This window comes from Hyla sarda, chromosome 6 (genome assembly GCF_029499605.1).
Source record: "Hyla sarda isolate aHylSar1 chromosome 6, aHylSar1.hap1, whole genome shotgun sequence".
Taxonomy (NCBI): domain Eukaryota; kingdom Metazoa; phylum Chordata; class Amphibia; order Anura; family Hylidae; genus Hyla; species Hyla sarda.
Genome location: NC_079194.1, coordinates 180,480,661 through 180,624,839, shown reverse-complemented (window position 1 = coordinate 180,624,839; position 144,179 = coordinate 180,480,661). Strand labels below are relative to the sequence as shown.

Below are 144,179 nucleotides of genomic sequence, written 5' to 3'. Positions count from 1 at the left end.
CTCTGTCACCCATGTACACTCCTCTACACCCCTCTGCCACCCATGTACACTCCTCTACACCCCTCTGCCACCCATGTACACTCCTATACACCCCTCTGCCACCCATGTACACTTCTCTACACCCCTCTGCCACCCATGTACACTCGGCTACACCCTCTATCACCCATGTACACTCCTCTGTCATCCTTGTACACTCCTCTACACCCCTCTGTCACCCATGTACACTCCTCTACACCCCTCTGTCACCAGTGGCGTCTCCAGCTTTCAAATTTTGGGGGGCACACTGGGGGCCAGGACAAAAGTAGGGGGGGCAATTATAACAACACCACATTTATACATTGCACGTGCAAATTATATCCAAGCCAAGGGCAGCATCGGGGGACCATGAAGATCTCATTGACTTCAAAGGCAGCTTCAGCATGTGTCTACGTGGAGAAGAAGTGACATGTCACTTATTTTTTGGCCAGTTCCCTGTCAAACATTAACATAAGTAATATATGTGTAGATAGAAGCATACTGGCACTACCTGTATTGTGTGGTTCACAAAAAATACATTTGTCCTATAATCCGGACTCTAAAGTATCAGACAGCACAGGCTTGTAATATGGTGGTGCTCATGTAATATAGGTAAAGACAGTTCATCCAATCGGAATGATGTAGAAAAATTACAGGCAGCTCACCAATCTTTTGCAAGACTTCATGCTTTAATTCCAGGGTGTGCAGGCAAAGCGGCTCCATGCCGCACCGGTGAGCTAGACGCTAGTGCGAACAATGACCTGTATACTGAGACTAATATTACAAATAATATCAGTATACAAGGAGGAATATTATCACCATACATATAACCATCATACTGTAACTGACCAAATCCTGTATACTGAGACTAATATTACCAATAATACCAGCATACAGGGAGGAAATATTGTCATCATACATATTATGGTCATACTGTTACTGACACCAATAATACTGATAATACCAGTACAAAAAAAAAAATGGTCAGCACCTCCAGACAAAAGGTGCTTACTGTTAGTTGTGTGCGTTACTAGCAAGAAACAAATAATACTGCCACACCATGACCACCACTACTATTGTGACTGACTAATGACCGACTAACACCAATTGTTACTGTATAAAATTCATTTTACAATTACCCCAAGTACAGGGAAATACTCCCACATACACTGGCCTTATAGTGGTAGATACCAGCTGTACACATCACAGTGTGTATTATCCCTGTACTGTGACATCACTGTGTATTATCCCTGTACTGTGACATCACTGTGTGTATTATCCCTGTACTGTGACATCACTGTATATTATCCCTGTACTGTGACATCACTGTGTATATTATCCCTGTACTGTGACATCACTGTGTATTATCCATGTGCTGTGACATCACTGTGTGTATTATCCCTGTACTGTGACATCACTGTATGTATTATCCCTGTACTGTGACATCACTGTGTGTATTATCTCTGTACTGTGACATCACTGTGTATTATCCCTGTACTGTGACATCACTGTGTGTATTATCCCTGTACTGTGACATCACTGTATATTATCCCTGTACTGTGACATCACTGTGTATATTATCCCTGTACTGTGACATCACTGTGTATTATCCATGTGCTGTGACATCACTGTGTGTATTATCCCTGTACTGTGACATCACTGTATGTATTATCCCTGTACTGTGACATCACTGTGTGTATTATCCCTGTACTGTGACATCACTGTGTGTATTATCCCTGTACTGTGACATCACTGTGTGTATTATCCCTGTACTGTGACATCACTGTGTGTATTATCCCTGTACTGTGACACCACTGTGTGTACTATCCCTGTACTGTGACACCACTGTGTGTATTATCCCTGTACTGTGACACCACTGTGTGTATTATCCCTGTACTGTGACATCACTGTGTGTATTATCCCTGTACTGTGACATCACTGTGTGTATTATCCCTGTACTGTGACATCACTGTGTGTATTATCCCTGTACTGTGACATCACTGTGTGTATTATCCCTGTACTGTGACATCACTGTGTATTATACCTGTACTGTGACATCACTGTGTATTATCCCTGTACTGTGACATCACTGTGTATTATCCCTGTATTGTGACATCACTGTGTGTATTATGCCTGTACTGTGACATCACTGTGTATTATCCCTGTACTGTGACATCACTGTGTATTATCCCTGTACTGTGACATCACTGTGTATTATCTCGGTACTGTGACATCACTGTGTATTATCCCTTTACTGTGACATCACTGTGTGTATTATCCCTGTACTGTGACATCACTGTGTATTATCCCTGTACTGTGACATCACTGTGTATTATCCCTGTACTGTGACATCACTGTGTATTATCACTGTACTGTGACATCGCTGTGTATTATCCCTGTACTGTGACACCACTGTGTATTATCCCTGTACTGTGACATCACTGTGTCTTATCCCTGTACTGTGACATCACTGTGTGTCTTATCCCTGTACTGTGACATCACTGTATATATTAAGCCTGTATACCCTAATGTCACTGTATATATTTACCTTGCACTGTGAGTGACAATACAGGGTAAATATGCACAGTGTCATCACAGTTCAGAGTTAATATATACAGTGACATCACAGTTCAGAGTTAATATAAACAGTAATGTCTCTGTACAGGGACAATAAACAGTTTTGCCACTCCAGGGTTAATAAAGTGTTGTCACAGTAGAGGGTAACTATACAGTGATGTCATTGTACCGGGAAAATATACACAGTGAAGTCAGCGTTCAAGAATAATAAACTGTGATGTCACTACAGGGTTGTTATACACAGTGACATCAAATTACAGGATGAAGCACAGTGATGTCAGTTTATTATGAAGCACAGTGATGTCACAGTTTATTATGAAGCACAGTGATGTCACAGTTTATTATGAAGCACAGTGATGTCACAGTTTATTATGAAGCACAGTGATGTCACAGAGACTACAGAATGTACAACTGTACGTATGATAAAGATGGCGGGATGCTATCGAAACGTAACACATACATGGGGGAATAAAACACTTAGATAATATAGATTAATAGATAGATATGAGAGATAGATAGATGATAGATAGATAGATAGATATGAGATAGATAGATAGATTGATATGAGATAGATAGATATGAGATAGATAGATAGATATATATGAGATAGATAGATAGATAGATATGAGATAGATAGATAGATAGATAGATAGATCAGTGTATCCCAATCAGGGGGCCTCTAGCTATTCCAAAACGACAACTCCCAGCATGTCTTTGGCTTTATGAGCATACTGGGAGTTGTAGTTTTGCAACAGCTGGAGGCCCCCTGGTTGGGAAACACTGATCCATCTATCAATCATCTATCTATCTCCTATCTATCTATCCATCCATCTATCTATATCCATCTATCTATTTATGTATCTATCTATCTTTCTATTTATCTATCTATCTATCTCATATCTATCTCAGATAGATGAGAGATAGATGAAAGATAGATAGATATGAGAGATAGATAGATACATAAATAGATAGATATGAGATAGATAGAAAGATAGATAAATAGATGATTGATAGATAGATAGATAGATACTATCTCTTTCTATCTATCTATCTAAAACAAATAAAAACGGCACAACCAAAATCCAGAGATTAGAGAGAAGTCGGGGTGCCCGCATACTTGGAACCTGGGTCCACTGGTTCCTCAATCCAGACAAAGAACAATATGATGCAGCACGCCACAAGTTTGCAGAAAATGGTGGTTTATTCCATCATGTGCATAGTCTATGCACATGATGGAATAAACCACCAGTTTCTGCAAACTTGTGGCGTGCTGCATCATATTGTTCTTTATCTATCTATTTTTCTATATCCTATGTATCTATATCATATCAATCTATCTATATCATATCCATCTATCGCCTATCTATCTATCTATCTATATCATATCTATCTATCTATCATCTATTTATCTATCTTTCTATCTATCTCATATCTATCTATATATCCATCTATTTATGTATCTATCTATATATCTATCTATCTCTCATATCTATCTATCTTTCATCTATCTCTCATCTATCTGAGATAGATATGAGATAGATAAATAGAAAGATAGATAGATACATAAATAGATGGCTAGATAGATAGATATGAGATAGATAGATATGAGATAGATAGATAGATATGAGATAGATAGATAGATAGATAGATAGATAGGAGATAGATGGATAGATAGATAATAGATAGATGATTTATAGATAGATAGATCAGTGTTTCCCAACAAGGGGGGCCTCCAGCTGTTGCAAAACTACAACTCCCAGTATGCTCATAAAACCAAAGGAATGCTGGGAGTTGTAGTTTTGCAACAGCTGAAGGCCCCCTGGTTGGGAAACACTGAACTACCTCCCACTGTCTCCCGAACTACAACTTTCCCCCTCTCCCCCAAGCAAGTTACTTACTTTAAAAGGGCAGCATCAGCAGTGGGCACTGGGCAGGTAAGTCTTCCATACTGGTGGTGTCCGGGCCTGTATACACACAGCAGGCCTGCTCCACAAGGTCCAGCAGCAGTATACAGGGGAGTGAGAGAGGGGGAGGAGCTTCCTGTCTGCTCTTCCCAGTATGCATAGCGCGGCCCCTGCGTGGTGACAGAGCTGCTGGCTGAAGATTTATCAAATAAAAGGATGGCGGAGTAGATGCCTCCGGGGGGCGGGGGGTGCAGCGGGGGCTCGGGCCCCTTACTGGTGAACTAGCTGTACCCCCCTGATGGCCATGAGAGCTGCTAGTGACCTACTGCTGCTAGGGGGGCACAAGGGGGGGCCAATCATGATGTAGGGGGGGCCGTGGCCCCCTCTGGCCCCCCCCCCCCCAGAGACGCCACTGTCTGTCACCCATGTACACTCCTCTACACCCCTCTGTCACCCATGTACACTCCTTTACACCCCTCTGTCACCCATGTACACTCCTCTACACCCCTCTGCCACCCATGTACTCTCCTCTACACCCTCTATCACCCATGTACACCCCTCTGTCACCCATGTACACTCCTCTACACCCCTCTGTCACCCATGTACACTCCTCTACACCCCTCTGTCACCCATGTACACTCCTCTACACCCCTTTGTCACCCATGTACACTCCTCTACACCTCTCTGTCACCCATGTACACCCATCTGTCACCCATGTACACTCCTCTACACCCCTCTGTCACCCATGTACACTCCTCTACACCCCTCTGTCACCCATGTACACTCCTCTACACCCCTCTGTCACCCATGTACACTCCTCTACACCCCTCTGTCACCCATGTACACTCCTCTACACCCCTCTGTCACCCAGATATGGGAAATATATGTTACTGCATAACTTCCAAACGGCGGGAGATATTTCGATAATACTTGGTCACATGTTACTTTATGTCCACTTAAAATATAGCATATTTAATTTAACCCTTAACTATCCCCATTTGTGAGGGTCGGGGTTTTTGTTTAAAGTCCCATGCAAATCAAGGGAAAATGTATGTTCCCACATAACTTCAGTACGGCTGGAGATATTTCAATACCTGGTACACATATTACGGGTCGGGATATGAGGTCGAGATAGGAGGTCGAGATAGGAGGTCGAGATAGGAGGACAGGATAGGAGGTCGGGATAACAGGTTGAGATAGGAGGTCGAGATAGGAAGACGGGATAGGAGGTCGGGATAGGAGGTCAAGATATGAGGACGGGAAAGGACGACGGGATAGGAGGATGGGATAGGAGGTCGAGATAGGAGGTCGAGATTGGAGGACGGGATAGGAGGTCGGGATAGGAGGTCGGTATAGGAGGTCAGGACAGGAGGTCGAGATAGGATGTCGGGATAGGAGGTCGAGATTGGAGGACGAAATAGGAGGACGAGATATGAGGACAGGATATGAGGTCGGGATAGGAGGTCGGGACAGGAGGTCAGGATAGTAGGTCGGGACAGGAGGTCGAGAAAGGAGGTCCGGATAGGAGGTCGAGATAGGAGGACAGGATAGGAAGATGGGATAGGAGGATGGGATAGGAGGACAGAATAAGAGGTTGAGATAGGACGTCGAGATAGGAGGACGGGATAGGAGGTGGAGATAGGAGGTGGAGATAGGATGTGGAGATAGGAGGTAGAGATAGGAGGTCCTGATAGGAGGTAGAGATAGGAGGACGGGATAGGAGATCGAGATAGGAGGTCGGGATAGGAGGACGGGATATGAAGTCAGGATATGTGGTTGGGATATGACAACAATATATGAGGACGGGATATGACAACAATATATGAGGACGGGATATGAAGTCAAAAGCTTCCTCCTTTGTTTATTTTCCTCCCCAACAAGGATTAGGAAGGAAAAACCGGGCAACGCCGGGTACTCAGCTAGTTTTGCAATAAAGTGCAAACATAATTAATGTAACTGTAAGTCTCTGGTGGGTCCAACACCTTGTGCTGCCAAGTGGCCTGAAACAGTCCAAAGCCAGAGGACAGCTACTGGTGCTGGGACACCACATTTGTCCAAGTCCTAAAGAGGTCTGTTAGTTTTAAAATATGTAAGAAAACTTTTTCTATAGTTCTACTTGGAGTGGTGTAGATCTGCAAATTTTTGGTGGGTGTGCAATGTGTTCCTGTATTTTTATCTGAATTTTGCACACAATACATTAATAACCACTGCATGCACATCCAGTGTAAAAAAGCTGATCTGATTCTTTTTTTAAAGCACAGTGCTAACAGATGTTTGAGAAATTCACAAAAATTTTGAATAATTAATAGATGCAAAAATATATTCACACAAATTACAGAAAAACTCAGTCAAAATAATGAATAAATCCACATTTTTAAGAAGCCCCCACCCGCCTTTTACCCAGAACAGATTTTGGGTGACATATTTTGGGTTGTCTTAAAAAGGTATTACTGTAAATATATTCTCATCCTCGGTTTCATCGACAGTTTTCTTATTTGCCACAAGATGGTGCTGAAAACAAGTACATTCATATTAACTGTAAGAGTAAAACTTCTCTCTGGATTTTTATTAATAAAATTAATTCAAGGCATATATATGTACCTGTGCCTACTAAAAACAATGTGTACAATGTACTGTATAAAAAACACACCGCATAGTCGCAGTTGAAATTTTTAAGAATCACTATTGCGCAGGAAAATGTATCCCCTATCTGACCACTGGGACCCCAGCTCCATGTATCTCTACGGGATAGCCGGAAATACAGCATTCTGGTATCTCCGCCTCTCCCATAGAGATAAATGGAGGTGGTGTGTCGGCCGCCGCACAGGAGATCGCAGGGGCCTCCCCATCCCCGACCTGGGTTTGTTGCCAGATTGAAAACCATGACATATCACAGTTTTCTGTCCAGCTAGAAAGCCAGAAATGGTGCAAAAATGAGTCACTTTCTGACTCCGGTCGGCTCATGCAAATGAATGAGATGCGGGCCAGGTCCAGCGGGGATAAAGTAGCGCCGGGTTTTGACATTTTCCCGCCGGATCCGGAGACCATATAAGCTAAACCTGGTGTGAATGAACCCTGACATATGCTGTCTCCCTAGTGGCTGCTGCCAGTATTATACTTTGCAGAAAACTTTCAAACTCTATTTAAAAGGGGGAGATTTATCAAAACCCGTCCAATGGAAAAGTTGCTCAGTTGCCCATAGCAACCAATCAGATCTATTCTTTCATTTTTCAGAGGCCTTTTTTAAAAATGAAAGAAGTGATCTGATTGGTTGCTATGGGCAACTCAGCAACTTTTCCACTGGACAGGTTTTGATCAATATCCCCCATACTGTATATTTTTGTACAGACAGGTGGAAATTCTTGTGTGCAACTTCACACACACTGGATTTGTACCGGAAGTGTTCTAGAAATCTAGAATAGCTAATTTTGTGTGGATTTGTTGCTGCAGATTTTTCTGCAGATTCCACAACAAATTAGTTAAAAACACTTTGCTGCCACTGATTGATATGCTGAAGATCATAAAATCCACATCATAGGTCAATTTTAGCCAGTGAAAATGAAATTTACTTTGCAGATACTGTTATCTTCTAGAAAGAATGTACGGAGCGTCCAGCACTTTGTTGCAAGCAGCTTTATTGAAGATACATCACACCATAAAAAACGACAGTCAGTCAGACATGTTTCGAGCGCTAGCTTCAATATTGGATGCCTGGCCGGGCACCGGTACGAGCACCGTACATCATGGAAGGTGAGCTGGATCACTCACTTGACTGTTATCTTCTGTAGATTTTCCATGTTAATTTCTGAGCAGAAAATCTGCTGCAAATCTGGTCAGTGTGCACTAACCCTAGGGGTGAATTCAGATATGACAAACTTTTCTGAAACTATCCCATTCATCTGCAGAAATCCAAGCAGCCCAATTCCATTGAAATTTCGACAATAAATCTGCTGCATATCCACTAGTTATGTCTTCATAAAGACTCTGCCACCACAATAGGATGTACAGTTCTCTGACATATCATCATTTGCCATGAGTCAGAGCTGCTATGATGGAAGCAGTGAATGTAGGTTGTGGTGTCTGATAATTATCTTGGATAAGTGAATCACAGGTATCCTTTGGCCTAGGCTAGAAGACTCTATTCTCCTTTACTCTTGGGTGTGAGAAGGGAAGTGACAACCACTCTAGATGCTGCAACGCCTTTTTAAAGTCCTAATATGCACTTACAATGCATTATGTACACTCAGAGGTGTAGTTCCAGCATCCAGGGCAGAGATTCAGTTTGATCCCCCCCATCTGAAGTCTAAAGTAACACTGAGTTTTCAATAAAATTTTGTTGTAGGGTTATGTCAAAAGATTTAATCGGTCAGAGCAGAGAGAGCGTGCTTGTTTTCCTATTTGTATTAGTGATAGGTCAGGATGAAATAATATAACATCACTTTTTATTTTTTCTACTTTGGTTTTCATATCAGTAAGGGTCTATTCAAACAGGTGGAAGTGACGGAATTCCGCAAGTGGAAATTCCGAAGTGTGAACGGGAGTGTGGAATCCCATTAAAGTGTATGAGCTTTCATTTAATTTCCATTGGTGGAAATTCCCCCTGGGTTTTTTTTTTGAATAGACCCTTAGGCTCTGTTTACATTTGCAATAGAGGCTCAGTTTGGAGTATTTTCTGACAACGATTTTAATGGAAAACGTAGTGCAACATGCATACAATGCATGCAGCAAATGCACTGGTATAAAGAGCAATCCAGCTGAATAAAACAGCTTATTGTTGCTAACAGAAGTGCTCTCCTTTCTGAGCAGACATCTCTGAGTTTGTCAACATAAGGCCATGTACACACTGAATTTCTTTCATGTGGGTTCCTAATCAGATTTAACGTCAAAATCTGTGTTTAAACAGTGGATTCTGCTTCCCATTACTGTGTAGGAAGGTATTGATATTTTAAAATCTAAATTTAAAAGTAATGTTACGAATTAAAAAAGAAGTGACACGTGCCTTTTTTGACAATTCACATGGAGCTAACCCCCCCCCCCCCATTTTTTTTCCTCATTATGTCTCTCGTAGTTGAGGTATACCTATGATGAAAATTACAGGCCTCTCTCATCTTTTTAAGTAGGAGAACTTGCACAATTTGTGGCTAACTAAATACTTTTTTTGCCCCACTGTACATCCTGAAGAGGCTGAAATAATAAAACTGCCTCTGGCCTAGAAGCTGCCTCTGGCCTAAGTGCGTACAGTTAAAAGCGGCGCACACACAGGCCACCCACCATAATGTTCAACTGTATGGGTGTCCTGAGGACACCTATAAAGTTGAAAGGGGCTCTGATTTCAGCCCCAGATTTCACAACAGATTTTTCTAAATGAAGGGATATTATGAATTCTCCTCTAAGATGCTGTGATTGACATTTGGCCCAGTCGGCAATTTCTGCACTTCCTTCTAACTGTGCCCTGGGTACTGCTCTGCCTGCTTCCTCCTAGCTATATCACTGTCTACACCAAAACTAACCTCTCTAATGTGAATTGGTTTTCAACTTTCCATCTCATTTATTTGGTTTATGAAGTAATATTTCGTTAGCAGTAGTAAAACTTTAACTTATAGGAAACAGGAATGAGTCAGATAAATTATGGCATGAACAGACAGGACTGACATTTCCTATGATCATGTGTCAGGAGAATTGGGTCACATTTACTGTAATTACAATTTTATGGAGAGGTTATTCCCAGAGATTTTAGGTTAGACCTCACTGTTGTAAAGGGAAATGTTACATTGCAGATTTATTCCTGCTCTTCCAAATGTGTCACTGAACATATAGAAACTACAATGATAAAGCAAAAATGGTACATACATATGCTTACCGTACTTGGTACTATGAGAGTTAGATTTATGTTGGCCAAACCTGTAGTAGTGGCTGTGTACTGTGCACGGGGATGTCCTTATTCAAACCCTTTATTTCCTTGGAAGATACAGTAAGCCACTAACAGATAAATTTGGCAGCGGCTTATTTCTTCTCACTAAAAACACATGCTTGGTCAGGAGAGGGTGGGAGAGTTGGGCAGGTTGGTTGGTTGACAGCCTGATTAATCACTGATGCAAATGGGAAGACATACATCTTATCTGAATGACGTATTAGTCAAGATCTGCTGCTGGCAGCTCCCTTTGCGCAAACCAATGAGGTCCAAGATGTGTTCAATAGGAGACGAATCCAGTGACACTGCAGACAATAGTAACACATTTAGGCCAAATGGGATGGTCACAGGAGCCTGAGCAATATGTGGCCTGGCATCACTGTGTTGACAAACTGCTCATGGGGGCACAAAAAAATGGCTGTACCATTGGTTCCACCATCCAGTCAATATGTTGACCGATGGTCTTTAGACCAGTCTCTGGCTATCATTGCAGGACAGACTTACATTCAACCTCTATTGCCGTTTTGCACTGCCCCTTGATAGCCATTAAGAGTGGTATCGTGTGGTCACTGGAAAACCTGCAGCTGGACCTCTCGCTTCTAGCACAAAGTCATACAAGTGACTTCTGGTGGTTTGTGTGAACACTGTTCGACACCTTAAACTTGGTATGTGACATCAAGTTTCATAGAACAAAATGAATCTAATCTGATGATTTGTCCATGCAGAGGTTTGCCTCTGGGCGTCTCATGCTGTCATTACAGTTTGCCAAACTGTACATAATCTTTTTCCAAACCCAGATGCAGTCTCCAGGCCCCATTTACACAACTTTTTTGCATCCTATTAAAGTACTTTTTTAGTTTAAGATAAAAGGTTCCTTTAAAAAAGGATGCAACATGGTGCCCATGTAATTAGTTACCATGTGAGCATCACCCCTAATATCCTCTTCCCTCCAAGACCCTTTTAGGGTATTTGAGTTCAGGATACTGAGATATGACAAGCTGCAGGTACAGTCATTACACTGCAGAGTCGATTTCCTGGTTGCTGTCTCAGCCAATTCCAAAAGTAGAGTTAGATCAGGAGATACAGAATTACTTTAGTAAGTATTTGTAATAGTTTTATTATTTTTGTAGAAATGTTGGTGACTTTGTGGGTACACACACACATAGACATTGATCAGCCTTCCTGATAATAACGAGGCAGGGGGTGGCCAGTGCACGTAATAACTCCATGAGAGCCCCTATTGTGGCAATGAGACAATACAACCTATGTTTGAAGTCCTTCCCAGGTTGTAGAGCAGGAGTCGAGCGGGGAGCAGCCTTTCATCTCTGAGCTGAGAGGCCTCTCACTAATCATTAATAAAATACTCTCAGGTCGGTGTCTGGCTTCAAAGAAACCCTCCGAGGCTCATAAGGGGTATCTGCCCAAGGTATATGGAGAGGTGCTGGATTTGCTCAGTTTACCTTCATAATGTGTTATTATGAGCTTAGGATCACTTTGTGTCTTGTATAGGAGATGTCACCTTTTTTGCTTTTGGCCTGTAAAGCCATTTAATCCTTAGTGGTGGACCATGCGGTTGAAAGTTGTGCTTGCATGTGGTTTCTGCAGATTTGCCACATTTCCTAGTTAAAATTAATATATTATTAAAAGGACACTGACAGTAGCATCACCTGCACCAATCTGCTGGTATGGGATAATCGTGTGGGAGACACTAATTACAATAGTCTTTGCCTTTTTTTTTTATGTTAATCCATTCCCAAGATATGGCCCACAATGATGTAAAGTAAAGTAGCTCCTTTGTTGTACTTGTGGCATGCCCTATCTCCAAGGTGCACTGGTATGGCCGCCTGGCTGGTCTATGGATAACACCCCATTAATAAATATTCACCGCTTTGCCCATAGCATGTAGTCCAGGCTGCAAAATCCAGTGATACTTCAGGTTGGCCATGCTTAAGATGTCCTAGATGGCCATGCTAAAGATGTACCAGCTAGTACGGCCGCCTAACCTGCATATCCTAATCTGCATAGACTGTGCAGTCATTAACAATCATCCGAAATCTGCTCCAATTTGTGCTAAGACGAGTTGTTAGTGTGTTTTTCATTTGTATCACAGCCAGGGGAGTCTCTAGAGCCAGGCATCTGGGTTCAAGCCCTGGATTTTTTGCACTTTAGGTGAAGAGCCTATGAGCTGCTGGGATGGGATCCCAATAAAGGCCGGCATGATGATGTGACATCATTGCACCTGCTCAGGAATCCAGGCTGGCTTTTAAACATTTTTACACAGGCAATGCATCGGCTGAAAGATGTTTTCCATGTAGAAAACCTCTGGTAGGAAAGTGGAGCTTAGTCTTGACCAGCCCCCTCTTCAGAGTAAGTCAGTGTATGTGTCTGTCTGTGGAGACAGACAGGAGAAGCCTGTGAGGAGATGTTAATTAGACATACTATGTAAACAAGTATTAATTTGGCTTCTATGGCTTCTGCTTTTCTTCCGATTGGTGATGTTGTTTTATCGGATTTGTACAATGGTGATGTTGTTTTATCGGATTTGTACAATGTATTTTTGTAATTATTAAAATAAAAATATTTAAAATAAAAAAAAAAGTGTACGGGACTGTGTCATTGAAATAAGTTCATGTGCTGGCCCTGACGAAATAGTGGGGGAGGTGTAAATTAAAGGGTTGTCGTGGTGAAAAAGTCTGCAAAAGTTGGATTTACAATGTGCAAGATTAGAACACAAGCCATGTTACGCACCAAAATGTCTGTTGTACCTGCAAGGGTTAAAGTTCTGCTGGAAAAGCGCGCCAAAGGCTCCCGCCAGAGCCAACATCCCACCCCCGGGCATGGAAACAATGTCGTGGTGTCCAGCCCAAAGGGGAACTTGAAAGGTCCGCCTCTTGTTGCCAGGGAAACAGATGAAGAGGATGCACCGCTGAGTCGCTTCTGGTCCCAGGCCCTGCTGATGACGTCCTTCCAGCTGGCTGCCATCTTGTTGGAGACCGATATAAAAGGCGAAGCGAAGCCCGACCTCTTCAGTCTACCGGAAGTACTGGCCGAGAGCAGCAAGATGGCAGAGGCCAAGCGATCCACGTGTGCCGAGAGTGTTAAGATGGAACCAGAGCCTGCCCCCGAGGAGGCTAAAGCAGGAAGATCCCCGGGAGAAGCTGTGCCACAAGTTCCGGTGACGGCGCCTGGCTCCGGAGATTCCGTTCAAGTACCCGCTGCTGTGCAGACTCTGCCGATGATTCTATCAAGTAAGTTGATGGTAGTGGGGGGCCCCTGTGTATATCTGTTAGTGTTCAACGTTGCCCCCAGAGATTTCCAACCCGAAGGGGAGACACTAGCTAAGGGGTCCCACCAGGTACAGAAGCCTCAACGATCCTGGCCGCTGCATCCCAACGCTAGGCCTCTTAAAGGGCCAGTAGCCCACAAGTTATCAAGGGTCCCAGTCATACCAAGAAAACGGTGGATAAAAATGAAAGCGCATGTTGCCGTGCCGACGGCAGATGGCTATGTCCTCTGTCTCAGTTGTGCCGCATCATTAAAAAACTGCAACAATCAGGGCAAAAAAAATTTCCCTGCCTCCTATCAACAAGTCCGTCAGATCCGTACATGGATGGTAGAAACTATGGCCCAAGAGGTCCAAATGCAGGCCCTTAAAGAACTTGTTAACAAACTGATTCCAGGCACCATAGGCCAAAACATTAAAAAGGCTTGCGAATTCAGACGCCCGCTACAGACTGTTCATTTCAAGAAAATAAGACTAATAACTCAATTGCCTGGGGGCCTGAGGCCGGGTCTACGGGCCTCCACAGACATACTTCAGGGGCCCACTGTGGCCCCATCCTGTTTGTCCAAGTCAACAAGACCCGTTGGTCTCCTCACTTCAAGTGTTAAAGGAGCCATAACCCAGGAGTAGCACCCTGATCCCTTGAGATGGATCTCAAGTATTAAAGTCACTCAAGTCACCGTTACAGTACAGAAGTGCCCAGGCCTACTCCTATGAGCGAAGAGGTTTGGTCTGACCACCTGGCACCAACTCATGTACCCAGGCCTACTCCAGCTGTAAAAGAGGTTTGGCCTAACACACGGGTACCCACAATAGTGCCTAGGCCTACTCTGCAGTGGCGGAGGTTTGGCACCAACAAGTAATCCCTCTGTGGTGCAAGCTGCTGCAGTGCAGGTGGTGGTTACAGTTAGTCCCACCATCACTAATTCCAGTCTGTCCCACGTGTCTTGGGACACCCATATTGACCCCATGCAAGGAGCCCAGTCTCTCAACCCTAGGTACATCTCACAGCCTAGTACCCCACCTGGAAGGCGAGACTGGGAAAGGAGATTGCCGGAAAGAAAGGAAGCTGTTTAACTTGTGTAGCACACTTTGTTGTTTCATGTTCCTGCAACGTTCAAGATATGTGCCTGACAAGACTTTGTCAAGAAAAGTTCTTCTGATTGCAACCAATCTCGTAAGTAATGGGCCCGGCTTTGGCCGAGAGACTCCTTGGTGTAGGAGATTCTATTAAGTAATGTGCCCGGCATTAGCCAGGAGACTCCTTGTGGTAGGAGATTCTAACTGATCTGAACGAAGCAAATGAACTCCTTATTGACATGGACTACTGAACAGTACCTGAACTCTTGAATAGAGATCTTAAGTAATACATTTTGGTTCAGAAAAAATGGTCATGGAGGTACACTGAGTTGTTGTGGTCCTAATGTGACTTTCCTATCTTGTGTTATCAAATGTCAAAAAAATGTATAAAGTTATTGTACACTAAATGTCAATGTGTACAGTCATTCATGATGTCTTGTTGTTTCCTCACAGGGGTTTATCCTGATACAGTCGGGAGGAGCACATATCACCCCTTTACCGGCATCCAGTACAAAGTATAATATGTGTAGTACTCTACAGTACACATAGTCGTACACAATTAATGTACACATAGTTCAGTATACACAAGTCATGTATACCTCAGTCATATAAAGTAGTACTGTATCACTCACATTTAACAGACTACTCAAAGTAACATGTCAAGTGTATGTAATGTCATATATCATTATGTTTTTGTGCGCAGGATACTTTTCTGGCCAGTAAGTATTCCTGAAACTAACCTAAAGCATGTAGTCAGTAAAAGGTAACATGAATGTCAAAATGTTATCTGTATTCATTGTCTAGCATAAAAATGCCTAGAGTAACCAGTAAAAATAGTGTTCTGAGGAGCTGTGTTTTATGCCAAGGGACCCCAGTAGCTGAAGTCATAAGCCTGTACTACCCTTAGGCCCTGTCAGGTCGAGTCCCCCAGTGACCTGGGGGTTCCCCTGCAAGGTCTCCCCGTGTTGGTTTTATAAAGGTGTGTGTGTCACTTTAATGCCTAGACAGGATCCCTATGTATAGGTAGTGCAGAGGACCAGTGGGAGGTCTCAAGGACCTGTGTATAAGTCTATTACATGTTATGTTATGCAGTCACATGATTTCTTGTCACATGTTCTCCCAGAGAGCACCAGCTTAACCTATGACCTGCAGCTTGACCAATGGGCTTTAGTCCAGCCCCCACTATATAAAGGGGCGGCCATTACTATTCTCTCTCTTAGCACTTACCACCAGCTACCTTACTGAGCTCAGCTACCAGAGAACTCAGGGCAAGTGATCAGCATCTGGAAGGCCACAAAGCTACCGTCTCTCCAGTAAGTCTCAAGTCTATGTCTGCTGTCACTACAAGTAGTCAATTCCTGCACATAGTCAAGTCAAGTCTAATTTCAAGTCACGTTCATTACAAGTATATTGGTCCAGCAAGCTGCGAGGTCCTCTGGGTCCTGGCCACCTCTCTGGGAATTCTGGCCTTAGCTGTGAAGATAATTACACATGCCTTCTACTCAGTAAAGCCTCCATTTGACCACAACTGGTTGTGGACTCTCATTTCCCTTCTAGCAATTGGGATAGCAGAGAAACCGGGCGTGTGGTGTTCCGGAATCCGAAAACCACACTGGCGTCACGAACACTAGGGGTTAATACCATCCAACCCCCAGGGTTACTACCATCTGATCCCACCAATCTACATCGCCACACCCGTGGTCCCGCCATTCACCCGGTGGTCCACCACATTAGGATCTGCAGCCCCTTCACACCTGTTTGTTTTATCAAACAATTGTGTGGTAAAACGTAAATAAATGTTTCCAGTTCATGGCCTACACACGTTACTGTATGGAATTGAGAAATTTTTGCTGCGAGCTATGATAATCCTTTTTATATGTTGAAGAAATGTCTTAGTACAGTATCTCTAAAAAATCTGTTCATTCAGTCATATTAGCATGTAATTCTCTCATTCTGTTTCACCACGCCTGGATTAAAGGGAGAGTATTGTTAGCACAAAGAGAAGTTCTGTGCACAGTCTTTCCACTGCAGCAGTCCCATTGATTTCAATGGGATTCTGCTGTACCATGCATGCACACAGGGAATTGCTGCGGCCGATGTTTCTGCTGCAGATATCCCATAGGCATCAGTAGAGACAATAAACAGGTTCATTGTTTCTGCGGATTCCGATCGGAAATGCATTACGTTTATGGAAACAGTACATTTCCAAGCAGTCCTAGGGTCCCAGGATATGTTAATGTGATGAATGTTTGACTGTGCTTTCTGGGCAAACATTCTGCAAAATTTACATTACGGTGTGAACAAAGTCTTAAATGTCCTTTCTGCTTCCATCTAAAATGTTGTCATCAGTGCATATACCAACTTCAGAGTCAATATCAGATGGGACTGGTTTTATAGTGGAACAAATTCCAACCTCCATATTGCTGCATAGCAAGATAAATCTGTAGTTGGGGAGCAGTTGGGGGACGACTAGCATGGTAATATGGATTGTCAGACAGCTTTATGTATACCTATATTATAAAAACCATATAGTAATTCCCTTTTGTATCTTTTGGCATGGTTGTGATTCAGTCAGTTTTTTACCCGAATAAAAACCGTATACAACCGTGGTTTGAATGCACAAAGAAAAATATGTGTTGAAGAGCTGCTTGCTGGCTTTGTTACAAAAGAGGGGTTCGTCCTCAGAAGTTAAAGGGGTACTCCACTGGAAAAAATGTAATGTAAATGTAGATTTTTTTTATTTAAATGTAATCAACAGGTGCCAGAAAGTTAAACAGATTTGTAAATTACTTCTATTAAAAAATCTTAATCCTTCCAGTACTTATCAGCTGCTGCATGATCCAAAGGAAGTTCTTTTCTTTTTGAATTTCCTTTCTGCCTGACCACAGTGCTCTCTGCTGACACCTATGTCCATTTTAGGAACTGTCCAGAGTAGGAGATAATCCCCATTTAAAACCTATTCTGCTCTGGACAGTTCCTAAAATTTACAGAGGTGTCAGCAGAGAGCATTGTGGTCAGGTCAGGCAGAAAGGAAATTCAAAAAGAAAAGAACTTCCTGTGAATCATAACAGCAGCTGATAAGTACTGGAAGGATTACGATTTTTTTTATAGAAGTAATTTACAAATCTGTTTAACTTTCTGGCACCAGTTGATTAAAAGCTTTTTTTTTTTTTTTCCAGTGGAGTACCCCTTTAAGCTGCCACCATATCTGACATTTATGGAACACCAGATAGATTTAATATAAAAATGTGAAATGGGGAAGACCTGGGGACTTGGCAGATGCCATGGGGTAAAACTACTGTATTCATGATAAAGCAAAATTCACCACAAAGATACAATAGTTTCGTAAACCATATTCCCGAAATAAACAGGTTTGGCATATGTTATCTGGTGATCTTGTGGGTTTTTGAGTTTAGGTCTTTCACTCTTACTGGAAACCTGATGCATTAAGCCTACCAAAATATAAGGAAAAAATGTGCTGCTATTCACCAGCCTGTTGGGGCATGCTCCTCTTCCTCATGATTAAGTTCCAGCTGCTTGTTTTCATTCTGCATTTTGGGAGTTTGTGGATGCAGGGGAAAAAGGGAGAAGTAACTAACCATAATAAAATGCATACAATATGAATATTGTTAGGGTTGGATTACAGTTTGGAGAGAAGACAGAGGTGGCTGTTGGCACAGGGCCTCCAACATAAAAGAGTACCTGTCACCACATAAAAAATGTTTTATATATTGTTCCTTATGTAATTATAAGACTCTTTGCTATTTACTTGCTGTTAACATTCTCAACCTTTTATATGTTTTTATTGTGATTGAAAAAAAACGGCCACTAGGTGGCTCTGTTCTATCCCTTGCAGCAAGTCAAACAGTTAGTCTGGTCTCCTTCCGGCCTGGTGGGGCATGGCGAGGCATAGCTCTCCCAGGCTTCAGTGACGTTGTGCCTGCTGGGGAACGCCCACTTTCTCCTGCCGGGAGCTCACAAAATGTGAGCAAGGGGAAAGGTATAATACAGAACTTTTCAGAGCTCGGAAAAACTATTTTTAAGAGCAGGAGGGGTGTTAGTAGTTAGGCAATATAATCTAAGTTAGTTTAGAAAATATGGTTTGATGACAGGTACTCTTTAAGGGGCCACCCCTAATACCCACCATTCACTGCCTCCTTAGGATCTACAGATAATATGGATTTTAATTTAAAAAAAAATGGTTATCTAAATTCCGTCCAGTAAAACCACAAGAGATCTTGGTATGTGCATAATATGAACACCCTAATATAATTTCCATAACACAAGGTTATGAGCCAAAAAGCAGACTGCTTAGTTTTTACAGCATGTTTATTTTTTACTATGGTTTGTCATCTCAACTACATGTCTGTGCATTGGACACTGTAAATTAGCAAGTGAAAACGGAAAATCCTGAGGGAGTGTAGAAGAAGCTTTGATAGTAGGAGTAATATCCTGGGTGTGAAACCAATATGCCATGCTGATCCTTAGTCATTACACCGGGTGTGTGGAGGGGGGGACAGTGCCCACATATGTCATTTCCTAATAATCCATGTGGCCAGAGGCTTTGAAATAGATCCATCACTGAGGAGCTGAATCGTTTCCTCACCCATAGGTTTTTACAGCACTATTTATTTTGGTGGTGGTGGTGGGGGGGGGGGGGGGGGATGGTGGTCATACATGCCTATTAATCTTCAGGACATTCTAGGGTGCTTAACGGTTGGGACTAGTGATAGAAGACCACCTAGGGCAGTGGACTTCAACCGGCGGACCTCCAGATGTTTCAAAACTACAACTCCCAGCATGCCCGGACAGCCGTTGGCTGTCCGGGCATGCTGGGAGTTGTAGTTTTGCAACATCTGGAGGTCCGCAGGTTGAAGACCACTGACCTAGGGCATTAGTTGGGAAGGGAAAACGTATGGATTAAGAATTCCCAATCATTTAAATGGCAGCAGACAAAGGGGAAGGGTGGGCACATTTTTATTCTTTTACAAAGTGTTTCTTTAGGATGATCTTTACTTTCTATGTCAGAGACATATGTAATTGCCATTTTATAGGGTTGTATTCTGTGCCCTTTCAGCACTGCAGTAATGGGATCCGATGCCACTGGCCTAAGACGTAATCCAACATGTCTCATTACACATATTAGAAATGCAAAGTCTGCTCGGCCTTGGAGAATATTCATTTTTATTGGCTGTTTTACAGATGGTACAGGAACGCTGTGTTCGATATATCATCAAATCAATATAAGTGAGTGCATTCAAATTAATTTCATTAGGATGATAGGTGCAGGCTTTATTATCCCGTATAGTCTTATTGCTACATTTTATGTAGTTATATTGACAGTATTTGATATGATCTTTCTCATTATTTTTTTTCTTTACACTGTAACCCTTTCGATTGTGTGGACAGTATTAACAGCAGTAAGAAAGAATGATTTCAATGCATGGTTCCTATATGGCCTTAATGCTTTTATGTCATACCCAGCACTGGGTGCCAGTTGGCGCTCACAAGTATGTTTGTCCTACCTTAACCCTCACCCCCCAAATTATTCTGGCTTTCATTATTAACAAACAAATTAAAAATAGAACAGAGGCAATTGTAACATCCAGTCAGCAAAGGGTTAAGTTTCAGTGCGTATCATAGATCCATCCAGGTTGCCCTTCACATCGAAGAATCAGCAAGTATTGATCGATTGGTGCTGCTACTATGTCCCGTGAGCTGAGCATTCACTGCTTGTCCCTGAGAGACCAGCTTGACAGCGCGTTGTTTCTTTGAATAATTTACATGTATTATTAACTGGTAACCCCCAATATACATCATTCAAAGAAAGGCAGTGGAGAAGCAGGACATAATCCAAATACAGTGTTCCCTCAACAGACGATGGTAATCCGTTCCAAATGGACCATCGTTTGTTGAAACCATCGTATGTTGAGGGATCCGCGCAATATAAAGTATAAGATAGTGGTCTACAACCTGCGGACCTCCAGATGTAGCAAAACTACAACACCCAGCATGCCCGGACAGCCGTTGGCTGTTAGGGCATGCTGGGAATTGTAGTTTTGCAACATCTGGAGGTCGCAGGTTGAAGACCACTAGTATTGGAGGTTATACAGTACTCAGGTGTCCCCGCCGCTCCAGACCGTCACCGCTGCCCTGGATGTCGCCTTCCATCGCTGTCGCTGCGTCCCTGGGTTGTCCCCAATGCTCCGGCAAGGCCTCTGCTTCCCCGGCATCCTCGCTCTCCGTCGCCGCTATCACGTCGCTACACACGCCGCTCCTATTGGATGACGGGACAGCGTGCCCGACGACGTGATGACGACGATGGAGAGCGCCGACGATGCAGGGGATCCCGAAGAGGACGCGCCGGAGCCCCGAGGACAGGTAAGTGATCGTCAGCGGACCACACGGGGCACCGTAAACGGCTATCCGGTGGCAGCTGAAGCAGTCTGTGCTGCCGGATAGCCGTTTATGCGATGGCCCCGACATACAAAAGCATTGTATGTTGATGCTGCCTTCAACATGCGGTGGCCTCTGAGAGGCCATCGTATTGTGGTGTCCTGGTACCGCATTATATACGGTACCTATTTATGTATGAGTCCCCATAGCCAGAGTCCCTAGGACGTAGGGATCCCTGTAATGTAGTTTACCCCTTGTCGCCTCTATTTCGACTAGTATACCAGTGGTCTATATAATGTAATGATTTATTTGTAAATAAATGGTTAATTACTTGTTTCCATAGCGTTGCAGGACCTGCGGGTCATGTGACTAGGTGAACTCTATGGTATTAAGCTTAAAGGACAACTACGGGATTGAAAATTTTATCCCCTATCCTAAGGATAGGGGATAAGTTTCAGATTGCGGGGGGTCCGACCGCTGGGGCCCCCCACGATCTCCCGTATGGGGCCGCGGTTCTCTGCTTAGAGAGCGCGTATCAACCACCGCACGAGGTGGCGGCAGACACGCGCCCTCCATTTACTACTATGGGAGAGCCGAAGCGCTGCCTTCGGCAATTTCCGGCTCTCCCATAGCAGTGTATGGAGGGGAAGTGTCGGCCGCTGCTTCGTGCGGTGGTCAACACGCCCTCGCTAACCAGAGAGCCGCGGCCCCATACGGGAGATCGCGGGGGGCCCCAGCGGTCGGACCCCCCGCGATCTGAAACTGATCCCCTATTCTTAGGATAGGGGATACATTTTTCAATCCCGTAGTTCTCCTTTAAGGACCTTTGGAGGCCCTGTGACGTTAGCAATCTCATTACACCATGTAATGGTGAATGGCAGATGTTCGGACCAATCAGATTCGCCCCGCCCCCTGCCCATATAAGGGACCGGCGGCCATCTTCTCGCTCTCTTGTTCCTGGGCAAGCAAGACCTGTACAGCAACTGACGCAGTGAGATAAGCCCGAGCCTTGCCTCGTTACTGGGAAGGGCGGCGATAGGCCGGAACATTGATTCAGCATACCAGCCCTCAGCCTGGCGTCACGAACTATAGGGTTAACATTAACCCCTCATATACCGATACCATACTACCACTACCATACACCACCCCCCAAGGGCTACCACAAAGCCTTTTTGGTGTTGCACGAACAGGATTCGGGTGTGTGCCTACTGTTGCCACTAGTGAAAGTGTACTCCCCCCAAGAAGCTTTACTAATGTACTGTGATTTATACTCCGGAGAAAGGGGTTGCGCACACGGTGCTGTGTGGAGGAAGTGCGCATGTAAAGTAAGGGGGGGAGGCGAACAGTACAGCGGAGCTACAAGTTAGCACGGGACATCCCGGCGCACGTGATCCAGAGACCCCGCCCACCGAAGCTCTTGGTGCCGCCGCGGCCATTTTGTCGGAGCCTAGTGCCAGAAACCAACAAAGAGAGACAGCTCAGCGCGGGAAGAGACGCAGAATGCGACAGCGGGAGGGAAGCTGCAGGGAACCGAACAGTACGGGACTCTGAGACATCAGATTGCTGAATTGAAGTCCCGCATAGAGTCGCTTCAGCTGCCGATCAACACACTCAAGTTTCAATTAAAGGCTGTTGAGTTTCAGGTCATTACTCTCAAATTTGAAATCTACACTCTCAAGTTCCAGATTAAAGAACAACTGCGCATTTCTTTGGGATCTAGGAATCCAAGATCTATTTAACCCCTTAAGGACATAGGGCGTATCCATACGCCCCCGTTTCCAAGTCCTTAAGGACCGAGGGCGTATGGATACGCCCTGAGCATTTCCGGCCCCCACCGCTAGCCGGAGGGGAGCCGGATGCCTGCTGAAATCGTTCAGCAGGCATCCCGGCATATCGCCCAGGGGGGTCATTATGTCCCCCCATGTCGGCGATTGCCGCAAATCGCTGGACAATTCAGTCCGGCGATCTGCGGCGGATTCCGGGTCAATAGGGTCTCCAGTGACCCGATGACCCGGAATTACTGGCTGATCGGGGCCGTCAGAGAAGGCCCCGAACAGCCAGAGTCTGCAGGAGTGAGGTGGCACTGGTGCCACCTCACGATCGCCCTGATTCGTCGGCCGGATTACCGGCCGACCAATCAGGGAGCTTGCTCCGGGTGTCACTCCCGCAACCCACTCCGCCCCTCTTCCGGAAGACGTGAGCGGGTGCGGGAAGACGACCCCGTGTGCTGGGGACCCCGATCCCCGATCGGGGCCCCAGGAGCGACGGCGGCGGCGAGGGACAGTCCTGCAGTGTGGATCGTTGGAGGTGAGTGACAGCCTCCTGCTGTTGCTTAGCAACAGCTCCCAGCATGCAACAAGGGCATGCTGGGAGCTGTAGTTATGCAACAGCAGGAGGCAGACCACCACAACTCCCAGCATGCCCTTATGGGCATGCTGGGACTTGTAGTTTTGCAACAGCTGGAGGCACATTCTTTCTATGGAAAAGTGTACCTTCAGCTGTTGTGTAACTACAACTCCCAGCTTGCACAATCAGCTAAAGTGCATGCTGGGAGTTGTAGTGGTGCATCTGGTGGTTGCATAACTACAACTCCCAGCATGCCCGTTAGCTGTCGGTGACTGCTGAGAGTTGTAGTTTTGCAACAGCTGAAGGCACACTGAGTTAAGTAGTAAACCAGTGTGTCTCCAGCTGTTGCATAACTACAATCCCCAGCATCCCCAGCCAATGTAGTATGCCTCCGGCTGTTGCATAACTACAAGACCCAGCATGCCCTTCCGCTGTCCGTGCATGCTGGGGGTTGTAGCTTTTGCAACAGCTGAAGGCACACTGGTTGCAAAACACTGAGTTTGTTACCAAACTCGGTGTTTCACAACCTGTGTGTCTCCAGCTGTTGCAAAACTACAACTCCCAGCATGCACTGATAGACCGTACATGCTGGGAGTTGTAGTTTTGCAACAGCTGGATGTTTCCCCCCTTCCCCAATGTGAACGTACAGGGTACACTCACAAGGGCGGAGGATTACAGTAAGTATCCGGCTGCAAGTTTGAGCTGCGGCAAATTTCTGTCGCAGCTCAAACTGCCAGCGAGAAACTACTGTGAACCCCCCGCCCATGCGACTGTACCCTAAAAACACTACACTACACTAACACAAAATAAAATAAAAAGTAAAAAACACTACATATACACATACCCCTACACAGCCCCCTCTCCTCCCCAATAAAAATGAAAAACGTCTGGTACGTCACTGTTTCCAAAACGGAGCCTCCAGCGGTTGCAAAACTACAACTCCCAGCATGCACTGATAGACCGTACATGCTGGGAGTTGTAGTTTTGCAACAGCTGGATGTTCCCCCCCCCCCCCCCCCCCAATGTGAACGTACAGGGTACACTCACATGGGCGGAGGATTACAGTAAGTATCCGGCTGCAAGTTTGAGCTGCGGCAAATTTTCTGCCGCAGCTCAAACTGCCATCGAGAAACTACTGTAAACCCCCGCCCGTGTGACTGTACCCTAAAAACACTACACTACCACAAAATAAAATAAAAAGTAAAAAACACTACATATACACATACCCCTACACAGCCCCCCTCCCCTACCCAATAAAAATGAAAAACGTCTGGTACGCCACTGTTTCCAGAACGGAGCCTCCAGCTGTTGCAAAACAACTACTCCCAGTATTGCCAGATAGCCACTGACTGTCCAGGCATGCTGGGAGTTTTACAACAGCTGGAGGCCCCCTGTTTGGGAATCACTGGCGTAGAATACCCCTATGTCCACCCCTATGCAATCCCTAATTTAGGCCTCAAATGCGCATGGCACTCTCACTTTGAAGCCCTGTCGTATTTCAAGGCAACAGTTTAGGGCTACATATGGGGTATCGCCGTACTCGGGAGAAATTGGGCTTCAAATTTTGTGGGGTATTTTCTGCTATTACCCTTTTTAAAAATGTAACATTTTTGGGAAAACAAGCATTTTAGGTAAAAAAAAAAAATTTTTTTGACATATACAAAAGTCATGAAACACCTGTGGGGTATAAAGGTTCACGTAACCCCTTGTTACGTTCCCCGAGGGGTCTAGTTTCCAAAATGGTATGCCATGTGTTTTTTTTTTTTTTGCTGTCCTGGCACCATAGGGGCTTCCTAAATGCGGCATGCCACCAGAGCAAAATTTGCTTTTAAAAAGCCAAATGTGACTCCTTCTCTTCTGAGACCTGTAGTGCGCCAGCAGAGCATTTTTCACCCCCATATGGGGTGTTTTCTGAATCGGGAGAAATTGGGCTTAAAATTTTGGGGGGTGTTTTCTGCTATTACACTTTTTAAAAATGTAAAAATTTTGGGAAACCAAGCATTTTAGGTAAAAAAAAATAAAAAAATTTCACATATGCAAAAGTCGTGAAACACCTGTAGGGTATTAAGGTTCACATTACCCCTTGTTACGTTCCCCGAGGGGTCTAGTTTCCAAAATGGTATGCCATGTGTTTTTTTTTTTACTGTTCTGGCACCAAAGGGGCTTCCTAAATGCGGCATGCCCCAGAGCAAAATTTGCTTTCAAAAAGCCAAATGTGACTCCTTCTCTTCTGAGACCTGTAGTGCGCCAGCAGAGCACTTTTCACCGCCATATGGGGTGTTTTCTGAATCGGGAGAAATTGGGCTTCAAATTTTGGGGGGTATTTTCTGCTATTACCCTTTTTAAAAATGTAAAAATTTTGGGAAACCAAGCATATTAGGTAAAAAAAAAAATTTTTTTTTTACATATGCAAAAGTCGTGAAACACCTGTAGGGTATTAAGGTTCACATTACCCCTTGTTACGTTCCCCGAGGGGTCTAGTTTCCAAAATGGTATGCCATGTGTTTTTTTTTTTGCTGTTCTGGCACCATAGGGGCTTCCTAAATGCGGCATGCCCCCAGAGCAAAATTTGCTTTCAAAAAGCCAAATGTGACTCCTTCTCTTCTGAGACCTGTAGTGCGCCAGCAGAGCAGTTTTCACCCCCATATGGGGTGTTTTCTGAATCGGGAGAAATTGGGTTTCAAATTTTGGGGGGTATTTTCTGCTATTACACTTTTTAAAAATGTAAAATTTTTGGGAAACCAAGCATTTTAGGTAAAAAAAAATATTTTTTTTACATATGCAAAAGTCGTGAAACACCTGTGGGGTATTAAGGTTCACTTTACTCCTTGTTACGTTCCCTGAGGGGTCTAGTTTCCAAAATGGTATGCCATGTGTGTTTTTTTGCTGTTCTGGCACCATAGGGGCTTCCTAAAGGTGACATGCCCCCCAAAAACCATTTGACGCTCCTTCCCTTCTGAGCCCTCTACTGCGCCCGCTGAACAATTAACATAGACATATGGGGTATGTGCTTACTCGAGAGAAATTGGGTTTCAAATACAAGTAAAAATTTTCTCCTTTTTACCCCTTGCAAAAATAAAAAAATTGGGTCTACAAGAACATGCGAGTGTAAAAAATGAAGATTTTGAATTTTCTCCTTCACTTTGCTGCTATTCCTGTGAAACACCTAAAGGGTTAATACACTTACTGAATGTCATTTTGAATACTTTGGGGGGTGCAATTTTTATAATGGGGTCTTTTATGGGGTATTTCTAATATGAAGACCTTCAAATCCACTTCAAACCTGAACTGGTCCATGAAAAATAGCGAGTTTGAAAATTTTGTGAAAAATTTCAAAATTGCTGCTGAACTTTGAAGCCCTCTGGTGTCTTCCAAAAGTAAAAACTCATAAATTTTATGATGCAAACATAAAGTAGACATATTGTACATGTGAACCCAAAAAAAAAATATTTTGAATATCCATTTTCCTTACAAGCAGAGAGCTTCAAAGTTAGAAAAATGCTAAATTTTCATTTTTTTCATCAAATTTGGTGATTTTTCACCAAGAAAGGATGCAAGTTACCATAAAATTTTACCACTAAGTTAAAGTAGAATATGTCACAAAAAAACAATCTCGGAATCAGAATGATAACTAAAAGCATTCCAGAGTTATTAATGTTTAAAGTGACAGTGGTCAGAATTGCAAAAAACGCTCCGGTCCTTAAGGTGAAAAAGGGCTCGGTCCTTAAGGGGTTAAAGGGCCAGCGTACCAAATACAGAGATGTCAGAACCTGCAGCCCTACAGTCCCCGCCTGAACAGCAAGGGGGCGATCCTCCAGTAGCCCCACCAGTGGGGTCTCCACCCCAAGCCAGAAGAATGTTGCGGCCTTCACCAATGCTGTCGACCTCCCAAGGACATGCTCTGCCCGTGATGCCAGCAAGACCTCCAGCACAGGCGGAACAGGACCCAACTAGTACACCTTCAGTTTCTCCCTATGTGTTGGGAGCCCCAGTTGCTGCACCTGTCTTCTTGGGGAATCCTGTGCTTCCCACCTACAATGGTGACCCTTTTACTTTAAAGAAAAATTCTACAGCCTCTTTGCATTTTATGCACTTCCCCCTCATCAACAGGTACAACTGCTTCTGGGACAACTCCAGGGACCCGCCTTGGAAGAACTTCGCACTTGGCCAGTGGCTGATAAGGCCACAGTGGGACAGATTTTTGAAGGACTTTCTCAAGTGTTTGAATCTCACTCTCCCTCGGAGGTACGCCTCCGACTCTATGAACGACGCCAGAAGCCAGGTGAGACCCTCCGAGCATATGCAGTGGCTTTACAGAGTGCATTAGAGGCGGTACAGAAGTTGGACGGCATTATGCCCGATCAGGGCAATCGAGTACTGATGGACCATTTTATAGAAGGGGTGCTAAACAAATGGGACAAGGCCCAACTTAGGATGCTGGCCGTGCAAAATCCCGACATGGCTTTCCCAGCTTTTAAGAAACTCGCGTTAAAGTAATAGAGTCGGGACCTCAGACAGAGGTGATTAGTGTCCCCGTTGCTGAATCTCCGGGACCCGCGCCCCAGCCGCCTGTCCCTTCTCAATCTGCTCCACCAACACCTTCTTCTAGTCCTTGGACAGCTGATTTACAAGACATTAGACAGGACATTGAACAGTTAGCCAAGGCCTTTAAAGAAATGGCGGTACGGCCAAATTCTTCTAGATCTGCAACACCACCACCTAAGAAGGCTGACCCTCGCCCTTTCACTCCATCTAGTATTCCTCCTGTATGACCACCTGGGAGCCAGAGACCCGTCTGTAGTTATTGTAACAAGAATGGACACTGGAAGAGCCAATGCTGGGCTTTAAACGGGCATCCCCTGGGGTCGAGGACCGCACCCCAGGAGTAGAGGTTGAAGGTCTAGAATCAACCAGTGACAAGAAGGGACTGTCTATGTATGTAGCTGCTTGTTCTTATGTACAGGTGATGATTGAAGGTGTCCGGTTACAAGCTCTGATAGATACGGGGTCTCAGGTTTCCACTATTCCACAGGGGTTTTTCTATAAATACTGGGGCCCAGAAATGTTGTGTGAACCTCAGGAAGCGGACTTCAGAGTAATTGCAGGGAACGGGAAACCCTTACCCAGGCATGGTTACTGGGAGCCCACGGTGCAGGTGGGAAAACATGTGTTAGGAAGACAAGGTGTGATTGTCACAAATGTTAGGATGAGGGAGCAGCTGATTTCATTTTAGACATGAATATTATGAGGCACTGTTTTGATGATATTGTCTGTGCACTGCATGAATCTCTCCCTCACTTGTCACCCCCAGGCTGGCGAGCTGCCCAACACCACCTCAAAATCCTCCAAGCAGAACAGAAGTTTGTAAATCATCATGGAGAAATCTGTCGAGTAAGGACTTAAGATATCCGAGCCTTTAGTCTACAGCCACAGACAGAGATAGTTATTTGGTGCCATGCCCGACCCGGGGTGAAAAATCAAGATTACCAAGCACTCTTGGAGCCTCTTCTGCTGGAAGATTATCCCTTGGTGCGAGCTGCTAGAAGCCTGGTAACCGTACGGAATGGGAAGGTCCCGGTGAGACTCATCAATCTCTCTCAAATTGCTGTCCAACTATCCAAGTACACCCCAGTGGCTACTCTACACCATCTAGATGTCCGAAATGTAGTCTCGAAGTCACAGGTGGTCCCACGAGGACCTGACCAGAACCCTGCGGAACCTTGGTGGAATCAACTACAGATAGGAGACGAAGGTACCCCCAAGGAACAGGTGGAAGGAGTTAGCCAGGTGGCTAGGAAACATCAGGAAGCTTTCAGAAAGTTTCCCACAGACTTTGGCAGGACCACCATGATCAAACATAGGATTCTCACCAGAGACAATCCACCCATTAAAGAGAGACATCGCTCTGTGGCTCCTGGGATGTATCAGACCATAAAGAAAATGTTGGTGGAGATGAAAGAGGCTGATGTTATCCAAGAAAGCCAGAGTCCGTGGGCTGCACCTTTGGTCCTAGTGAAGAAGAAAGATGGCACCATCTGTTTTTGCGTGGATTACCGGAAACTAAACAACATAACTCATAAGGATGCCTATCCTCTCCCACGCATTGAAGAATCCTTGACTGCGTTGGGGTCTGCCGCATACTTTTCCACAATGGATCTGACGAGCGGCTACTGGCAGGTGCCAATGGCAGAAGAGGACAGAGAGAAGACCGCATTTGTGACTCTTTGAGTTCAAAAGTATGCCCTTTGGACTGTGCAATGCACCAGCTACTTTCCAACGACTAATGGAGCGATGCTTAGGGCCCCTTAACTTCCAGAGTGTTTTGTTGTATCTAGATGACGTCATAGTCTACTCTCGAACGTAACAGGAACACCTGGATCACCTGAAATAAGTTTTCCAAGTTCTTATCCGACATGGACTCAAGGTTAAACCTTCTAAATGTCACTTGTTAAAGCCTCAAGTGCACTACTTAGGACATGTCGTTAGTGCTCAAGGAGTCCAGCCTGATCCAGACAAAGTGAGTGCTGTGAAAGAGTGGCCTACACCCAGGACGGTGCGAGACGTCTGAAGTTTCCCGGGGTTTGCTGGATATTACCGGCGTTTCATCCCTCATTTTGCTCAAATTGCTGGACCCTCGACCGAATTACTGAGAGTGACTGCCAGGGATAATTATAACGGGAGGCTTCCCATCCAATGGGCCGAAGAACAAGAAGATGCTTTTCGAGCCCTGAAGTATCTCCTCACGGAACCCCCCCCCATATTGGCATATCCTGACTACACCCTGCAGTTCCGTTTATACACAGACGCTAGCTTTGAAGGTCTGGGGGTGGTCTTATCTTGGTGCACGATGGCAAGGAGAGGGTGATTGCCTATGCCAGCCGGCATCTTCGAGGTGCTGAGAAGAATGATGCTAACTACAGCTCCTTTAAGCTGGAACTCCTGGCCCTGGTTTGGGCTATTACTGAGAAGTTTAAATGGGTTCTCCCTTGTTTATACTGTTTTTTGTTATTATGTTTGTGTGTTATGTGTGTATAAGTATGTGTTTTTTTATGTGTGTTGTGATTATGTATATATGTATTTTCTTCCCCTTTGTGAAGATCCGGAAGCTGGCCCCTTTTTCTTCCAGTGGCTTGCTGTGCACCTCGGCCTCCGCCATGTTGTGTTCGGTAAGTGGGATGTCGGGGTGTGTGTTCTTGCTTCTGTCCTTCCTATCTTCTGATGTCCGAGGCAAATCTTTTCTTCCTGTTTCTTCCGTTGCTCAGCGACGAATCTGCGGCCTCTTCCGGCGCATGCGCAGGTAGTTTTTTTTTTATATTAACCAATAAAGTTTTTTTGTCTAATTGACAAACTGTCTGCGCATGCGCGAGTACTTTAGGTCTACGCTAATAGCGTAGCTTCGCGCAAGCGCAGACAGTTTGTCAATTAGACAAAAAAAACGTTATTGGTACAAAACAAAACTACCTGCGCATGCGCCGGAAGAGGCCGCAGATTCGTCGCTGAGCCACGGAAGAAACAGGAAGAAAAGATTCGCCTCGGACGTCAGAACATAGGAAGGACAGAAGCAAGAACACACACCCCGACATCCCACTTACCGAACACAACATGGCGGAGGCCGAGGTGCACAGCAAGCCACTGGAAGAAAAAGGGGCCAGCTTCCGGATCTTCACAAAAGGTAAGAAAATGCATATATACATAATCATAAAACACATTAAAAAAACACATACTTATGCACACATAGCACACAAACATAATAACAAAAAACAGTATAAGCAAGGGAGAACCCCTTTAAAGACTACTCCCTTCACGGTCTACTCTGATAATAACCCCTTGGCCCATCTGAACACTGCTAAGTTGGGAGCTCTTGAACAGCGTTGGGCCTCTCGGTTGGCCAACTATGATTTTAACATCAAGTACCGCAGCGGAAAAACCAATGTTAATGCGGATGTACTTTCTCGCATGGCCCCGGGAGAAGCACCCCCTACTGTAGATGTGTGGGAAGATGTAGAGATGCCTCCCTTCTACCGAAGATTCGTGAGCCAGAATGCTCTAACGGCCCAGGTGGGTGACGGACCTGAATCTCCCAAAGTCTCTGAAGATCTGTCCACCTGGAAGATGCTTCAAGATGAGAGCAGAGTTATCGGGGACCTCCTCGACTATTGCCTCCACAAGAAGGTACCTACTCGGGTGCGCAAGGCCCATGGAGACTTTGAATTGAAGCGGCTGTGGCGGCAGAGAAATCGGCTGTTCCTGCACAAGGGGTTGGTCTACCGAAATTCCCTGGACTCCATCTCAGGAGATCGCATACACCAGATTGTGGTCCCCAGGAGGGATGCAGCCATGGTTCTAAATGCCTATCATGATCAATCCGGTCACTTCGGGGTCCATAAGACGGAGATCACCGTCAGAAGAAGGTTCTACTAGATTGGGATGCGGGGAGACATCGAGAAATGGTGTGCCGAGTGCTCTGTGTGCAACGTGATAAAGAACCCCCAGAGGGACGCCAGAGCCCCTTTGCATCCCATCTGTACAGAAAGACCGAATCAAATTGTCACCTTGGACCATGTGAAGTTGGCCCCCACTCGATCTGGCTATTGCCATGCTCTAACAATGGTGGATCATTTTTCCAAGTGGGTGGTCGTGGTCCCCGTCAAGGATCTTACCACCAAGACTGCTGCTCAACTCTTCTATCGGCATTGGATCCAACCCTTGGGGTGTCCCGAATCGGTCATCACGGATCGGTGAACCGCCTTTGAAGCCCAGCTGTTCCAGGAACTTTGCCGGTTGCATGATTGCAAGAAGCTCCGGACGACGGCCTACCATCCCCAAGGGAATGGACTCTGTGAGAGGATCAATCAAGTGTTCATCCAGATGCTTAAAGCAGCCTCTGTCTCGAAGCGAGAAGAATGGCCTCAGCTGCTGCCAGAACTTCTGGAAATTTACAACAACACTGTTCACTGTTCTACGGGGTATACGCCCTTTTTCTTGATGATGGGCCGACACGGCCAATTGCCAAAGGATCGGACCTTCGGGCTACAGGCACCTTTTAACAATTCTCCTCAGGCTTCCCAAGGTTGGGTGTCAAAACATCGACGAAGAATTGAGGAAGCAAAGGACATTGTTGAGAAGAAAATGGGTGAAGTTTATGAACTCCAGCAGAAAGATTATAATCGACATGCTTCGGCTCAGCCCTTGCAACTTGGAGATAAAGTGTGGCTCAGAAAATTTCCTAGAACCCATAAACTGGACTCTCTGTGGGAGATGGAGCCATACACCATCACTGAGGTTCCTTATCCTGAAACAGACGTGTACGAGATTCAAAAAGACGGGTTCGAGCCACAGGTGGTTCACCGGAATAGGATAAAAGTGTGCCGGAAAGAAGATATGCTTGGCCCATCTCCTCCTACTCCTTCTGATCCTCCTGCTACTTCTACTCCACCTCCACCAAGACCAGTGAGGGAATATGTGTCGGGAGAGGGAATTCATCCCACTATGGGCGTTCCTTTGTTCCCATCTCAACAGCCCACCATGTATTGGGGCATACCGTTCCCAGCTCCATCCAGTCAGCCGACGCTGGTTGTTCCACCCAGTCAGTTGCCCGTAGCTGTTGCCCCCTGTCAACCACCATTGGTTGCTACACCCGACATTAGTCCTGCTCCAGTGACTACTCCGGACATTGAAGCCACTACTCCATCTGTCTTAAGAGAACCCCTCAGTTCAACGGAAGATGTTGCTTCTGTGAGATGCTCTGCCTGGCCAGTAGGTGCTCTTGCAAATACAGAATTAAACACGTAATCCTAAGAATAAAGTAGTAGGTTGTTTTGAAAGTGCTCTAGGGGTAAGTAGCATGTAGTCGATTGACCCTAGCAGCCACCCTTACTGTGACCTAGCTTCCGGCTAGCCAGTATACCTTTCGTGTACTAACTAACAGGTAACTTATTGTTTGGCGAATAAAATGTGTGAGATAATACATATGTCTAGTCAGCTTGAAGCTAACTGTATAGAGAGCTGTACTAATGTCTAGATAGCACTAAATGTCTAGATAGCACTAAATGTCTAGATAGCATCAAAATGCCTAGATAGATTTCTAATGTGTTTAGTCTTCTTAGGATTATAGCAAAAGTACAGATCATCCTGTTCTATAGCATCCTGTTCTAGTCCTAGTCCCTCTGTCTCAGGGGACAGACGTCAAGGCCGACTTATCTTTAGTAAGGGGGTTTGTGGTGTCCGGGTACCGCATTATATACGGCACATATTTATGTATGAGTCTCCATAGCCAGAGTCCCTAGGACGTAGGGATCCCTGTAATGTAGTTTACCCCTTGTCGCCTCTATTTCTACTAGTAGACAAGTGGTCTATATAAGGTTAATGTAAATGTAATGATTTATTTGTAAATAAATGGTTACCGTATATACTCGAGTATAAGCCGACCCGAGTATAAGCCGAGACCCCTAATTTCAACCCAAAATCCCAGGAAAAGTTATTGACTCGAGTATAAGCCTAGGGTGGGAAATACATCATCCCCCCCTGTCATCATCCAGACCCGTCATTAACATCCTCATCATCATCACCGCCTGTCATCATCCAGACCCTCATCATCATCACCTGTCATCATCCCCTTGTCATCATCCCCTTGTAATCATCCCACACCCCCCCCTTCATCATCCCCTTGTCATCATCCCCACCCCCCTTCATCATCCCACACCCCCCCTTCATCATCCTCTTGTCATCATCCCACACCCCCCTTCATCATCCTCTTGTCATCATCCGCCCTCAGTGGTCTTCAACCTGCGGACCTCCAGAGGTTTCAAAACTACAATTTCCAGCAAGCCCGGGCAGCCATCGGCTGTCCGGGCTTGCTGGGAGTTGTAGTTTTGAAACCTCCGGAGGTCCGCAGGTTGAAGACCACTGCGGCCTTCGACATCATACAGCCCCCTCTCACCCCCCTTTAGTTCTGTACAGTACTCGCCTCCGCTCGGCGCTGGTCCGGTGCCGCAGGACTGTCCGGTGGGGAGGTCGTCCGGTGGGATAGTGGTTCCGGGCTGCTATCTTCACCGGGGGGCGCCTCTTCTCCGCACTTCGGGCCCAGAATAGAGGCGTTGCCTTGACAATGACGCAGAAGTACGTTGGCAATGAAGGTACCTCTGTGTCGTTGTCAAGGCAACGTGACTATTCTGGGGCCGGGCCCGAAGCGCTTAGAAGAGGCCTCCCCGGTGAAGATAGCAGCCCGGAACCACTATCCCACCGGACCACCTCCTCTCCGGACAGTCCTGCAGCACCGGACCAGCGCCGAGCTGAGGCGAGTACTGTACAGAACTAAAGGGGGTGAGAGGGGGCTGGATGATGTCGAAGGCCGCAGTGGTCTTCAACCTGCGGACCTCCGGAGGTTTCAAAACTACAACTCCCCGCAAGCCCGGACAGCCGATGGCTGCCCAGGCTTGTTGGGAGTTGTAGTTTTGAAACCTCTGGAGGTCCGCAGGTTGAAGACCACTGCGGGTGGAGAGTTCACTCGAGTATAAGCCGAGGGGGGTGTTTTCAGCACGAAAAATCGTGCTGAAAAACTCGGCTTATACTCGAGTATATACGGTAATTATTTGCAAATCTCTCCCTAAATTCAAAGACTGTATCACTAACTCAAGGTCCGCAACAACTGCCAGTCACTAAGTAACCTAAGGACTGTTTATATGAGACTGTTACTGTGCCGTGGATATTGCAAGCACTTCAGTAAAGTTATTCACGTTGAAGTTAAATCTCTTTGTGGACCTTCAGTCATTTCATGCACCTATCTTTACTGGGAAGGGCGGCGATAGGCCGGAACATTGATTCAGCATACCAGCCCTCAGCCTGGCGTCACGAACTATAGGGTTAACATTAACCCCTCATATACCGATACCATACTACCACTACCATACACCACCCCCCAAGGGCTACCACAGTATGTTGAAATGATCGTATGTCGGGGCCATCGTAGGTCGGGGGTCACTGTACTAAAACACTGAGAAATGTGTCTGTTCTGTATATTGCTAAGATAATGGGGAATCGCACAGATCTAGCAAGCGTTTCTTCTGAAAACTGCATGTGTGCTGATAAAAATAAAAATGTGCAAGGTACCTTATTAAAATAAATGGAGGGTGAATAGTTTATAGGGGCTGCCCACTTTTGGCAACGTTTTTATAAGGGCATGTCCCTAGTAATTCACAAATTCCAATTCACTTAGGTCCCCAGGCCTCAATAAAAAAAATTGTAACAGGGTCCTCCAAATACTATACCATTTATACTACTGTGGCCTTCTAATGTGGCCCAGGGAACATTGTTTGCCCCTTCCTCACTCAGGCATCAATAATAATAATGAAATAAATAAATAATAATAATAAATAAACAATATATAAGATTTAAAAACTATCATAAAATTCTGCAAATGGGAAGTTTTCATGTACACAAGTGCATTTTACTAACACCTGTGTGAACATGACCTTAAAGTATCTGTTTAGGGTTAATTCAGTTCCTGTAGTATATGGCAGCCTGTGTGAGTATTTTAGGCTCAGCTCATGTGCGAATTCAATTTCTTAATTACCCACCGTGATAAACTGCCAATTTCTGCCGCTCTGTTCATTTTTCAGCATGGGGGGTGGGGGTGGGGGTGGGTGGCAGAGGAGGGGCGTCCCTGGCTTCTATTAATAGGTACACTGCAGGGATGGATTCGATTACAAAAGTAAATCCTTGCTACAATGAAAGTGTAATTTCAAGAGCAAAGACTGACAGTCAAATATCTGGTCTGCGGCTCCTCTACACGCACATTCTTAAATGCTTGTAAAAAATGCCATGAAATGGAATGCTTTTCATAGATTTTCTTTATGCATGTTTTTGTGGCCTTTTTTATTGTACTACTTATCCCTCCAGTACCCATGCATAACTGCATTTTGACAAATAAAAACAAGAAAACACCCCTGACACCAAAATGACATACATCAAATTGCATTGCATGTCAGCCCTTTTTATATTGAACTAAAGACATCTGGCTAAAAAGAAATGCAACAAAAATGCTATTTTTTGCACAAAAATCTGTAAGCCCATCTTTAGGTTACAGCTACAATGAGCAAAAATGTTTTAGACTGGCACCCAACCTCATAAGGGCAACCACTTTACCCACTAAATAACACCATACTACTGTATTATGATAGCCACCCTACCACTTAAAGGGGTATTCCGCCCCTAGACATCTTATCCCCTATCCAAAGGATAGGGGATAAGATGTCAGATCGCCGTGGTCCCGCTGCTGGGGACTCCTGGGATCCCCGCTGCGGCATCGCGCTATCATTACAGCACAGAGCGAGTTCGCTCTGCACGTAATGATGGGCAGTACAGGGGCCGGAGCATCGTTACGTCACGGCTCCACCCCTCGTGATATCACGGTCCGCCACTTTCAATACAAGTCTATGGGAGGGGGCGTGGCGGTCGTCACGCCCCCTCCCATAGACTTGCATTAAGGGGACGGGCCGTGATGTCACGAGGGGCGGCGCCATGACGTCACGCTGCTCCGTCCCCCATATCGCCCGTCATTACGCACAGAGCGAACTCAGGGGTCCCCAGCAGCGGGACCGCGGCGTACTGACATCTTATCCCCTATCCTTTGGATAGGGGATAAGATGTCTAGGGGCGGAGTACCCCTTTAATAACAGCCACACTAGCCCATAATGACCACCACATTACACATGATAGCTACACTATCGCCTAATAACCACAATAATAAAAATAAAATCCACTTTAGCCTGTAATGACAGCCACGGTACTGATTAATGAAGCCTTACCAATAAAGAAGCCTTAGAACCACATAATGACAGCTATGCTTTTCCATAATGGCAACAAAACTATGCGTAATGATATCAAGTCTACCCAATAATGATAGCCACACAACACATAGCAACAGCCACACTACCAACTTATAATAGCTAATCTACCCAATAATAATAACCATACTATGCATAACAAATTAAGAAAGAAGTGCAGCACTCAGCTGGTTCCAGCGGTTGGTTAAGGGTGTACACAAATGTGGTTTTGTGCCACTGGCACTTAATCTGGCCTTGGACCTAGGTACAAAACTGTGTTTGTGTTTCCATGTACACTGTACACCCCCTGTCCAACCTCTGGGACCCCTGGGGGCCAGCATGGGAGCACCAGAGTTACATGAGTGCTAGTCAGGCATCTCCGGCGCTCCCATAGAGAATGCATGGAGAACATGGCTGACCCTGCACTCCATGCAGTGGGGAAAGTCAGGGCCCTGCAATCATTAACATATCCCCTATTCTGCAGATAGGGGATACATTTATAAATGCTGAGTATCCCTGTAAGAATTGTACACCTCTTCATAAATTTGGTGCATTTTGAGCAGTCCTAAAGCCAGAAAATAAAATCACTTTGTTTATGCCACAAAAGTGGTGAGGATAGGTTGATAAAGTATTCCTGTCTGCATATCTTTTGTTAAAACTGGATATGGTGACTCACGGTGTATGGCGGGACCACGGGGTGTAACGGTGTAGGTGGTGGGGCCAGATGGTATTACCCCTGGGGTGCACTACTGTGGTAGATGTATACAATAACATTGGCTATCCCTCAATACTGATGTTAAAATTGAGACATTCGCCAGTGTATCCTTATATTAAGGACACACCAGAGCCCGCACACCAACGCCAAGGTTTCTCAGATGGCACGGGACCTAACGTTAACCTACCTGTGCGTGAAAAGCAAAAACCAGGGGCCAGTGGGCAATTACAGCAGCACTAGGCCGACATGCAGCCTGCTCCCAGTTCCCTCCAGCGTGACTGAGCACACATACAATGGGAGGAGGGAGAGACAGGCTACAAGTAGGGTTGCCACCTTTCCCTCAGAAAAATACCGGTCGTGGGTGTGGCTATGTGGGGGTGGAGCTAAAAAAGGGGGAGGGGCCCGATTGAACAGAGGACGAGGGATCAGGGGTTTAAGAAATGGCATGGGGGATGGGAGCGGGGGTAAAGAAATGGCATGGGGGATGGGAGGGGGGTAAAGAAATGGCATGGGGGATGGGAGGGGGGTAAAGAAATGGCATGGGGGGATGGGAGGGGGGTAAAGAAATGGCATGGGAGGGGGGGTAAAGAAATGGAATGGGGGATGGGAGGGGGGGTAAAGAAATGGCATGGGGGATGGGAGGGGGGTAAAGAAATGGCATGGGGGATGGGAGGGGGGTAAATAAATGGCATGGGGGATGGGAGGGGGGGTAAAGAAATGGCATGGGGGATGGGAGGGGGGGGTAAAGAAATGGCATGGGGGATGGGAGGGGGGTAAAGAAATGGCACGGGGGATGGGATGGATACAATATATATGCGGGGGGAACTTTCCTATATAAATATAAATAACATTTAGAGAATAAAACTTACAATTGTAAATAACATTTATTTAACAACAGGCAATAAATTTAAGGGGATACCCAGCAAATATAAATATAATATAAATATATTTGACAACCTCACCAAATAGTGCAAATGCAAACATTGTAACAGCTCCTCTGTATACACACTACCAAGAACCAAAAATAGGATGAAAAAATCATCAACACCAAATTGATACCGATAAAGCCCTCATATAATTCTGTAGGTGGAAAACTGAAAATGTTGTACTGAATAAAACCACTATACAGACCAGTATACTATAAAGGATCTGTATAAGTGATTATATACAGGACCATATGGCGGTAGATATCAGATGTACACAGGATGTATATACCATATAAGTGATTACAGTTACATTTTGGGACTCACAATTACGTCTTTTCTGATCCGCGGCGTCCTCTTTCCTTTTCTTCTCCGTCCGGATAAGACCGCCATGTGGATCTCTTAACATCTGCAGGAAAAACATGTCAGACTCTGCATATATTCAGTGCCCTCCCCTCCTCTACAATCTTCCCATCTATAGGCCCAGAAACTGTAATAATCCCCTCCTTGGTGTCCTGCACAGTAAAAGGGCAGGTAGGTAGGTAGCCAGGTAAATAGGTAACCAGGTAGGTAGATCAGGAAGCCGGATATGTAGGTAGGTGACAAGCCAGGTAGGTAGGGGGCTAGCTAGGTAGTTAGGCAGCCATGTATGAAGGCCAGGTACATAGTTAGATAGCCTGGTATGTAGGTAAGTAGTTAGGCATCCAGGTATAAGTTAGGTAGCCCCCCCCCCAATAAGTATAGGCAGTTACACCCCCTCCCCCGTTCCCTATAGGCAGAGTCACCCCCTCTCTTCCCCATAGGTATAGGCAGAGTCACCCCCTCTCTTCCCCATAGGTATAGGCAGTTACCCCCCCCTATCTTCCCCATAGGTATAGGCAGTTACCCCCCCTCTCTCTTCCCCATAGGTATAGGCAGTTACCCCCCTCTCTCTTCCCCATAGGTATAGGCAGTTACCCCCCCTCTCTCTTCCCCATAGGTATAGGCAGTTACCCCCCTCTCTCTTCCCCATAGGTATAGGCAGTTACCCCCCCTCTCTCTTCCCCATAGGTATAGGCAGTTACCCCCTCTCTCTACCCCATAGGTATAGGCAGTTACCCCCCCCCCTCTCTCTTCCCCATAGGTATAGGCAGTTACCCCCCCCCCCCCTCTCTCTTCCCCATAGGTATAGGCAGTTACCCCCCCCCCTCTCTCTTCCCCATAGGTATAGGCAGTGACCCCCCCTCTCTCTTCCCCATAGGTATAGGCAGTTACCCCCCCTCTCTCTTCCCCATAGGTATAGGCAGTTACCCCCTCCCCTCTCTCTTCCCCATAGGTATAGGCAGTTACCCCCTCCCCTCTCTCTTCCCAATAGGTATAGGCAGTTACCCCCTCCCCTCTCTCTTCCCCATAGGTATAGGCAGTTACCCCCCCCCCCTCTCTCTTCCCCATAGGTATAGGCAGTTACCCCCTCCCCTCTCTCTTCCCCATAGGTATAGGCAGTTACCCCCCCCCCCCTCTCTCTTCCCCATAGGTATAGGCAGTTACCCCCCTCTCTCTTCCCCATAGGTATAGGCAGTTACCCCCTCCCCTCTCTCTTCCCCATAGGTATAGGCAGTTACCCCCCCCTCTCTTCCCCATAGGTATAGGCAGTTACCCCCCTCTCTCTTCCCCATAGGTATGGGCAGTTACCCCCCCCCCCTCTCTCTTCCCCATAGGTATAGGCAGTTACCCCCCTCTCTCTTCCCCATAGGTATAGGCAGTTACCCCCTCCTCTCTCTTCCCCATAGGTATAGGCAGTTACCCCCTTCTCTCTCTTCCCCATAGGTATCGTCAGTTACCCCCCCCCCCTCTCTTCCCCATAGGTATAGGCAGTTACCCCCCACCCCTCTCTCTTCCCCATAGGTATAGGCAGTTACCCCCCCCCTCTCTCTTACCCATAGGTATAGGCAGTTACCCCCCCCCTCTCTCTTCCTCATAGGTATAGGCAGTTACCCCCCCCCCTCTCTCTTCCCCATAGGTATCGTCAGTTACCCCCCCCCCCCCTCTCTCTTCCCCATAGGTATAGGCAGTTACCCCCCCCCCTCTCTCTTCCCCATAGGTATAGGCAGTTACCCCCCTCTCTCTTCCCCATAGGTATAGGCAGTTACCCCCCCCCCTCTCTCTTCCCCATAGGTATAGGCAGTTACCCCCCTCTCTCTTCCCCATAGGTATAGGCAGTTACCCCCTCCTCTCTCTTCCCCATAGGTATAGGCAGTTACCCCCTTCTCTCTCTTCCCCATAGGTATCGTCAGTTACCCCCCCCCCTCTCTCTTCCCCATAGGTATAGGCAGTTACCCCCCACCCCTCTCTCTTCCCCATAGGTATAGGCAGTTACCCCCCCCCCCTCTCTCTTACCCATAGGTATAGGCAGTTACCCCCCCCCTCTCTCTTCCTCATAGGTATAGGCAGTTACCCCCCCCTCTCTCTTCCCCATAGGTATCGTCAGTTACCCCCCCCCCTCTCTCTTCCCCATAGGTATAGACAGTTACCCCCCCCCCCTCTCTCTTCCCCATAGGTATAGGCAGTTACCCCCCCCCCCTCTCTCTTCCCAATAGGTATAGGCAGTTACCCCCCCCTCTCTCTTACCCATAGGTATAGGCAGTTACCCTCCCCCCCCGCTCTCTTCCCCATAGGTATAGGCAGTTACCCCCCCCCCTCTCTCTTCCCAATAGGTATAGGCAGTTACCCGCCCCCCCTCTTCCCCATAGGTATAGGCAGTTACCCCCCCCCCTCTCTTCCCCATAGGTATAGGCAGTTACCCCTCCCCCCTCTCTTCCCCATAGGTATAGGCAGTTACCCCCCCCCCCTCTCTCTTCCCCATAGGTATAGGCAGTTACCCCCCCTCTCTCTTCCCAGTAGGTATAGGCAGTTACCCCCCCCCTCTTCCCCATAGGTATAGGCAGTTACCCACCCCCCCTCTCTTCCCCATAGGTATAGGCAGTTACCCCCCACCTCTCTTCCCCATAGGTATAGGCAGTTCCCCCCCCCCCCCCTCTTCCCCATAGGTATAGGCAGTTACCCACCCCCCCTCTCTTCCCCATAGGTATAGGCAGTTACCCCCCACCTCTCTTCCCCATAGGTATAGGCAGTTACCCCCCCCCCCCCCTCTTCCCCATAGGTATAGGCAGTTACCCCCCCCCCCCCCCTCTCTCTTCCCCATAGGTATAGGCAGTTACCCCCCCCCCCCTCTCTCTTCCCCATAGGTATAGTAAGTTACCCCCCCCCTTCCCCATGGAATTGGGGTGGGTGGGGTGGAATTCAGAGACACACACACAGTGGCCGACAGACACACAAACACTGACTGACAGACACACAAACACTGACTGACAGACACACAAACACTGACTGACAGACACACAAACACTGACACACACATAGTAATAGACACACACAGACACACTTACCTACTACCGCAGCACCTCTCCAGTCTCCTCTCAGTCTCGGGCCGGCGAGTGACGTGACGTCCTGCGCGGGTCTGCGGAGTGACGCCACTTCCGCAAAGTCCCTCCGCAGATCCAGCCGCCCGGCCGCACAGTGCCAGGTAATGTTTTATACTGGGACAGCCTCAGAGTCAGACAGGGTGCTGTGCTGAGCGGCATGGTGCTGGCGCTTTTTTAGGTTAGTGTGTGATGACAGTGAATGAAAAATACCGGCCATTGCATGGCCGGTATTTTTCATCCAAACTTACCGGCACAGCCCGGAATCTGAATGAATATACCGGCTGTGCCGGTAAAATACCGGTAGGGTGGCAACCCTAGCTACAAGCCCCACCCAAGTTGGCTGATATAGGTGCATGGCCTCACAGGTGCAACCCTAATGCTGCCTGGGTTGCACCTGTGTTGTATTATTGTTACACATCCACACCGTTTAGCTGGTGTAGGATTCTATTGTGGCACCTGTAGTCCACTGCAGGCATCCTCCTTTGTATGCATTTTTATGCTGGGGATCGCCCCCAGCAACGGACTACAAGGGCAGGATCTGCTCCCCCAGTATATATGCACAACTGCATTTGGGGTTGAGCACCTCCAGCCATTTGAGACCACGTTTTTTGTTGTTGTTTGTTAATTTATACGTAGAGGTGTGTAAACTCCATATGTTAATGCGCCTTGAACATTTTCCAGGCAGCATTAGGGTTGCACCTGTGAGGCCATGCACCTATATCAGCCAACTTGGGTGGGGCTTGTAGCCTCTCTCCCTCCTTCCATTGTATGTGTGCTCAGTCATGCTGGAGGGAACTGGGAGCAGGCTGCATGTTGGCCTAGTGCTGCTGTAATTGCCCACTGGCCCCTGGTTTTTGCTTTTCACGCACAGGTAGGTTAGCGTTAGGTCCCGTGCCATCTGAGAAACCTTGGAGTTGGTGTGCGGGCTCTGGTGTGTCCTTAATATAAGGATACACTGGCGAATGTCTCAATTTTAACATCAGTGTTGAGGGATTAGCCAATGTCATTGTATACATCTACCACAGTAGTGCACCTAAATTTCTGTATTGTATTATTCTAATTGTTACACATCCACACCGTTTATCTGGTCTAGGATTCTATTGTGGCACTTTTAGTCCACTGCAGGCATCCTCCATTGTATGCATTTTTATGCTGGGGATCGCCCACAGCAACGGACTACAAGGGCAGGATCTGCTCCCCCAGTATATATGCACAACTGCATTTGGGGTTGAGCACCTCCAGCCTTTTGAGACCACGTTTTTTGTTGTTACCCCTGGGACAAGATGCTGTTAACCCTAGTATTGATGACGCCAGAGTGGTTTTTGGGTAACAGAACCACACGAACGGTATCTCCGCTATTCCAATGACTAGTTAAGGAAAGGAGAGTCCACAACCAGTTATGGCTTAACGGAGGCTTTACTGAGTTGAGACAGATGGAATTATCTTCACAGCTAGGCCAGATTCCCAGAGAGATGGCCAGGAACCCAGAAGGACCTCGCAGCTTGCTGAGACCGATTAGACTTGTAATAGACTTTAGAGATTTGACTTCAGGCTTCACTATAGGCTGCACTTGACTATTTGTAGTGACAGCAAAGACTTTTGACTTTCATGAATGACTGTGGCCTTCCAGATGCTGGTCACTAACACTGAGATCTCTGGTAGTTGCTGGTCTCAGTAATGAGATAAGAAGTAAGAGCGAGAATTGTAATGGCCGCCCCTTTATATAGTGGGGGGCTGTACTAAAGCCCATTGGTCAAGCTGTGGGTCATAGGTTAAGCTTGTGCTCAGTCACAGCCCATACGAGGGCCATGAGTTCCAGCTTGAAGGAGCTGTAATTGATATTGTTCTTTTCTGTTCCATGCAGATTACAACTGGCATAGGCTATCACTCGCTCTTGTCCTTCTTGGACTTGGGATAGGACCACTCCCAAACCTTCAAAGCTGGCATCGGTGTACAGCCGGAACCACTGAGTGTGGTAGTCTGGATACGCCAGGATGGGTGGTTCCATCAATAGGTGTTTTAGGGCTTGGAAGGCCACCTCGTGCTCTTTGGTCCTGTCCACGGGTAGCTTCCCACTGTTGTTCTCCTTCGCTGTACCCCGCAAGAGGGCTGTGAGGGGTTCGGCAATCTGGGCGAAGTGAGGAGGAATGAAGCGGCAGTAATAGCCGGCAAATCCCAGGACGCTCCGGACATCTTTCACTGTGTGCGGGGTAGGCCAGTTCTTAACAATTTCTACCATGTTGGGATTAGGCTCAACTCCCTTGGCGCTGACAACATGACCTAGGTAGTGTACCTGAGGTTTAAGCAGATGACACTTGGACGGCTTGATTTTCAATCCATGTTTGATCAACACTTCCCATGGGGGTCACGAAGGCTGTCTTCTCTCTGTCTTCCACAGCCATAGGCACTTGCCAATACCCACTGGTTAAGTCCAAGGTGGAGAAGTATGCAGCCGACCCAAGGGCATTGAGTGATTCCTCGATTCTTGGAAGAGGATAAGCGTCTTTATGGGTGATGTTATTAAGTTTCCTATTTTTCGACACAGAAACAGATGGTCCCATCCTTCTTTTTGACCAGGACCAGGGGCGCCGCCCAGGGACTCTGACTTTCCTGAATGACGTCTGCATCTTTCATGTCGACTAACATCTTCTTGACAGTCTGGTACATGCCTGGTGCAACCGGACAGTGTCTCTCTTTAATAGGTGGGCTGTCCCCTGTCAAATCCGATGCTGGATCATTAACGTACATCCAAAGTCTGTAGGATGCTTACTGAAGGCTTCTTGGTCCCTTTTGGCGACATTGATAACCCCGTTGACTTGATCCTTCGGGGTGGTCTCATCTCCCACTTGAAGTTGCACCCACCAGGGTTCGGGGGGACTTTCCACGGAACCTGGAGTTACTTCAGCTGCTCGTTGTCGAGCCACTCTGTGTTTTGATAAAATATCACCTGGCTCTAGAAGATACAACTGGGCCACTGGAGTGTACTTGTGTAGGATGGTAGCCACACAGATTGACTAGTCAGAGTGGAACTTTCCCATCAATAACTGAGACTTATAAAAGCAAAATGTCCAGCGCGAATATGAAGGAACTGGATGTTTATTCCAATAGCCAAAAAGACATATGTATGACTAAGGTCCAGCCTTAGGACCGAAACGCGTCACCTTGTCATGTTCTCCTTGTCTTTTTGGCTATTGGAATAAACATCCAGTTCCTTCATATTCGCGCTGGACATTTTGCTTTTACTTGTCAGTTCCAGTCGGTGTTGCCCACGCCGGTCCTGGCGCGACGGGCTGAGGGAGTGAGCTGGACTATACACTTCTTTGTCTGCAATAACTGAGACTATACTCCTTGCTGCTCAAACCAGTGGATGATCTTCCAACTGTATAGGCTCTAATAGGGCTGGATAGTCCTGGTTTCTCACTCCAGGATGTGCACGGCACCACAGGACTGTCTCTGTGTTAGGTTGTAAGGTCACCAACCTGATGTCTTGAATTCATACTTTGCCAACTTCTCCTTGTCGATTGGCAAATTTCTGCTCCGTTTAAGTCATGCTTGATGCTTGCAACGTTTAAGTGATGCTGCGCAGCCCGCTGTTCTGAGGGGGACATTTAGGGGAGAGCAACAGGCAAAGAATCTACTATGTCAGTAAAACAATGTTTCATGATATTTATCCCCAATATGAATTCTGCAGACCCCTTATCGGACACATCAGTTACAATCACTCCCTGTCCCTTAAGCACATGTTTTCCCACTTGAATGCTGGGCTCCCAAATCCATGCCTGGGTATTGGTTTCCCATTACCTGCCACTACCTTGAAATCAACACTGTCAGGTTCACACAACAAATTAGCATTCCAGAACTTGTAAAACATGTCTTTAGATATAGTGGACACTTGTGACCCTGTATCTATTAGCGCCTCCAACTGGATACCTTCTACAATGACTTTTGCATTGGGGCAGGGGGCAACATATAGTGATTCCTGTCTTAGATGGTTCTTGGTTCATACCTGATATCTGCTTTCCTGAGAGCCGGTCCACGACCTCAGGGGAAATCCGTTTAAATCACAACATTGTACCTTCCAATGTCCCGATTTGTTGCAATAGGTACAAAAGGGCCCTTGAGTTCCCAGTGGCCTATTAGGTGGATTATGGCGGGGTTAACTTAACGAGGGGCAGGAGCAGATACAGGTCTCTTAGGTAGGGGCGGCTCAGGGTTGGCCTGAGCGGCCTGACTGGCAAGTTCCCTCACAGCCTGTGTCAATTGTTCAATGTCCTGTTTGACACTCCGAATTTCTGAGGCTGTGGAGGCTGGTAGGTTATTGGACACTGGGGCGGGAGCCGGTGGTGGTGGTGGTAAGAGGCCGGCTGCCACACCCAGGGGTTCTGGCATGGGGGTATAACTCGCCTCAGAGTCGGTCTCGGGCTCTATAACCTGAATAGCCAGTCATTTAAAAGCAGAGAAGGACAGATTGGGATTTTGGACCGCTAACATCCTCCGCTGAGCTTTGTCCCATTTGTTATGAGCCCCAACAATAAATCTGTCCATCAGTACTTTGTTACCCTGATTGGGAGTGATACTGTCTAACTTTTGAACAGTTTCTAGGGCATTTTGTAAGGCTACTGCATAAACTCTCAGAGTCTCACCTAGCTTTTGTCGCGTCTCGTACAACCGGAAGCGTACCTCTCATGGAGAATGTGATTCAAATACCTAGTATAACCCCTCGAAAATCTGCACTACTGTCACCTTCTCGGAGGCGGGCCAGGTGCAGACTTCCTCAAGTGCTGGTCCTTGTAGTTGTCCTGTGAGCAGTGGCATCTGCTGATTAGGAGGGAGAGAGTAAAAGACAAACAAGCTCTGAACATTCTCCTTGAAATCCCTCAGAGTGAAGGGTCTCTGCTGTAGGTAGGAAGGACAGGATTCCCCAGAAATACTGGTGCGGTTGCTAAGGCACCCACATGATTGACATGGACTGCAGGTGGGACCGGCAGGACTCCTACCGCTAGTGTAGCAGAAGTTCCTGCTGCTGGTGATGAAGGGGTACTCTCGCTGGGTCGATCTGGAGAGCTGGGTGCTGACATGTTGCCAATCTATTTGAGTGCGCTGTCGCTTTAAGAAGACTTGAGTGTGCCGTCACTTTAAGAAGATTTGAGTGCGCTGTCTCTTTAAGAAGAATTGAGTGCGCTGTCTCTTTAAGAAGAATTGAGTGCGCTTTCTCTTTAAAATGCCTGGCAATTGACTGTAGTGAGTACCTGCAGACTTTGTTGGGCACTGAGGCATTAATGTTAGTTGTCACCGATGCCGGGGACTTATTGCAGCAAGTCATTGGTTTATGCAGAGTCTGTGCTGCAGCGGGTACTTCTGTAAAGCCGAACGCAGCTGCCGGGACCTTCTTTATGGCTAAGCCCAGGGAACTTCCTGTTTGGTCCAGGTGGCAAATTCTTCCCATGTGCAACACAGGGCAGATTCTTAGTTCCGGCTTGCACACTGAAGAGGCGTCACATCTGGGGACTGACTGGGCGGAGCTGCAACCACTCCCGCGGCAGGAAACATCAAACTCTGTTTAACCCCTTCAGGTACAGACTTTACACACTTAGCAATAACGATTAACAGTCTTTCCTTCCCCAATACTTTATCCGCGCCACAGTAAAAAAAGACATTAGTAACACAGTCCCATACATTTTGCTGGCACGCATCTTTTTTGCAACTGCATGCGACTTCAACTTAGACACAGCTCAGACTTGGGGGAAGGACTTGCGGCAACTTGCATATGTCACACTCCCGCATACTGTTGATGGGTGGCCTGACTTGACTTGACTTGGTGGTTAAGTGGTTATCGCACACACCCGTATCCTGTTTGTGATGCCAAAGTTGTGGTGACCCACGGTGTATGGTGGGACCACGGGGTGTAGCCGTGTAGGTGGTGGGGCTATATGGTATTAACCCCGGGGCAATATGTTGTTAACCCCTAGTATGTGTGACGCCAGAGTGGTTTTTGGGTACCGTCATCACACGTACGGTATCTCCGCTATTCCAATGGCTGGTTAGTGAAAGGAGAGTCCACAACCAGATATGGTTTAACGAAGGCTTTACTGAGTTATGACAGATGGAATTATCTTCATAGCTAAGCCAGATTCCCAGAGAGGTGGCCAGGAACCCAGAAGGACCTTGCAGCTTGCTGGGACCAATTAGACTTGTAATAGACTTTAGAGATTTGACTTCAGGCTTGACTATAGGCTGGACTTAATTATTTGTAGTGACAGCAGACATAGACTTTTGACTTACTGGAATGACTGTAGCTTTGTGGCCTTCCAAATGCTGGTCACTAGCACTGAGATCTCTGGTGGTTACTGGTCTCAGTAAAGAGCATAAGAAGTAAGAGCGAGAATAGTAATGGCCGCCCCATTATATAGTGGGGGTCTGGACTAAAGCCCATTGGTCAAGCTGCGGGTCATAGGTTAAGCTGGTGCTCTCTGGGTAACATCATGTGACAACATAACATGTGACATTTCACCGGTCCTTCAGACATCTCACAGGTCCTTTAGACTAGCTATACATTAGGACACTGACTAAAATCACATTATAATAAATGACATTACAGGAACAGCAGGGGAAACACTGCAGGAGAGCCCCCAGGTCACTGAGGGACTCAATCTGACAGGGCCCAAGTATAGGGCTGGACCATGTCCTGTACTGGGACATAATATAATGGATATAATTAATAAAAAATACTTAAATTTTCTAGAGGTCAGCAGATGCCAGACTACAAAGGATCTGACAACTAGTAAGACATCTTTATGGTCTATCCTCATGTACAGTATCCTGCGCATCAAACTGCAAACAGTTATTTATTTCTCCGCTTAAATCTTGCAAAAATACAGACACCAGATGGACCCCAATAAAAATCACCGTGATCTGTCTGCCTGGTGTGTTAGTTGTTCAACCAACCACTCAGCTCAGTTTTTTTTTATGAACAAACACTACGATGGAGCTCCAGAACAGAGCGCTGACGCTTATGTGAATTCAGCCTAAACCTTCCTTCCTCCATGGAAAGAAAACCAAAATGGCACTATTGACCCAATTTTGTTTAGAAGTGGTGGCCTTGTTGTCCATAGAAACCATTCACAGCTTTTATTCTCACCTATCCTTCAACACAAGTAGTTTCTGATGTTAATATGGGCAACAAGGACACACATCTTCCAAGACCTGTCAAACATGCCAGCCTCATACATCCACACTGTCTAATAAGTTGTAGTGTTGAGTGCGAATATTCGCAATTCAAATATTTATTGCAAATTTCGCATATTCGCGAATATGGCGAATATAGCACTATATATTTGCAATTACGAATATTCGAGAATTTTTTTTCCCCACAGAATGCATCACAGTGATCTCATCCCTCGCTGCTTCCAGCTTGTGGTCTAAAGAAGGCTCCTATACTATTTACTGTATTAGACTGGAGAGCGAATTTTTGCAAATTTGAGAATATGCGAATATCGTCACTAAACAATATTAGGAGAAAGATAGATAGATGGATAGATAATATAGATAGATAGGTAGATAGTTATCCGCATGCGCCCATGCAAAAATAACCGCAAATATATCAAATACGCGAATATAGGACAAATATTCGTCCATATATTCGCAAAATTTCGCAAATTCGAATATGGCATATGCCGCTCATCACTAATGAGTTGCCATAGTAGCAGAGTATTGTGACAACTAGGCCAAAGCCTCTGCTCTAAGCTTGTTTCCAAGACAACACATGTAATCTGTTCCAGCTGGAGAAACACATGTATTCCAATACACCTTTAGTATTTGCTTAATGGGGTACTCCGGTGGGAAAAAAAATAATTTCTTTTTAAATCAACTGGTGCCGGGAGTTTAATGAAAGGGGGTAAACTATGTCCAGGGAGTCTTCCTACAGGCTAAAACTATCTCCAGGAAGTATACCTACAGAGAGAAGCTATTTTCAGGGGGTCTACATATAGGGGTATCTATCCACAGGAGACACCTATCTATGGGTGGATTTAACTACTCTTCCCCAGCCCAAGTATTTAGCCATTCTACTGTAGAAGTGAATTATTTCTATTTGGAGCACTAAAAGGGCTGAAAAAAGTGCAGAGACTGGTTCTGCAAAGATGAGTAATGCCTGGAAGAGATCATCATGAAGGGTCTGGGCTGGATGGAGAAGAAAAAGGAAAGTAAACAACTGTAATCAGAGAAGAGGTCCCCTGTGAGTCACCAGATGTAACTGCACTGTAATCACCTTTTTTGGTCAGTAGTGGTAATCACAGAAGTTGTTGTCAGTCTGTCACCTAAGTATAGGAGGCCCCCTAAACTCAGGTTACAGGTGACAACATTATTGCTGTTAAAGAGGTATTTCTTACAATTTAAAACTATCCCTTATTCACAGGATGTGGCATAACTAGGTGATCGGTGAGGGCTGACCATTGGGACTCCCACCAATCAGCAGACTGGAGGAAAAATGTCCCCCAAAATTAAGGCAGCACTGCTCCATAAACAATGAATGGAGGATTGGCCGTGCATGCATGGTGTGTTATGAACAGCAGTGGGAGAATGGGACGCTGGATATGGTTAGACGTGGCTGAAGTTGTGGTTATGGGCATGACTTGATCTGCCAATAATGTTAAGCTGTCCATACTCTTAAGATAGCTGTCAAGCAAGTGCTTATTCGGCTAAAAGCTATCTTTTCCAATCACCCCATACACATGAACACTTGGCCGAATGTTCATGTGTTCTCAGTAAAGACTGGGGGTGGGGGAACCATTCCAGACTCCTCCGATGGCAGCTTATTTCAACCATGTTCAAAAGGTTCTGGTAGCTGATATCAAACATACTTGACGTTTCTTTTCTTTGGCATCATCTGTCAGGATAAAGTTAGAAGGTCACGATACACATTAGATGGTCCACTGGTCCCACTTAAAACGACAGGTTCAGCCAATGCTTTTTTAAAGTACAGGACAGCCAGATAGCCCCAAATCCCTACAGTAAGAAGGTGCATGAACAAGTTAAACAAGCAATGCCAAATCACCCCTGAGCATTGTATTAGAAGAAGCCAGGAACACAGGAGCCACTTAATGTGTATTTCCATCTAAAGACATTTTTGAGGGTAAAATGACAGCAAATGTGTTGTACAATTGCAGGAAGAATATTGTAATGTTGTATTTGCATAGTCCTATTCACCAATGTGCAAGACATTCTGTCAGTCTTGTCTTACGTACCAGTTTTGCATATTTTACTGTAACTATGTACAACCTTTTCCTCGCATTAGGATTCATTTAAACCAGTATTTAGCAATTCAGAAGCTCTGTTTTCTAGTTAGTCTAAATACTCACAAAACCAGAAGCAATTACAGGACTCCTCAGACAGGAAAAAAATGATAAAATGATATCTTCATGAGGTTATGCCTTTTAAATGCACTGGCCCAGCGCTAAAAAGCTGGGTAGAATTAATTTTTATTGTTCATGTGGTTTTGCTATTTATTAAAGCATCTTTAATTTTTGTTATTTTTTTTTCATCGTCTGGAGCCCGAAGCTGCTATCACTGTGGAGTCTATGAGACTCAATATCGGGATAAAAGGAGAATTTTAAGAAAATGTATCCCCTATCCAAAGGGAATAAATATGTCTGAATTGAACAGTAGGCCGTCTCTCTATCCATTCCCCATGAGAGCCCCTCCATGTTGCAATGCTGTACTAGGTACTAAGCTATCTCGACAGTACATAGAAAATGGATAGAGCGGAGACATGCATACATGTCCCACTGCTCCATTCTGACAGGAGACTTGGATCACTGTTCTTAATAATTAACCCCTATTCACAGGATAGGGGATAACTTTGCAAGATGGCACAACCTGTTTCATTTCGGACACATTTATTATGTCGTTGTCCTCTCATGTGCCAAACCTTGTCCACAATAAACTTACTACAAATTTGCCTCTTTTTACAATGTTTCTCTTTTATTGTGTGGTGTCCCAGTACCGCATTTCATTCGGTACTTATTTATCTATGGGTCCCCGTAACCAGAGTCCCTAGGACTTAGTAATATCTGTTAGTCAGTCCGCCCCTAGTCGCCTCTATTATAGTGTATAGATTCCTAATTTATCCATAGAATAATGTATATAGTATTATTTCTGCATATAAATGGTTAATTACTTGTTTCCATGGTATCGCAGGGCCTTCGGGTCATGTGATGCGTTCAGAGCCTCATTCTGGATGCGATCCAGGCCTCACTTTGGTATCTCTAGCCTCATTTTGGGTTTTTGCAATGTATATAGATCCTGTGATGTAAGCAATCCCATGATACCATGTAAAGTGAGTGGCAGACTTTCGGACCAATCAAAATCGCCACGCCCCCTGCCCATATAAGGGAGCGGCGGCCATCTTATCTCTCTCTTGTTCCTGGGATAGCAAGCAAGCAAGACCTGAATAGCAGTAATCACAGTGAGTTAGGCCTGAGCCTTGCGGCAACAGCTGAATGATCTAAATTATAGAGTGTGTCATCCCCTAAGCACTCTGCAGTATCACCGGACTGAATATTTCCCCTAAATCCGGACGGATCTGCACATCATTCCCTAAATTCAGAGACTATAAGTTTAAGGCAAGGTCCGCAACTTCTGCCAGTCGCTAAGCAACCTAAGAACTGTTATATGAGACTGTTACTACGCATTGGATATTGCAAGCACTGCAGTAAAGTTATTCAAGTTCAAGTTAAATCTGCTTGTGGACCTTCAGTCATTTCATTGCACCTATCGCTTCTGGGAAGGGCGGCGATAGGCCGGAACATAGATTCAGCATACCAGCCCTCACCCTGGCGTCACGAGTGACTGGGTTAATATTAACCCCTCATATACCAACATCATACCATCCCTACCATACACCCCCCCCCCAAGGGCTACCACAATTGTATTGTGCACCTAAAAATACCTTGCAGCTGTTACGCCGAGCGCTCCGGGTCCCTGCTCCTCCCCAGAGCGCTCGCGGCGTTCCTCTCTCTGCAGCGCCCCGGTCAGACCCGCTGACCGGGAGCGCTGCACTGACATTGCCGGCGGGGAAGCGATTCGCATAGCGGGACGCGCCCGCTCGCTAATTGCATCCCAAGTCACTTACCTGTCCCGGCCCCCGGCTGTCATGTCCTGGCGCACGTGGCTCCGCTCCTTAGGGCGCGCGCGCGCCAGCTCTCTAAGATTTAAAGGGCCAGTGCACCAATGATTGGTGCCTGGCCCAATTAGCCTAATTAGCTTCCACCTGCTCCCTGGCTATAATACCTCACTTCCCCTGCACTCCCTTGCCGGATCTTGTTGCCATTGTGCCAGTGAAAGCGTTTCCTTGTGTGTTCCTAGCCTGTGTTCCAGACCTCCTGCCGTTGCCCCTGACTACGATCCTTGCTGCCTGCCCTGACCTTCTGCTACGTCTGACCTTGCCTCTGCCTAGTCCTTCTGTCCCACGCCTTCTCAGCAGTCAGCGAGGTTGAGCCGTTGCCGGTGGATACGACCTGGTTGCTACCGCCGCAGCAAGACCATCCCGCTTTGCGGCGGGCTCTGGTAAATACCAGTAGCATCTTAGAACCGGTCCACCGACACGGTCCACGCCAATCCCTCGCAGCAACTTCTGCCACTGCTACAGCAGCAACCATCTCCTCCGCCAGCTCCTGCACCTCCTCCACAGCGAGTGGTCGCTCCTAGCCTCCGCTTGTCCCTGCCGGACAAATTTGATGGGGACTCTAGATTCTGCCGTGGATTCTTATCTCAATGTTCCCTACATATGGAGATGTTGTCGGACCAATTTCCTACAGAACGGTCTAAGTTGGCGTTCGTAGTGAGTCTTCTTTCTGGAAAGGCCTTGTCTTGGGCCACACCACTCTGGGACCGCAATGATCCTGCCACAGTCCAGTCCTTCTTCGCTGAAGTCCGTAGTGTCTTCGAGGAACCAGCCCGAGCTTCTTCTGCCGAGACTGCCCTGCTGAACCTGGTCCAGGGAAATTCTTCAGTAGGCGAGTACGCCATCCAATTTCGTACTCTCGCTTCCGAATTATCTTGGAATAACGAGGCTCTCTGCGCGACCTTTAAAAAAGGTCTATCCAGTAACATCAAGGATGTGCTGGCCGCACGAGAGATTCCTGCCAACCTGCAAGAACTTATCCATTTGGCCACCCGCATTGACATGCATTTTTCTGAGAGACACCAGGAGCTGCGCCAGAAAAAGACATTGATCTCTGGGCACCTCTCTCACAGTATCCTCTGCAATATACCCCTGTGCCTCCCGCCGAGGAGGCTATGCAAGTGGATCGGTCTCGCCTGACCCATGAAGAGAGGACTCGCCGTAGGGATAACAATTTATGTCTGTACTGTGCCAGTAGCGAACACTTCTTGGTGGATTGCCCTATTTGCCCTCCACGTCTGGGAAACGCACGCACGCACCCAGCTCACGTGGGTGTGGGGTCTCTGGGTACGAAATCTGCTTCTCCACGTCTCACTGTGCCCGTGCGGATTTCTCCTTCTGCCAACTCCTCCCTCTCAGCCGTGGCCTGCTTGGACTCTGGTGCTTCTGGAAATTTTATTCTGGACTCTTTTGTGAATAAGTTCTGCATCCCGGTGACCCGTCTCGTCAAGCCGCTCTACATTACTTCCGTCAACGGAGTGAAGTTGGACTGTACTGTGCGTTACCACACAGAACCTCTCTTAATGTGCATTGGATCCCATCATGAAAAGATTGTTCGTCCTTCCCAACTGTACCTCTGAAGTCCTCCTCGGTCTGCCATGGCTCCAGCATCATTCTCCCACCCTTGACTGGACCACCGGGGAGATCAAGAATTGGGGTCCTGCTTGCCGCAAGAGTTGCCTCACGTCTCCTCCCAGTCCCGTCAGGCAAGCCTCAGTGCCTCCTCCTACACCTGGTCTCCCCAAGGCCTATCAGGACTGTGCCGTGCCTCCTCATGGCCCCCGTCCTGGTGACACCCTGCCCCGTGCCAAGCTTCACCCTCTGCCCTCCCTCCCCATTCCCACTCCTGCTGTACTGCCTGCCTTTGAGGAAACCCTACAATCGCTCCCAGTGTCCTCGTCCCTTGTGAAGCAATTGCCGGACAAAAAAAGGGGGAGACCTAAGGGGGGGGGGTACTGTTACGCCGAGCGCTCCGGGTCCCTGCTCCTCCCCGGAGAACTCGCGGCGTTCCTCTCTCTGCAGCGCCCCGGTCAGACCCGCTGACCGGGAGCGCTGCACTAACATTGCCGGCGGGGATGCGATTCGCATAGCGGGACGCGCCCGCTCGCGAATCGCATCCCAAGTCACTTACCTGTCCCGGCCCCCGGCTGTCATGTCTTGGTGCGCGCGGCTCCGCTCCTTAGGGCGCGCGTGCCTGCTCTCTAAGATTTAAAGGGCCAGTGCACCAATGATTGGTGCCTGGCCCAATTAGCCTAATTAGCTTCCACCTGCTCCCTGGCTATAATACCTCACTTCCCCTGCACTCCCTTGCCGGATCTTGTTGCCATTGTGCCAGTGAAAGCGTTTCCTTGTGTGTTCCTAGCCTGTGTTCCAGACCTCCTGCCTTTGCCCCTGACTACGATCCTTGCTGCCTGCCCTGACCTTCTGCTACGTCTGACCTTGCTCTTGTCTACTCCCTTGTACCGCGCTCATCTCAGCAGTCAGAGAGGTTGAGCCGTTGCCGGTGGATACGACCTGGTTGCTACCGCCGCTGCAAGACCATCCCGCTTTGCGGCGGGCTCTGGTGAATACCAGTAGCAACTTAGAACCGGTCCACCGACACGGTCCACGCCAATCCCTCTCTGGCACAGAGGTTCCACCTCCAGCCAGCCGAATCGTGACAGCAGCTTTTGTCAATGCACTTTAAATGTGTCCGAATCTAAAATATACATATGGGAATTCACACTTCTAAAAAAAATTTGGACTAAAAAATATGCATCAGTCAAAAACTGTAGTATTATTTAGTTGTGTTTTTTGTGCAGTTGCCATCAAATATTTGCCAGCACCCAATGGTAAATTCACCACAATACGTGTGCTACTTTAAATGTGCAAACTTCATGGTACAACTCGCCTAGATGACAGCATCTGTGAGTGAATACAGTATTTCACAGTTTTTTTTCCCACTGAGCCCCCACTTGCTGGGACTAGCAGTTCACCAGCATTTTACATTCTACCTGTTTAGTCCCAGAACACTGATGAAAAAGTTCATGGGATTCTATCCACTCCGACAGTTTGCCGAGAGGATTCTGACACATGTTCTTAGGCAAACAGCTCTATGATTCCTCTAGACTATGAACTTATTCCTGAAGCAGCACTACTGTCCTTAATGTTGTACACTGGAGGTGTATGTCCTGATGATGTTTATGGATGGTTTTTTTTCCAGGTTCAGGAGGATGAGAGAATGAGCTGCCTGTTCCTCTCTCCTCTTCTGGATCCAGTTTCAGACTCCAAACAAGGAGATTTTTGTGTTGAAAAAAAAAAAAAAAAAAGAATTTTATTTATATCCCTGTAGGAAAGTAGGAGGAGGGCATGAACGTTGGTCCGCTCCATGCAGTAGGTATACTATTTTTATTACAGATTTAAAGTTGTTTTCTCTATATCAAGTACTGTTCGGTATGAAGGGATGCAATGTAGGAAAGTAAAGGAGGAACAATTCTGACATATATCCACAGTACACTGAAAAATGGTAAGTGACTTTTTCTGAGATTTGATAATGCAATGCATAGCTGTAGCCGCTGGCACACTAGTAGGACTAGCATGTCTTGACAGCCACTAGTTGACAAGTTCCAACAGACCAGAAGGTAGAATTACAATAATAACAGAAAATCTATATCCAAAGAAAAAGAGCTGGGGTTACTTAGGGTCATCCAGTTCTTTTATTTGTCACCTACACCCTACAATTACTGGGCCATGCTCTTGTGCCAGCTCCTGTCTGTTCTGCATGCAAAGCAGGTCCGGTGTTGAAACCCTGGATTTGTGGCTATTGTTGGGCTGTTACCACGGAGCTGCTGGAAAAGATGTCTTTTTTGTCTTTTGCATGTCTGTCTGCTCTTCTTGCTGAAGTTCTCTTGAGTTGGAGCCCTCAATTAAATCCGTATAGACGCAAAAGACCTTTGCTTATGATGCTTTGTCTGGAGGAGCAGGCATTTTTCTCTCGTGCACAGAGCCAGGTTGTGGTCATTAGATGCCACGTTTCAGTAGCGAAGGCCAAGACACAGTGGACTGCTCTATGTTATCTACAGTATATTCTATATGGTTTATACAATACATTTGCTTTATAGATAGATAGATAGATAGATAGATAGATAGATAGATAGATAGATAGACAGACAGATGTACTTGGTGCTAGATTTAAACATACAGAAGAAAACAGTACACAAACAGGTCTTGGGAGCCCACTATCTCCGGAGGTTACCTGGATTCCTATATCAATCCACATAGACAGTTACCCACATTTACAGTTTTTTGGGGGCAGATTACTTTTAACCCCTTTGAATTTTTTCATTTTTCTACTAGTTAACTGCCTGAGCATTGGCTGCCCAATGCAGTTGCTATATGCTACCAGATTTCAACTATTTCTTCAGCCGCAAATTAAATGTTATCCAGAATACAGTGTGTTTGTATTGATATACACTATGGGGGAGATGAATCAAACCTGTGCAGAGGAAAAGTTGACCAGTTGCCCATAGCAACCAATCAGATTGATTATTTAATTTTTCAGAGGCCATTTTAAAAATGAAAGAAGCAATCTGATTGGTTGCTATGGGAAACTGGTCAACTTTTCCTCTGCACAGGATTTGCTAAATCTCCCCCAATGTCTGTATTTCCAACCATTCACGACTGGTCTTCTGAGAAAGGGGCTCACAAGCCTCAAAACGCGTTATGTATTGGCTGTTCGTGTAATAAAGACCTTGCCTGACACCCAGGACTTTTTGTCCCATTCTGAAAGCCTCAAACTTAAAGGGGATAACCAGGATTAAAAAAACAGAGCTGCTTTCTTACAAGAATAGCTTAGGACCACTGAAGTAAATTGAGTCAAGTTGTAATACCACACATAACTTTAGAACAGGTGTTTTCGGAAGAAATTAGTTCTGTTTAATTTCCCAGTCACCTTTCTTATATTAAAAGCCTGGCAGCATGTCCCTGGGCTGCTCATACTACTGTTCTCATGTTCCTGTCAGTATCAGTGAGTGTCCTTCGGTAGATATGTCCGTTCTGCTTTCTACGTTGTGCATCAGGACTATACAGCAGGAAATGTAGAGACTGCAAAAGAACTAGAGAAGATGGCCCATTCTATGTAAGCATAATAAGTAAGATATTTCTAAAATATTAGCTGTGTGTTAATGTTATTAAAGTGGAAGACCCCGGCTGGGCTGTACCTAGATAGTAGTTATTACAATGTCTTGAAAATGGGAAACTGACAAGCAGTTCACCTGCACTTAACCCAATACACTGGGTAATAATTCGAGTAAACAGGAGAAAAATTATGTATTACTTACGTAAATCATTCCACCCCTCCCTGCCTTGCATGATTGATGGGCAGGACTCGGCCTCCAGCATTGAGCCCTGTGCATCAATCAGTCAAGGCAAGAAGGGGTGGGGAAATGGAGGACACATGCAATAGACCTTTGCTTATGATGTTTTGTCTGGATGAGCCGTCATTTTTATCTTGTGCACAGAGCCAAAATGTAGTCATTAGATATCATGTTTCAGAAGGAAAGGCCAAGACACAGCGGGCTGCTCTGTGTTATTTACAGGATATCCTATATGGTTATCAGCATTAAGCCCTGTACATCAATCGGTCAAGGCAAGGAGGGGTGGAGTAGGGAGGAGGCATGCAAAAGACCTTTGCTTATAATGCTTCATCTGGAGGATCACAATTCAGCAATGCCTCCTTCACATTTAAAGGGGTTATCCACCATAAGGTGATTTTAGTACATACCTGCCAGGCTATCTGGGTATTTCCTGTTGGAGTTTTATCTCTTAAACTACACATCCCATAGTTCCATGTTTGTAAGTGTGAAGTTACATTCCTCCCTCCCACACATCAGCCACCCCAACAAGCTCAAAAGATCAGTGTTTTCTAATCAGGGTGCCTACAGCTATTGAAAAATTATCTCTCTGTTGCTCCACCCTTTGAAGCAGGACTGTCTCCCTTTGCACAACTAACTAGGGATGTCAGGTCTCGACGCACTGAAACCTGGGAAATCCTGAGACATGAGTAATTTTGTATGCTGTTAAAAATAAATATTGGGGCGAAAATCACATAAGAATTGCAAGGCCATCACACACACAACTTTTTATATAATGTAGATAATAACATTGTATGTATGTTACTAATATACATTGGTACAAAAAATGTGTATATTTTTGGGTGGAAAAAAACCCTGCAGCTATTGCCTGTGTGTCTCTGTGAGGAGTCCAAATACAGGAAGTGTGGGGAGGACAAGCAGGGCTCTGTGCAGGCTCCTGGCTTGTCAATCATTCTGATGTGTGAGCCCATAGCATGTTACAGAGCCTCACTGCACAGAGCCCTGCTTGTCCACAGTGCACAGAGCCCTGCTTGTCCTCATTGGACAGTGCCCTGCTTGTCCTCAGTGTACAGAGCCCTGCTTGTCCTCAGTACACAGAGCCCTGCTTGTCCTCAGTGCACAGAGCCCTGCTTGTCCTCATTGGACAGAGCCCTGCTTGTCCTCACTGCACAGAGCCCTGCTTGTCCTCAGTGTACAGAGCCCTGCTTGTCCTCAGTCTACAGAGCCCTGCTTGTCCTCAGTCTACAGAGCCCTGCTTGTCCTCAGTCTACAGAGCCCTGCTTCTCCTCAGTGTACAGAGCCCTGCTTCTCCTCAGTGCACAGAGCCCTGCTTGTCCTCAGTGTACAGAGCCCTGCTTGTCCTCAGTGTACAGAGCCCTGCTTGTCCTCATTGCACAGAGCCCTGCTTGTCCTCATTGGACAGAGCCCTGCTTGTCCACCCTCACTTCCTGTATTTGGACTCCTCATAGAGACACACAGGCAATAGCTGCAGGGACAAAAATATACATATTTTTTAACCAATTTATATTAAAAATATACATATAATGGTATTATCTACATTATATAAAACTTTTTGTTAATGACATGTACACTTTAACAGGAACATAACTATATGACATGCAGAGGGTTCAGTTGCACCCGAGTCCAGTGGTCTTCAAGTTAAGCCTCTGCCCTTTAAGTTTACATAAGGGGGTTTATAGGGGGAGTCCACATAGTGATGTTGGATTTTGGACCAATCAGCTGTGGCATGTGTTCCATGCTCTCTAACGGCACCAGATTTAGATGAGCAGCTGCTGACCACAGTAATTGGAGTTCCTGCCATCACTCATGTTCCTGAAGACTCCTGCTGTTTGCCTGGGCCTCTGACCACTGCCTGTTTCCTGAATTCTGCCTCTGGACTCTGACTTGGACTTGAAAAGACATGATCTGACACTGTCTTCCAGTTCTGACCCCTGGATAGTCTCTGGTTATTCTCAGGACTTTGGTTCAATCATTGACTTTGCTGTCTGGTTCCGACCCGGCCTGTTTGTATGTTTTCTTTTACCCTATGCATTTAGCCAGTGTAGTGATGATCATCTAGTTGGAAGCTGCCAGTTAGGGCAGATAATCCAAGTAGGTACGAACAGTGGGTTGGGTTTAGCCCAAGGCAGCATTGTCTCCTACTCGTAATGTAATGAAAAACAATTGCAAATCTTTAATTAAAGCCAATTACATATTTTCAGATAATGCATGCAGACAAAAGACATGAAAAAACTAAAATACAAAATGCCAAAGCATATAGCCTTTGAAAAGTTGGTTACAGTTTGGTATGATCACATCATGTCCTGTATTTGAGTTCCTTCCTGTCAGTAAACACTCATTGGGAGGTTGGCCTTAAAAGAGTAGGCAGGTATGTCATGATCATGCACAGGAACTATGGGACTGATACAGATAAAAATATGAACACTAAGGGTACATTCACACGAACGGATCCCCAGCATGTATTACGCTGCGGATCTGCCGCTGAGGGACCGCTGTATGCTGCCTTTACAGGTGCCTGCTCGGAGTGGCAACACGCCGCTATAAGCAGACCCAATGAAGCGATGTGCGAGTCGCTGCGCACACGCGGCCGCTCCCTCTGCTCCATAAGCTAGGCTGAGGGCTTCCGCGATGTGCGAGTATACTTTGCATGCGGACAGCAACTCGCACATCGAAATGTGTCTACTTGTAGCGGCGTATTGCCACTCCGAGCAGGCACCTGTAAAGGCAGCATACAGCGGTCCTTCAGCAGCGGATCCGCAGCGTAATACGCGCTGGGGATCCGCTCGTGTGAACGTACCATAAAGCAAAAGGCATCTTGTGGCACACTGATTGTCTAGTAAATTAAAGTAGTAGTCCCACCATGTCGACTACTGTCCATATTCCCTATTCAGCTAGAATTTTCATGCAATACCATTGCAGCTCTGGATTGCACCACTGGTGTCTCAGCTGGACACAATTCCACACAGGTTTTTTTTTGTTGTTGTTGTTGTTTTGCGTTTTTTGGCGTTTTTTGAAAAACTGCCACTGTAGTTTTTTAGCTAAAGTCAAAAGTGGATCCAGTAGGAAAAAGAAGTAGAAGTCATTCTATACTGTATCTTCCATTCCTCTTGAATACACATCTGGCTTTGGCTTAAAAACTGCATTGAATTGTTGACCTTTCTTTGGTGTAGGTCATCTCATACACTGCTTTTTGCAAAATTCTGATTTGTTGTCATCATTAAATAACTTCCTGTGGAGCATACAGTAGCTGGAAAGTACTGAGAAGGTTAAGATTTTTAAATAGAAGTAATTTACAAATCTGTTTAACTTTCTGGCATCAGTTGATAAAAAAAAAAGTGTTTTCCAGGGGAGTACCCCTTTAACACATTAGTATTTACTTGCATAAAGCAATACCAGTCATAGCGCCAAGTCTGATGTGGTGCTGTTTTAGGAGAAAACCAAAATAGTTGTGATTCTTATTTTCTATAGAGTAGTAGGTGTCTCAGTAGTTGGACCCCCACTGCATCTGAGATCTCTGACATATCCTAATGATATGCCATTATTGTTAGTTCCCAGTGTGGTGTCCCAGCACCAGTGGATGTCCCGTGGTATTGGACTGTCTCTGGCAGCCCGGCAGCAGTACTGATGTACTGTTGTTGAAATAATGTTGTATTTATTGTAATATAAGAATATTATATTTTCCTAAATTAATTTCCTTATTGTTATATGTATATATGTTTAATATGTTATTTTGCCTTTAAGAGTCCTAGCCATTAGACTCTGCAGTGAACCCCATGTAACTCTGCCTTCCAATGAGACCCCAAAAGTCTCCCCTTTATAGTGAGGTACAGGGGAGGAGTTAGTTAGTTCACCCGAGAGTCGCTACTGAGCAAGAGCTTGGCTCAGGTGGGCTTTGTGTAGTGTGCTCTGAGGAGAGACCTACTTCTACTCTAATCTCTATCCTGATCATCCAGCAAGAAAATACAAGCCCCTGCAGAGAAAGCTACAGTATATTGGAAGGACCCTAGCTACCAGAATTCATTCATTCAACTACAAGTCTCAGAACGGCAACATGGCTCCCAAGGGGTTACGCTGCAGTCTCGCACCAAAGGCCAGTTGCCTATGCAATTCCACCTGCTCAGTAAAGACAGTTATCCGTAACCGGACGTCAGTGTGTTTATTTGCTCATCGTGTCTGGTCCAGGAGAAGCTGCCTCCAACCTCGGATCGTGTATAGGATAATGGTGCCCTGGTGTCACGATTTGAACAGGTTCACTTACTAACACCCCGTGGCTGCCACACCAGAATTCTACTTTAAGCAAGGAAGCCCTGGAAGGGATAGCATAGGACTGGAGGGGCACATGACAGGGGGATTATACAGCGGATCAGGGGTTAAAGTGTAGGGCGGGAAAAGTATAGAGAGGAAGGGGAGGAGTTAGGAAGGGGTTAGTAGGACAGGAAGAGGAAGTCAGGACAGTCGGGAAGAAGAAGTGGACACGTGCGGACGGAGCTCCCTACCTGATGGCCCACATGGAGGAAATGATGCGGATGGTGAGGGAAGAGGTGCTGCGGAGCAGTTTCCTTCATTCTCCGCTCCTGCTGCGCTGCTGGTGAGTGAGCCTGGGCCTCAGTCTAGTGGCCGGCGCTCTCGCCCGCCGGAGCGCTTGTCTCCTGCATCCTCCCCTTCATCACGCCGCCGGCGGGTGAGTCCTTCGGCCGCCGCTGCTGGCAGGAGGTCCGGTGAAGCCAGCAATACGCGGTCGGGGGGCGCACACGTCGGTGGTGGTGCTACTGCGCCCCCCCGTTCACGACGTGGGGGGGCACAGATCGGCGGCCTGCTCCCACGTGGTGCCAGTGGAGAGAGAGCAGGCCAGGAGTGCGGCTACGAGATCCCCAGCTGACTCCGCCCCTCAGTCGGGGGGGCGGATCCCTGCGGGCCTGGTCATAACCCAGGCCATGGTTCATACTGCACCTGCGGCCTCCTCGTCCCGGGGGGGTCGGCGGGCTCCTGAAGTGAGACTCGCTGCTGGTGCTGCTGCTGCTGGAGGGGCTGTGCTGACCGGCGGTGATGACATCAGCCCTGCCCCTAGTGAGGGAAGTGACAATGACCTGCGCCTGGCTGAGGATCCTGACCTGCCCCTGGCCTCACTGGCCACTCCCCTGCTCCCCTTAGGGGTTGTAGCGGGTGCATAGGCTAGTGGGGTCCGGGTGTCTTCTGGGGAGGGCGCCGCTGATAGTGAGACGGCGTCTGGAGCTGCTGGTCTCCACGCGGGCAGGGTTCCCCTGGTCCCGCCTCCTGCGATCGGTGAGAGTCAAGTCTGTGAGGTCCGGAGTCATCCCGCTGCTGGAGTTACGGCCGCTGGTTCCGTGCCAGTGAGGTTGGGTGAGTGCACCACTGTCTCCAGTATTGTGAGTTCTGGGGTGGGGGGGGGGGTTTGTGGGTTGGGGGGTTTACAGTTTTTTCTGCATAGGGGGAGGGGCAAGCAGGGAGAGGCTGACCAAAAGAGGGGCGACCCCAGTTCAGGTGGCAAGGATGGAGCCTTTCCTCGCCAGTTACCCAAATAGACAGGCGGCAGAGTTGTTGAGGTCTGGGTTTACGGATGGCTTTCGCATTCCCTTTGTGGGGGTTGAGTCGGGGGGTGGGGTGGTGCGGAATCTGGTCTCGACATTGGCCCACCTGGAGTTAGTTAGGGAAAAGTTGTTGAAGGAGGTGGCTTTTGGTAGGATTGCTGGACCGTTTGAGTCGCCTCTGTTGGACACATTGCGGGTTTCCCTCTTGGGATAGGTTCCCAAGAAGGAGCCCAACAAATTTCGCCTCATTCACCACCTCTCCCATCCGGCTGAGGGGTCGGTAAATGACGGTATTGACCCGGCGCTCTGTGCAGTGTCGTATACTTCCTTTGACGCGGCTTTGAATTTGGTCCGGAGGTACGGCAAGGGGGCCTTATTGGCCAAGACTGATATTGAGGCAGCTTTCCGTCAGCTTTCTGTTGCATTAGCAACAGACCAGTGCACCCGGACAGTTTTGAGTTGTTGGGGTGTTGTTTGGGGGGGTCAGTTTTTCGTTGACTTGTGTCTGCCCATGGGCTGCTCCATCTCCTGCTCTTATTTTGAGTTTAGCTCCTTTTTGGAGTGGGTGGTGAGGAGTGAGTCCCATTTGGACTCAGCGTTGCACTACCTGGACGACTTTCTTTTCCTGGGTTCGGCTGGATCTCGGGTGTGCGCCATTTTGTTGTAGGAAATGGAGAGGCTAGCGGGCTGGTTTGGTGTCCCGTTGGCTCTGGAAAAAACTGGGGGTCCTGCAACTTCGGTGAAATTCTTGGGCATAGTTATCGACACTGTGGCTATGGAGTGTCGGCTGCCAGAGGACAAGTTGGCTGAGCTGAGGGAGTTGGTGGCGCGGGCGTGTCGGGTACTCAAGTTAAAACTGCGGGAGGTCCAGTCATTGCTGGGCCGTCTCAATTTTGCTTGCCGGATCATGCCCATGGGGAGGGTCTTTTGCCGGCGGCTACAGCGGGCATCAATAAAGCTAACCACTATGTGAGGTTGTCGGCGGTTTTGTGGGCTGACCTGGGGGTATGGCAGGAATTTTTGGGTAGGTACAACGGTTGGTCAGTGGTAATGGGGAGGTCGGTGTCCAGTGGGGACTTGGACTTAAATACTGATGCGGCAGGTGGCTGTGGTTTTGGGGCTTACCTTCAGGGTCAGTGGTGCACGGGGCAATGGCCGATGGCGTGGCAGGGGTCTGGATTGACTAGGAATCTTGCTTTCCTGGAACTGTTTCCGATTGTGGTGGTGGTTTGGGGCGAGTTGTTTAGTAATAGGAAGGTGTGCTTTCATTGCGACAACATGGGAGTGGTCTTGGCCATAAACAACCAGACAGTGAATTCCCCGCTGGTGGTTACGCTGCTGCGGCACTTGGTGTTGAGGGTGTTGGAACTCAATTCACACGTGGTGGCGTTGCACGTGCCTGGGGTGGATAATTCAGTGGCCGACGCTCTCTCTCGCCTACAGTGGGACCGCTTTCGGGAACTGGTGCCAGATGCCGAGGAAGCCGACGTTCCGTGCCCGGAATGGCTGTGGCGGCTGGTTTAGAGGTGGCGCTTGCTTTAGTCTGTCGTTCAGTGAGCCAGGCAACTTGGCTGACATATCGGCGCTGGTGGACGGATTGGGAAAAGCTGGTGGGGCAGTTGTCCATTGCGGGTGCCTCCTGGGAGGCGGCTCTTTTGTTTTACATTGGTAGGTCGTTTTGCGAGGGCGTGTCTCCATCGGGTATTAGTCGGCGGATGTCGGCGCTGGCTTTTTGGTTTAAGGTTAGGGGTTTGCCCGACGTGACTAAGTCTTTTTTGGCGCGACAGGTGCTGCGGGGGTTCCAGAGGGGGGCGGTGGCCAGGGATGTGCGGCGTCCGGTGACTTTTCCGCTTTTGGGGCGGTTGGGGGCGGCTTTGGTGAGGATTTGTTTTTCGGACTACGAATGTCGTTTGTTTCGTCTGGCTTTTGCGCTGGCGTTTTTCGGCGCCTTTCGTATTTCCGAGCTGGTGGCTCCTAGTTGTAAGCGTGCTGGGGGTTTACTTTTTTAGGACATTTGTCTTGTCGACGGGGTGTTGCGGTGTTTTCTGCGGCGTTCAAAGATGGATCAGGTTGGTCGAGGGGTGACTGTTCATTTGGCGGCCTTGCGGGGCTCACCTAGGTGTCTGTTTTTTTGGACACCTGCCTTTTTGGAGGTGCGGGGGGGTTGTTGGTCCTCTTTTGATGCATGTGGACGGCATTTTTTTGTCGCGTTTTCAGTTTATTGGGGTTTTTCGGAAATGTTTGGCGGCGATTGGGTGCGCGGTGGAGCGATACAGCTCTCACTCCTTCCGTATTGGTGCGGCCACTGGGGCTCTCGGTGGGGCCTGGGTCATGAGGTTATTAGGCGGATTCAGGAGGTGGGAGTCGGAAAGGTTTCAATTGTATGTTCGTCCTCATTTGGTGTAATGCATGTGTTTTGTGTGCTGTTGTTTGTATTGTATTTGTCGTTTCAGATGCCGGCCCGGGATTGATATGGATCATCGGGCACTCTTATGTAGTGCGAGGTGGGGTGCGGGCTGGTGTGCAGCCGGCTGGCCGCCAATTGGGGTTAGCTGGCATTGAAGGGCAGGTTCATTGGCTGGGGAAGGGTGGAATGAGGTGGGCCGAATTGTTGGCGAGGATCCAATTTTTTGTCCTGCTGGACAGGGCTCCCGATGTTATAGTGATTCTTCTTGGGGGTAATGATTTGGGAGTTCGGAGGTTAAATTGGACCTTTTAAGGTTGTTGTCCTCCTTCCCTGTCCTGGTAGTCGTCTGGTCGGAAATGGTGGCCAGGCGCAAGTGGCGGCAGGCCCGCTCGGTTGTTGCCTTAAACAGAGCCAGGGTTAGGATCAATAAGGTTGTCAGCAAGTTTGTGGCGCGGAATGGGGGTCTGGTAGTGCGCCACCGGGAGCTGGGAGGCGGAGCTCCCGAGTTCATGGATGCTGATGGTATCCATCTCAATGTGTTTGGCATGGACTTGTGGCTTTTAGAGATTAAGAAGGCGGTGGTCAGAGCCCTTGGTTTGTGGAGGAACGGGGACAAGTGAGGGGGGGTCACTTGCCGCCATTGTGGCGGGGCAGGAGTGAGACCTGGAGGCACCTGTGTATGGCATGATGGAGATGGGAGAGAGTGTGGAGGTGGGCTGGGAGCGGTTCCCAGCCTGATGGAGAAGTCATCAGGGGGACATGGATCTCAGGACGGTTGGGGGGCCTCACAAACAGTGCCCCTGTGCAGGTGACTTGCGGCTAGGGGCAAGTGAGGCCCCATAAGAAGTTGGGTAATAGTGCCTTCAGGTCCTCCTCCTGTGATAGGGACATTTCTACGGTTAAATGTTTTATTGTTTATGTATGACGTTCATACAATTGTTGTTCACAATGTTATAATTGGTTGTTATTTATTAAAGGGGCTGCTGTGGCCTGTTAACACCAACACCTTGTCTTGTCATGTTTTAAGGTAAGGGGTCATGGAGGGAGGTGGTTGTTGGTGGTTATGGGAAAAGGTAGGCGATAGCAGTTATAATATCCCCTAGTCAAGGAAGCCCTGGAAGGGATAGCATAGGACTGGAGGGGCACATGACAGGGGGATTATACAGCGGATCATAGGTTAAAGTGTAAGGCGGGAAAAGTATAGAGAGGAAGGGGAGGAGTTAGGAAGGGGTTAGTAGGACAGGAAGAGGAAGTCAGGACAGTCGGGAAGAAGAAGTGGACACGTGCCCGCCTGCCCTTGAATTTGTCACAGCAGCGGGGGCAGGAGTGGGACCTGGAGGCACCTGTGTATGGCATGATGGAGATGGGAGAGAGTGTGGAGGTGGGCTGGGAGCGGTTCCCAGCCCGATGTAGAAGTCATCAGGGGGACATGGGTCCCAGGACAGTTGGGGGGCCTCACAAACTGTGCCCCTGTGCAGGTGACTTGTGGCTAGGGGCAAGTGAGGCCCCATAAGAAGTTGGGTAATAGTGCCTTCAGGTCCTCCTCCTGTGATAGGGACATTTCTACGGTGAAATGTTGTATTGTTTATGTATGACGTTCATACAATTGTTGTTCACAATGTTATAATTGGTTGTTATTTATAAAAGGGGCTGCTGTGGCCTGTTAACACCAACACCTTGTCTTGTCATGTTTTAAGGTAAGGGGTCATGGAGGGAGGTGGTTGTTGGTGGTTATGGGAGAAGGTGGGCCAAAGCAGTTATAATATCCCCTAGTCATGTATATAGATCATATATGTGGACAAGAGAAGGAAAGGTCCAGTTTATTGCATGGAGTTTATTTCTACAATTTCTTGGTTGCAATGGTTGTATACTATCTCCCTGTGTGAACCCTGACATAGCATGCTTCTTATGTTGTAAACCTGTCCCATATTTTAAGCATGTGGTCCCAACTTGTGTTACGCCAAGCGCTCCGGGTCCCTGCTCCTCCCCGGAGCGCTCGCGGCGTTCTCCTCTCTGCAGCGCCCCGGTCAGACCCGCTGACCGGGAGCGCTGCACTGTCACTGCCGGCGGGGATGCGATCCACGTAGCGGGATGCGCCCGCCCGCGGGTCGCATCCCAATCTACTCATCTGTCCCGTTCCCCGGCTGTCACGTCCCGGCGCGCGTCGCCCCGCTCTCTAGGGCGCGCGCGCGCCGGCTCTCTGAGGTTTAAAGGGCCAGTGCACCACTAATTGGTGACTGGCCCAATCAGTGTCAATTAGCTTCCCTGCTCCATGTGTATATAAACCCACTTCCCCTTCCTGTCCTCGCCGGATCTTGTTGCCTTAGCGCCTAGTGATAGGGTTTTGTGAGTGCCTTTAACAGTGTTTCCAGACCTTCTGCCGTTGCCCTTGACTATGAACCTTGCCGCCTGCCCTGACCTTCTGCTACGTCTGACCTCGCCTCTGTCTAGTCCTCCTGTACCACGCCTGTCTCAGCAGTCAGTGAGGTTGAGCCGCTACCCGTGGATACAACCTGGTTGCTACCACCGCAGCAAGACCATCCAGCTTTGCAGCGGGCTCTGGTGAAAACCAGTAGCAACTTAGAACCGGTCCTCCGGTACGGTCCACGTCAATCCCTCACTGACACAGAGGATCCACCACCAGCCTGCCGAATCCTGACAGTAGATCCGGCCATGGATCCCGCTGAGGTGCCGCTGCCAAGTCTCTCTGACCTCGCCACCGTGATCACCCAACAAGGACAACAGCTGCCGCAGTTGACCGCCATGCTACAGCAGCTTCTGCCTCTACAGCAGCAACCATCTCCTCCGCCAGCTCCTTCTTCTCCTCCGCAGCAAGTTGTCACTTCCAGACTCCGCTTGTCCCTACCTGACAAGTTTGATGGGAACTCTAAATTGTGCCGTGGGTTCCTGTCCCAGTGTTCCCTGCACCTGGAGATGATGTCAGACCAATTCCCTACAGAACGGTCTAAGGTGGCTTTCGTGGTCAGTCTCCTGTCTGGAAAGGCCTTGTCATGGGCCACACCGCTCTGGGACCGCAACGATCCTGCCACTGCTACTATCCAGTCCTTCTTCTCAGAAATACGCAGTGTCTTCGAGGAGCCAGCCCGGGCCTCCTCAGCCGAGACTGCTTTGCTGAATCTCGTCCAAGGGAGTTCTTCCGTAGGCGAATGCGCCATCCAGTTTCATACCCTCGCCTCAGAGCTATCCTGGAACAATGAGGCCCTCTGCGCGACCTTCAAGAAACGCTTATCCAGTAACATCAAAGATGTCCTGGCCGCACGAGAAATTCCTGCTAACCTATCTGAACTTATCCAGTTGGCCACCCGCATTGATATGCGTTTTTCTGAAAGACACCAGGAGCTCCACCAAGAAAAGGACCTAGATCACTGGGTACCTCTCTTCCAGAATCCTCTGCAATCTACTCCTGTGCCTCCCGCCGAGGAGGCTATGCAAGTGGATCGGTCTCGCCTGACCCAAGTAGAGAGGACTCGTCGTAGAAACGAGAATTTATGCTTGTACTGTGCTAGTACCGAACATTTCCTAGTGGACTGCCCTATTCGTCCTCCGCGTCTGGGAGACGCACGCACGCACCCTGTTCACGTGGGAGTGGCGTCACTTGGTGTAAATTCTGCCTCTCCACGTCTGACTGTACCTGTGCGGATTTCTCCTTCCACCAACTCCTCATTCTCAGCAGTGGCCTTCTTGGACTCAGGTTCTGCAGTAAACTTTATTTTGGCCTCTTTCGTTAATAGGTTCAGTATCCCAGTAACCTGTCTCGTCAAACCGCTCTCTATCTCTTCTGTTAACGGGAAAAAAATTGGACTGCACTGTGCGCTACCGCACTGAACCCCTGCCCATGAGCATTGGACTTCACCATGAAAAAATTGAATTTTTCGTTCTGCCTAACTGCACCTCTGAAGTTCTTCTCGGCCTGCCGTGGCTCCAACGTCATGCCCCTACCCTTGACTGGACCACCGGGGAGATCAAAGATTGGGGTCCTTCTTGTCATAAACGATGCCTCACATCTACTCCCACTTGTCTAACTCCTGAGGTTCCACCTTTACTGGGCCCTCCAGGACTTATCTTATGTTTTCTGCAAAAAGCAAGCAGAGATCTTACCTCCTCATAGCCTCCTTGCTGTTACCACTCTGCCCCGTGGCAAGATTCACCCTCTGCCCCCCCTCCCCATTCCCACTTCTTCTGGAGTTCCTGCCATAGATGAAGTAACCCGGGACTTCTCCGTTACCTGGAAGGAGACTCAAGAGTCGCTCCCACTGCCCTCCTCTCATATGAAGGGACAGGCAGATAAAAAGAGGGGGAGACCTAAGGGAGGGGGTACTGTTACGCCGAGCGTTCCGGGTCCTTGCTCCTCCCCGGAGCGCTCGCGGCGTTCTCCTCTCTGCAGTGCCCCGGTCTCCTGAGATTTCAAGGGCCAGTGCACCACTAATTGGTGCCTGGCCCAATCAGTGTCAATTAGCTTCCCTGCTCCATGTGTATATAAACCCACTTCCCCTTCCTGTCCTCGCCGGATCTTGTTGCCTTAGTGCATAGTGATAGCGTTTTGTGAGTGCCTTTACCAGTGTTTCCAGACCTTCTGCCGTTGCCCTTGACTACGAACCTTGCCGCCTGCCCTGACCTTCTTCTACGTCTGACCTCGCCTCTGTCTAGTCCTCCTGTACCACGCCTGTCTCAGCAGTCAGTGAGGTTGAGCTGCTACCGGTGGACACGACCTGGTTGCTACCGCCGCAGCAAGACCATCCCTCTTTGCGGCGGGCTCTGGTGAAAACCAGTAGCAACTTAGAACCGGTCCTCCGGTACGGTCCACGTCAATCCCTCACTGACACAGAGGATCCACCACCAGCCTGCCGAATCCTGACTTGTCAGTTCTACAAGCACAAAATGTAACTGAAGAATAAATGACTTTGGTATCTTGTTTTTATTTACGTACTGTAACACAACCTGTAAAGCTGTTATTACAATAATTATTGTTTTTAATGCATTTGATAGTTCACATGACCTCTGGAAAGCCTTCTGCCACCACCCTACACATGATAGCTCCTGTTGGGGTAGTATATGGCTGTCCCCAAGCAGATGTCAAAAGTAACTTTTTCTATAAATCTTCTTAAAATTGACAACTTGAACAGGGCGATGGCTCTAAAGAACAGAAAGTTAATTATAGTGTAGACCAAATGCTCCTTTATAAAGCATAGTTATGTAATAGTTAAGGATGTGCAATGCATGAAAGCAGCAGAATAGAGAGTTTCTCATTTTAATTATTCAATGGAGAGCCTGCTTAGAATAGAGAATGGGGTGACCAGTGAATTGTTGCCAAGCAACTGGTGGAAGATTATATTAAGTGTGGTTTGGGCAGTTGTTCAGGGCCCAAGGCTCCAGGGGGCCAACATTCACCCAAAGCGCTCATCGTCATAATCAGCCATGTTCCCTTAAAAGGGTTTTTTTATGCAACTTTTTTTTATGACATATAGGCCATGAATATCTGACTGATGGAATGGTTGAAGTAAATCAGAACTGAGCTGCAGTTACCCAGCAAAGACACTACACTGTATATAGGATGGTCTGCTTGCTTCTGTCACGTACAGTTTATGCAGGTACCAAGGCTCTGACAATCAGCTGATTGGGCACAAAGGGGGCATAACTATACATTGGGGGCTAACTATAGTGCAAGGGTACAAAGGTGGCAAAGTACAGTGTGGGTACACAAAACAGCCATTATTACTGTTTGGGGCCCTATAGATGAAGAGTTTGTTGTAAAAAGAGGAGGAAGATACCTAATGTGGAGTCGGGGTGTGAGGTGCAGGGTAGATGCAGGGCAGATGATATCACCCAAGGGGCAGATGTTATTAACCCCTTCTTGTGGTGATGCCAGGGCGTGGTTTAGCCTTAATCACACGAAGGTAATACCGCTGATCCTGGGTTAGGCAGGGGCAATGAAGACACCAACGCCAGATTAAGGATAACGGCAGCTTTACTGAGGCAAGACAGGTGTTTGCAGTACAGCCAAATATCCCAGGGAGGTGACCAGTGACACAGGGGGACCTCGCAGGCTTGCTGGGACTTCCAGTAGTTAGACTGACTTTAGTGCAGGCCACGGTGACTACAGATGGACTTGACTTGACAGAGATGGTGACTGACAATAAGATGACTTGACTTACTGATGACCGACTTGTGGCTGCATGACTTTAGGCTTGAGGCGTCCACAGACACTGAGACAACTGCACTGGACCTCAGCATACAGAAGAGAGAGATTGCAGCCCTTCCCCTGGTTATATAGGGGGGCTGTGCAAGGTGCCCATAGGTCATTTGGGGGGTCGCCTGGTCACTGGAGCCCTCTGGGTAACAATCATGTGGTACAAACATTAAAGTAACAGTACATTAAATGAGGAAAACCTATATACATAATGGAAGTATGTAGCAGGGGAGCCCTGGGGACACGCAGGGACTCTGCCTGACAGAACAGAATGACAGTACGGGACCACATCCCGTACTGGGACATCACACTAAGATATTTGTCTTCAGAAATGACCTGTGGCTGGAAGAAGTTGTAATTGTGGTACAGGCCAGATAAAGAAGACAGGAAAAGTTAACGGGGAACTCTGCCCCTTGACATCTTATCCCCTATTCAAAGGATAAATTGATTCACACACACACACATATATATATATATATATATATATATATATATATATACATAAATATACCTCTACTAACCTCCAGTACTTCTGCAGTGCCCTCAGTCTAAAATGTAAAAAAAAAACCTATCCTGTCTACTCATTCGGGCTGATTGGCATCATCTAGGACAATGGGAGAGTTCGCTTTGGGGACTAAAAAATTGTGTTAAAAAAAGTTAATAAATGTGAATTAACCCCTTCCCTAATAAAAGTTTGAATCATCCTCCTTTTCCACATATGTGGTATCTCGGCTTGCTTAAATGTTCAAACTATAAAACTTTAACGTTAATTAAACCGCACTGTTAATATCGTATATGTAAAAAAATACCAAATTCCAAAATTGTGTATTTTCAGTCACTTTGTATACCCTAAAAAAAATTACAAAAAACGAACACAAAGTCCCATCAAAAAAAAAATGCTACAGATAAAAACTACAGATTCGGCGCAAAAAATGAACCCTCACACATCCCTGTATATGTAACAATAAAAAAGTTATAGGGGTCAGAAGAGGACAATTTTAAAAATACAAATTTTTTTAAAAGAAGTAAAACAAAATCTAATCTATACTTAGTTGGGTATCATTAACTGTCACGATTCGGCTTACAGGTAGTGGATCCTCTGTGTCAGCGAGGGATTGGCGTGGACCGTGCTAGTGGACCGGTTCTAAGAGGCTACTGGTGTTCACCAGAGCCCGCCGCAAAGCGGGATGGTCTTGCTGCGGCAGTAGCAACCAGGTCGTATCCACTAGCAACGGCTCAACCTCGCTGACTGCTGAGAAGGCGTGGGACAGAAGGACTAGGCAGAGGCAAGGTCAGACGTAGCAGAAGGTCGGGGCAGGCGGCAAGGTTCGTAGTCAAGATGGATAGCAGAAGTTCAGGTAACACAGGCTTTGGACACACTAAACGCTTTCACTGGCACAAGGCAACAAGATCCGGCAAGGGAGTGCAGGGGCAGTGAGCAGATATAGTCTGGGAGCAGGTGGAAGCCAATTAAGCTAATTGGGCCAGGCACCAATCATTGGTGCACTGGCCCTTTAAGTCTCAGAGAGCTGGCGCGCGCGCGCCCTAGAGAGCGGAGCCGCGCGCGCCAGCACATGACAGCAGGGGACCGGGACGGGTAAGTGACCTGGGATGCGATTCGCGAGCGGGCGCGTCCCGCTGTGCGAATCGCATCCCCGACGGCCATGACAGTGCAGCGCTCTCGGTCAGCGGGACTGACCGGGGCGCTGCAGGGAGAGAGACGCCGTGAGCGCTCCGGGGAGGAGCGGGGACCCGGAGCGCTAGGCGTAACAGTACCCCCCCCCTTAGGTCTCCCCTTTTCTTTGTCCGGTAACTGCCTCCCCTGGGATGAGGACACCGGGAAAGAATGGAGGGTTTCCTCAATGGCAGGCAGTACAGCAGGAGTGGGAATGGGGAGGGAGGGCAGAGGGCGAAGCCTGGCACGGGGCAGTGTGTCACCAGGACGGGGGCCATGAGGAGGCACTGAGGCTTGCCTGACGGGACTGGGAGGGGGGAGAGGCACTTCCTATGGCAGGCAGAGTCCCAGTTCTTGATCTCCCCGGTGGTCCAATCAAGGGTGGGAGAATGAAGCCGGAGCCATGGCAGACCGAGGAGGACCTCAGAGGTACAGTTGGGAAGGACTAATAACTCAATCCTTTCGTGGTGGGGTCCAATACACATCAGGAGGGGTTCTGTGCGGTAACGCACGGTGCAATCCAATCTGACTCCGTTGACCGCGGAAATGTAGAGCGGCTTGACGAGACGGGTCACCGGGATGCGGAATTTATTCACAAAAGACTACAAAATAAAATTCCCAGAGGCACCAGAGTCCAAGCAGGCCACGGCTGAGAGGGAGGAGTTGGCTGAAGGAGAAATCCGCACGGGCACCGTGAGACGTGGAGAAGCAGACTTAGAACCAAGAGACGCCACACCCACGTGAGCTGGGTGCGTGCGTGCGTTTCCCAGACGTGGAGGACGGATAGGGCAATCCACCAAGAAATGCTCGGTACTGGCACAGTACAGACAGAGATTTTCTTCCCTACGGCGATTCCTCTCTTCCTGGGTCAGGCGAGACCGATCCACTTGCATGGCCTCCTCGGCGGGAGGCCCAGGCGTAGACTGCAAAGGCTGCTGTGGGAGAGGTGCCCAGAGATCTAAGTCTTTTTCCTGGCGGAGCTCCTGATGTCTCTCAGAAAAACGCATGTCAATGCGGGTGGCCAAATGGATAAGTTCTTGCAGGTTGGCAGGAATCTCTCGTGCGGCCAGCACATCCTTGATGCGACTGGATAGGCCTTTTTTAAAGGTCGCGCAGAGAGCCTCGTTATTCCATGATAATTCGGAAGCAAGAGTACGAAATTGGATGGCGTACTCGCCCACTGAAGAATTACCCTGGACCAGGTTCAGCAGGGCAGTCTCGGCAGAAGAAGCTCGGGCTGGCTCCTCGAAGACACTACGGACCTCAGCGAAGAAGGACTGGACTGTGGCTGTGGCAGGATCATTGCGGTCCCAGAGCAGTGTGGCCCAAGACAAGGCCTTTCCTGAAAGAAGGCTCACTACGAACGCCACCTTAGACCGTTCTGTAGTAAACAAGTCCGACAACATCTCCATATGCAGGGAACACTGAGACAAAAATCCACGGCAGAGTCTGGAGTCCCCATCAAATTTGTCCGGCAGGGACAAGCGGAGGCTAGGAGCGGCCACTCGCTGCGGAGGAGGTGCAGGAGCTGGCGGAGGAGATGGTTGCTGCTGTAGCAGAGGCAGAAGTTGCTGTAACGTGGCGGTCAACTGCGACAGCTGCTGTCCTTGTTGGGCAATTTGCTGCGATTGCTGAGCGACCACCGTGGTAAGGTCAGCGAGACTTGGCAGCGGCACCTCAGCGGGATCCATGGCCGGATCTACTGTCACGATTCGGCTTACAGGTAGTGGATCCTCTGTGTCAGCGAGGGATTGGCGTGGACCGTGCTAGTGGACCGGTTCTAAGAGGCTACTGGTGTTCACCAGAGCCCGCCGCAAAGCGGGATGGTCTTGCTGCGGCAGTAGCAACCAGGTCGTATCCACTAGCAACGGCTCAACCTCGCTGACTGCTGAGAAGGCGTGGGACAGAAGGACTAGGCAGAGGCAAGGTCAGACGTAGCAGAAGGTCGGGGCAGGCGGCAAGGTTCGTAGTCAAGATGGATAGCAGAAGTTCAGGTAACACAGGCTTTGGACACACTAAACGCTTTCACTGGCACAAGGCAACAAGATCCGGCAAGGGAGTGCAGGGGCAGTGAGCAGATATAGTCTGGGAGCAGGTGGAAGCCAATTAAGCTAATTGGGCCAGGCACCAATCATTGGTGCACTGGCCCTTTAAGTCTCAGAGAGCTGGCGCGCGCGCGCCCTAGAGAGCGGAGCCGCGCGCGCCAGCACATGACAGCAGGGGACCGGGACGGGTAAGTGACCTGGGATGCGATTCGCGAGCGGGCGCGTCCCGCTGTGCGAATCGCATCCCCGACGGCCATGACAGTGCAGCGCTCTCGGTCAGCGGGACTGACCGGGGCGCTGCAGGGAGAGAGACGCCGTGAGCGCTCCGGGGAGGAGCGGGGACCCGGAGCGCTAGGCGTAACATTAACTTAGTTAGTTGGGTATCATTTTAATCATATTGACCTACAGAATAAAGATTGTGTGTCAGTTTTATTGAAAAGTGTACTGCGCAGTAACGGAAGCCCCCAAAATTACAAAATGGCGTTTAGTTTTTTTAAATTTTGTTCCACAAGTAAATTCAAAGCATTATAATTTTTAGAAGGTGAGGAGGAAAAAACTTAGTTAAAAAATTAAAAAACCCTAAGTCCTTAAAGGGTTAAAAAACGTTATTGCCTTTTTTGCAAGCACAAAAAGATTAATTAAACTTCTCTTATTTCTGCAACACCTGAGGCTTTCCGTGAGTACATTTTTGACCAGAACTATTAGATATGAATAGGTTAAAACTGTACTGCAGGAAATTGATGTAATGTTTTTTTTTTCTTTCCATAAAAAGTCCTCCTCAAAGTCCTTTCAAGTTTAAAAAGTCTGAGATGTTGAATTTTTTTGTTACATCTAACGTCTTGTAATATAAATCTATGCGGTGAAAGATACCCAAACACTTCATCTGTAAAGAGTCAGTTAGTCCAAATATGTTTCTATCTTTGGGAATGATTATTTCTGCACTGCCGGGATAGTCACTCTTTTGGTAGATAAAATCAGAAACTGTTAAGAGTGATATAGCTATAAATGTATCAGGTGTCCTCTCTGTTTACATCAGGACATTACTGCTTAAAATATGCATAAATGATGTAAAGCTGGCTGCGTGTGTGGCGTATTATAGAATATAACAACAAAGAAGATATCTAAAGGTGAATATCCACCATATAACACAAAATCGTTTGAACATTAATATTTTTGTATGGATTAGTTCCTCCTCAGTAGTATGCAGTATGGATGGGTTCACACTCGCATTGGATTGTCACATGATCTGCCAAAGTACTGGAAAAAATGGCGCAGCATGCTGCACTCTTTTGTCTAGAAAATACTGGACATCATTAAGGAAACCCAGCAAGCCCATTAAAGTCAAAGGGGCCCATTGGACACAGTTGGGTTGGATGATGGAACTGCCAGCAAGTTTTTTTTTTTTGTACTATTCAGCCTCAATAACATTCCAGACCATGAAAGAAACAACACTGGTGTGAACCCGGCCTAAGCTCCCTCAAATCGTGTTTTTTAGAATTTTATTATTTCACTATATCTATGGAGGGAACTAACCAATGATCTGTGTAAAAGTACCGTATATACTCGAGTATAAGCCGAGTTTTTCAGCATGAGTGAACTCTCCGCCTGTCAATCCCTTCTCAGTGGTCTTCAACCTGCGGACCTCCAGATGTTGCACAACTACAACTCCCAGCATCTCACAGCCATCGGCTGTCCGGGCATGCTGGGAGTTTTAGTTTTAAAACATCTGGAGGTCCGCAGGTTGAAGACCACTGCGGCCTTCGTCATCATCCAGACCCCTTTAGTTTTCTACTCACCTCCCCTCGGTGGGAAGGAAGGGTGAGCTGGTATGGGCCATCTATGCTGCAGGGACCGTCCGGTGGGGAGGGTTAGTCGTTCCGGGCTGTCTATTTTCACTGGCCCCGGACTAGTGACGTTGCCTTGATGATGACGCACAGTGCCCGTGCGCAGCAGACGTACCTGCGCATGAACGTCCCTGTGCGTTGTCGTCAAGGCAATGCCACTAGTCCGGGGCCGGCCCAGAGCGGAGAAGAGGGCTTTCAGGTGAAAATAGACACCCCAGAAAGGCTAACCCTCGCCACCAGACAGTCCTTGCAGCATAGATGGCCCGGACCAGCTCACCCTTCCTTCCCACCGAGGAAGGTGAGTAGAAAACTAACGGGGGGGGGGGGGGGGGGTCTGGATGATTACGAAGACCCGGGATTGACAGGCGGTGATGATGAAGCGGAGGTGGATGATGACGGGGGTCTGGATGATGACAGGGGGAATGATGACAGGGTGATGATGATGGGGTGAAAATGACATGGTGATGATGACGGGGGTGATAAGGACAGGGTGCTGATGACGGGGGTGTTAATGATGGGGGTCTGGATGATGACAGGGGGGGATGATGTATTTCCCACCCTAGGCTTATAGTCGAGTCAATAACTTTTCTAGGGTTTTTGGGGTGAAATTTGGGGCCTCGGCTTATATTCGGGTTGGCTTATACTCGAGTATATGTTACGCCGAGCGCTCCGGGTCCCCGCTCCTCCCCGAAGCGCTCGCAGCGTTCTTTAATTCGCAGCGCTCCGGTCATACCTGCTGACCGGGTGCGCTGCGATATTGCTCCCAGCCGGGATGCGATTCGTGATGCGGGATGCGCCCGCTCGCGATGCGCATCTCGGTCCCCGTACCTGACCCGTTCCCCGTCTGTGTTGTCCCTGTGCGCGTGGCCCCGCTCCTTAGGGCGCGCGTGCGCCGGGTCTCTGCAATTTAAAGGGCCAGTGCACCAATGATGGTGCCTGGCCCAATCACCTTGATTAGTTTCCACCTGTGCACTCCCTACTTATACCTCACTTCCCCTGCACTCCCTTGCCGGATCTTGTTGCCCTTGTGCCAGAGAAAGCCTTTCCTTGAGTGTTCCTAGCCTGTGTTCCAGACCTCCTGCCGTTGCCCCTGACTACGATCCTTGCTGCCTGCCCTGACCTTCTGCTACGTCCGACCTTGCTCTTGCCTTATCCCTTGTACCATGCCTATCTCAGCAGTCAGAGAGGTTGAGCCGTTGCCGGTGGATACGACCTGGTTGCTACCGCCGCTGCAAGACCATCCCGCTTTGCGGCGGGCTCTGGTGAAAACCAGTAGCTACTTAGAACCGGTCCACCGACACGGTCCACGCCAATCCCTCTCTGACACAGAGGATCCACCTCCAGCCTGCCGAATCGTGACAGTATATACCGTATGTTAAAAATTATTCAGTACAGAAAATAAGACTTTACATAGTGTTTTTACTGTGTAATTCTCTGTGGAATGTTAAACAAAATAGTGCTAATAGTTTGGCAATTCACCTGTTTGCTTAAGATTGGCTTATCAACTGCTTACAGCAATAGCAGCCATTTGTTTTACTAATATTGTACATTTTACACAACAGACATGGAATGATTGATTTGCCATACATGTTTGATTGGTGGGTTCACAACATGTCTTACAAGGAATGAAACACTTGTCTGTTGCCATATCTCTCATTCTTTATAATGAAGAGTGTCTGAAGGAACAAAGCCACTTCAAATGGGAACAATGAATTGAGTACCCCCATAGCTGGAATTAAGTAGTCAGACCCCTATTGATCAAACAACAATGGTCTATCCTTTTTAGCATGCTGTAGTTTTTGTGATGGGAAGATACTCAATCGTTATAATACTGTGTTGATAAGTGACACAATTAGGCCATGTTCACACATTGGAATTTTTGTGGGGAATTTCACTTGGAATTCTACACAGATATTCTGCTGCAGCAGAGTCCTGTTGAATTCAAAGGGATTCTGCTGTGATGTGCACACTGCTGAATTATCATGACAGATGTTTCCGGCACAGAAATGTGGAATTCTGTGTTCCTTCTTTCTGCAGACTCAGCATGCACAAAATGCATAGCCATCTATGAGACAGTGCATTTCTTTGCTGTCCTAGCGCCGGCAGTCTCCGGAATGTCCGCATGGAGATTTTCTGTGCGGATATTCCAGCATGTGAACATAGCCTTAAATGAGCACTGTCATTAAAACTAATTTTTGCTATTGCATTCTTATGGTAAATTAATACGTTTGTCCTACTTGTCTAGAGCACATTTCCCCCCATCTCTTGCACAGACTTTAGACTCCTACTGGCCTGGCAGAAGTCCAAAATCAAGAAATGAGGTCCGAAGTGCTGGGGGGGGGGCAGTCTTAGCCAATCATAGCTCATCCCACACACACTGAACTGCTCTGGGCTGTGTGTAGCAGAGTTAGGGAGGAAGCTCTCCCCTGTATGGCTTCAGATGATGTCACACATGCCGGGGAATGCCCCTTCCCAGTCTGTGAATGACTGAGGCTGAGCAGAAAATGCAGAGCAATATCAAGATAGAAAACTAGAAAATAATAAAAATAAAGGCAGGAGGTGGTTTATCATGATGGGGCAGTGAACTGGGAGGATTATAAAAATTAGCAAGATCATGAGAGGTACTCTTCAAAGTACTAGGAAGGGCCTAGTATACTAAAATTTACCTACCCAAAGGCATCACAGAACCTTATCTGTTTCTTATCCCACTAGAGCATGTTGTAATGTTTTAACTACAGTTCTTGTAGTCTTTAATATCTAGGTGTTTCCTTATTTCATGAAATATCTTGCCATGTAATGAATCTAATCTACTTGCTAATCACTGCCATACTACAGCCAACATGTACCTGGGAGAATGGAAACATTGGGGATTGTCAATAAAATTCTTAATTTGTCCCTTCAGGCCTAGAGGTGTTAGCCCCTATGTTATATCAGAATGCTGTAATACAGGAGGGTGTGCTACATTATACAGCTCTGTTTTGTCATGAAGAAGATCAGCCCATTCGGTAAGTCCCAAAAGGTACGAGGAAATGGTCCTTCCGAGGAAAATCTTCGTGAAATTCTTCCAAAATTCTTCCCTTTCTACATGGCTTATCAAGCCATCTATGTATAACCTTCTCCTAAATGTAATATATTAAATTCATCACCATGTAATACTACATTTACCTCGCAGTGGCCGCTGGAGGAGAAAAGCTTGGATAGTCAATCCTTCCCTTTACCACCGTGTTTACAGCTGAGCGGTAAATGCAGATGTGTTAGTAATTCTCTTTGAGCTAAAATGGTTGCTACAGATGTGATGACTGGCAATCATGTTGCTGAAGTTGTCTAGAAGTGTATCCATAGCACAGAGCTAGGCAGTCTTTACCTGGAGCAAATATGTAGTCAGGCCTGGTGCAAGGATTTTTGCCACCCTAGGTAAAAGCTAATTTTGCCGCCCTTGACCCTGCCCATTGGCTCCCCACTTTGATACACCCTCCTTATTATTGGGGTGACACACTGCAACAAACAACCTCCTCATGTAATCACCTTGCTACTGGGGTGACACACCAAAAATGTATGGAGACACACGTGACGTCACCTGACCTTAGTGATCACGTCTGTCTGCCTCGGAGGTGAAGCTCCTCCAGCAGGCTAAAGAATGCAGATTATCATGTTACGGGGGGGACTTGGTTGGATAGGCAGGTGCTTTGGCTACTGGCTAACTGTATTACAGCGGGCAGAGCGGCACCCCCATCAAGAGGGCGCTCTAGGCAGCTGCGTATTTTGCTTATTGGCAGAGCCAACCCTGTATGTAATTTGGCGACACACACACCATCATCACCATCACCACCATCTGAAATGTAACAATTCCATCCACCACCACCAATTTTCCTCTGAGCCAGGGTCATCAAATTTTCTGTGCACAGCAGACCTCAAAGCCACTTTCTTCGCACAGAAATGCAGTAAGTCCCATTTACTTGAATCGATTGGTCTTGCTGTTATCTACACAGAAAATGGCTAGGAGCAACAGGGGAAAAACTGTAAATGGGCTGCAGGGCTAAGGGCCTGTGGTGGCCCAGTACAGGAGTTGCACCCCCATACCCTTGTTGTCCTGTCTGGCAGATTCTATTACAGTGTCCCCTGAGTCCCTCTTTAATCTGTGTATCATAAATGATTAACAAGGGCTTCATGTTATGTATGAGAATGCCTTTATAAAGTTATAAACCTTTAAATGTTGTTACCAAGTATTGTAACCAGGGAAGGTGTCAGTGACCGGGTGACTTGTGAGGTGACCTATAGGACTCCCCAATAGACCGCCTATATAAACTAAGGGAGGAGCTAGTTCAGTCTCTTGAGTTCCAGTCTTTGCTGAGTACAGAACAGTCAAGACCTGAGAGTGTCTGGTGTCCTGAAGAGACCCAAGGCCTACCACACAGTCACGCTTCCACTAACCAAGTGCCCCACAGGTGAACGTCAATGCCTGGTAAGCTACACAAGGGGTAAAGTCTAGGCAGTCCTAGTCAAGTCTGTCTAAATGCAGCGTGGGTCTGCATAATTCAGCCAAGTCCACTACAAGTCCCAGCAAGCCCGCAAGTCTCCTAAGTCACTGGTCATCTCCTCGGGCCTTAATGAGCTGTAAAGACTATTCCATCTGTCTGCCTCAGTAAAGCTGCCGTTGTTCTGTAACTTGGCATCGTAGTCATTATTAGCCCAGGATTCAGCAGCCATACCTCGGGTGGTGGAGAGGTTAACCATGACCTGGCGTCACGAATACAAGGGGTTAATGCCATCTGCCCCTAGGGTAATAATATCTGCCCTTTTACACAAACTGGGAGACAGCGAGTGTGGTAGAGGATGTGATGTGGGCAGATGGAATTACCCTAGGGGCAGATGGCATTAACCCCTTGTATTCGTAAGGACAGGGCGTGGTTTATCCTCAATACCACCTGGGGGGGGCCCAGGGGACATTGCAGGAGACTGCCTGACAGGTCAGCAAGGGTACAGGGTAACACCCCCTGTACTGAGCCACCACAAACTTCCCCTCTTAAACACTGCCATCCTCGGCGCCCAGTCCTGGAGGGTGGACGACTAACAGTGGCCGCTGGGGCCTAGTGAGAACAGTTCCTGGGGCATATTGGTGTAATGTCCTTCACAGGTCTGATTGTGGGAAACAAAACAAAAACAAGTCCATGTGGCACAAAAAATGTCCATACATACTCTTTGTGGTAAACTTGCAGGATTCATTACCCTTGTAACTGCAACTCCAACACAATTACGACACTTGAACACATTTATGCGGATTGGGCTGCCTGTGGCTCTCTACCCAATGTCGTCATTGCTGGGGCCCCTCGGCACCAACCACTCCTCCCCAGAACTCGATAGGTAATTTTATACTATGCAATGAAGTTACCTTTCCATGCTATACTCTGTCACTATTCATGTCTGACTTCAGGGGTACCTCAGGGGAACTCTCTGGCCATTAGAGTACCCTGAACACGTGGACAGGAAGAAATGGTAGACATATATACATTTGATGATGGTGGACTGGGAGTATACGTTCTGCTACAGCCCTAATCTAGACATTACATATGGCTAGACTAAATTAGTTATACTTAGACTGACTATGTGGTACAACTTTATACAATATGAAACACTGTCACCAGCCTGTCACCAGCCTCTCAAGCACAGCTGCGCGTAACTCTGAGTCCAGCCAGTCCTGAACTCATACCAGCTACTGATTTCCCTGAGGAAGAGCCAGCGCAGCTCCAGAAGTTCCAAGAGCTCCAGAAGACGCAAGTGTTCCAGACTCTCCAGAGGTGGTGTTGCGCAGGTCCCAAAGGTCGACACAAGGACAAATACCAGCTAGTTACTCTCTGTACCTAGCTGGTATTTGTCCTTGTGTCGACCTTTGGGACCTGCACAACACCACCTCTGGAGAGTCTGGAACACTTGTGTCTTCTGGAGCTCTTGGAACTTCTGGAGCTGCACTGGCTCTTCCTGAGGGAAATCAGTAGCTAGCATGAGTTCAGGACTGGCTGGACTCAGAGTTGCTGGCAGCTGTGCTTGAGAGGCTGGTGACAGGGTTGGCATCCTGGAGACTGGTGTATAGGCTGGAGCCAATGGTGATAAGACTGGGACTAGAGTGGGTTGAATCAGCCCTAGGGTTGGTGAGACACAGAAGATTGCGGGCTTATTTGGAGACATGGGGAAATCCATAGATGAGTGGATTCCTTTGCCTGGGACGTACTCTCTTGCAGGTCTGACAGCTGGAGGAGGCGGAGCTGGGAGCACTGGTAGATCTTCTCTCAGACATAACTTGATTCGATTTCAGTGAACAACTTGTGGCTCATACCCAAGCTTTTGCACTTCGTATACATCAGATTCCGAATAGGGTATGGCCATCACCGTGTACGGTTCTGTCTCCCAGATAGAGTCTAAATTGTGGGTCCTTGGAAACTTCCGCAGCCAGACTTTATTGCCAAACTGGCAGAGTCATGACAGTTATAGTCCTCCTGTTGTCTCTGCTGGGCCTCACCCATCTTCTTGCTGACAATTTCCTTGGTCTCTAGGATTCTTCTCTGGTGGTCAGAGACCCACTCCAGGGAGGCATGCGGAAAGTTGTTGAATGGCCCAAATGTTCGGTCTTTAGGCAGCTGCCCATGTCGCCCCATCATCAGGTAGAAAGGGGTGTATCCCATAGAACAATGGACTGTGTTATTATAGATCTCCAATAGTTCGGTAACAGTCGGGGCCACTCTTCTTGTCTTGACACAGAGGCTGTTCGCAACATGTGGATGAAGACTTGATTGAGGCATTCACAGAGCCTGTTCCCCTGGGGGTGGTAAGCAGTAGTCCGGAGTTTCTTGCAGGCATGGAATTGACACAGCTCGTGGAAGAGTTGAGCCTCGAAGGCCGTTCCACGGTCCATTAGGACAGACTCCAGAAACCCGAGGGTTTGCACCCAATTGGAGTAGAACATCTGATCCGCTGTCTTGGCTGTGAGGTCTTTAACGGGTACAACGACAACCCATTTGGAGTAGTGATCCACCATGTTGAGAGCATAAGTGTACCCAGAACAGGTAGGAGACAATTTGACATGGTCTAGCGTGACCAACTGGTTAGACCTTTCACTCTGGATGAAATGGAGAGGTGCTCTTGCGTCCTTGTGCACATTCTTGGTGACGTTACAGACTGCACATTCACGGCACCATTTCTCAATGTTGCTCTGCATTCCGATCCAATAGAATCTTAGCCTGACAGTAGCTTTGGTCTTGTGGACTCCAAAGTTTCCTTACTGATCATGGTTTGCATTGAGGACCATCGCCGCGTCTCTTCGGGGAACCAGAATCTGATGAAGTCGATCACCAGAGCCCGGATCTAAAGAATTTCAATACAACAGTCCTTTGTGCACAAACAGTCGCTTTGTGTCATATAAAGCTTGTAGTCATACTGGGCCTGGCGTAGACAGGTTGGTACCTTTTTCGCCAGAAGGTAGTCCAACAGATCCCCCATGACTCGACTTTCGTCTTGAAGAGTCTTCCTGGTGTATAGGCCTTCTTTAACCTTTTCAGACATGGGTTCACCGTCCATGAGGGCGGTCAGAACATTCTGGTTCACGAACCGTTGATAGAATGGGGGCATCTCCAAGTCTTCCCACACGTCTTCGACAGGGGGTTCTTCGCCATGGGTCATCCGAGACAGTACATCGGCATTGACATTTGACTTGCCGCCTCTGTATTTGATGGTAAAACAGTAATTGGCTAATCTTGAAGCTCAACGCTGTTCCATGGCACCCAACTTGGCAGTGTTCAGGTAGGCCAATGGGTTATTGTCCATGTAGACCAGTGAATGGCGTGGCAGCCAAATAGTCTTTGAACTTTTCGGTCATGGCCCATACCAGGGTGTGAAGTTCCAACTTGAATGAACTGTAATTTGCATCGTTCTTCTCTGCTCTTCGCAGGTTACCACTGGCATAGGCAATTATTTGCTCTTGCCCCTCTTGGACTTGGGACAGGACAGCTCTCAGACCTTCAAAACTGGCATAAGTATACAGCTGGAATGGCTGACAGTAATCTGAATACGCCAAGATGGGGGGTTCTGTCAGCAGACGTTTAAGAGCTCCGAACACTGTCTCTTGCTTTTCAGCCCATTCAATTAGTAGTCTTCCCTTGTAGTTCTCCTTCGCCGTACCCCGTCAGAGAGCTGTGAGGGGTTCTGCAATTTTCAGCGAAGTGGGGAATGAAGCAGCGATAGTAGCCAGCAAATCCCAAGAAGCTCCTGACATCTTTCACTGAATTGGCCAGTTCTTGACAACTTCCACCTTTTCAGGATTGGGCTGGGCTCTCTCTGCGCTAACAACATGACCCAAGTAGTGGACCTGAGGTTTAAGCAAGTGACACTTTGACAGTTTGATCTTCAGCCCATGCTTGATCAGTACTTGGAAGGCATCTGACAGATGGCTGAGGTGTTCCTGGTAAGACTTGAAATACACGATGACATCATCCAGGTACAACAAAACACTTAGGAAATTCAAATGACCCCAGCAAAGGGGCATTACATAGCCCAAAAGGCATACTTTTAAACTTGAACAGTCCCATGGGTGTCATGAACGTGTTCTTTTCCCGGTCCTCCACAGCCATGTGCACTTGCCAATATCCACTGGACAAGTCCAGGGTGGAGAAGTAAGCAGCAGACTGTGAGTGACTACTCGATCCTTGGTAAAAGATAAGCGTCCTTGTGTGTGACATTGTTCAGTTTCCTGTAGGCGACACAGAAGGATGGTTGCGTCTTTCTTCTTGACCAGGACAAGTGGTGCTGCCCAGGGGCTCTGACTCTCTTGAATGACGTCCGCCTCTTTCATGTCGGCAAGTATCTTCTTGACAGTCTGATACATGCCTGGCGCGACCAGACTGTGTCTTTCCTTGATAGGTGGCCTGTCGCCTGTGAGGATTCTGTGCTGAATCATGGATGTATGCCGAAGTCTGTATGGTGTTTGCTAAAAGCCTCATGGTACCTTTTGGCAACATTGATGACTCAATTGACTTGGTCCCTCGGAGTAGTGTCGTCTCCAACTTGGAGTTGCGCCCACCAGGGCTCTCGAGGACTCGCACTAGATCCTTCGGCCACTTGGGCTGCCCGCTGTCGGGCCATCAGATGTTCTGTCAAAATGTCCTTTGACTCTATGAGATACAATTGGGCTACTGGGGTGTACTTGGTTAAGACAGTAGCAGCATCAGACAGGTTGACACAGTTCACAGTAGCAGATAACCGTCTTTTCTTCACCTTTCCCTCTATTTCACAAGTACCTCGGGTAAAACACTTTTCACTGGAAAAGTCCCGTACACTTTCTGGCAAAAAAATTTTGTTGCACATTTGTTTTACTCTCCAATACTGGACACAATTCAGACTGGGGGAAGACTTTTCGCATAAGGCGCACACCCATATCCTGTTCGTAGGATGACAAAAATTGTGGTAGAGGGTGTGATGCACAGGCAGATGGAATTACCCTAGGGGCAAATGGCATTAACCCCTTGTATTCATGATGCCAGGGCGTGGTTTATCCTCAATACCTATGGCAAAAAAACACGCTATTCAACGAGACTGCTATATCCAAAGTTTTTTTCTTTTTCTTCTCATGTATAAGATGTAATGAGTCATAAACATGCAGATATACAGTGGATATTCAATCAGTGATAAATAGCAAACAGTTCATAGATTCAGCATTATCAGGACTCTTCTGCCTCAGCCGAGGTCTCACCTCCTTCAGCCCGAATCAAATGCATCTCCTCAGGGTAGAAAAATCATCAGCTCAGTGTACCTGTATATCTGCATGTTTATGACTCATTACATCTTATACATGAGAAGAAAAAGATAAAAACTTTGGCTATAGCAGTCTCGTTCAATAGCGTGTTTTTGCCGTATGAATTATATCTTATGCTTGGACTAAAAAGCTCCTTGAATGAACACGTGTGGGAGCCACCCAGGTGCTGTACCTGTGTTCCGACTTTTTCACTATTGGATTGTTGTATTATCCTCAATACCACCCGAAGGTATACCGCTGGATCCTGGGCTAGGCACGGGGGCAATAATGACTCCGACGCCAAGTTACAGACAACGGTAGCTTTACTGAGGTCAGACAGGTGGAAAAGTCTATAAGTTCAGCCAGGGCCCACGGAGGTGACCAGTGACTTCAGATACCTTAAAGACTTGTAGTAGAGGTGGACAATTTAGTGCAGGCTACGTTGACTAGACAGATGACTTTCACTTGACTGACTTGTAACTGACAAGACTGTTACTGTGGCTTACTTGCAGGTTTGTAGCTTGTGGCTGCAGACTGGACTTGAGGCCTCGTATGACTCTGGACACACACTTAGGCACGACTTGACTAGACCTCAGCAAAGCCTAAGAGAGCGTGTAGAGGCTCCACCCAGGGCTTATATGGGGGAGACTCTGTTGAGGTCCCATTGGTCACCGCTAGGTCACCTGGTCACTGATACCTCCTGGGTAACAATCACATGACAAATTACATGGTAAACATTCTTAAAGCTATAACACTCTAACATATATAACATAGGGATTATATACAATTACAATAAACAGATGTGGGGGTGGGGGTCAGGGGACACTGCAGGGAGGCTGCCTGACAGGGCAGCAAGGGTACGGGGTAACACCTCCCGTTTTGGGCCACCACACGAGCGAGCACCGATATAACTGATTGGTGTTCATTAGCTAAGCCTTTACAAGAAGACGGCCCACACTATTGATCACTGGATTATTTTTGAGGCCCATTAAAGAAGAACTCCAGTGCAGTAAAACCACTGGGACCCCCTGCAATTTCCTTCACGGCACCCTGGCAGTCCCCAGGAAGGAAGTGTGTCGACCCCAGCATGAAGCAGCAGCCTACATGACCCTTCGTGTTTCTCTATGGCAGGGCCAAAGATACAGCGATTGGGTATCTCCAGCTCTGCAATAGCGATACATGGAGGGGATATGTCAGCTGCCGATTCATGCTGGGGTCGACACACTTCCTTCCTGGGGACTGCCAAAGTGCTATGCAGGAAATTGCGGGGGTCCCAGCGTTCAGCCATCCCCAACAATCTAAAACTTATCCCCTATTTTTTAGATAAGGGATAAGTTCTAGTGCACTGGAGTACTTCTTAAAATTCCTGTCAGTTGAACAATAACCGGCTCACTTAAAAAGAACCTCAAAGCAGTGCTATGGTACCGTTACTTTTAATACCAGTAATCAGGAATTATCTTAACTATATGCCATCACCTTCTGAAAAAGGAATACCCCTTTTGGACCCCCATCAATCAATTATGGCTTATCCTAACAATATACCATCACTTTCTGAGGTGGAAATACGTCTTTAAGAAATGGTGCAGCGCATTGGATGTAGGTGCAGTGATATGGATAGAGGTTGTAGTCCTCAAATGTTATAGTCTGGATTACTGTAGTAATGGCAGCTGAGATCTTTTTACCAGGCCTCTCATGCTGGTATGTGACAAACATATGATGCCAGGACCCAAAGTTTTCAAGCAGAACACTGCCTAGCGCACCATACTGCCTCTGCCACCCTGCATTTTTAGCACTGGGCATTCGGGTACCCTCTCTTCCATAGATAAGCTTAACATATCACATCTTCCCGTCTGTGACTACACAGCACTCTACACAGTATGCTGCTGTACTGGATATCCCAGCATTAACAATTATTGCTATAGTAGCTCTTTTATGAGATTGGATGAGTTATTGTTTGCTCATCACTCACATCAGTGAGCCTTGGGTGCCCATGACCCTATCTCTTTCTTGGATCAATTATGATAGGTATAATCTGTATACCAGTAACATCTCACATGACCAGCAACATGGGAGATTCAGCTTAAAGACTGAACTTATCCCACACCAAGAAAGGCACCATTATTACTAGATAATGCTATTCATGTCGGCCATCGGTGGTTTTATACACTGGCAAGATGAAGCAGCAGAACAACCAAGCAGGCAATAAGACAGACATATGGGAGGTCACTACAGCGGGTCACGGAGGCTACTGCATCAGTGTGGTGATAAAAGTCTATGCACCCATGCTATGCTCCCATACACTTAACTGTAAATATAAAAATCTTAACTTTTTCAGTTTTCAAAAATGTATGCAACTAAAATTAGCAGAATAATACTAATATTTGGTTGCAAAATATTGATCTTGGGGTTGGCAGTATATGAATATGTGGCCTCATTCATAAAGTATGGATTTTATACATAAAGGTAATGTATGTAAAAATCCCCCTATAGAAGCCCTAACATACCCTATTACAGCCCAAAAATATCCTGTTCTTCCTGACCTTGCCTGGAATAAAACAACACCTGCTGTCAAAATTCATCTATTGACAGCTGCCCATAGCCCACTGCTCTAAATATAACATATTCTGTTCCTTTGCCTAATAAATGACAATCTGCCCATAGATTGTAATGATCTTCAGCATCCAGTGGCTGCCTGAAGGAAGTGCTTGCAAATACACTTGGATCTTACAATCCACTTTCATCCTGCAGGCAAAGAAGCACATGGACAAGAGAGGTGTGTACAATACTATGCTCCTACACCAAATGCATCACATGGAGATGAGGTGTGCACAGAACTACAGATCCTAGACCCAGTGCTGCACATGGGACTGAGAAAAGGAGGTGTCTGATCATAAGGTGGGGTAAGTAACCAAAAGATAAGGGGTGTAAGGGAGGTCTGTGACTGTTCTGTAGGTGGTGGGCTGGGAGTGGGGGTGGGAAGCTGAAGGTTAAAGCAACCTGGTGATGGAAGGAAGGGGGAGTGAGTGCAGGAGAGATGAGGGGAGTGAGGATAAAAGAGGGCAGTATATAGTGCTGAGTGCAGGAAAGATGACAGTATTGTATGCATAGATTGGGGGGGATACCAGAACAAAGGGGTGCAGTGTAGAGTGCCACATAGATGAACACAGAGGGGTGCAGTGTAGAGTGCAAGAAAGATGAGCAAAGTGGGGAATAACATTGTATAGATCCCTATAAAGAGTGCAGCATAGAAAAAATCATATGGGAACTGACCAGATCCCTATGAGAGAGAGGAGTGCAATGTAGAGTGCTGCAGTGTATGCATGAAGTGCAGAGATTGCTGGAGCTGCAGTAGGGCAGAGGTGAGAAGAATTCCTAGGACCAGTAGTGATGAGACAATCCAGGATGGATGAAGAAGAAAGCCATAGAACACCCAGGCTTATTGTCTTCTGCTGGGAGAGGGAAGATGCTCATTGCTACAATTGAGGAATAATCCACATAGGGGCAAATGTAAGGTGAGTTTATCAGGAGCTATGTATGGGACAGAGGATTACGAATGGGCTCATTGCTGCATGGCTCCTGGGATATAGCTGACTGCCAATATTTATCCATTCACAGACATAGACCTTGTGCTGTTAATCTGCATTATACATTGGGCAGAAGCCACTAAGGACAGTGCTGGATTCTTGCAGTTGTATGCATATAAAGAATCCTTAGCTTGATGTCCTTATACAGAAGCAATACTTATTACCCCCTCCACTGCACATAATATTAGTGTCTAGAATCAAATTCAATGTACACCTCCTATATAACACAACCCCAGATATTGTAGGACTACAGGTCCCAGCATTAACTTATGGTAGACTTTAACTAGACTGGTGAACTTAAAATGGGTGAGACTAAATACAGAGAGATATGGGTATCTGTAGAGTTTGGAAAAGTTTACAAATTTAAAGTAGAGAAATTAAAAGTAGAGAAAGAAGATTATTTCCGTTAGTTCACATAGAACACATTTAATAGGGCTTTGGATGTAAACTAACATTTCCGGGCTCTGGGCTTCATAGCAAAAGTCTTTACATAACTTTAAAGGGATAATTCATTCTGAGGTTTAGGACCCAAAAAAAAGCCACATACTGTTATTGTGTTTAAATGATGACATTGTGCATATGGTATTATTTTACATATTTCATTGTTGCCTTTTTTATACAGTGATCTGATTACACATTCCTCTTTTTTTTATCTTATTCCTATTGGTTTACGACGTTGTAAATTCTCAATCTGTGTATCATATGATAGTGCTGGGGTAATATATGTCACTTTCACGGCATAATATGTCACTTTCCCTGCATAATACTAGTTGGCTGAGAGGTGAAGTTTCTATGGGGATGATGCATCACAGGAACAAAAAGCAGCTGCGACAAATCAGGAGCCATCCCACCGCAGAATGACTTATATTTATACCATCCCTAGCTATATAGAATTGTATTTAATCCCTAGACAACCCTTTTAATGGAAAGAACACATTGGGGGAGATTTATCAAAACCTGTGTAGAAGAAGAGTGGTGCAGTTATCCATAGCAACCAATCAGATTGCTTCTTTCATTTTTCACAGGTCTTTTTAAAAAATGAAAGAAGCGATCTGATTGGTTGTTATGGGCAACTGCACCACTTTTCCTCTACACAGGTTTTGATAAATCTCCCCCATTGTCACCAGAATCAGATATCTAATAAGGGGCTAATTATTTGAAGAGGTCTTTATTTTATGTTTGCATTTACTTTCTATGTGTTTGTTTTGTCCTTTTATACATATATATATATATATATATATATATATGTATATAAAACAAACACATAGAAAGTATATATATTAGAAATTATAGGGGTTCTATAATGACATCCACAGTGCATATAGACATCCCGCAGAGGGGGGCCCCACTTGAGACCCCCATTGTCCTGTACCTTGTACATTCATGTATTATAAAGTTGGCCATTCTTTTAAATGGATGACATGTAAAAGGGCAGAGAATATTGTATGGCAGTCAGAGCTTTCCATGGCAATAACAGCTCATGGTCAGGGGTTCCAGACCAGCACCTTCATCATCATGACAAAATCCCTTCTTTAGGTAGGTTATCAATAAGTCTATATTAAATATTTATTGAGAGAGAAAACAATACATACATTTCACAATCATTTGTTCAGAATTGCAATTACAAGGAATTTATACAAGTACACTTTATATCAGTGGTCTTCAACCTGCGGACCTCCAGATGTTGCAAAACTCCAACTCCCAGCATGCCCGGACAGCCGTTGGCTGTCCGGGCATGCTGGGAGTTGTAGTTTTGCAACATCTGGAGGTCCGCAGGTTGAAGACCACTGCTTTATATCATACAGTCATTAAAAACAGAAAACAGGCCCTCTGTGAATTCTCTAGTTTTAAAGTGTACCTATCATTTGATCAAACTTCTGACATGTCATAGTGACATCGGTGGGCTCCAGGTGCTGAAACCCCCAGCGATCAATAGAACGAAGTGGTAGAACATCTGCATGAGCTGTGCCCCTTCAACTCTACTGTGCACACAAAGACTTCTATTGTAATTCCGTATACTGCTTGTTAGGGCTGCGCAGGGTAGAGATGAAGGGGCACAATGCGTGCAGTACACCCAGTGAATCAGTAGTTTGTAGACCCCCTTTTAACAGTTAAGTAATGGTTTTCTGTATGACTTTATTAGTCTCTCATATTACTCTAGACAAATTTGGATCCACTCTTCTTCACAATGTTGCTTCAGTTCATTGGGGTTTGTTGATGCGCAGATCTCTTAAGGATCTGCCATAGCATTTCAATTCATATGTTTGGCTTTGTCCAAATATGGCGCTGTGCAATATGGCCAGGTATTTTCATTTTGGTCTTGCCTATCCAAAAGACATTGGGGGATTCATCAGAACTTGTGCAGAGGAAAAGTTGACCAGTTTCCCGTAGTAACCAATCAGATCACTTCTTTTATTTAAAAAAAAAAAGGCCTCTGAAAAATATAAGAAGCAATCTAATTGGTTGTTATGGGCAATTGGTCAACTTTTCCTCAGCCTTGATGTATCTCCCCCATTGTTTCAGAAGTGTGTGATTAGAAATGTGTGATTAAGCTTAAGCTATGTTGCCATGTTCTTTTATTTTTATTTAAACTTTCTCCTGGCAACTCTTCCAGACAAGCCATACTTAAAGGGGTTATCCAGGAAAAAACTTTTTTTTATATATCAACTGGCTCAAGAAAGTTAAACAGATTTGTGAATTACTTCTATTAAAAAATCTTAATCCTTTCAGTACTTATGAGCTTCTGAAGTTAAGGTTGTTCTTTTCTGTCTAAATCCTCTCTGATGACACCTGTCTCGGGAAACACCCAGTTTAGAAGCAAATCCCCATAACAAACCTCTTCTAAACTGGGCGTTTCCCAAGACAGGTGTCTTCAGAGAGTACGTAGACAGAAAAGAACAACCTTAACTTCAGAAGCTCATAAGTACTGAAAGGATTAAGATTTTTTAATAGAAGTAATTTACAAATCGGTTTAACTTTCTGGAGCCAGATGATATATATAAAAAAGTTTTTCCTGGAATACCCCTTTAAATGGGTACTCCGGCGCAAAACATCTTATCCTCTATCAAAAGGATAGGGGATCCCACCGCTGGCGACCCCCGCGATCGCCGGCGTGGCACCCTTGTCATCCGTGCACGAAGCAAACTCCACTCCATGCCTGATGACTGGCAACTACCACCGCGTCCCCTCCATTCAGGTCTAATGGAGGAGGTGTGACAGCTATGTACTAGCTGCCACGCCCCCTCCCATAGACATGAATGGAGGGGGCGCGGTGTGACTTCACGAACTCGGGAGCTCCACGCTCCCATGTTCCGGACGCTGCTTCTGTTGGCCTGGAGATCGCGGGGGTTCCCAGTGGCGGGATTCCCGCGATCTAACATCTTATCCCTATCCCCTTTAAAGGGGTACTCTGGAAAAAAAATGTTTTCAAATCAACTGATGCTTGACAGTTATACAGATTTGTAAATTACTCCTTTTTAAATATCTTAATCCTCCAGTGCTTTAGCTGCTGTATGCTCCAGAGAAAGTCATGCAGTTCTTTCTAGTCCACCAACAGTGCTCTCTGCTGCCACCTCTGTCCTTGTCAGGAACTGTTCAAAGCAGAAGCAAATTTACACAGCAAATCTCTCCGGACAAAGGTGTCAGCAGAGAGTACTGTGGTCAGACTGAAAACAACTACACAACTTCCCCTGGAGAATACAGCAGCTAAATTAATGGTAGGCTTAAGATTTTTAAATAGATGTCATTTACTAATCTGTAAACTTTTCCCATTTTATTTCCTCCAGAGTACCCCTTTAAGTGCCACTTCAGCAGCTCCATCTCCTTGACACTTCAGCCCCAAATAAAACCTTTTTGTTTTATGACCTCTGCATAGCCCAAAGCTTTATAAAAGGTAACATTCATGTTACTGCCCCATTATCTGTCGGCCCATGTCCTCAGCTCATACTGTGCAGATGGGCTGACAGATTCACTTTATTTTGTCTTACTTTGCTTCTGAATTTTCGCCTAGTTTTTGCTAAATAAATACTGACATGTTTAGTTTGTCATGTGTTGTTGTTCATCTGAGGTTGCTTTACCTAATTTTAAGACCTTCTAAGGACTAGATTTCCTTTTTTTATTATGCCCTGATATGCCAAACCATAATATGGTACCTCCTTCGCCTCATGACTGTATGAGCATGCGCTGTGCTCTCCACAATATTCCTTCCTTATACAGTCCGGAGGTAGTTATGTAAATAGCATATCCCCTTTATATGTCCCCACGTGTTGCACCCTAAACACAGGTCACACAAAGATCGCTGCTGTTTTGGGCTTTGTAGTTACTGATCCTTAGATTAGAAGTCCTGGGTAAAGACAGGCTGGATACTCCCTCACATGTAAGCTGTCATTTGGATCTCTCCGTGCCCCCCTCCTTGTCATACTATTCTTTTGAAGTCTCTCTGTTCCTTAGGATGTTTCCTTACAGGTAGGTCTTTCATTTCCTCCACATATTCATTACCTCCCTAAGGCCTGGCGATTAGTAAGACTGTGGATCAGACTCTTCCGAAAAACTAATTTTCTTTTTTCTAATAATGGGGTCAGGGAGTGTAAAGGACTTCTCTGCTTACTGACCGTTGCACTTATAACATCCAGATAGGTAACTTTCCATCCCCCTTAAAGAAGTTTTGTCTCCTATGCAATAAAAAAACTGTAAATATTAAACCATGATAGATGCAATAAGAAAATGTTATGATTTTTCCATACAGTTATCGATTGATGGTTAACCCTATCCAAAGGATAGGGGATAAGATGTCTGATCTCAGGGGGACCCTCGGGGCTGCATCTCCAGTTTTGGAAACCTTCCGGGACTGGAGACATGACTTCAAGCCACGCCCCTCGTGACATCACGGAACGCCCCCTCAATTCATGTCTATGGGAGGGGGCGTGGCGTAATGTCTCCGGTCCCGGAAACCCGGAGGTTTCCAAAACTGGAGATGCAGCCCTGCGGGATCCCCGCGATCACACATCTTATGAAATGTTTTTGCCCGGAATACCACTTAAAATAATTAAATGTCACCACTAGAGGAAGCTAAGGAGCAAACTGCATACTGTCTCATTTTAGAGTTTATTTAAATATTTACTTATATTTACTTATTGACAACCTTCGATTACCGGAAGTTGTTATAGAAACTTCAATCATGTTCCAACACAGTATGCTGGCTCTTGTAGTTTCACAGCTGTCACCCTCTGCTTTAGTTGTTCTTTTGACCGGGTGCTGTAGGAGTTGTACATAGAGTCTAGAATCAGTGTCCTCAGTAAATGAACACTTCTAAAGTTAATTTGACCTAAATCGCCTGATAATAACACAAGATTGAAGGCATGGCTGCTAGATGACAGGTCTCTGCCTGACTGCTAATGTTAGGTTACACAGCGGCTGCAATTGTCCTGTGCAGATCAGTCATCTGAGAATTGTGGTTTCAATAAAAAAGAGAATCATCTCTGCCATGGGCTTTTTCACGTACCAGTAGGAGAGCTCTAACTAAGAGGCCAGGGATTTGTTTGCTGAATTCCCCCTGTAATTCTATTTTAGAACATAGGGGGCGCCTTAAGTGTTTCAGAAAGAATTATTAGTGTGTAAGAACTTATGCAAAGTCAGAAGTGAAATGAATATATAATTAAAACAATTACCACACATAAGGGTGCACTTCACTGCTAGAGTTGGCAGACACTTCATGTAGACTGGCGGAGTGGCATGTGTTAACTTGGTGCTGGAGTTATCTGTGGTGCGTTCCTGACTTTTATTTCCTCTCTGCTTTATCCTTGTGGCCCAGATGCCTGGACGTCTGAAGACGGCCCTGAGGATCTTAGGCACAAGCCTATTTGCTGTGCTGGTGTTGGGGGGTATCCTTGCGGCTTATGTGACTGGGTACCAATTCATTCACACAGACCGCCATCATCTCTCCTTTGGGCTGTATGGAGCTATTTTGGGTCTGCATCTCCTCACTCAGAGCCTTTTCGCTTACCTGGAGCACAAACAAATGCGGAAAGATGGCAAAGGACTTCCAGGAACCTCCAGGGTAGCCCTCTGCATTGCAGCCTATCAAGAAGACCCAGAATACCTAAGGAAATGTCTCCAGTCGGCCAGGCGGATCTCCTACCCACACCTCCGAGTTGTCATGGTGATTGACGGAAATTCGGAGGATGATAGGTACATGATGGACATTTTTCGTGAGGTGATGGGATCGGAAGGCACTTGCTGCTATATCTGGGACAACAATTATCACTTTGCACAAGAAGATGGTCAGGAGGGTGAGCGGGGAGTTCAGGAAATGGTCCAGAAGTTTCCATACACCTGTATCATGCAGAAGTGGGGAGGAAAGCGAGAAGTGATGTACACTGCATTCCGGGCTCTTGGAGATAGTGTTGACTATGTGCAGGTAAGAAAATATGAAGTTCTTTTTAATGCATACATAAAATACTTAATTCTGTAGCATGCACCTAAGGTCTATAGTGGTGGAAATCAGGTAAGATTTTTTTTTCTGTGAAGGAATAATAACTGTACATTGTTTTTAATAAACAACACCCCTTTTGTTCCTTGGTGGCTTCTGGTATTGCAGCTTCAATGAGGCCCATGAGTAAGAGTAGAGATCTTTCTTGAGAAACATAGACTTTTTTGTAATCTGATACAAATATCTCCTACCCCACAGTCAAACAAATTAGAGCTAGAAACTGTACTGAATTGGAATTGCAGAAAACAATGCACATGCTGTAGAAACAACCCCATTCTCATGTATTAAAGGGGTACTCCACTGCCCTAGTGTTCAGAACATTTTGTTCCGAACGCTGGGTGCCGGATGCGGGGGGGGGTCGTGCTGTCACAGCCACTTCCCCTTGTGCCATCACACCACGCCCCCTCAATGCAAGTCTATGGGAGGGGGCGTGGCATCCGCCACGCCCCCTCTCATAGACTTGCATTGAGGGGGCATGGTGTGACATTAGAAGGGGCGTGGCCGTGACATCATGACCCTCGCAGCCTGCACCCATCGTTCAGAACAAAATGTTCCGAGCACTGGGGTAGTGGAGTACCCCTTTAAGCTGATTTTCGATCTACATTGCATGAGAATTCACAGTGACTAGTGACAGGTCAGCATTCTTGGACTCAGAAAGAGGTATATTCCTAGAGAACGCCCATGTTTCTCTACAAACAAATTCCTGTGGACTAGTAGAGGATATGCCCTAGACTATCATCATGGTTTAGTCCACAAAGTCAGTATATAAACCTTCAGTCTTTTATTGAAATCTCTGTTGTTATTCTTGTCAGACACAATATAGACGCACTGACCATGAAATCCTGCGCTTTCTACTACATCGTGCCCTTTACTGAAAGATAAGAGATAATACAGTATGATGATATATGAACAAGATGTCTCCTGTTTGGAAAAACATATTTCTATTATACACAGGCCTGCATTAATTCTCTGACACGTGCATTTGCTGGTACAAAAAAGTAAATTGCAAACTGTAGGACATGAAAGACATGATAGACTGTCATACAGTATAGTGTAGGTAGAACATATATTTTCTCTACTTTGATTTTAAGCTATATACAATAGGAAGTTAGTAAATTGTATTGCAGACTCTAGAGTTGTACCTTTTTAACCAGTACCAGCAGGGGTCAAGTCCTGGGGGAAAAAAGTGTGGGAACTCACCCAAGATTTCCACTTAAAGGGGTACTAGACATCTTATACCCTATCTGAAGGATAGGAGATAAGATGTCTGATCCTGGGGTCCCGCCGTTGGGGACCCCCACGTTCTCCCTGCTGCACCCGGCGTTCATTTAGAGCATTGGGTGCAGCGCCAGAGGCTTGTGACATCAAGACCCCTCAATGCAAGTCTATTGGAGGGGGCATGACGGCCATCACGCCCCCTTCCATAGACTTGTATTGAGGGGGCATTACTGTGACGTCACGAGCCTCTGCCCCGCATCACCAGTCATCCGGCACAGAGCGAAGCTTGTTCCGTGTACTGGATGTCTGGGGTGCCGCAGCCAAGATTGCGGGGATCCGCAGCTAGGGTTACCACCTTTCTTGCAAAAAAATACCGGCCATGCTAATTTGCATAATTAATTAATTATGCGTAATATCACAGGATACACATATGTGGGGGAAATTTTGTCCAATTCTGACTCCTATAACCTTTTTTTTCCCCCTTATATGGGCCTGTGTGAGGGCTAATTTTTTTCACCCCTATCTGTAGTTTTTAACAGTACCATTTTTGTTTTGTTCATATAAAAATACCGGCAGGGTGGCCAAAATACCGGCTGTGTCGGTAAAATACAGGCCAGGTGGCAACCCTATCCCCAGCAGCAGGACCCCCGCGATCAGACATCTTATCCCCTATACTTTGGATAAGGGATAAGGTGTCTAGGGCGGAGTACCCCTTTAAGGGCTGGTCCTGCAGGACTCCTGCTAATGAGAACTGCGTTCCTGCTGTGGAAAAAGTGCAGGAACTCCATTCCCATGAGTTCCCGCAGGACTTGAACCCTGAGTACCAGTATGATGGTGTGCTGATAGGACCATGCTAACCAGTTAGTTTCCAAAGATACTAAACTCTCTAAGCTAATAGTATATGGACACTGTGGCAAGGATTAGGTAACGTGTCAGGCCATACTGAAGAGGCAGTGGTTGTCATTTCTAGATGAACAATGATATGACAAGCATAAATACATGGACGCCTATATGTGTGGTTCTGGACACTGTGTTAAAATACAGCGCGGTCTTACCCAAGGATCATTTGGCAACTTTTCATAGCCAAACCTTTTAAAGAATCTCCATACAGTATACCGTTTAGGCATTGACATTAATTCAGTCAGTAGAAAGGAATCAGTCCTCATTTCTTGGCGCGACTGGAGAGCAGCTACAAAGAGCATCTCACGTTCTGGAGACACTCTCCTGTCCTGCAAAACAGGGACAAACCATTCATTTGAATGGGAAATGTGTAATGGGTTATGTAATCTGTGGGGGAGCTGTAGGGAAACTGAACACAGTTTATGTTCTTCTGTATCATTGTAGGTTTGTGATTCGGACACAGTACTTGACCCAGCATGCACTGCAGAGATGTTGCGTATACTGGAAGAGGACCCCAAAGTGGGTGGAGTTGGAGGAGATGTGCAGGTGAGTTTAAGCGATCTGCTTCTAGCAGTCATTTATCTATATTTGATTTTAAGTTCAGATATACGTTCACTGACCACTTTATTAGGTACATCTGTGCAATTCCTTGTTAACACAAATACCTTATATCCCAATCATATGGGAGCACCTCAGTATATTTAGGCATGTTGGGATGTGATCAAGACAACTTGTGGAAGTTCAAACCTAGCATGAGAATGGGGAAGAAAAAGGATTTAAGTGACTGTGAATATGGCATGATTGTTGGTGCTAAATATCTGGTCTGAGTATTTGAGAAACTGCTTGGATTTTCATGCACAACTTTTTCTAGGGTTTACAGAGAATGGTCCAAAAATGGAAAATATCCAATGAGTGGCAGTTGTGTGAATGAAAATGCCTTGTGGTCAGAGGAGAATGGCAACAGGAACTCAAATAACCACTCATTACAAACATGGTATGCATAATACCATCTCTCAATGCACAACATGCCAAACCTTGAAGCAGATGGGCTACAGCAGCAGAAAACCACACCAGGTTCCACTCCTGTCAGCCAAGAACAGGACAGTAGGGGGTATTCATGAAAATTGGAGTAGGTGAACATCTTTTACTCCATTAATTCATGTGGTGGAAACTGTGTACCTGCACCAAATTTATTACATGGTGCAGGGCGTGTGATAAATCTGGTGCTGATCACATTTCTTACATCAGTATGTATGGTGTTTTTCTGTGACCTTTTTTGTGTGACTTTTTAATCAGTGCGACAATTATGCAACTTTTAATAACGCTGTATACAATTTGTAAGCTCTCTTATTTGGTGATGATTAGCACCCGTGTTGGTGGGTTATGCCAAAGTATGCAACTTTTTTAAAAAGTCCCATTTTCATAAATCCCTGACCACTGCAAAATATCAACCAAAAACACATCTAATACAGCAACAATCCAAAACACATGTAAAGGAAAAGTTGCAGGAAAAGTCGCAAAAAATCCATTGTGCCAAAATATTGCAAACATATTTAGCCAAGAAAACCACGATAAAATGCTTCCTAAATACCCCCAAGTGAGCTTACAATTCACACAGGCTCACCAAAATTGCACAATGGAAGAACGTGGCCTACTCTGATGAGTCTTAATTCCAGCTACGACATTCAGATAGCAGGGTTATATAGAGTGTATAAGAATTTGGTGTTAACAAGATAAAAGCATGGCTCCATCCTGCCTTTTATCAACGGTTCAGGCCGCTGCTGGTGTTATGATGAGGGAGACATTTTCTTGTCACTTTTTGGGCTCCTTAGTACCAATTGAGCATTTTTTTAAATATATCATCCTACCTCAGTAGTCTTGCTGACTATGTCCATCCCTTTATGACGAGTGTACTCATTTTCTAATACTTTCATCATCACTTAAACTGATTTCATGAACATGACACATGAGTTCACTCAATGGCCTCCACAGTCACCAGATTTCAATCCAATAGAGCACCTTTGGGATGTGGTGGACCAGGAGATTTGAATCATGGATGTACAGCCAACAAATCTGCAGTAACTGCTTGATGACATCATGCCCATATTGACCAGAACCATAGTATGCCAAGAAGAATAAATGCAGTTCTGAAGTTGGGGGTCCAACCCAGTACTAAAGAGGTGTACTTAATAAAGTGGCCAGTGAGTGTTTTATAGGAGTGGTAGATGATTTGCTATAGTATGTCCCTCTGGTACCCTACATATATTTCAACCTTGTTATTTTATTTAATCTTAAATATGCTTTTTGGTATCACACATTTAACTCGACTGCCTGAAAATGTCATTCTGCCTACAGATCCTGAACAAATATGACTCCTGGATCTCCTTCCTGAGCAGTGTGCGATATTGGATGGCATTTAATGTAGAACGAGCTTGCCAGTCCTACTTTGGTTGTGTACAGTGTATAAGTGGCCCTCTGGGAATGTATCGGAACAGCCTGCTGCAGTACTTCCTGGAGGACTGGTACCATCAAACCTTCTTGGGTCAGAAGTGCAGCTTTGGAGACGACCGACATCTCACCAATCGAGTGTTGAGCATGGGTTATAGGACTAAGTACACAGCGCGCTCCAAGTGCCTGACTGAGACCCCCACTAAGTATTTGCGCTGGTTAAATCAGCAGACTCGGTGGAGTAAGTCATATTTTCGGGAATGGCTATATAATGCACTATGGTTCCACAAGCATCACCTTTGGATGACCTATGAGTCTGTGGTCACCGGCTTTTTTCCTTTTTTTCTTGTGGCTACAGTAGTGCAACTCTTTTACCGTGGTCGTATCTGGAACATAATGCTTTTTCTTTTGACCGTGCAGCTAGTGGGAATCGTGAAGGCAACCTACGCTTGCTTCCTGCGTGGTAATGCAGAAATGATCTTTATGTCCTTGTATTCTCTTTTATACATGACCAGCCTGCTACCTGCTAAAATGTTTGCGGTGCTCACTATCAACAAGTCTGGATGGGGAACCTCTGGCAGGAAGAAGTTGGTGGTGAACTTCATGGGTATGGTGCCAGTGTCAGTCTGGTTCTGTGTCCTTCTTGGTGGTCTTGTGTATACAGCATACTGCCAAAGCCAAGATCCCTTTACAGAGACTGAACTATTATTCTTGGTGACTGGAGCAATCTTATATGGCTGTTACTGGCTGGCATTGCTCAGCTTGTATCTGGCTATAGTAGCTAGACGCTGTGGAAAGAAGCAAGAGCTGTATAACTTGGCATTATCAGAAGTGTGAATAAGGGGGATTGAATAGAAATGTTTAATAGATGACTGGGAATATGGTGGAGCCAACCAAATATAACACCGGTAGGCTGTGCTTTTCAAAGATGGTAAAGTATGATCCTATGAGGTCTTCTTTTGGGAGTTGGGACAAAAGTAGAAGGACTCGTTTTGCAGAAGGCAGTTCTCACCAGCAATGACTTACAGAGACTTTACTATGCAAACATATACCTCAGGCAAATCAACATAAAGAGCAATTTGCCAAAGCAATAAGAGCCATAGTTGGCCCAGCCTTAACATATCCATAAATGCCATAATGGTTAATGGTACGGTGCCATGAATCTGTTAAACTGTGAGGAAGTTCTCACACCAGCAGCAGGAAGAGGCTACTTGAATGAAGATATCTAAGGATAATGCCCATAGGTCATTACCCACAGCAAATAGGTAGATTCCTAGAGAATAATATGATCATCAAAGGGCATAACATTATACAATGGAGCCTCTAATACCAGGCTGCCGGTTACACGGAGTAACAGTGACACTGAGTAATCTGTAGTCATAGTTATTTCTAACATAAATGAGATTTACATGGCATTGGTTCAAAATGTTTATGGTTACATATCTGAGAAATGTAAAAGCAGACCTGATGTGATAAAGATTCTCATTTCAATAACATATAGGGATTAGTGCAATAAGATGTAAATTTATAAAAACCTTCCGTACTTGTGGATGGGAGTTTTTATACAATAGTGGCACAACTAGTTATGTCTGCTTCTGGGAAAGCTGAGTGACAACCGATATGATCACCAATGGACAAGATACAGTTAAAGCTCTCTGTGAAGTCAAATGTATCCTATCTACTCACAGTTAAGAATGTTTTTACCGTTACAGTGGGATTTTTTAATCTGATGAATTTCAATTTTAAATGGAAGCTGTCATCTGCATATTGCCTCCCAAACTGGCCCACAGTACCTTATACATCTGATAAATTGCATTCGGACCATGTTTTCATATGTATCATGTGATGCCACTATCAGCAGGAAAACAAGTTGGTGCTTTTGCCACAAGCAAATGAGATGTATCTAGTCACGGTGAAGGGTCTGTGGCTGCTTACAGTAAAGATAGCCCCACCATCATCACTCCCAGCCATGCTTGGTTGACAACATCCTTGAGTGTAAAGAGTGTCTCTGCATTCATGGACGCAAAGACATGGAATCAGGCATAGCTTGGGGTGAGGATGGCTCAGCCATAGTGACTGTAAACAGTCACATCCCCTTCACGGTGACTGGATACATCTAATTTGCGTATGGCGTGAGTGCAGACCAAAATAGTTTTTCTGCAGATAGCCATAGAATTGAATGGCACGTTTAAAGACATGGTCAGAACACAATTTAACTTACATGGGCACTGTGAGATTCAAAAACTTTTTATATGTTGTACATCTTGGCAAAACATCAACCTTTCTAATATACATCATAAGAAAATGTTATCTCCTTTTTATACAAATCATGGCTTTATCCAAGCTGAAGCACAGGCATGGACAAAGTCCAGTAAGTGAGGATGGACTAGTACTCTTCTGTGCTCTCTCCTGTCTGATAGGACTCCTCTGTGCTCTCTCCTGTCTGATAGCACTCCTCTGTGCTCTCTCCTGTCTGATAGCACTCCTCTGTGCTCTATCCTGTCTGATAGCACTCCTCTGTACTCTCTCCTGTCTGATAACACTCCCCTGTGCTCTCTCCTGTCTGATAGGACTCCTCTGTGCTCTCTCCTGTCTGATAGGACTCCTCTGTGCTCTCTCCTGTCTGATAGCACTCCCCTGTGCTCTCTCCTGTCTGATAGGACTCCTCTGTGCTCTCTCCTGTCTGATAGGACTCCTCTGTGCTCTCTCCTGTCTGATAGAACTCCTCTGTGCTCTCTCCTGTTTGATAGCACTACTCTGTGCTCTCTCCTGTCTGATAGCACTCCTCTGTGCTCTCTCCTGTCTGATAGGGCTCCTCTGTGCTCTCTCCTGTCTGATAGCACTACTCTGTGCTTTCTCCTGTCTGATAGCGCTCCTCTGTGCCCTCTTCTGTCTCATAGCGCTCCTCTGTGCCCTCTCCTGTCTGATAGTACTCCTATGTGCTCTCTCCTGTCTGATAGTACTCCTCTGTGCTCTCTCCTGTCTGATAGGACTCCTCTGTGCTCTCTCGTCTGATAGCACTCCTATGTGCTCTCTCCTGTCTGATAGCACTCCTCTGTGCTATCTCCTGTCTGATAGTACACCTCTGTTCTCTTTCCTGTCTGATAGCGCTCCTCTGTGCCCTCTCCTGTCTGACAGCACTCCTCTGTGCCCTCTTCTGTCTCATAGCGCTCCTCTGTGCCCTCTCCTGTCTGATAGTACTACTATGTGCTCTCTCCTGTCTGATAGCACTCCTCTGTGCACTCTCCTGTCTGATAGTGCTCCTCTGTGCTCTCTCCTGTCTGATAGCGCTCCTCTGTGCTCTCTCCTGTCTTATAGCACTCCTCTGTGCTCTCTCCTGTCTGATAGCACTCCTCTGTGCTCTCCCCTGTCTGATAGGACTCCTCTGTGCTCTCTCCTGTCTGATAGTACTCCTATGTGCTCTCCCCTGTCTGATAGGACTCCTCTGTGCTCTCTCCTGTCTGATAGCACTCCTATGTGCTCTCTCCTGTCTGATAGCACTCCTCTGTTCTCTTTCCTGTCTGATAGCGCTCCTCTGTGCCCTCTTCTGTCTCATAGCGCTCCTCTGTGCCCTCTCCTGTCTGATAGTACTCCTATGTGCTCTCTCCTGTCTGATAGTACTCCTCTGTGCTCTCTGCTGTCTGATAGCACTTCTCTGTGCTCTCTCCTGTCTGATAGGACTCCTCTGTGCCCTCTCCTGTCTGACAGCAATCCTCTGTGCCCTCTTCTGTCTCATAGCACTCCTCTGTACCCTCTCCTGTCTGATAGTGCTCCTCTGTGCTCTCTCCTGTCTGATAGCGCTCCTCTGTGCTCTCTCCTATCTGATAGTACTCCTCTGTGCTCTCTCCTGTCTGATAGGACTCCTCTGTGCTATCTCCTGTCTGATAGCGCTCCTTGCTTTCTCCTGTCTGGTAGTACTCCTCTGTGCTCTCTCCTGTCTGATAGGACTCCTCTGTGCTATCTCCTGTCTGATAGCACTCCTCTGTGCTTTCTCCTGTCCTATGAGACACACAGAGGAGTGCTAGCCCACCCTCCCTTACTGGACTTTGTCCATGCCTGTGCTTCAGCATGAACAAAGCCATGATTTTACAAGCCATGATTTCTATAAAAAGGAAATAATATTTTCTTATGAAATATATTAGAAAGGTTGATGTGTTGCCAACATATAAAAAGTTTTTGTATCTGACAGTGCCCATTTAAAGGGGTATTCCAGGATTTTATTTTTATATGACTATGCTACAGTTAATGTAGTTCATAAAATAGTGTCAATACCTGTGCTTGTTGATGATATCGCAATTCTTCTGTGATTTTTGGCCCATTGTTTATTTTTAACAGCATACAAGATGAGTGTCTGCTCAGGTTTGCCCAGGTTGCAGTGCGGTCCGAGATATTACATCACTAGTCAGGTGTTCAGAGGGAGCCTGTCTTTGCTTCAATAGGTGGAGTGACCACTGGGTGGTGTAACGCCGAGCGCTCCGGGCCCCGCTTCCCCTCCGGAGCGCTCACGCCGTTACTCTCTTGCCTGCAGCGCCCCGGTCAGACTCGCTGACCGAGAGCGCTGCTCTGTGTCCCTCAGCGGGGATGCGATCCCCGTGGCGGGACGTGCCCGCTCGCGGATCGCATCCCGTATCACTCACCGGCCCCGTCCTTCTGCTCAGTCCTGGGGCGCGCGAGCGCCGGGTCTCTCAGATTTAAAGGGCCAGTGCACCATTAATTGGTGCCTGGCCCAATTAGTTCCAAGCACTCCATACACTATTTAAACCCACTTCCCCTTCATGTCCTTGCCGGATCTTGTTGCCTTGTGCCCTGAGAAAGCGTTTCTGTGTGTTCCATTGCCTGTGTATCCAGACCCTTGCCGTTGCCCCTAACTACGAACCGTTGCTGCCTGCCCAGACCTTTTGCTACGTCCGACCTTGCTCTTGCTTTGTCCTTCTGTACCACGCCTGTCTCAGCTGTCAGTGAGGTTGAGTCGCTATCGGGTGGAACGACCTGGGGGTTACCTGCCGCTGTAAGTCCATCCCGCTTTGCGGCGGGCTCTGGTGAAAACCAGTAACCCCTTAGATTCCGGATCCTGACAGGTGGCAGGTAGATCATTCTGCAGTGTAGGTTTGCAACAGCTGGAGGCACCCTGGTTAGAAAACACTGGTCTATTGCATTAAAGGCAGCTCAGGTGTGTTTCAATGGGTGCGGTGGATGATGTGTGAGAAATAGAAAAAATTACCTCACACATACAAACAAGAAATTATGGGACACATGGTTCGAGGGAGGAAACTCCAACAGGAAATAGCCAGTTCAAAATAAGATAGCCACAGCTTCATGGTTGACTTAGAACATAGCTGCTCACCTCCAAGACAAGCACGGATCCTTCCTAAACATGTCCATTACTGTCTGGCAGCTACATACTAAGATCACCATATGGTGAATAATCCCTTTAACAGATGTATTGGTTTGAGGGGCAATATGCAGATGACTGGTTCCCTTTAATATTACTTTTATATGATGTTCAACCAGCAGTGTGTATAGGTAACTGTATAAGTAGGTTTCCAAACAAGTATGTACAGTGGTCCCTCAACATACGATGGTAATTCGTTCCAAACGACCCATCGTTTGTCGAATCCATCGTATGTTGAGGGATTCGCGCAATGTAATGTATAGGAAGTTATACTCACCTGTCCTCACCGCTCCCGATGCTGTCCCAGGGGCTCCCGATGCTGTCCCGCTGCTCCGGCGTCTTCTTCGGGATCCTCCGGCTTCTTCCGCATCTTCCGCAGGGTCCAGGCCTCGCTTTCTGGTGACGTTATTACGTTGCAGCGCCGGCACAGCGTGCGTAGTGACGTAATAACGACGCCGGAAAGCGAGGCCCGGACCCTGGAGGAGATGCAAAAGGCGCTGGAGGATCCCGAAGTGGACCCGGAGCAGCGGGGATAGGTAAGTGAACCTGTCCGGGATGCTTAAACTGCTATCCGACAGCAGCTTAAGCATTTTGTGCTGTCGGATAGCAGTTAATGCGATGGCCCGACATATAAAAGCATCGTATGTCGATTTGATCATATCTCGGGGCCATCGCATGTCGGGGGGTTAGTGTATTTTGCCCCAGGACCTCCAGCACCTGACACATTAGGTTACAGTTATATCTGTAGTCTCCTCCCCAGTCTCAAACTATCTCCCTCACCTAGCCTAATGTATCACCTGTAACTTCATGTTTTATGCAAAAATCAGGTCAGGCAAAAGTCTGGCAGCTCCAAAGACTAGAGTCAGTCAACCCTACCCAAATCACTAAGATCTGCTGACAAATATCTAAACCCGAGGCTGCCTTACATGTATATGAGTAGCAATTTAGGACCAGGATACTCTTGGCAGATATGGACCGACCTCACTTATCCTGGACTGCTCTTCGCTTCAGAACAGCACAGTCTATAACAATGTTTTGTGTGCCTGTAATGCTATGGCTATGCAACAACTCCAATAAGAGAATGCAACTTGAACAATTGCTCAGGGCTATGTCTTATGTTATATGGTTTACAGGGAATGGAGGGAATGGCTGTGCTTTGTCCCAATCTTGTTTATATATATATATATATATATATTTTTTTTTTTTTTTTTTTTTTTTTTCACCAGCCTCTGCTTCATCTCTCAGGGTTATACTAATACAGGCATATACAATAAAGGGTTGGTGTTGTTCCTATTACATATAATTTAAAGGGGTATTTTTTTTTTCATCAACTGGTGCCAGAAAGTTAAACAGATTTGTAAATTACTTTTATTTAAAATTTTTATCAGCTGCTGAATAATACAGAGGAAGTTATTTTCTTTTTTAATTTCTATTCTGTCTGACCACAGTGCTCTTTGCTGACACCTCTGTCCATGTCAGGAACTGTCTAGAGCAGGATAGGTTTGCTAAGAGGAATTGTTCCTACTCTGGACAGTTCCTGACATAGACAGAGGTGTCAGCAGAGAGCACTGTGGACAGACAGAAAAGAAATTAAAAACTTAAGAACTTCCTCTGTATTATACAGCAGCTGATAAGTACTGGAAAGATTAAAGGGGTATTACAGGATTTTTTTTATTTGACTATGCTACATGGGCTGTTAAGTTAGTGTAGTTCATAATATAGTGTCAGTACCTGTGTGTGATGGTTTTCTCACAATTCTTCTGTGATTTGCCCCCCAATATTTATTTTTAACAGCATACAAAATGACTGTTGTCTCAGGTTTTTCCCAGCTTGCAATGCTGCAGAGACCTGACTCACTAGTCAGCTGATGACAGGGAGCCTGTCTGCTTCAATGGGTGGAGGGATCATTCTGCAACTAATGCAACAGCTGTAGGCACCCTGATTGAAAACCACAGGTCTTTTGTTTCAATGGGTGGGGTGGCTGATGTGTCGGAGGGAGGAAAATGGAATTGTGGGATTTGAAAAGTGAAATAGGAAATACAAGTTCACAAAAAGCTAGCCACGGTGTTATGATAATCTCACAACATAGTCATTTAGCCCAAAGACAAGCCCAGATCCTTCCCAAGCATGTCCATAACTGTCTGCCAGGTATGTACTAAAATCACCTTATGGTGGAGAACCCCTTTAAGACTTTTAAATAGAATTAATTTACAAATCTGTTTAATTTTCTGGCATCAGTTGATTTAAAAATAAATGTTTTCCACTGGAGTACCCCTTTAAAAGGGTACTCCGGTGGAAAACCTTTTTTTTTTTAATCAACTGGTGCCAGAAAGTTAAACAGATTTGTAAATTACATTTATTAAAAAATCTTAATCTTCCAGTACTTATTAGCTGCTGAATACTACAGATGAAATTCTTTTCTTTTTGGAACACAGTGCTCTCTGCTGACATCATGACCACAGTGCCCTCTGCTGACATCTCTGTTCATTTTAGGAACTGTCCAGAACAGCATATGTTTTCTATGTGGATACTCTCCTACTCTGGACAGTTCTTAAGATGGACACAGATGTCAGCAGAGAGCACTGTGGTCATGATGTCAGCAGAGAGCTCTGTGTTCATAAAAGAAAATAATTTCCTATGTAGTATTCAGCAGCTAATAAGTACTGGAAGGATTAGGATTTTTTAATAGAAGTAGTTTACAAATCTGTTTAACTTTCTGGCACCAGTTGATTAAAAAAAAAAGTTTTCCAGTGGAGTAACCCCTTTAAGGAAGTATGTTGACTACCAGTTAGCACCTATGGATTGTTTGAACTATATTTAGGTCTACAGAACCAGCAAAGATAAATCCCTAATTTAAAACCTGTCTACTATAGGTAATTCATTGTTCAACCAGTAAATGACATATTAGGGCAGGTGTGGCCCATAGATGGGGTTTCCGTTATTGGCTGTAAGAGCCACTAAGAGTGACATTAGGTTGCCCTGTAATACAATTTCCCACAAGTACTCAAGCAATAAAATTCCTTTCCCCCTAGAGATAGGTGTGCAGGGACTTCCAGCATCAACACACCCCTGCTTTTCTTGGTCACCCATGAAATGAGGACTAGTGATCTGTTGCATTTTGCAAGTTCTATTTTAATTTTCAGCATACTCCGTCCAGTGAGAACGGTCATCTTCCAACACATGCCATAAAGCAAACTGTTTATGCACACGGCAGGGTTTGGAGCACTTTCTGCATGCAGCATGCAATTTCCAGGTCAATGTCAGCTTGTTTTAACTTTGTACAGTTTTGAAATCTTTTACAAATGTTTATTTATTTTGTGATCTGCATTTTGGAAATTGTTTTTTTTAAATGTTCATAAAATAAAGCAACTGATAGAGATCATCAGTAAAGACAGCGTTCCTCTCCGCAGACGATACAGGACCAGTGCCACTGTGATCAAAATCCAGTCAGATGTTTCTTAGTTATATCTTCTTAAGTCGAGAATTTGTGACCTCAAATATACTAATGACCTACAGGACTCCCCGAGGCCTTAATGACAACCTACCATTTATGATCCTGGGAAGCTGGGTGATAATATCTGTATGTTTCTTTGCTGCAACCTCTAACAATGGAATGCTCTAACAATGGAATCCTCCATTATTTATGAATTTCAACTTCTACTGCAGTTAAAGCCCAGGGACTGGAGACTTGTCTTCCAAGCTTTGGGCTTTTTTCACAACAGGCCTTGGAAATGCCATACCATGAAGGAGAGAGAACAGAATGGACTCCTAGTGTAGTGAAGAAAATGATTCTGTTGGCCGCAAGGCACAATTTTCTTCCCTACACCGGGATTAACACTCTGCACATACAGCAGTATCTGACTTCTTCCTTGTGCTGTGAGCCATTGATTTACCATAAACCCCCCTCTGCCTGACCATATAACAAATGTACACCAGCTAGGAGTGTCCCAGTCTGCAGATTTATCATATATTTATAGCCCACCATGGATCACAGGGCATGGGCTCCATATGCTACAGTGCCGGTGTGCTTCACCTGCTATAACTAACAATTGGAGAGGGTCTCAGCACCAAGATCAATCTTAAACTTTGACATGTCTGTGTGGCATGTTAAAAGTTAGTTTAAATGACAGTAACCCTTTAAGTTCTTTACAAAAAACAAGATAACTACTCTTAGACGCAAAATATTGTTTTCTCTTGGACTACTTGCGCAACTACCACCAAACCTACAAAAAAGCTCACGCAAAAAATGTATTATAATATAATATATAACTTTATCAGCATATTTCATGTTAAAACACCAGTAAAATATGTAGGTAAAAACATCCTACACTATAAGGCAGATGCCAAACAGTCACATACACATTACATAAATTATGTACAGGTATGGTAAATATATGGCCCAACATAGTGTATATATAGTGGGCACACTAAGTCGCTAGAGGAAAAAAAAATATGTATACAAAAAGACACCTTCTAATCTATTGTTTAAGGTTTCAAAAGGCTGAGAATTATAGTGAACAGTGCAAAAGGTAAAAGTGCTTCCCCGTTTGGTGACAAATTACTCCACTCTATACAGTAGAACAAACTACTAGAAACTATATGTAGTCCCTAAAGATAGACCAATTAATAACTTTCACATAATAGAAAAGTGCATAATTCACATATACAAATCATTAATGCAAAAAAAAAAAATTATAATAATAATTTAATGTGCATACAAAATAATAAATATTAAAGGGTTATTCCGGTCAAAAACATTTTATCTCCTATCCAAAGGATAGGGGATAAGATGTCTGATTGCAGGCGGCCTGCTGCTGAGACCCCCACGATCTCCCTGCAGCACCCGCATTCTATGTGGGGACTGCGTCTCTAGTTTCGGAAACCTCCAGGACTGGGGACGTGACGTCATGCCACGCCCCCTCCATTCATGTTTATGGAAGGGGGTGTGGCGGCCGTCACGCCCCCTTCCATAAACATGAATGGAGGGGGCGTGGCGTGACATCAAGATTTTATTTTAGGTATATATCATGCTGAAAAAACACAGGTAGCATAAATTAAACACAAACTTCTATCTATGATTTACTATGAAACGCTGCAGCGTGATCCAGGCAGCATGTAACTGGTTCTATTTCAAATATATTGTGCAGGCTAGATATGTGATTAAAGAAAAATTCAATTAAAACAAACATATACCTGGAGTAGAGACAGCGCAGGCAGGGCTGAAGAACTAATCACAAGGCCTATATACTGAAACCTGACCATTGGATTCCAAACAGACCTGGATTTGTTGCTAAAGACTATACAGTTCCAGTCCATGATAGTCCAGGTTTCTCATTCACAACACAACTGCAAACAAAAGTGACCATGGCTGTCAATGGCAGGACACATAATGGGAGCCGTGATGCATATTTACCTCCTTCTACATGCCTGGAAATGGTCCAGATAAAGAAAGTAGTGTGTAATGAAGGGGCTACCTGCATATCAACTGGTGGTCTATGTATAGGAATCCAGTCAGCACTCCTGATGGGTGGCATGGTGCTTATGCCTGCGCAGCAACCCATAGTATCCACTATAATTAAAGAGGTCAGTATTCACTTGATTTTAGAAGATCTTATTTTATTGCACAAAGAACTTAACCCCTAGAGGACACAGGGCATAACTGTAGTCCCTCAGCGCCTGGGCTTTAGCACACATGGGCGTACATTCATATCCTTCATGTTTCTGATGACCGCCGCTAACTGTGCAGCAAAAAAAACTTTTTATATATATATATATATATATATATATATATATATATATATATATAAACTGGCTCCAGAAAGTTAAACAGATTTGTAAATTACTTATATTAAAACATCTTAATCCTTTCAGTACTTATGAGTTGCTGAAGATGAGTTGTTCTTTTCTGTCTAAGTGCTCTCTGATGAAACCTGTCTCGGGAACTGTCCAGAGTAGAAGCAAATCCCCATAGCAAACCTCTTCTACTCTGTGCAGTTCCCGAGACAAAGAGAGCACTCTTGCCAGACAGAAAAGAACAACTAAACTTCAGCAGCTGATAATTATTGGAAGGATTAAGATTTTTTAATAGAAGCCATTTACAAATCTGTTTAACTTTCTGGAGCCAGTTGATATAAAAAAAAAAATTTTTTCCTGCAATACATCTTTAACTTGACTTGACTATGTGCACGACTTGACTAGTTTCAATGACATAAGACATATGCTTGAGACTTACTGGAGAGACGGTAGCTTTTGTGGCCTTTCAGATGCTGATCACTTGCACTGAGATCTCTGGTAGTTGCTGCCTCAGCAAAGACTTGTTCTCAAAGAGGACTGAACTGTAATGACCGCCCCTTTATATAGTGGGGGGGCTGGATTAAAGCCCATTGGTCAAGCTCCATGTCATAAGTTAAGCTGGTGCTCTCTGGGAGAACAACAAATCATGTGACTGCATTACAACATGACAGACTTACACAGGTCCTTGAGACCTCCCACAGGTCCTCTATACTACCTATACATAGGGATCCTGTCTAGGCATTAAAGTGACATACACACATTATAAAACAACCAGGGGGAGACCTTGCAGGGGAACCCCCAGGTCACTGAGGGACTCAACCTGGCAGGGCCTAAGGGTAGTATAGGACCATGTCCTGTACTGGGACATCACAAGGGTATGCTGGGATCTGTGTTGCACCCAGCACCATGCTCACCTATCAAGGCTCTGCAGCACTGTCGACTGTGTAACCCAGACCCCACTTAGGGGTGCTGCAGTCTACCCTCAGCCTTTTTTTCCCACTAAGTTCATGGCTGAATCCTCTTCCTTGTATAAGAGCGGCTGGCCACTGTTAGTAAATCAACACTTTTTTCGGGGTTCAGGCAGGTGCTTTTTTTTTCTTGAGCAATGTTGTTTTAAAAAATGGTCTTACACGTAGTGAATTTCTGCTCTTCTGGCACCATGGGGCTTTGTAAACATGACATGGCTCCGATCTTCTATTCCAAACAAATCCTTTCTCCAAAAGCCCAATATCACCCATTCCCCCCCCCCCCCCCCCCCCTCCTGGGCCCTGCTTGTGCCTGCACAGTATGTTACATCCACATATAGGGTATTTCTATACTTAGAAGCCAAATCCTCTCTCCAAAAGCCCAATATCACCCCTTCCCTTCTGGGCCCTGCTTGTGTGCCTGCACAGTATGTTACATCCACATGTAGGGTATTTCCATACTTACAAGCTAAATCCTCTCTCCAAAAGCCCAATATCACCCATTCCCTTCTGGGCCCTGCTTGTGTGCCTGCACAGTATGTTACATCCACATGTAGGGTATTTCCATACTTACAAGCCAAATCCTCTCTCCAAAAGCCCAATATCACCCATTCCCCCCCCTGGGCCCTGCTTGTGCCTGCACAGTATGTTACATCCACACGTAGGGTATTTCTATACTTAGAAGCCAAATCCTCTCTCCAAAAGCCCAATATCACCCCTTCCCTTCTGGGCCCTGCTTGTGTGCCTGCACAGTATGTTACATCCACATGTAGGGTATTTCCATACTTACAAGCCAAATCCTCTCTCCAAAAGCCCATTGCCCCTTTTTTTTTCCTTCTGAGTACTGTTGTGTGCCCGCACAACTCTCTTTATTCACATATAAGGTAACTTCACACTGTAACTAGGTTAAAATATTTTTTCTTGTTTATCCCTTGTGGAAATGGAAAACTAGGGGTTACATCAACAGTTTAGTGGTAATTTTTTAATTATTTTTACAACTCACTGCTCCAAACCTCATGGTATTAATACTCACTCTTCCTCTTGTTACATTTCTTGAGGGGTGTTGTTTCCAAAATAGTATCAAATGTGGAGGGCTTTCGGTCTTCTGGCACCATGGGGGCTTTGTAAATGCAACATGGCCCCCAAACACTATTCCAGCCAAATTTTCTCTCCAAAAGCCCAATCGTGAGCCCTGCTGTGCACCCACAAAGCACTTGGGGGGAGATTTATCAAAACCTGTCCAGAGGAAAAGTTGCTGAGTTGCATATAGCAACCAATCAGCTCGCTTATTTCATTTTTAACAAGGCCCCTTCAAATTGAAAGAAGCAATCTGATTGGTTGCTATGGGCAACTTAGCAACTTTTCCTTTGCACATGTTTAGATAAATCTCCCCCTTTATGTCCACATATGAGGTATTTCCATTCTCAGGGGAAATTGGGTTACAAATTTTGTGGGGCTTTTTCTCCTTTTACCCCTTGTAAAAATGAAATATTGGGGTTACAGGAGCACATTTTCACAGCCCACTGTTCCAAAATTCTCTCACCTGTGGGCTTTAAATGCATACTGCACCTCTTGTTACATTCCTTAAAGCGCAACGGTCATGGAAATTATACCCCCCAGACTAATAACATGATAGTATAGATGATGATACGTGTAATGCAGCTGTACCTTTGGCTGCTGTTTATAACTCTTTATCAGCAGGAAAATAGTTTTATCGTGCGGTCAGCAACAGTCGGATAGGCGTGGCTGGGGATCGTAACGCCCCGCCTCCGCCACGCCTATCCCCTGTAAGTGAGCGCTGGACCACTGTATGATTGACACACAGGTCCCCACCCCCCGATGTCCATGATGTGCGGTCCGTTGTGACTCCACTGAGCCTATACATATAATGTGCACCTTTATGTTCTATGATATGCAGTGCCCGTACTCCTCTTCTTTCTTCTCATGGTGCCGGAGACGCGCTGCTTCTGCTTTCACTACAGGCAGTGAGCTCGCTCCCTGACTCTAGCACTGCGCAGGCGCACTGAGCTGGCGGTAGACAATGGAAGCGAGCTCACTGCCTATAGTGAAAGCAGAAGCAGCGCGTCTCCGGCACCAGGAGAAGAAAGAAGAGGAGTACGGGCACTGTATATTATAAAGGTGCACATTATATGTATAGGCTCAGTGGAGGCCCGCACATCATGGACATCGGGGGGTGGGGACCTGTGTGTCAATCACACAGTGGTCCAGCGCTCACTTACAGGGGATAGGCGTGGCGGAGGTGGGTCATTACGATCCCCAGCCATGCCTATCTGACTGTTGCTGACCGCACGATAAAACTATTTTCTGGCTGATAAAGACTGATAAACAGCAGCCAAAAGTACAGCTGCATTACACGTATCATCATATATACTATCATGGTATTAGTCTGGGGGTATCATTTCCATGACAGTTGTGCTTTAAAGAGTGTTGTTTCCAAAATGTGGTCACTTTTAGGGGTTTATAATGTTTTAGCACCCCAAAGACTCTGGAAAACATGAAATGATAGTTGAAAAAAAAAAAAAAAATAAAAAGGCCTCATAATCCACAGAGGCCTATGGTTTATTCAAGTAGGACACTAGGGCCATATGTGTTGCTATTCCTGTGAAATACCTAAAGGTTAACACACTTTCAGAATGTCATTTTAAATTCTTTGAGGGGTTCAGTTTTCAGATTGGGGGAATTTATGGGGAATTTCTAACATAAAGACCACTCAAATCCACTTCAAATCCAAACTGGTCCCTGAAAAATTCTGATTTTAAAATTAGAACCCAGTTCACATGCCTCCCATTTGGCATTCACAAAAGTCTCCATATTACTCACAGAAGCTCTATGGGGGAGATTTATCATTGCTTTTAGAGCCCATAGGGGGTTATAACACTGCACACACTGATCTGATATACTGTTCACTGCAAAGCCACAGCTTTGCATTGATCAGTGCTATCGGAGGTCGATTGCTCAAGCCTGCATCTCAGGCTTGGAGCAATCGCCGAACGGACGCACCGGAGGAAGGTAAGAAGACCTCCGCTCGCGTCCTAGCTGATCGGGACACTGCATTTTCACTGCGGTGGTCCCGATCAGCCCCAATGAGCAGCCACAAAGCTTTTACTTTCGTTTTAGATGCGGCGTTCAACTTTGAACGCCGCTTCTAAAGGGTTAATAGCGCGCAGCATCGCGATCGCTGCCGCTCGATATTAACCCGGGTCCTGGCATGAGTTACATGCCGGGACCGACCCCGCGTTATATCGCCGGAGCCGGCCAAGGGCGTAAATATACGTCCTTGGTCGTTAAGGGGCTAGAAGTTTTATTGGCTAAAACAGATTTCAACTGGGAAAGGCACTAAGGGACCGGGCCAAAAAAGTAGAAGCAATATTCGATCTTAAATGGGCACTGTCAGATACAAAAACCTTTACAGTGACATTAACCTTTCTAATATACTTCATAAGAAAATGTTATCTCCTTTTTATAGAAATCATGGCTTTGTCCAAGCTGAAGCCCAGGCATGGACAAAGTCCAGTAAGTGAGGGTGGGATAGCACTCCTCTGTGCTCTGTCCTGTCTGATAGGACTCCTCTGTGCTCTCTCCTGTCTGTTAGTATTCCTCTGTGCTCTTTCCTGTCTGATAGGACTCCTCTGTGCTCTCGCCTGTCTGATAGGACTCCTCTGTGCTCTCTCCAGTCTGATAGGACTCCTCTGTGCTCTCTTCTGTCTGATTGTACTCCTCTGTGCTCTCTCCTGTCGGATAGTACTCCTCTGTGCTCTCTCCTGTCTGATATCACTCCTCTGTGCTCTGTCCTGTCTGATAGGACTCCTCTGTGCTCTGTCCTGTCTGATAGGACTCCTCTGTGCTCTCTCCTGTCTGATGGAACAGTTAATGCAACAGCACTGATTTATGTCTTTAACCTCTTCAGGACACAGGGCGTATGTATACGCCCTGCATCCTGAGTCCTTAAGGACGTAGGGGGTATGGGAACGCCCGTGGGAATTTTGGTCCCCGCCGCTAGCCGGTCGGGGACTGGACCGGGATGCCTAATGAAATCATTTAGCAGGCATCCCAGGACATCGCCTAGGGGCGGGTCGCGATTTTTGACGATTTCGGATCATACGGGTCTCCGGGGACCCGGAAAATAAGGAGGATTGGGGGGTGTTCAAGACACCCCTGGTCCCCCTGAAGGGACAGGAGTGAGGTGGCAGGGGTGCCACCCCTCCAATCCCTGCTATCGGTCCATCAGAAGCGATCGACCAATAGCAGATCGGCAGCAGAGGGGTTAATGTTCAGTTCCCCCGTTCTGCCCACTGACGGTAATCCGGGCTGAACGGGGAACTGTAGCGTGACCGGCGGCGGCGGTGGAGGTCCCTTACCTGCGATCGGCGATGACATGCGGCTCCTTGTACAGACTACGGAAGCCGGTGAGTAGTTGCCCAGCAACATCTGGAGGGCTACAGTTTGGAGACCACTATACAGTGGTCTCTAAACTGTAGCCCTCCAGATATTGAAAAACTACAACTCCCAGCATGCACAGACAGCCGTTTAGGCATGCTTGGATTTGTAGTTTTGCAAAATTTAAAGGGGTACAGTTTGGAGATCATTGTGCAGTGATCTTTAAACTATGGCCCTCTAGATCTTGCAAAACTACAACTCCCAGCATGCCCACACAGCAGTTTGCTGTCTGAGCATGCTGGGATTTGTAGTTTTGCAACATCTCGAGGGCCACAGTTTGGAGATCACTGTGCAGTGGATTCTAAACCGTGGCCCTCTAAATCTTGCAAAACTACAACTCCCAGCATGCACGAACAGCAAACGGCTGTCTCGCCATGCTGGGAGTTGTAGGTGCGTACCTCAAGCTGTTGTATAACTACATCTCCCAGCAAGCCCTTCAGCGATCAGTACGTGCTGGGAGTTGTAGTTTTGCAACAGCTGGAGGCACACTGGTTGGAAAATACTGAGTAAGGTTAACAGAACGTAACTGAAGGTTTTCCAACCAGTGTGTCTCCAACTGTTGCAAAAGTACAACTCCCAGCATGCACGGTCTGTCTGTGCATGCTGGGAGTTGTACTTTTGCAACAGCTGGAGGATTGCCGCAGGGTACATTTACACGGGCGGGTTAACAGGGAGTTTCCTGCTTCAAGTTTGAGCTGCAGCAAATTTTCAGCCTCGGTGCAAACTCCTAGTGGGAAACTCACCATAAACCCCCGCCCATATTAATGTACCCTAAAAACACTACACTAACACAAAATAAATGGTAAAACACTACATATACACTCCCTTACACTGTCCCCCCCCCCCACAATAAAAATAAAAAAACGTATGGTACGTCAGTGTTTCCAAAATGGAGCCTCCAGCTGTTGCAGAACAAAACCTCCTAGCATTTCCAGACAGCCACTGACTGTCCAGGCATGCTGGGAGTTTAGCAACAGCTGGAGGCACCCTGTTTGGGAATCACTGGCATAGAATACCCCTATGTCCACCCCTATGCAATCCCTAATTTAGTCCTCAAATGCGCATGGCGCACTCTCACTTCGGAGCCCTGTCGTATTTCAAGGAAACTGTTTAGGGCCACATATGGGGTATTTCCGTACTCGGGAGCAATTGCGTTACAAATTTAGGGGGGCTTTTTCTCCTTTTACCCCTTATGTATAGGAAAAGTTGGGGTCTACACCAGCCTGTTAGTGTAAAAAAGAAAAAAAAGACCCCCATAATTTGTAACGCAATTTCTCCTGAGTATGGAAATACCCCATATGTGGGCGTAAAATGCCCTGAGGACGCACAAAAAGGCTTAGGAGTGAGAGCGCACTATGTACATTTGAGGCCTAAATTGGTGATTTGCACAGGGGTGGCTGATTTTACAGCAGTTCTGACATAAACGCAAAAATATAAATACCCACATGTGACCACATTTTGGAAACTACACTTCTCACGGAATGTAACAAGGGGTATAGTGAGCCTTAACACCCCACAGGTGTTTGACGATTTTTCGTAAAAATTGGTTGGGAAAAATGAAAAAAAAAATATTTTTTTACAAAAATGCTGGTGTTACCCTGAATTTTTCATTTCCTCAAGGGAGAATAGTAAAAAAAAAAGCCCCCCCCCCAAATTTGTAACCCCATATGTGAATGTAAAGTGCTCTGCGGGCACACTACAATGTTCAGAAGAGAAGGAGCGCCATTGGGCTTTTGGAGAGAAAATTTGTCCGGAATTGAAGGCCACGTGTGTTTACAAGCCCCCATAGTGCCAGGGCAATGGACCCTAGAGCTGGGCGGTATGACCAAAAATGTGTATCATGGTATTTTTGTAACTTATGGCGGTTCCACGGTATATAACGGTATTTCTCCCCCCCCCACCACCACCTCCAAATCATGTGACCCACGATGTCTTCTGCTTCTCCCCCCCCCCCCCCCCCCAAATTAATTATCAGCCCAGCACTGCGCTGTCCCCATCAGGGAACTAATCACCCGCAATCGCTGCTTCCCTCGTCCTCCTGTATGTTGCGGGCCACCGGCGCTGGAACTCTGTACTGTACGCTGTATCCCTATGCCCGGGCTGCAAAAGATAAACAAAATAAACTTTAACTCACCTCCCGTTGGTCCGGTACTAGCCTCACCTGCTTCCTGGGGACAGCAACGTCACAGAGCCATCAGCCTATTAGTAGCCACAGCGATGTTCCGCCTCGGCCGGTGATATGTTGAGCGCACTGTCATGTAAGAAGACAGCTTCTTACATGACAGTGAGCTCAACCTATCACCGGCCGAGGCGGAACATCGCTGGGCTGGTGATAGGCTGACGGCTCTCCAACGGGGGGAAAGTGAGTTAAAGTTTATTTTGTTTATCTTTTGCAGCCCGGGCATAGGGATACAGCGTACAGTACAGAGTTCCAGCACCGGCGGCCCACAACAAACAGGAAGACGAGGAGGGTAGCGCTTGCGGGTGACGTGATTAGCTCCCCGATGGGGACAGCGCAGCACTGGACTGATAATTAATTGGGGGGGGGGGAGCAGAACAGCGCTCGCGGGTCACATATGATTAGTTCCTTGATGTGGGGACAGCGCAGCGCTGGGTTGATAATTCATTAATTCCCGACGGGGAGGGGCCCAACCATATTGTGGTATGGGAAAAAATCATATCGTGCAGAACAAAAATTTCGGTATTCGGTATGAATCGGTATACCGCCCTGCACTAATGGACCAACCCCCACATGTGACCTCATTTTGGAAAATACACCCCTCACGTAATGTAATAAGGAGTACAGTGAGCATTTACGCCCCACAGGTGTCTGACAGATTTTTGGAACAGAGCACTTGACATACACATATGAGATATTTCCTTACTCGAGAGAAATTGGGTAAATAATTTTAGGGTGATTTCTCTCCTTTTACCCCTTGTATGGATTTTCTCCTTCACTTTGCTGCTATTCCTGTGAACCACCTAAAGGGTTAACACACTTACTGAATGTCATTTTGAATACTTTGAGGGGTGCAGTTTTTATAATGGGGTCATTTATGGGGTATTTCTAATATAAAGGCCCCTCAAATCCACTTCAAAACTGAAATGGTCCCTAAAAAATTTTGATTTTGAAAATTTTGTGAAATTGGAAAATTGCTGCTGAACTTTGAAGCCCTCTAATGTCTTCCAAAAGAAAAAACACGTCAACTTTATGATGCCAACATAAAGTAGACATATTGAATATGTGAATCGATATATAATTTATTTGGGATGTCAATTTTCCTTATAAGCAGAGAGTTTCAAAGTAAAAAAAAAATGCTAAAATTTCAAATTAGTATCGACAACAATTTACCACTAACATAAAGTAGAATATGTCACGAAAAAACAATCTTGGAATCAGAATGAAAAGTAAAAGCATCTCAGAGTTATTAATGCTTAAAATGACAGTGGTCAGATTTGCAAAAAAGGGCTGCGTCCTTAAGGGGTTAACTGGTCAAAACAAAATGGAGACTGAACAAGAAACCAAAGAGATTTTTTTACATAATAGACAAACAAGATAAATAACTGACATTGCTATAGAATTACAGAAACTCACAGCTACAGAGCCATCTAGTGGCACTAGACATACATAACCAACAATACATAACAATCCTACCCTTAGATCAGTGGTTCTCAACCTGGGGTACAAGAACCCCCAGGGGTACTTAGCAGTTCTCCATGGGGTACTTGAAAAAAAATCAGTAATGGCAGCCACAGCCACTGGCCTGGACCACTTTGAAAGAAATGGTAGGCTGACGTCACTGCACTGAGGAGCTGAGCAGGAGGACAGCAAATGGGAAGCGTGGGCACTGTGCTGCTGTGGGCAGTAACTACCATCAGCTTTGTTGCTCCACTGCCCCTGCAGACCGGAGACCTACTGCTATGAGACATAACAATAGGTCCTCAGACCAGAGCAGCAGCGGAGCACCAAAGCGGGAGAGTATAACTATATATGGGGGCAGTTTGGGGGCCTACAGCTATATTTGGGAACACAGAGGGGGGCCTAACAACTTTATGAGGACGCAATGCGGGTACAATTACTGTGTGTGATAATAAACATGGGGAGTTTGTAAATAGGTGGGCATTGTACTGCAGAAAGAAGCCTAAAATGTTTGTTTGGCTGGTCCTGTGGTGAAGTCTTGTATGGGAGAAATCTTAATGGCGGTCTAGGCCAGATAGTGAAGAAAAGTAAACAACTCTAGTTAGAGAAGACGTCACCTGTAAATCGGAGGACTGGGGACATAGGGAGAGGAACAGGGGGGCCTGTTATAGAGGAAAGTACAGCATATCAATTATACTATAATCATTACAAAATGTCTAATATGGGGGTACAATTTTTTGGGAATGGGCTTTCAAGGGGTATTCAGGCAAAAAAGGTTGAGAACCCACTGCTTTAGATAAAATAATTATCTAAATAACGGGACCAATAAACAATCCACCTTGGACGGTCTGATCAATATGAATAAGTCTCTTTTGAAGTGTCCCCACATTTGGTTTATCATCCCCAGGCACATCAGATGGTGGAGACTGTTCCTGTGCAGCCTTTAGAATATGGCCATCAGTAGTTCTTACTTTATAAGACACAGAGCCTGAAGTTTTCACTACAGTTGCTGGAATCCATCTTGGTCCCATTGCATAGTTTCTGGCATAGACACTATCCCCCACTTGAAAACAGCACATGGATGAGGAGTTATACTGTTTAGACAGTCTGACATCCTGCTTGTTTTGCAATTCAGATGTGAGATCAGGGTGAAGTCTGTCCAGACAGGTTTTGATCCTCCTGTTCATCAGTAGTTCTGCAGGGCTGCACCCTGTACTGGAGCATGGGGGTCACATGTTGTTGTAGTAGAAAATTTGCCAGTCTGGATTCCAATCTCCTACAATTCTCTTTAAGGCTAGAATTCCACTGAGGTTTTTCCTAACCAATTTTTTGTGTGTTTTTTTTCTTCTCGTCACAGATCCGTGTATGCAGAGGATTACGGCGGATGAACTCTATTTTTTTTTTTAATAAAATGGTTAACGAGGGCTGTGGGGGGGGGGGGTGTTTTTAAAATAAATTATTTTTCCAATGTGTTGTGGTTTTTTTTTAATTGAATTTTCAGGCTTAGTAGTAGAGCCGGTCTTATTGACGGAATCCGTTACTAAGCCAGGGCTTAGCGTTAGCCCCAAAAACAGCTAGCGCTGACCCCCAATTACTACCCCGGTACCCACTGCCACAGGGGTGCTGGGAAAAGCCGGTACCAACAGGCCTGGAGCGTCAAAAAATGGCGCTTCTGGGCCTAGACGGTAACAGGCTAGCATTATTCAGGTTGGGGAGGGCCAGTAACAATGGTCTTCACCCACCCTGGTAACGTCAGGCTGTTGCTGTTTGGTTGGTATTGTGCTGAGAATGAAAATACGGGGAACCCTATGCATTTTTTATAAATAAAAAACGTATAGGGTTCCCCATATCTTCATTCTCAGCACAATACCAACCAAACATCAACAGCCTGACATTACCAGGGTGGGCGAGGACCATTGTTACTGGCCCTCCCCAGCCTAAATAATGCCAGCCTGTTACCGCCTAGGCCCAGGAGCACCATTTTTTTGACACTGTAGGTCTGTTGTGCGGAACTACACGGACGCAGCGGGGACTGGAAGGAGGAAAGGGATTTCTTCATCTTCTGTATACACTATACACAGCTATCTATAGATAGCTGTATATACTGTATACCACCCAAAAGGGTTAACCTACACTGTGCAGCAGTATAAGTTAACTCTTTCCTTGCCGGGCTTGCGCATAGCGCACAGCTCAGCAAGGGGTTAAAGGAGAACTCCGGAATAGGAAAATTATTGTCCATACTGCAAGCAGTAAAAAAATAAATAGGTACATACCTTCCTTCGCTCCCCCGGTGCCTCTGGTAACCGGCTCCGGTCTCCACCGCGGTCCTCTTCCTGGTTGCCGGTGGTCGGCGAGTCATACTGCACTCAGCCAATCACCGGCCGCAGCGAAGTCCTGACTCGGCCGGCGATAGGCAGAGCGGCAGTGTGACGTTTTCGGACCCGAAAATGTCCATGGCAGGAGAGGTTTTCTATGGCGATTTGCTTCTAATCTAGACAGTTCCTGACACGGACAGAGGTGTCAGCAGAGAGCGCTTCCTGTGGAACACAGTAGCCAGGAGCAGTTGTGTGTGAAGCAGCTTTGGGTGTGTCCCTTTTTGTGTTTCTCCAGAGTTCCAGAGGCAGAGCAGGTGATTCACCAACCTTTCCCAGGGGTGTGGCAGGCTCCTTGGGAGAGTTTTCCCTGCATGGAGCCCCTGGCCTCCACTCCCCGTTCTTCCAGGCTGGCGGGGGGTGGAGAGAAAACAGCGACAGCCATTTTTCCGGCCGGAGGAAGAAGATCTGGCAGAGTCTGCAGCAATGCAGGCTCGGCTCCTCCGGCAATGGGTGCCAGCCAGAGATCCAGTGGAAGGAAGGCGAGGAGGCAAAGTATTGAGTTGTGGGCTGAGAGAGGGCCCGAAGAATCCAGCGAGACCTACTGCTCCCGCATGACCGCACGGTTTGCGGAATACGACCGCTGCGGTAGGGAGCTTAGGTTGATGAGAGAGGACCTGCGTGGAGCCCAGAATCTGGCATGCTCTGGGTCCAAAAAGAATAAACTGGAACAGAAAAAGAGGATTGCAGCCCTGAAGAAAGACATTACAAAGATGGAGGAGAGGAGAGCAGAGATCCTGGAGGGAAGCGGTCTCTTCAGGGAGAAGATGGAGAACCGGGATCGGTTTGCCGCCATGAAATCCCCAGGTAAGGTGGAGGTGGATGATGGGGAGAGTAGTGGCGGTGAAGAAAGAGAGGATGGTGGTGTTGGTGTAAAGGAGGAAGAGGTGGAGGAGAAGAAGTTGGAGGAAAGTGTACAGGTTGTGGAGGATGATGTATTGCCTGACCCTACTCCCTGTGACACCCAGACCACTAAGACTCAGGACAGCTACATAGAGCCGGCTCAGGTGGCACTACCGCTAAGCGATAGTGAGGATGATGATGTGGAGAGTGAGGCTGGGGGATTGCTGAGGGCTATAGTGATGCAGGAGTCCCCAGCCCACCTCCAGAATTTTACATTTGGTGATGACCAGTGTGATGACACATTAGTAAAAAGAAAGGCAAAAAAACAGAAGACCCAGGAAACTGTGCATTATGTGTTCCGTCCTTTCCAGCAGTCTGGGCCAGCTGCAAAGCTGGTTCAGGCTGCTGGGTCCTCTAAACTGCCAGACTCCGTTTCTGTGGTGGAACGGAGCCAGCATGGGGGATACAGCAAGGCGTCAGTAAAAGCTGCAGACGCAATAGATGTGAAGCCCACCCATCCTGCCGGTAGGGAGGGGCAGGATGGGCTCATGGTGGGCAGCGCGAGTTATGCCCCTGGGTGCTCGGGGGGCGGTTCCCCGAGTACTGTGGGCATTACCGGCACTGCAAGGCACTCCCCTGTGAGGGGGGGGAGTGTCCGGGCGCCGGGATTATCCACAGAGCCTGTGAAGTCGGGTGAAGCAGGTGCTGGCGCTGTGGGAGGAGCTGGGGTGCGCCCGGTGGGGCAGTCCCAGAATCAGGATGTGATAGCAGCCATGAAGGAGAAGCCATTGGCGTCGACCCCAGCAGCGGCTAAGCCAGCACAAAGGGCTTTACTAAAGCCAGCCATACTACAAGTCCCAGCCAGCCCAGAATTTGTTAGTCAGGACAAGAATGTAGGATGTGATATTGATGGGTGTAGTAGTGTTGTGGGTGAGAGGAGTGTATGTGGGAGTGTCAGTGGAGTGAATGTTGATGGGAGTGGTAATAGTATGGCTGGAAATAAAGAGGTTGAGAGTTGTGGTGTGAATGGTGTTGTAAGTGGTTCTGGCTCTGGGTCTGGTCCGGCTGCCCCCCCGGCAGTGACTGCTCCCAGGAGCTATGCTAATGTCGCTGCCGGGGGTTCAGGGGGGTCCCCGTCTCCGTCCGGCCCTGGGGGCCATTTGCAACAGCGCCTCCTGGAGGCTCTACGCAGGGGTGACAGGTCGATCCAGGTAGAGGGAAGGGGTGAGGTCGACCTGTCTTTCTGGATAGAGAGGCACGGTTTGGGGGCTTTCCGAGAGCGGAATGGGGAGGTGGTCTGGTCCCTCCCGACAACCGGGCAGGACAATAACCGTAGAAATGTGGTCCGTCTGATTTGGAGGGGCGAGGATGCGTGCCCACCTCGCGCTAAAGTGGTTGAGCTCCTCCTTCAGATGGAATTCAGGGCGAGTGACATCTTTGCCCTGATTCACCCCTACGGATCGTCTGAGTTTGACGTCAGTTTCGTTCGGCCGGAGGGGCTCGAACTCTTCTGGTCGAATTACGAAGTGGCAAAAAACGAGCCCGGCTGGCGGGATTTCGCCGTAAAGGCGATTTCCCGTCAGAATGCTGTCAAGAAGGTGACCGTTTTGACCCGTAACGAGTCACTTTCTTGTTATGACATCATGACCTGGCTCGGACGGTATGGGGATGTGACGGACATGCCCAAGAAAAACTTGGATGAGCACGGGATCTGGTCCGGGGCCTGGACGTTTTCCGTCAAACTCAAGCGTTCAGGGAGTACGGTTGCCCACATTCCGTCAGCCGCCTTCCTTGGACGTGATAGGATCCAGGTCTTCTACCAGGGGCAGCCTAAGGTCTGTCACAGGTGTGGCAGCCCCACCCACTTTAGTGCAGCCTGTACTGTACAGGTCTGCGCTTTGTGTGGTGGGGTGGGACATCTGGCCGCATCCTGTAGGCAGATCCGGTGCCACCTGTGTGGTGTCCTTGGGCACCCATTTAGCCGTTGTCCTAGCGCCTTCGCCCGTGCAGCGGCCGCTCCGGCTGAGGAGAGCTGTGAAGTTGCCTCGGCCGGGGAGGGTATGGGCAGGGATGGGGGTGCAACAGGGCTCGTGAGGAGGAAAAAGGGCCCCGCCAAACTAAGGCGGGAGGAAAATCGTAGAAGGAGTAGGGAGCTGGAGAGTGCCCAGGTGACGGGGGTAGCTCTGGCCTCTGCTCCTGGATGCGGCCCTGTAACCGCTGAAGCCCTGGAGGAGGATGTGCTGGATGGGGAGATCAGGAGGCTTCACAGAGAGGAAGGCAATATGGCCGACCCTTCCGATTCCTCCCACTATGAAAGTGTGGATGAGGAGAGTGGGGAGAGGCCTAAAAAGAAAGACAAGGGCAAAAGGAAAGGGAGAAAGAAGAGGTCAGAGCCCTCTGTTCCTTGTACTACGGGCCAGGTTCAAAACGGAAGCCTGACTGCCCCCCCTCTGGTTGACCTGTCAAACCGGTACCTCGTCCTCGATACCATCTCCTCCCCCTCCTTGGCTGGGGAGGGTGAGGGCGAGGTGCCTAGGGAGAAAGAGCCTCTGGGAGGAACTGGGCCCTGTCCTATTGAGGCACCTTCCTCAGAGGGCAGGGCTAGACCGGGGCCGGACGGAGACGGGGATAATATGGATCTATCTGAATCGAAAAAAAGATCCAAGAGTGGTCCTGCCCTCTCGTCTTCTTCGGGGGATGAGGGGGCAAAAAAGAAGGGAAAACAAAAGTAAAGGGTGTGGCCGTCTAATTTAATCACCCTGTATGGCGGCACTCACCCCATTGACGCTGGCATCTATTAATTGTGCCAGCATAAAGTCGGATACGGCTAGATTCGCAGCCTTTGATTTTCTTGGCCGCGTTGAAGCCGACATTTTCTTTTTACAGGAGACCAGGTTGTCAGATCTAGCCTCTCTGGTAAAAGCCAGAAGAGAGTGGAGGCGCGGTCCCTCCCACTGGTCTCTTGCGGCTGAGCCGTATAGTGGGGTGGCGGTCCTTTTTACCGCTCCTGTTGAATGCCGACGGGTTATTGAATTAGAAATGGGGAGGTGCCTGATCTTAGATGTCTTCATGAAGGGACAAGAGCTCCGGCTCATTAACATCTACGCCCCGCAAAGTAAGCGGGGCCGTAAAGATCTCTTTATGAGGATTAAGCCCTTTCTTTTTACGAGTCGGCAGGTGATCTTTGGAGGGGACTTCAATAATGTCACGAGGTCCCAAGATAGGAGAGGCTCCAATAGTCCGCTGACTTGCGATAGTGTGGCGCTGATTAGCATAGCTAGAGAAGCTCGCCTAGAGGATGCCCACATCCGGAGCCCCTCGGGCCACGTGGGTTTCACCTATCATCAAGGTAGTCGCAGGTCTAGGATAGATAGGTTTTATTTAAAGGAGGAAGCCGTCTCTTCTGCAGTGTCCGTGGTTGAGGTGGAGTTCTCCGATCACTGTATGATTTTGTTTTCCCTGAATGTTTCAGAAACCCCCCGGATGGGAAAAGGTTATTGGAAGCTGAATTCGTCCCTCCTGGAGGAAGCGGAGATAAGACAGTCCTTTGAGGATTTTCTTCAGAGTCAGGTACCTTTACTGGGCCTATGTAGTAGTAAGTCAGAGTGGTGGGAGATATTCAAGAAGCGGGTTGCGGGGTTCTTCCGCCAGCTCTCGAGCCTCAGGTCCCTGAACAGGTATCGCCTGTATCAGGGTCTGAGGAGGAAACTCGAGCTTCTTGTCTCGACTGGAGGTAGCCAAGAGGATATCTCCAGAGTGAAGTCCTTGCTGATGAGGTGTCAGTACGATAGGCACGCATCTTTGGTTTTTGAGAGGGATTTCGGGAAGTACCGCTCGCCCGACCCTTACAGAAACTGTAAGATGTCAGTGAGTAGTAAAGTCATTTCAGGACTGATTGATAGTACAGGATCTCTGAATCGGTCCAGATCAGGGATCTTGGAGATCGTCAGATCCTTCTACTCTCACCTCTTGGGAAGGAAGGATCTGGATCGGGATGTGATGTCGGGTTTCCTGGCTGAAACCATTCCTGAGCCAGGGGTAGACCCCTCTCTTGGCGTTTTGGCAGAAGAGATCAGGGAAGAGGAAGTGAGACTGGCGATCGAGGGGCTTGCCCCCAAGAAGTCACCAGGTCCGGATGGCTTAACATCTGAGTGGTACAGGACCTTTAAGGAGTCTTTAGCTCCCCTCTTGACTGAGGTATTCAATGAGTGTCTCTCCTCGGGCACTCTGCCAAAGTCAATGAGGAGGTCAGCCCTGATTCTTCTCTCAAAGGGTAAAGATCCCAGCCGTATTGAGAATTGGAGACCCATAGCTCTTCTCAATACGGACAGGAAGCTTCTGGCCAAGATACTGTTTAATCGGCTGGTGAAGTTTGCACCCCGGCTCCTTTCGGAGGCCCAGCACTGCACTGTTCCAGGCCGAAGCACCTTAAGTGCTGTCCTTAGTGTCAGGGAGGCAGTGGAGCGGAGTAGTGCGGGTTTCTGGAAGGGGTACTTGCTGTCCTTGGATCAGGCCAAAGCATTTGATCGGGTGAACCACGAGTACCTCTGGTCCGTCCTCCTGAGATATGGCTTACCGAGTACTTTTGTTAATTGGCTTAAGATCTTGTATGCAGGGGCAGAGAGTTTCCCACTGGTGAACGGGTGGTCTGGCCACTCTTTTGGAGTGGGGTCTGGAGTCCGTCAGGGTTGTCCTTTGAGCCCGCTGTTATATGTGTTCGCGATCGATCCCTTCCTTAGGAGGGTGAGTTGCGGACCGTTGGTGGGAGTCGGGATGAGTTTGGCGGAGCCGGGGGCCATCCAGGGGGTAGTGGCGTACGCCGACGATGTCACTATTTTCGTCTCCTCGAGAGAGGGGGTTGATGTGGTGATGTCGGAGGTGGAACGCTACTCGGAGGCATCCGGGTCTAAGATCAACCGGGATAAGTGTGAGAGTCTCTGGCTGGGAGGGGGGGATCCCACGTTTGATCTCCCGGACACCCTTCCAGGGCCCCAAGAATCAGCAAAAGTCTTAGGCATCACATTTGGCCAGGATGATTATCCCACCAAAAACTGGGATGGTAAGCTCCAGGATGCCACTCAGAAGGTGGACCAGTGGAAGGGTTGGTCTTTGACCCTCAGGGAAAGGGTACACCTGATCAAATCGTACCTGCTCCCCTTGTTTATCTATCTGGGCAGCGTATGTATCTTGCCAGAGGCTTACTACACTAGGATCTACAGCCTGTTTTTTCAACTGTTATGGGGGAACAGGATGAACCTAGTCAAGAGGGAGGTTACGTACCGCACGAGGAGACTAGGGGGTTTATCTATGGTAAACCCTGTGGTGTTCTTAACAAACACCTTTTTAAAAGCTAACATCTCAAACCTCTGGTCAGAGAGGGCTCCTCCGTGGGTACTCTCCTGCAGGGAATGGTTTCGGCCTTTCTTCCAGGAATGGGAGACAGGAGGGCAAGTGAAGGACCTCCGTACGCCCCATGGATATCTTCCGGCTTACGCTACCCCGACTCTGAAGGCGATACGTCGGTGGGGTCTGGGAGTGTGGGAGATCAGGACCCAGTCAAGGCAGTTCCTTGACAAACGGGTTCTGTTGACCCACTTCCAGAAGCCTCTGGCACTCAGGGACTGCCCAGGTCGGGATCTGAGGGTGGGGTTGTACCTTTTAAACATGAAAAGGATCCCCCAGAAGTTTTGGGACTTGGCCTGGCGCTGCTTTCAGGGGAAGCTATATGTAAGGGACAACCTGAAGTGCAGGAACTCTGATGACCGGGGATGTCCCCGAGAAGAGTGTGGGGACACGCTGGAAAGCATGGACCATTTCCTGCTTCATTGTCCCTTTAATATAGGGGTTTACAACCGGGTGGGCGCTTCCATCGGCTGGAGTCAACTTGCCGGCCTTACCTATCCGGAGTGGGCTTATGGGGCATTCAGGACACTGGGTGGCCGAGACCGGGGCACTTTATTCTTAGTTAGTTTAGTGGTTAGGTACTACACGTGGAATGCACGGTGTTTAGTGTCGACCCAGCAGAAAATCCTCTCCGAGGTGGAGGTCTGTAGGAATATCACCGGTGACCTCGGGAAGATCAGGTCTTTGGAGTATGGCAGTCTTGGTACCAGTAGGGCTTCTCTCCTGTGGAGAGGGTTTTCTTTTGATGTGCCCTAGGTACTAGATCTTTTGGGTAGAGTACCTTTATTTTGGATAGGGGAAGTGTGATAGGGATAGAGATAGGGTGAGAGTAGGGTTAGCTTTAATGGAGGGATAGAATTAGGGAGAATTGTAGGGGGAGTTAGGAAAAGAGTTAAAAATTATTTTGGTGTATCAAGTCTGCCATCCTTCTTTCTGGTGGTGGGCTAATGCATGTGCACGCTAGCTTTTTTGTTTTGTTTTAAGCTGATATGGCATGAAGGGCTTACAGGCGACCAAACTTGGGCCTAAAGTGGGTTGTGGTTCAGTGTCTGTTAGTTAGTATGTATAAGTTTGTGTATAAGTTGGTTGGGTGGAGTGCTAGGTGGGGAGGGTGTATTTGTGGGTGGTGGTGTGTTTTCGTGTTTTTGGGGGACCTGACATGGGTCAGTTAAGGACAGAACTTTGTAAACTGTAGAGGAACGGTATGGACTCTGACCCATGTGCAGGAGGGGTGGTGTGGGTGAGGGCACAGTTCGAGTGTAGGGATTTCCTGTAATTTTTTTTTTTTTTTTTTTTTTTTTTTTTTTTGTAGGTTTCTGTAAATAGGGTGCATATATTTATGTTTATATACTATAATTTATTAATTTCTATTAGTGATTTTGTATCTATTTGGTTTTGTATCTACATCATTTTATATTGTCTCATATTATAGTTATGGCAGTCGGACCAGTTGTTGTGTTATGTGTTTTTGTTTATTTATTTAGATTTTTAATTTTTATATTTTTTTATTTATTTATTTTCCCCTTTTGTTTTGTTTCCCGAGTATGGATGGTTTTGAGTCACAGCCGGGTAGTGCTAATTTTATGTTTATGTTTAAGCCAAGTTGTGCTGTTTATTTTTATTTATTTATTTCTTTATTTTTATAATTATTATTTATTTATTTTTTTATTTTTTACCCCCCCCCCCCCCCGAGTATGGATGGTTTGAGTTACAGCCAGGTAGTGCTAATTTTATGTTTATGTTTAAGCCAAGTTGTGCTGTTTTTATGTTCATTTTTGGTATGTGTGTCAGTGGGTTTTTGTTTGTTTGTTTTCTTTTTGCTTTGTAAAGCTGGGCTGGCCGGTTAGGCAGGGTTTTGTTTTTGATTTATATTATAGCTGGTTAAGCTTGTTTTTTGTTGTATTGGATAAGTTTTGTATTTTTATAATAAAAAGAGTGTCAGCAGAGAGCACTGTTGTCAGACTGGAAAGAACTTCACAACTTTCTCTGTAGCATACAGCTGCTGATAAGTACTGGAAGGCTTCAAATTTTGAAATAGAAGTAATTTACAAATCTGTTTAACTTTCTGGCACCAGTTGATTTCAAAACATTTGTTTCCCATTTGTTTCCACTGGATTTCCCCTTTAAGCACTTGGGTATGACCAGCTCTGGGAATTACCACTCTGTTACCCCAGAGGAAACAACCCTTGTAGAGTTCATGCTGCTTTCATTTAAAAGGTTTAAATTAAATTTACTAATTTTGAATTTTCCAAACCCAATTCAATACTCTTGCAAAAATTGGATTTATAGCAGTTATGGGAGCAAAATTTGTAGATTGTAATAGAGGATTTGAAAGTGATCCCAGCATAAAAATCAGCAGTTTGTATTGGGAAGTGGTAAGAGAATCAGCATTGTTGATCACTTTTCCTGGCCGTTACTGGAACTCAGCATCATATGCATTTAGCATTAAAAGGGTACTCCGCTGAAAAATATCGGCCCCCTGCAAGCAGACATCTTATCCTCTGGATAGGGTATAAGTTTTTTTTTTTTTTTTTTGGGGGGGGGGGGGGGGGGGGGGAGTACCCCTTTAAAGACCATCACAGCATACATGGAGATATTATCTGAGGGGTAGGCCCATCATTTTTTCAATGACACGAGAGGCTTGTGGTCTGTTATAATAGTGAAATGTTTTCCACATAAGTATTCGTGGAATTTCTTAGTAAGCAATTGTCCTCCATTAACAGTGTGACTTAAAACTGCCCCTATTGTATAATGGGAGGCATCACCGGTTAGAGTAAGAGGCTTGTGTAGATCATAATGCACCAATACATGACAATTTCTTGGCATCCTGGAAGGCCTAGTCGCGGCTATATCGTTTAGAAATGAATGATAATTCAGATGACCCAAATATGCTTGTAATTCTGTTTTATTTCTGGGAATTGGGGCTTCATAAATTTCTATGACTTTTTTTGTCTGTTGGTTTAATTCCAAACACATCAACCCTGTATCCAAGGAACTCCACAATAGGCAAACCAAACAAACATTTTTTATTTTTTAAGTTTTAATCCAACATCTTTAACCCCTTAAGGACGCAGGACGTAAATGTACGTCCTGGTGAGGTGGTACTTAACGCACCAGGACGTACATTTACGTCCTAAGCATAACCGCGGGCATCGGAGCGATGCCCGTGTCATGCGCGGCTGATCCCGGCTGCTGATCGCAGCCAGGGACCCGCCGGCAATGGCCGACGCCCGCGATCTCACGGGCGTCCGCCATTAACCCCTCAGGTGCCGGGATCAATACAGATCCCGGCATCTGCGGGAGTTCGCGATTTAAATGAACGATCGGATCGCCCGCAGCGCTGCTGCGGGGATCCGATCATTCATAACGCCGCACGGAGGTCCCCTCTCCTTCCTCCGTGCGGCTCCCGGCGTCTCCTGCTCTGGTCTGTGATCGAGCAGACCAGAGCAGAAGATCGCCGATAACACTGATCTGTTCTATGTCCTATACATAGAACAGATCAGTATTAGCAATCATGGTATTGCTATGAATAGTCCCCTATGGGGACTATTCAAGTGTAAAAAAAAATGTAAAAAAATGTAAAAGTAAAAAAAAGTGAAAAATCCCCTCCCCCAATAAAAGAGTAAAACGTCCGTTTTTTCCTATTTTACCCCCAAAAAGCGTAAAAAACATTTTTTATAGACATATTTGGTATCGCCGCGTGCGTAAATGTCCGAACTATTAAAATAAAATGTTAATGATCCCGTACGGTGAACGGCGTGAACGAAAAAAAAATTAAAATGTCCAAAATTCCTACTTTTTTAATACATTTTATTTAAAAAAAAATTATAAAAAGTGTATTAAAAGTTTTTTATATGCAAATGTGGTATCAAAAAAAAGTACAGATCATGGCGCAAAAAATGAGCCCCCATACCGCCACTTATACGGAAAAATAAAAAAGTTAGAGGTCATCAAAATAAAGGGATTATAAACGTACTAATTTGGTTAAAAAGTTTGTGATTTTTTTTAAGCGCAACAAGAATATAAAAGTATGTAATAATGGGTATCATTTTAATCGTATTGACCCTCAGAATAAAGAACACATGTCATTTTTACCATAAATTGTACGGCGTGAAAACAAAACCTTCCAAAATTAGCAAAATTGCGTTTTTCGTTTTAATTTCCCCACAAAAATAGTGTTTTTTGGTTGCGCCATACATTTTATGATATAATGAGTGATGTCATTACAAAGGACAACTGGTCACGCAAAAAATAAGCCCTCATACTAGTCTGTGGATGAAAATATAAAAGAGTTATGATTTTTAGAAGGCGAGGAGGAAAAAATGAAAACGTAAAAATTAAATTGTCTGAGTCCTTAAGGCCAAAATGGGCTGAGTCCTTAAGGGGTTAAATTTCTGTAATACTGTCCTTAGCTGATCAGCTAATACTTCTATTGAGTCTGCCGCAAAGAGGACATCATCAAAATAGGAAAGAACTCCTGGAAGTCCAACTCTGAAAAAGTCCTGGATCAATACAAACTCCAAACTGCAAGCAGGTGGCCTTAAAGGAGTTATCCACCATGAGGTGATTTTTGTACGTACCTGGCAGACAGTAACGGACATGCTTAGGAAGGATCTGCGCTTGTCTTGGGGCTAAATGTCTATGTTGTGAGATTACCATAATACTGTGGCTAGCTTTTTGTGAACTGGTATTTCCTGTTTGAGTTTTCTTTTTTTGACTACAAATCCCACAATTCCATTTTCCTCCCTCCCACACATCAGCCACCCCACCCATTGAAACATAAATGAACTGCATCCATTCAAAGACCTGTGGTTTTCAATCAGGGTGCTTAAAGCTGTTGCATTAGTTGCAGATTGATCTCTCTCCCACCAAGCGATCGCTCCACCCATTGAAGCAGACAGGTTCCCTGTCATCAGCTGACTAGTGATGTCAGGTCTCGGCCACATTGCAACCTGGGAAAAATCTGAGACAACAGTCATTTTGTATGCTGTTAAAAAAATAAATATTGGAGTGAAAATCACAGAAGAATTGTGAGAAAACCGTCACACAGGTACAGACACTATATTATGAACTACACTAACTTTACAACCCCTGTAGCATAGTCAAATAAAAAAAATCCTGGAATACCCCTTTAAAGGGGTACTCTGGTGGAAAAAAAATTTCAAATCAACTGGTGCTAGAAAGTTAAACAGATTTGTATAGTACTTCTATAAAAAAAAATCTTAATCCTTCCAGTTCTTACCAGCTGCTGTATACTACAGAAGAAGTTGTATTTATTTCTTGAGTTCTTTTCTTTCTGTCCACAGTGCTCTCTGATGACACCTCTGTCCTTGTCAGGAACTGTCCAGAGTTCAAGAAAATCCCCATAGAAAACCTCTCCTGCTCTGGACGGTTCCTGATCCGGACAGAGGTATCAGCAGAGAGCACTGTGGTCAGACAGAAGAGAACTTCAGAAAGAAATACAACTTCTTCTGTAGTATACAGCAGCTGATAATCCTTCCAGTACTTAAGATTTTTAAATAGAAGTAATTTACAAATCTGTTTAACTTTCTGGAACCAGTTGATTTGAAAAAAAAATAGTTTTACACCGGAGTACCCTTTTAAATGCTCCTTTGTATGTAATAATTGGGCATCAGCAGCTGCGTCATCTACAACTAGTTGCTTTTAAGCTTGTGCTAGATCCAATATAGCAATAATTCTTCCTTCAGCCAAGGTACTAAGTATCTGACTGACAGCAGGAATCTGGTACGGGTGATCTTGTAGTGCTTTGTTAATTGTACATTTACAATCAGCACAAATTCTGACTTCACCATTTGGTTTTAGAACAGGGACAATAGGTGTAGCCCAAGTAGGGTGTGTAACCCCGAATAATGAACCTTGCGCCCTCAAGCGATCAATTTCTGCATCTAATTTTGGAAATGGAACAGGTCGTGGTTTCATGCATACTGGTGTTAATTTTGGATCTAGTTTAAAATATATTGGTTGGTCCTGTGAATTTTCTAAGACCTTCTTCATAAACAACAGAAAAGTCTTTAGTGGTATCCTGCAGATAGTCCACTTTCACATGGTGTATTTCTATTGATAGAATACCTAGAGGTTCAAACCAATCTACTCCTAGTAAACTTGCACGGTGACCTTTAGTGATGAGGAGTCGCAGATTGCCTGTCTTTTCCATAGTACACATTGACATAACATGCTCCTATTATTTCCTGTTTATTATAATCTGTAAGTCTAAGATCACAACGTACTGTAGGAGGACTATTTGTGGGCCATGATGTATGAAAAGTTTCCTCAGAAATTAATATTGACATCCAGAATTCACCTCTATTTTGCATTTTGTGGCGCACATTGGGGGAATATTCAAAGACTTGTGTTATTAGGGCTCTTTATTTTCAGAAGTGTGTTTGGTCTTTTGCTAATTTGGGGCAAATAGCACACTTAGCAAATCATTTAATACCAGGTATACTTGGTATTAACTGCGACACTTTGTGAACCAGAAACTGGTGCTAAACCTTTGCAAATAGGGTGTTAATAGCGCAAAAAGCCTAACCACGCCCATTTAAAAACAATTAGCTAACAGAGTGCTAAATTGGGTGCTAAATATCTGAATATGTGGTGCTAAGTGTGCGCCTCATTGGAAGCAAACGTGACGCAGCTAAAGCAAAAAAGTGGCGCTAAATTCTTTGAATATAAACTGTGTGGCGCATTAGCCCCAGAGTACCCTCCCCCTAACAAGCCCCTTAGTTAGCCCGATCCTTGCAGTGGCAGACACCAGAGAGGAGCGTTAGGGGGAAAAGCCTGCAACGACACTGGGGAAACCAACATCCAGTCTCTAGGCTGCTCCCAAGGAGTAGGCCTACAGGAAGCAACTGTCCGGGGACCTTCAGCTCAGACGTGCAGGGTGACTTGCGGTCTTCAGGGAGACAAGTTCCCAGGCTTCCTATCGGCAGGACATGAAACCGTAAGTTAACCCCTTAAGGACGCAGGACGTAAATGTACGTCCTGGTGAGGTGGTACTTAACGCACCAGGACGTACATTTACGTCCTAAGCATAACCGCGGGCATCGGAGCGATGCCCGTGTCATGCGCGGCTGATCGCAGCCAGGGACCCGCCGGCAATCTCGCGGGCGTCCGCCATTAACCCCTCAGGTGCCGGGATCAATACAGATCCCGGCATCTGCGGCGGTTCGCGATTTAAATGAACGATCGGATCGCCCGCAGCGCTGCTGCGGGGATCCGATCATTCATAACGCCGCACGGAGGTCCCCTCTCCTTCCTCCGTGCGGCTCCCGGCGTCTCCTGCTCTGGTCTGTGATCGAGCAGACCAGAGCAGGAGATGACCGATAATACTGATCTGTTCTATGTCCTATACATAGAACAGATCAGTATTAGCAATCATGGTATTGCTATGAATAGTCCCCTATGGGGACTATTCAAGTGTAAAAAAAAATGTAAAAAAATTTAAAAGTAAAAAAAAGTGAAAAATCCCCTCCTCCAATAAAAAAGTAAAACGTCCGTTTTTTCCTATTTTACCCCCAAAAAGCGTAAAAAACATTTTTTATAGACATATTTGGTATCGCCGCGTGCGTAAATGTCCGAACTATTAAAATAAAATGTTAATGATCCCGTACGGTGAACGGCGTGAACGAAAAAAAAAAAAAAAAAAAGTCCAAAATTCCTACTTTTTTAATACATTTTATTAAAAAAAAAATTATAAAAAATGTATTAAAAGTTTTTTATATGCAAATGTGGTATCAAAAAAAAGTACAGATCATGGCGCAAAAAATGAGCCCCCATACCGCCACTTATATGGAAAAATAAAAAAGTTAGAGGTCATCAAAATAAAGGGATTATAAACGTACTAATTTGGTTAAAAAGTTTGTGATTTTTTTTAAGCGCAACAATAATATAAAAGTATATAATAATGGGTATCATTTTAATCGTATTGACCCTCAGAATAAAGAACACACGTCACTTTTACCATAAATTGTACGGCGTGAAAACAAAACCTTCCAAAATTAGCAAAATTGCGTTTTTCGTTTTAATTTCCCCACAAAAATAGTGTTTTTGTTTGCGCCATACATTTTATGATATAATGAGTGATGTCATTACAAAGGACAACTGGTCGCGCAAAAAACAAGCCCTCATACTAGTCTGTGGATGAAAATATAAAAGAGTTATGATTTTTAGAAGGCGAGGAGGAAAAAATGAAAACGTAAAAATTTAATTGTCTGAGTCCTTAAGGCCAAAATGGGCTGAGTCCTTAAGGGGTTAAAGGGGTACTTCGGTGGAAATTTTTTTAAAATCAACTGGCGCAAGAAAGTCAATCAGACTTGTAAATTACTTTATTTAAAAATCTTAATCCTTCTACTACTTATCAGCTGCTATATCCGCCACAGAAAATATAAGATGCAAGCAAAAAAAAACTATTTGGGAGCAGCCTTCAATCTTCCTACTATCGTAGACAATAATACAATCTTTAAGAGACTCCAAACTTACACTTTATGAGTGGTCTCCAGAGGCTGACCACTCACTAATCCAAAATCGCATCCAAGTGTTAATATTCACTTAAATCTACTACCATCCTCTCTGTTCAGAATCTTCATCCTCGATTTATAGAATAAAGCAACAAGAAAAACAAAACTGGAGAGCGGACTATACAGCCAGAAACTTATTTGAACTAAACGCGCACTTACGTCACCGAAGGGAGTAATTTGATTCACCATTCCCCCAGAGCCGGCATGCTTGTCAGTAGAGATGAGCGAACTTACAGTAAATTCGATTCGTCACGAACTTCTCGGCTCGACAGTTGATAACTTTTCCTGCATAAATTAGTTCAGCTTTCCGGTGGGCTGGAAAAGCTGGATACAGTCCTAGGAGACTCTTTCCTAGGACTGCATCCACCTTTTCCAGCCCACCGGAGCACCGGAAAGCTGAACTAATTTATGCAGGAAAAGTCAGCAACCGCCGAGAAGTTCGTGACGAATCGAATTTACTGCAAGTTCGCTCATCTCTACTTGTCAGAATCTCCCGGCATCTTAGCTTCCTTTGTTTTCACTATTTCACAGGGACTTCTCCTGATTAATTCAGACCCAAAGCTTCTGTATAATACACAATAACAATTACACAATTCAGGTATACAAATCCAACACGTTGCGGGACACAGCCCTTCCTCAGGGATTATAACACACTAACATCTATGTCTTCTAGGCATCTAGGCATAGATGTTAGTGTGTTATAATCCCTGAGGAAGGGCTGTGTCCCACAATGCGTCAGATTTGTATACCTGAATTGTGTAATAAATTCTTATTGTGTATTAGACCGAAGCTTTGGGTCTGAATTAATCAGGAGAAGTCCCTGTGAAATAGTGAAAACAAAGGAAGCTAAGATGCGGGGAGATTCTGATAAGCATGCCGGCTCGGGGGGAATGGTGAATCAAATTACTCCCCTCGGTGAAGTGCGCTTTTAGTTCAAATAAGTTGCTGGATGTATAGTGAATAGAAAGTCCACTCTCCAGTTTTGTTTTTTCTTTTTGCTTTATATGCTCCACAGGAAGTTCTTTTCTTTTTGAATTCCTTTTCTTTCTGACCACAGTGCTCTCTGCTGACACCTCGGTCCATGTCAGGAACTGTCCAGAGTAGAAGCAAATCCCCATAGAAACCTCTCCTGCTCTGGACAGTTCCTGACATGGACAGAGGTGTCCGCAGAGAGCACTGTGGACAGACAGAAAAGAAATTCAAAAAGAACTTCCTCTGTAGTATACAACAGCTGATACGTACTGAAAGGATAAAGATTTTTAAATAGAAGTAATTTAAAAATCTGTTTAACTTTCTGGTATCTGTTGATTTAAAAATCACTGGAGTACCCCTTTAAGTGGGGAGAAGTGTGTGTTTTTCTCTCCTCAGGTTTTCTGTCCCACAGTGGGAGGTCTTTCCTGGGGTGCTGTCATAGGTGTGGGGGGTAAAACCTGAATTTGAGAACACACCCTGCAAGAATTAAAGGACATCTGCTGGGTATCATGGAAGAGTAGGGCTCCCTTAAACCTGTTCCCGTGAGAGATACCTGGAGTTAGCATCTCCCCTTGGAGTATGGGAAGGACATAGAATCTGGTACTCGTTTCTCTAACCTGAGGTGCTGGTTATACACAAGAGGGCAGTTATACTTCTAATGTTCTATATTATAATGTGACAGCATCCCATGTTTTTTAGTCTTATGCCTGTAAGTAATGTGGACCCACACTTTACTTTGTTTTGGTTCATGTTTTGTTTTGGTTGTTACTCCCGATCCTTTCTTGGTATACTATGTAACTACTGGCTGGACTGAGCCTCTGGACTTAGCTGACCTGCCACGCTGTTTGCGTGCCGACTATAAAGCAAAAAGGACTCAGTGTTAGCGCATTTTCGAAGTTGTGTTCAGTTATACTCAGATTTGTATTATATATGCTTCTTATCTACTACTGTACTACCTTATTCCTTATTATTGTATACTGGAAAAAGTTTGAATTTGTTCAAGATTTTGCTCTGTAAAAACTTCAATAAAACTCTTTTGAAACGTAAAGGACATCTGCTGTGCAATATAACTTATCCCCTATCCGAAGTATAGAGGAAAAGTTATAGATCACGGGGGTCCAAGCGCTGGGCCCCCCCCGGGATCTCCTGGATGGGTCCGCGGCGGTATGCTGGAAAGGGGGTGCTCCGTTCCCGCATGACGCGGTGGCCGACACGCCTCCTCCATGTACCCCATGCTGGGGACGAAACTGCAATTCCAGCAGACTGCCGCAGCCCCGTCCAGGAGATCCCAGGGGTGCCCCAGCGCTCGGACCCCCCATGATCTATTACTTATCCCCTATCCTTTGGATAGGGGATAAGTTATGTTGCGCTGGAGTGCTCCTTTAACTTGTGAGTAAAATTTATTGAAGTACCTTAAAAGAAAACATGAAAAATTTGAAGGAAAAAAAACACCCATAGAATGAGTTGGTCTAGTTAAAAGAGTAGAAGTCACTGAGGAAGTCTCCCCAGCAGAGACATGCATGTTATGCCAACACTTTTCTGTACTTTCCTAATGGGGTATGTAGACTTCATAGAGGCGGTGTCTATGCTCTGGCCTACTCTTTATTAGTCAGCAGATCTGGCTAACTAATACATTGTCTACCATTTAATGTGTGCTAAGGACCTCAATTTTACATGTATAAAAATACAGCAGTAATGTAGTTTACGGGTAGGGCCACATGTGCCGTACTTTTCTGCGTATTTTCCTACTCAATGAAGTCAATGAGCAGCAAAATCAGCAGCATATTTTGCTACTCATTGACTTCAATGTGTGGAAAAATATGCAGCAGCAAAATACAGCACATGTGACCCTACCCTAGGGATGTATTTACATGTACAAAATCATGCGCATATTTGATACACAGGATTTGAAGCTGGGTTCAGTCATTTAGTTTACATTGAAATCTGCAGCTTCAAATCCTGCGCAGCATACAATATGTGTGAATACACCCATAGGGTACCTTCACACGTACAGGATCTGCAGCATATTTTGTGCAGCTGATTTTTCTCCCCATTTACTTCAATAGGTAGCAAAATCAGATATGCAGCAGATATGCAGCAGATCCTGTATGTGTGAACATTGAACCTTTAAATCTTGTCCATCAGATATGCGCTGGATACTGTACATGTGAATATACCCAAAAAACAAAAAGCAGTTGTTAAAAGGAGCAGATCTGTAGTGCAATATAACTTATCCCCTATCCAAAGGATAGGGGATAAGTTATAGATCGCCTGGGTTCCGAGCGCTGGGGCCCCCTGGGATCTCCTGGACGGGGCCACAGCAGTATGCTGGAAAGGGGGCGTTCTGTCCGCGCATGATGCGGCGGCCAACACGCCCCCTCCATGTACCCCAGAGAGATACATGGAGGGGGCGTGTCTGCCGCAGCTTTCTGCTGGGGACGAAACTTCACTTCCTGCAGACAGCCGAAGCCCCGTCCAGGAGATCCCGGGGGCCCCAGCGCTCGGGCCCCCCGCAATCTATATCTTATCCCCTATAAGTTATTTTGCGCTGGAATACTCCTTTAACTATATGTATTAGATTTGTAGTTTTTGTAGCATTGGCGTTGAAACCATGGCAGCATGCACCTACATTTATTTATCTGTTTTTGGATGGGCTGACCTGCATGGTTTTGTTTT

The 144,179-nt window shown here is 46.3% G+C and overlaps 1 protein-coding gene across 2 annotated transcripts; it reads left to right on the top strand.

Annotated features, from left to right (window-relative positions):
• The first annotated feature begins 58,608 nt into the window (after positions 1-58,608).
• Positions 58,609-105,454, top strand: HAS3 (hyaluronan synthase 3). 2 transcript variants are annotated; one of them, XM_056525947.1, is made up of 5 exons: positions 58,609-58,729; positions 91,240-91,391; positions 97,885-98,490; positions 101,125-101,226; positions 103,036-105,454. In XM_056525947.1, exons 3-5 carry the CDS (start codon positions 97,885-97,887, stop codon positions 103,963-103,965), a joined length of 1,638 nt encoding a protein of 545 aa, XP_056381922.1. In that variant the 5' UTR covers positions 58,609-58,729; positions 91,240-91,391; the 3' UTR covers positions 103,966-105,454. The 2 variants fall into 2 exon arrangements, with proteins under 2 accessions (XP_056381922.1, XP_056381923.1); XM_056525948.1 differs by lacking the exons at positions 58,609-58,729; positions 91,240-91,391 and adding an exon at positions 91,614-92,003.
• The last annotated feature ends 38,725 nt before the right edge of the window (positions 105,455-144,179 follow it).

Coding starts and splice junctions, on each gene's coding strand:
- HAS3 (XM_056525947.1), top strand. CDS start 97,885: ATGCCTGGACGTCTGAAGACGGCCCTGAGGATCTTAGGCACAAGCCTA. Junction 98,491..101,124: donor ATAGTGTTGACTATGTGCAG/GTAAGAAAATAT, acceptor GTATCATTGTAG/GTTTGTGATTCGGACACAGT. Junction 101,227..103,035: donor GAGTTGGAGGAGATGTGCAG/GTGAGTTTAAGC, acceptor TTCTGCCTACAG/ATCCTGAACAAATATGACTC.